Source organism: Chiloscyllium punctatum, chromosome 37 (assembly GCF_047496795.1).
Source record: "Chiloscyllium punctatum isolate Juve2018m chromosome 37, sChiPun1.3, whole genome shotgun sequence".
NCBI lineage: Eukaryota > Metazoa > Chordata > Chondrichthyes > Orectolobiformes > Hemiscylliidae > Chiloscyllium > Chiloscyllium punctatum.
In genome coordinates this window covers 67679405-67785365 of record NC_092775.1, presented here as the reverse complement: position 1 = coordinate 67785365, position 105961 = coordinate 67679405, and the positions used below count along the sequence as shown (strand labels likewise).

The 105961-nt window shown below is 40.4% G+C and overlaps 1 protein-coding gene across 1 annotated transcript; it reads right to left on the bottom strand.

The window, feature by feature from the left end:
- Positions 1–8820: 8820 nt before the first annotated feature.
- Positions 8821–97322, bottom strand: LOC140463179 (V-set and transmembrane domain-containing protein 2-like protein). The gene is made up of 4 exons (XM_072556960.1): positions 97063–97322; positions 44452–44621; positions 32972–33022; positions 8821–10678 (listed from the first exon to the last, which is right to left on the bottom strand). The coding sequence occupies exons 1-4, from the start codon at positions 97136–97138 to the stop codon at positions 10307–10309; spliced, it is 669 nt and encodes a 222-aa protein (XP_072413061.1). The 5' UTR covers positions 97139–97322; the 3' UTR covers positions 8821–10306.
- Positions 97323–105961: the final 8639 nt, after the last annotated feature.

Sequence of the window (105961 nt, the reverse complement as noted above, 5' to 3'; positions counted from 1 at the left end):
ATGTAGTTGGAGGGTCACAAGGTGGAAGATGAGGCATTCTTCCTCCAGGCGTCAGGTGGCTAGGATTTGGCTGTGGAGGAGGCCCAGGACTTGCATGTCCTTCGCAGAATGGGAGGGGGAGTTGAAGTGGTCGGCCACAGGGCGGTGGGGTGTTTGGTGCGTATGTCTCAGAGATGTTCTCTGGAAAGTTCTGCAAGTTAGTTTCTTGCTTCCCCAATGTAGAGAAGACCATATCGAGAGGAACCAGCAAAGTAGATGAGGTGTTTGGATGTGCAGGTAAATCTCTGCCAGATGTGGAACAATCCTTTGGGACCTTGGATTGAAGTGAGGGGGCAAGAGTGGGTGCAGCTTTTACATTTCTTGTGGTGGCAAGGGAAGGTGCTGGGAGGCATGGACCTAACGAGGGAGTCATGGAGGGAATAGTCTCTGCGGAATGCTAATAGGGGTAGGGAGGGAACTATATCTCTGGTGTTGGGATCTGACTGTAGGCAGCAAAAATGGCAGAGGATGATGTCCTTGAAGAAGGAGGCTATCTATGGTGGAATTGGTCCTCCTGGAAGCAAATGCTGTGGAGGCAGAGGACTTAGGAGTAAGGGATTGCGTTTTTACAAGAGGTGGGTTGGAGGAGGTGTAGTCTAGGTGGCGGTGGGAGTGATGGTGATAGGTCAGAGTGGAGGGTGGAGTGGATGGATGAGATGGAAGATGGACAGTAGGACAGTTCAAGAGGGAGATGTTGAGTTGGAGAGTTGGGTCTGGGATAAGGTGGGGGGAGGGGAAATGAGTAAACTGATGAAAACCACTTTGATCCAGTGTGGTTGGAGGGTCCCAAGATGGAAAATTAGGTGTTCTTCCTCCAGCTGTTGGGTAGCTACAGTTTGGTAATGGAGGAGGCCCAGGACGTGCATGTCCTTGGCAGAGTGGGAGGGGGAGTTGAAGTGGCCAGCCAGAGGGCGGTGGAGTTGTTTATTGCGTTTGTCCAGAGATATTCTCTGAAACGTTCTGCAAGTTGGCATTCTGTCTCCCCAATGTAGAGGAAGACCACATTGAGAACAACAGATACAGTTATTTGTGGAAGTACAGGTAAATCTCTGTTGGATGTGGAAGGATCCTTTGTGGCCTAGGATGGAGGTGAGGGGGTAGATGTGGGCAGTGGCAAGGAAAGGTGTTTGGAATGGAGGTCTGGTTGGTGGGGGTCGTGGACCTAACAAGGGAGTCATGGAGGGAATGGTCTCTGAGGAATGCAGATAGGGGTGGGGAGGGAAGTATATCCCTGGTGATGTGCTCTGTTTGTAGGTGGTGGAAATGGCAGAGGATGGTGCATTGCATCTGGAGGTTGGTGGGGTGGAAGGTGAGAACCAGGGGGGTTTCTGTTCTTATTGTAATTGGAGGTGTAGGGTTCAAAGGTGGAGATGCGGGAAGTGGAGGAGATATGCTGGAGGGCATTGTTGACAACATGGGGGGGAAATTGTAGTCCTTGAAGAAGGAGGCTATCTATGGTGGGATTGGTCCTCCTGGAAGCAAATGCTGTGGAGGCAGAGGACTTAGGAGTAAGGGATTGCGTTTTTACAAGAGGTGGTTTGGAGGAGGTGTAGTCGAGGTGGCGGTGGGAGTTGGTGGGTTTGAAGTAGATGTCCGTGTTGATTTGGTTATTGGAAATGGAGACAGAGAGGTCCAGGAAGGGGAGAGAGGTGTCTGAGATGGTGCAGGTGAACTTGAGGTCACACATGTGGCGATCATTAACACAAGAGAGACCTTGAGAAACTGGTGGACGCCACTGGGTCTGGGGTACATTGTCACTTCAGATGATGTTATATCAATTTGGTACACTTCTGTTCATTGTCACTGTGGAAAAGGATATGGAAGATCTGGACTGTAGGGAAATAGACGGTGACATCTTGCAAAATGTCCAGATTACAGAGGAGGAAGTGCTGGATACCTTGAAACGGTTAAAGGTGGATAAATCCCCAGGACCTGATCAGGTGTACCCGAGAACTCTGTGGGAAGCCAGAGAAGTGATTGCTGGGCCTCTTGCTGAGATATTTGTATCATCGATAGTCACACGTGAGGTGCCGGAAGATTGGAGGTTGGCAAACGTGGTGCCACTGTTTAAGAAGGGCATTAAAGACAAGCCAGGGAACTATAGAACGGTGAGCCTGACCTCAGTGGTGGGCAAGTTGTTGGAGGGAATCCTGAGGGACAGGATGTACATGTATTTGGAAAGGCAAGGACTGATTAGGGATAGGCAACATGGCTTTGTGCATGGGAAATCATGTCTCACAAACTTGATTGAGTTTTTTGAAGAAGTAACAAAGAAAATTGATGAGGGCAGAGCAGTAGATGTGATCTATATGGACTTCAGTAAGGCATTCGACAAGGTTCCCCATGGGAGACATAAGCAAGGTTAGATCTCATGGAATACAGGGAGAACTAGCCATTTGGATTCAGAACTGGCTCAAAGGTAGAAGACAGCGGGTAGTGGTGGAGGGTTGTTTTTCAGACTGGAGGCCTCTGACCAGTGGAGTGCCACAAGGATCGGTGCTGGGCCCTCTACTTTTTGTTATTTACATAAATGATTTGGATGCGAGCATAAGAGATACACTTAGTAAGTTTGCAGATGACACCAAAATTGGAGGTGTAGTGGACAGCAAAGAGGGTTACCTCAGATTACAACAGGATCTGTACCAGATGGGCCAATGGGCTGAGAAGTGGCAGATGGAGTTTAATTCAGATAAATGCGAGGTGCTGCATTTTGGGAAAGCAAATCTTAGCAGGACTTATACACTTAATGGTAAGGTCCTAGGGAGTGTTGCTGATCAAAGAGACCTTGGAGTGCAGGATCATAGCTCCTTGAAAGTGGAGTTGCAGGTAGATAGGATAGTGAAGAAGGTGTTTGGTATGCTTTCCTTTATTGATCAGAGTATTGCGTACAGGAGTTGGGAGGTCATGTTGTGGCTGTACAGGACATTGGTTAGGCCACTGTTGGAATGTTTCGTGCAATTCTGGTCTCCTTCCTATTGGAAAGATGTTGTGAAATTTGAAAAGGTTCAGAAAAGATTTACAAGGATGTTGCCAGGGTTGGAGGATCTGAGCTACAGGGAGAGGCTGAACAGGCTGGGGCTGTTTTCCCTGGAGTGTTGGAGGCTGAGGGGTGACCTTGTAGAGGTTTACAAAATTATGAGGGGCATAAATAGGATAACTCGACAAAGTATTTTCCCTGGGGTCGGGGAGTCCAGAACTACAGGGCATAGGTTTAGGGTGAGAGGGGAAAGATATGAAAGAGACCTAAGGGGCAACTTTTTCACGCAGAGGGTGGTATGTGTATGGAATGAGCTACCAGAGGATGTGGTGGAGGCTGGTACAATTGCAACATTTAAGAGGCATTTGGATGGGTATATGAATAGGAAGGGTTTGGAGGGATATGGGCTGGGTGCTGGCAGGTGGCACTAGATTGGGTTGTGATATCTGGTCGGCATGGACGGATTGGACCGAAGGGTCTGTTTCTATGACTCTATGATAGTTTATATTCTTGTTACAGTGCCCCATTGGGAGCTGTTTAACCTGATTTTACATTTATTTTTAAAGATTAGAGAATGATGGGCAGTGACTATTTACAATTGCTTCTCATGGATTTACTCCAATGTGTATATTAGGCACAACAAGAAGCAAATATTCATCAGTGGCAATCTAGGCATAAAATGTTCTATAAATTCCCAAAATCTATTTCAACTTCAAAGCTAAGGTTTACGTTGGTTACTCTGTATGAGAAAATGAGAGGTTGTTCATATTTAATATAAAGGTCCCCTCTAAGCTGTGCAGCTACTCCAAGGGTCCACACGTGTCAATCACCATGCTGACACCATGCTGCTATAGTTCCTTCCGATTTCTCCAAAAAGGCTAGTGGAAAAAGCTAGTGGGAGATTAGATGTGGAGAACTGCAGAGTAACAAATGTGCAGGGTATTTCTTAAATGGTAAGAGTTTGTAAAGTGTAAACATGAAATGTGGAGGATTTGAGTAAAAGAGCAGTGAAATCTTGCTTCAGTTGTATAAAAGCTTGGTTAGACTGCACCTGGAGCAGCATGTGCTCTAAATTTCTTAGGACTGTGCACGGCAGCAACATCTGGAACCAGAACACCGATCATCAGGCACAGAACATTGGAGTAGTTGTGCATGCACAGCTTGATAGCAGCTTAGAGGGAACATCGACCTCGATTATTGCTTGTGGATTTGGTCTCCTTACCTCAGGAAGGATATTATTGCCATAGATGGAGTCACGTGAAGACAAATTGGACAACTGAGCCTGTATTTCTAGAGCTTCAAAAAATGAGAGGCAATCTCACTGAAACCTACAAAATGTTTAAAAGGAATAGACAGGGTAGATAAGGGAAGGTGCTTTCCTTAGCTGGTGAATATAGAATCAAAGAGCACAATCCAAAAGTAAGGGGGATGCTATTTAGGACCGAGATGAGAAAAAATTTCTTTACTCAGAGGGTTGTGAAGCTTTGGAATTCTCAATGATCATATTTAATTTTATGAATAGCCTATTTGTATTTGATGTTCATTTTAAGCACATTGACTCAATTGGATAAGATTTGATTTTGGGAGCCACAGATACCAAAGTTGAGTTTTCACAAGTAATTTTAAGATAGTTTAATATGAAGCAAAGGGTTACATGATGTATTAACTAAATAGACCTGAAAACTGTACAATCCGTGAGAGCTGACTGGTTCACTGATGCCAAATGACCAAAAATGGTAAGCAAAAAGTGGGTGATCTCTGTAAAGTTCATTCTGCTATAATGCACATTTCGCCAGTGCATATTGGCTATACTTCAACTGCCGAATGTTGTTTAGGTAATGCAAACTTGCCATTGAATGGGTATAGCGATTTTCTATTAGTGATCTTCCACAGTGCGATTTTCTATAGCGATTTTTCCATAGCCTAATTTTCTACAGCGTGAGGTCGCAGCAGAACGCAACTATTGCCTTACAGCACAACCGAATTTTAGGGAACTCTTCCTCCTGGTCCATTTTCTATCTGAAGAATTTCGCTGTGTCTCGAATATTGCCTCCTGTCTCTGAGCATGTTAACTCATTTTATTTCTAGTTTAGCCCATATTAATCATTTGTTTGAAGTTTTCTAAGCAAGGTATCCAAGATGTCAGGCAGGTCATCACACACGCACACCCCCACCCACACACACCCACACACACACCCACACACACCCACACACATATACTCACACAAAACCACCATCCCCAACCCCATCACTTTAAATCAAGTTCATTCTCAGAATTGTCAGATAGCTCTTACTAGACACTTGTCGATTAACCGGTGTACATTGAAGATTCCCAAATGTCAGTTCAGGAATGCCTTTGTGATATTTATCTTGCACCATGTCTTGTTCCTTTAGTGCTTAGAATTGTTTCTGTTTTTATCACGAGAGAGTCAATATTGTGTATAATAATTCAATAATTTTATGGAAAGTTTTGAAAATATCCCTTATTAAAACCTTTATATTCCTTCACCACGCATTCATATATTGTATCAGTGGGTGCTATGTAAACAGCCTTTGATATATTGATTGGTTATTTTTTTCTTTTTCAGAGTCAGTGCCCTAAACTGAGGAGATGCTACATCTCCTAGTTTTATTTTTTTGACTTTCTCTCCCTTACCCCCACAGTACCACCTTACTGCAGTAGTGTTTATATTTTCCCCAGCACTCATGTTGTGTGTGTGCAGGTGTCAGAAACCGTGAAAGACAACACGTGTACAAATCTTTATTCAATTTCCACCATCAGGAAGAAAGGAAACACCAGAGTAGCCAGTGGCAAGCAGTGTCCTTCTCATCATAAGGCAATGCTGTGTGATCAAAATCATTTAGGGTAAGGATTAAATCAAAATAGAGTTGGAGGGGGGAAACATAACACACCACTCCCTGTGGTGCCCATCTCTCCCTGAACAGCTCAAGGGAGTTGGTGGACACCATGTGCTCCTTCTCCAGAGACACACAGGCTCGGAGGTAGCCACAGAAGAGGGGAAGGCAATCAGCCCTAATTACCCCCTCCACGGCCCGCTGCCTGGACCTGTTTATGGCCAGTTTGGCCAGGCCCAGGAGCAGACCCACGAGGAGGTCCTCTGACCTACCCTCCCCCCTGCACAAAGGGTGCCCAAAGATCAGGAGCGTAGGACTGAGAAGAAGGTGTTTAAGAAAATCCAAGAGGGAGTGTAAATGCCCACACCGAATATATACATGGTCCATGGACTCCACAGCACCATAGAACAAGCAGTTGGGCTGGGAGTCCATGAACCACCGCAATCTACGGTTGCAGGGGACTGCCACATGTAGCACCCTCCACCCCAGATCCCCGAGAGAAAGGGGGAGGACTCCCGCGTACAGAGCCCTCTGATTGGTTTTAGATGAGTATGGATCAATTTCATTGATTATTAGTTCAATCAAAAAAGGGCCCAAATAGCCAAGTGAAATCATTAATAATGATAACTGTTCCTTTGCCCTCTCCATCTTTTCCTACCTCTCCCTCACCTTGGCATTATTGCATTTTCCTTAATGGACTCTGCTTATAAATTGAACAATTGGAAACACAACTGATTTAATGGTGGCATTTAAAAGATGACATTTGTCATGGGTAATTTGTTCGTGGCAAAAGCTGTTCACTTGTGTGTGATCGCACCTCCAGATTTAAAAAAAACAAACTGTTTGTTTACCTTTGGTGGTCTGTATTGTTCATGCCAGACATTAAACATAATTTGAAATACAGATAATTATTGGTGAAGGATAATAGATGAACAGTAGATAGGTGATTTGAGGATAGGAAAAAAAACAATCTGTTGTATTTGAGAGGACTTCTGGATATGAAGTTTGGAAAAAAAAAGCAAAGCAATATCTGGCTCTTTAAGGGTTCTTGTGGCATACTTGTAGTGCCCCTGTTTCTGAGCCAGAAGGTCTGGTTTCAAGTCCTACTTACTCAAGAGGTGTGTCATAAAGTCCCTGAGCAGGTTGATTAAAAATAGATGCTAGAAAGTTAAAATAAAACTGGTTCTCAGCACATACTGCAGGAAATTCTCCTAGTTCATAAAAGTCGCAACACACTTGTATCATTAAAAATATTCATACAAAGAAAACAAACCTGACAAGACTCTATCCATGTTTTGTGTTTATTAATCACATTCAGCAAAATCATTTACAGACAGACTCTGCTACAAATAGCCAAAATAAAATCCAGTAATTAAAAGCTGCTGCAAATGTGGCTCTGAATGTTTCCATAGTTACATTACCACTAAAAAAGTACTTAAATATGATTTGTGTGCAATGACCCACTACTTTCTGGATTTTTTTCTCTCTCGCATAAAGATGATACAGAAGCAAAATGCTTCAGGTACTCTCAAACCTGCTGAGTATTTCCAGCATTTTCTGTCTTTGTTTTAGCTGTATAGACTGACAGCTGTTCACAGTTTGAATGGACTGTTTGATTGACCCATTAAATAGGTTTTAAAGCCTGCAGCATCATCCCACTTCACTGCTCGTTAAATGGGTTCCAAAGTGTGAAGTAGCACTATTTGTAATACATGTCAGTATTTTACATGGAAATTTACTGATAATGAAAGTATAGGGCTGGAAGCCATTTGCCATCCTGTTCAGTCCATGGTTTTGACAGGACAACAGGTACCATTGCAAATTTGTCAACACGCTGAGCATATTCCAATATGGCAAGGGCATTGTATATCTGGAGGCATTACGGATACGTTATTTTAATCGTTAAAGGACAAGACTAGTTCTTGTCTGGCCCTATACTGGAAAGCTGATGATTGGCACAATCTAAAATATATTATGTTACTTTCAATGTCTAACTTTTGCTCTTTTTTGAATTGATTTAACGATGCTTGACCATATACAATTTAAAAATACTTGCAGATAAAACAATGTTACGTTAGATTTCTTACACAAATATTTCAAAACGGCAACAGCTAAATTGGAAAGAAAAGGTTCATAGAGAAAATCACAAAACAGCTCTATTTATAGCAAAGCATTCTATTGCATGGTACCAGATATGTCCCTTTGAGTGACTTATCAAAATAATGAGACCTGATCAACCTATGCAATATCGAAGGACACCATCAAGTCAGGTGATCTAAGTTTCCTGGTAAATATTTGATGTGGCCCATAAACCAATGCAAGAAGTAGGTATTTTATCACAATAATTAATTCATCAGGGAGAACAAAAGCAAATTCTTTTTCATTGCAATTCCACCCCTCTTTACATAGACACTTACAATGCATGGCATGTTTACACTTCATTTGCTGACTGCTCCTAGTTATTGATATAGAAAAAGAAACAAAAGAGTAGTATAATGTTTATCAATTTATACCTTTTCCTGGTATTCAATGATGTTCACTATTTTTAATTCTTTAACAGCAGATGAATCTTGTACCAATATTTCTGCAAGCTGAATCTCCAGATAGGATTTTGTACACAAGATACTTAGTTATTACAGACCATTAGGGAATCAACTTTTGTTATCTTGGCTGTATAGTTTATTTGACAAGATCGTAATATTTGAGTGGAAACTTGTTGATGAGGATGAAATAATTTTTAATGAATTAAAATGATTGAGTCAGGGAAGGTTGAGTACTGGTTATTGACTATATTGTGATAGGGCTGAAAATGTGTTGCTGGAAAAGCGCAACAGGTCAGGCAGCATCCAAGGAGCAGGAGAATCAACGTTTCGGGCATGAACCCTTCTTCAGGAATGCCCGAAATGTCGATTCTCCTGCTCCTTGGATGCTGCCTGACCTGTTGCGCTTTTCCAGCAACACATTTTCAGCTCTGATCTTCAGCATCTGCAGTCCTCACTTTCTCCTCTATAATGTGATAGGGACATTACGAGACTTGCAGTTAAAATGAAATAGGTTAAAGTTGCTTAATGAGAATAAGGAAGGACTTACATAGATAGATAGATACCCTACAGTGTGGAAGCAGGCTATTTGGCCCATCAAGTCCACAATGACCTTCTGAAGAGCATCCCACCCAGACCCACTCCATTCCCCTTCATATCACATGGCTAATCCACGTGGTCTACACATCCCCAGACACTATGGGCAACTTAGCATGGCCAGTCCACCCAACCTGCACATCTTTGGACTGTGGATAGAAACTGGAGCACCTGGAGGAAACCCACACAAACACAGGGAGAATGTGCAAACTCCATACAGACAGTCGCCTGAGACTGGAATTGAAACAAGGTCCATGGCACTGAGGCAGCAATGCTAACCACTGAGCTACCGTGGCACCTATGCTTGGGTAGAAGGAGATTGGGACTCTTCACAGTATGTGGTTAGGATTGTTATGAGATAATGCATGATTTTGGATTCATCTGAGATGTCACAGAACAATGGGCAAATGGATCATTAAATATACATTAAGTGTTAGATAAAAATTAGATTGGGATTGTTAAGTGGGAGCAGGTTGAGGATGTTAAGCAAAATGGTATTGGAGTCTTTAGGTGAGATTGAAAAATGTGGTAATTAGTTTGGATTATTATGTGTGATGGTGGATATGAAGGAAAGGGAGAATAGAAACTCTTGAGAGTAACACGGTTGTGATGGTTGTGTGAAATGGAGTTAAGAGGTTTTTCGTAGCATGAAGTTGAGGTTTAAAAACAGTGGTGATATTACTTGATAAAGTGAGACGTAGGACCTGTAATATAATTAACATTAAGTCACAATATCGCAGTTCTTCTGATAGGATTAGAATGGTTAGCTGAAGATGAAGTTGAGATTTTTCAGGTAATAGGGTGCTGTAATTGTCAACTGTAAAAGTTTTGGAATTGTTAAAGACTGGATTGAGTTTGAAACCCTAGGTTGAGCTAAGGGTTCAATTGCTATTTGAAAAGAAAGTGAGGATGAAATATCCTTCCATAAAGTTTGGAGAGATGGATAATTGTTTATTACATTTAAAGATTAAATACATTTATGTCAGTATTCTATTCTATGTAAGACTGTCATTGTGTCTTTCTGATAAATGTACTGTAAAAGACAGATGTGAGCTTGCTTCCATTGGATTATTACGTAAATAAGAGATTACACGAATCAAGATGTAATGAAATTAACATTTCACTTTCAACAAACATGAAATATATCAAATAACAAAAATGGTTAAAAAGCTGGGTACCCCCTTTAAGTGATAGTTTTAGAGATATTCTTTTGCCAAAATACTCCCACAAAGAAGCTGGTCATGCACTCCTTCTATACAATTTACAAACACTTGACTCTCCACAACAGCTCATTCTATTAAACACAGTGGATACGATCAGCATCAAGAGACAGATCATTCTGTTCACAGTCAGTATCCAGACCTTGTTCATTCATGATTTGGATAGATTTAGGGCTGTTGGAAAAAGATGAGGATTTAGCAATATGATTCGTGTGAGCTTTCATATCACTTCCCGGCACCTTGGTATCCTGCATGTGTGCAGCAGCTTCATGTAGCACCATCTCATGATTCTGCTCAGGCTTGACCCTCAGATAAGCTTTCACTTTGTGATGTCTGGGTTTGCCCTCACTGTAATCAGTCACTCTGCATTCATAAGTGCCTTCATCTGAGGTTTTTATGGTGGACAATCGCAGTTTGTGAGAGATATTGCTTCCAACTACCTTCACAGCCTAGATGGAATAGAAAACAAAAAGAATGTCTTGTTAAAGGGTTTAGAAAAAAGAAATCAATGGGAAGTAAAACAAGACCATAAGATATAGGAGCTGAATCAGGCCATTTGGCCCATCAAGTCTGCTTCACCATTCAACCATGGCTGATATGTTTCTCATTCTCCTGCCTTCTCCATGTAACCTTTGATCTCCTTACCAATCAAGAACCTATCTAATCTCAGTTTTAAATACACTTCATGGCTTGGTCATCATAGCCTTTTGCAGCAAAAAGCTCCATAGAATAACCAGCCTCTGGTTGAAAAGATTCCACCTCATCTTAGTTCTAAACAGTCATCCCTTCACTCTGAGACTGTGCGCTCAGGTCCTAGTTTCTCATACTAGTTCTCCAAGTCCACTCTATCTCAGCCTCTCAGTATTCTGTAGGTTTCAATCAGATCCCCTCACATCCTTCTAAACTTCTAAATCGAGCACAGATCCAGAGTCCTCAACCACTCCTCAGATGACAAGGGTTCCATCTCCAGATTACCTTGGTAAACTTCCTCTGGACCCCCTCCAATGCCAGTGCATCCTTCCTTAGATACGTGGCCCATAACTGCTCACAATTTTCCAAATGCAGTCTTGAATTTTATTATTTTAAGAGTAACAGGGTCACATTTGTTATGATTAACGTTTCTCAGTCTCACAAAACATTGCTTGAAACCAAATTAACTTGCTTCAAATAATCCATACTAGACTTTATTATTTTAGTTTTGACAGCAAATATTGGATGTTACAATGAAGAAAAAGTTCGATGAAACCATCATCACAAATGTCTCTTTTTCCAGCTGGATTCAGCTTTGTTCATTTAGTTACCACATTATTATTTAAAAACAAATGTTTTGTCAAAGAAATACTAAGTTAGCAATGTCCACCTCCATAGCTCTTCAAATCTGGACATGCCGACTGCTGAGAGTATTTGCACAGTTCGAATGGGGAAAAAAAAACATTTTTATATCACTTGTCTGAGAGCTATTCAAAAATGGTTCCTTTATAATGAACTTCATTGTGAGAGGACTACTATCATGTGTCCAAATCTGCAGCAGTTTGTTATTTTTACCAGGACAGACCTTGGAAATGCCTGCATGAGTATTATAGTTGCAACTGTGAGGGAAGTGGGGGAACATGTGAGGAGGTAATAGCACTGAACTAGTATTCCAGAACCCCAGGGTGATGTTCTGGGGACATAGATTCATATCCCACTATGGTAGATAGTGAAATTTGAATTCAGTAGAGTCTGGAATAATATATTTAAAAAAGCATAATAGTGACTTTGAAACTGTCAACTGTTGTAAAAACCCATCTTGATCGCTTTGTCCTTTAGGGAACAATATCTGCTGTCTTAATCTGGTCTAGCCTATATGTGACTCCAGACCTATATCAATGTGGTTGATTCTTAATTGCCCTCCTAGCAATTAGGTGGAGGAAACAAATGCTGGTCTCGACAATGACACCCACATCCTATGAACAAACTGAAAAAAAATGCTAATTTTGTTCCATTTTAAGGGGACCCATCTGTTTCAAATGCAATAGTACTCACAATTAATTGAAAATTCCATGCAAATGTGTTAAGAATTTATATGATGTTCACGTGGCATAATTTCGAACTGATTATAGCGTTCATACAAATCAAATGTACATAAAAATTCCCTAATGGACAAAAACATGGATAAGTTGACCAGAATGCATTACCAAAACAAATTATTATTTCTGCATATAGAAACTGTGAAGTGAGGGTACTATAATGTCACCACAATGACCATTCTTCCCTCAAAAATTCATCACAATCTTTATCCTATCCATTTTAGTCTTCTTTGTACAACTATCTTAATTTTGTACTCCAAAGACTTCAAACACAAAATAAAATGAAAAAATATTTGCTGACAATTCCTTGTAGTACTGACAGAGAGTGGAATTGCTGTCTTTCAGGTAAAACATTAAGCAAAGACCCAAATTGGATCCCAGCATTGTAGAAAAAATTATTTCAAAGAAAAGGAGGAGAGTTGGTCTATGGTGTTCTGTCCAATATTTTTCACTCACCTAACATGACTTTATATTTTTGGATAATTGGAATCTCTTCTGGGGTAGAAGTGACCTGTATAAGAAGGACGGATCACACCTGAATTGGAAGGGGACAAAGATACTGGCAGGGACATTTTCTTGAGCTGCTCAAGAGGATTTAAACGAGTAAAGTATTGGTGGGGGGACCCAGGGAGATGGTGAGGAAAGACATCAGTCTGAGTCTGCTACAGTTGAGAAAGGAGCAAGTCAAATTGTTAGGGCAGGCAGAAACAAAGCACTGAACGAGGTTATTTAACCTGCATTTATTTCAATGCATGAAGAAGATGAACTCAGGGCATGGTTAGGAACATGGCACTGGGAAAGAACATAAAACATTACAGCATAGCACAGGCCCTTCAGCCCTCGATCTTGTGCCAACCTGTGAAACCAATCTGAAGCCAATCTAACCTACACTATTCCTTTCTCATCCATATGCCTATCCAATGACCCTTTTAAATGCAAGGCAGTGCATTCCATGCTCCTACTATTCTGAGTAAAGAAACTATCTCTGTCCTATATCTATCACCCCTCAATTTGAAACTATGCCCCCCTGTGCTATCCATCCTTGGAAAAAGGCTCTCACTGTCCACCAGATCTGGTAATCTTGTATGTCTCAATTAAGCCACCTCTTCAACCTTCCTTTCTCTAATAAAACAGCCTCAAGTCCCTCAATGTTTCCACATAAGACTTTCCCTCCATTTCAGGCAACATCCTAGTAAATCTCCTCTGAACACTTTCCAAAGCTTCAACATCCTTCCTATAATGTGATGACCAGAACTGCACGCAATACTCCAAGTGCAGCCGCATCAGAGTTTTATACAGCTGCAGCATGACCTCTATTTTAGGTGAATAGGAGAATTGAAAGTGATTTTATAAATACATTTAGGCTAAAATGGTAACTAGAGAGAGAATAGGACCCCTCAAAGATCAGCAAGGCAGCCCACTTGTGGAATCACAGAACATGGGGGAGGATAAAAATGAGTATTTTGCATCCATATTAACTGTGGAGAAGGACATGCAAGATACAGAATGTGGGGAAATAGATGGTGACCTCTTGAAAAAAATGTCCATATTACAGAGGAGGAGGTGTTGGATGTCTTAAAATGCATAAAGGTAGATAAATCCCCAGCTGTGGGAAGCCAGGCAAGTGATTGCTGAGCATCTTACTGAGATATTTGGATCATTGATAGTCACAGGGGAGTGCCAGAAGATGTGGAGGTTGGCTAATGCCATGCCACTATTTAAGAAAGGTGGTAAGGAAAAGTCAGTGAACTGTAGACAGGTGAGCCTTACATCGGTGGTGGACAAGTTGTTGGAGGGAATCCTGAGGGCCAGGATTTACATGTATTTGGATGGACAAGGACTGATTAGAGATAGTCAACATGGCTTTGTGTGTGGCAAATCACATCTCACAAACTTATTTGAGTTTTTTGAAGAAGTAACGAAAAGGATCGATCAGGGCTGAGTGGTGGATGTGATCTATATGGACTTCAGCAAGATATTTGACAAGGTTCCCCATGGGAGACTGGTTAGCAAGGTTAATGCATATGGAATACAAGAAGAACTAGCCATTTGGATACAAAATTGGCTCAAAAGTAGAGGACAGTGGGTGGCGGTGGAGGGTTACTTTTCAGATTAAAAGTCTGTGACCAGTGGTGTGCCACAAGGATTGGTGCTGAGTCCACTGCTTTTCATCATTTATATAAATGATTTGGATGTGGACATAGGAGGTATAGTTAATAACTTTGCAGATAACACCAAAATTGGAGGTGTAGTGGATAGCGAAGAAGGTTACCTCAGAGTATAACGGGATCTTGATCAGATGGGCCAGTGGGCTGAGATGTGGCAGATGGAGTTTAATTTAAGTAAATGTGAGGTGCTGCATTTTGGGAAAGCAAATCTTAGCAGCACGTATACACGTAATGGTAAGGTCCTAGGGAGTGTCGCTGAACAAAGAGACCTTAGAGTGCAGATTCATAGCTCCTTGAAAGTGGAGTTGCACGTAGATAGGATAGTGAAGAAGGCTTTTGGTATGCTTTCCTTTTTTGGTCAGAACAATGAGTATCGGAGTTGGGAGGTCACGTTGTAGCTGTACAGGACATTTTTACGACCACAATTGGAATATTGTGTGGCATTCTGATCGTCCACCTATAGGATGTTGTGAAACTTGAAAGGGTTCAGAAAAGATTTACAAGGATGTTGCCAGGGTTGGAGGGTTTTAGCTATAGGGAGAGGGTGAATAGGTTGGAGCTGTTTTGCCTGGAGCGTTGGAGGCTGAGGGGTGACCTTATATAGATTTATAAAATCATGAGGGGCTTGGATAGGGCAAATATACAAGGTCCTTTCCCTGGTTTGGGGCAGTCTAAAACTAGAGGGTATCGGTTTAGGATGAGAGAGGAAATATTTAAGAGGGACCTAAGGGACAACTTTTTCATGCAGAGGGTGGTGTGTGTATGGAATGAGCTGCTAGAGAAAGTAGTGGAGGCTGGTACAATTGCAACATTTAAAAGGCATCTGGATGGGTACATGAATAGGAAGGGTTTAGAAGGAAATGGACCAAATGCTGGCGAATGGGACTCCATTAAATTCGGCTATCTGGTTGGCATGGTCGGGTTGGATCGAAGGATTTCAGTGCTGTTCATCTCTATGACTGTATAACTGTTGGATTGCGGGGCTACATTGCATGTGGCTGTATTTGGGAAGTACTTAATTCACTGTAAAGTAATGTTGGACATCCTAGGGTCACAATAAGCATTGCTGTAAACATAGTTCTTTTCTTTTCTCTTTCAAGTGTAATTAAGCTGAACACCACCATACCGAGCCACCCCTGTGTTATCATTGTTTAACCTTTACTCTGCAGAATGTACTTTATTCACCCAAATCTCCAATTACAAAAATCACTGTGTATCCTAGAAGCTACTTGATCATTTGTATTTACTCATCCACAAAACCTACACATTTTTTTATTTTGTTGCATTTGCTGTACATCCATACCCAAAGGATGATTATCCATTCAGTGTGTTCTCATTCATTCTGAAAAAAAATCACTAAAAATACAGATGTAAGAAATGTTACAAGAAAGAATCTGATCCTTGAGGTTAAGCGCCTTAATCATATTTGACAATTTTTTTAGCTTCTGCCATAATCACTGCAAGGTACCTCCCAGTGTCTGATTTTTCCCTTAAATGGTTATCAGCAAGAATCTCTTTAAAATGTTCCCTGTATCCACAAAACCATGATAAAGCTCTGACCTCAAGCAAGCTCCACACTTCAGAGGTAATAAAAAATATAATGAGCTGAGTAAACAAATCAATGTGAACTTACCCCCAATTCATTAGCTCCTCAGCTAAGTCAATTTAAATGCGTTGTCTGTCACCAGTAAAATTAATTCACTGCTTTCAACTTCAGCTCAGAGAGACATTGAATCTAAACTCTTAAGGTGATAGATACAGTGAAGTGATCAGGGAATTTGGGAATCCTGCTTATTGATGGTGAGATAGTTAGTTTCATGTCACTTTTTTATTAACTGCTAACCCACAGTGTTCTGTATTTAGTGTGTTGGAGGATTAAAGTGCAATGGAAAGCAAGGAAAGATTTTTACGGCATTTTTACTGTCCAAGGACAGTTCATTAAAATGAAATGAAAGATTCTTTTAGAAAGACAGTTAAGATAGTGTATAGTTACTAAAATTACCAGGAAAGATTGTGGGGAGTCTACAGATATTACTGTCTGGATTATATGCCTCCCCAGAGCTGGGTTGGAAGACAGGACTGACATACTTATTCCAGTGGGACCTGTCCATGTGAGGGCCTCGTCTCCCTGGATTAAACAGGTGGGGAGATAAGTGCATATCAGGGGTTTAATCCAGCAAGCTTCCCTGTTAGCGTGTTGGAGGAGGGAATGTTTGACCCTCCTCAGTGGGCCCCCCATGCCTCTGAATGACTAGCAGCTCTCCAAGTGAGGACTTATATGTCCCGGAGGGTGGAAGCCCTACCTTCAGGCTATTAGTAGCATGCCTCAGGGTAGCAGTCCTTCCCCTATGGGTGCCTTTCCACCTCTTCACTACCACTCCAACTTCCCCAAAACCCTGCCCACCCTCCAGCAGCCAACCTGTTAGCTGCATGTTGGGAAACCTGGCGGCACATATGATTTGGCCCAACATAAACACATCTTGCTTTGGTTTACGTTAACATTTCATATTGGAGATTATATTTGATTTGACTTATTCTAATAAGTCAACTTCAGTCCAAACATGAGAGCAGGTTGTTAAATTTACATCGCAGTACAGCCTTCTTGTGGAAAATATTCACACAAAATGAGAACCAGACGCAAGCAGCTTTACCAATATCATTCATTGCACTGGTTGACCTTAGCTGTGAGCATTAGAATGAAGAGCAACATTTGTAACCTAGGTTATGCCATTGAGCATGTGGTAACCACAACAATCATTATCATCCAGTTACTTGGGAAACAGGACTAGCAAGTCTTAGTATGAGTCTGAAATATTGACCATATCATAAGAGTTTTCTTATATTTGAGGGAAATTGAAAATCTGAGATTTGTAAACATATATGACGATACAACCACATATTGCATATTGTGTACAAATGTTGACACTCACAATAACAGCACCTATGTGTATAGTTGTTAATTACAAAAGAGATGTAGAGGCATTGGTGAAACTACAAAAATGATTCAAACTTGTTTAACCGAACTGGATGATTATAACTATCATGAAAGACTGAAGAAGTTAGGGTCTTACTTTAGAAAGTAGTAGTAACTTAACAGAGGCTCTTTAAAATTGCAAGGGAGTTTGATAGGATAGACTTTTACAAAATATTTCCATTTGAGGTGGGATGGGACAAATTCATGAGAAATAATTTTACTCATGAAATTGTTAGAATATGGAACTTGTAACCACAGGATGGATAGATACTAGACTAATGTAAAAGGGAAGAATGGACTAGGAGGATATCCTGATACAAATGATGAAGGGCCAGCTGAACCGAGTAGACAATTTGTGTGCTTAAATCATGTGATATACCATGTTGGATACACAATATTCACTTAGCCAGAGTCTTTTGCTTTGGTGGAGCACTGTTCAATCTTTAATGGGTTGGGAGCTGCAAGGTCACATTCATATCAGAGAACTCCTGTTGCCTACTTCAGTGAGTGGGTAAATTCATATAATGTGGATGGAAGAACCTGGGGCTGGCAGAAGATGGCACCAATGCTTTTTGTCCTAAATATTTAAATTAGCGCAGCTTATTCAACTCTTTCTCAGAGCCTAAAACAATTGAAAACTCTCCTCCAGCTGGCTATGGGTCCAGCAACATACTTGCACTCTCATTGCCCAGTATTGCTCGGTGACAGGTGTAGTGAATGTGTCAGATAGCATATCCGTTTTCATTGGCATATCATTGGATATATCCAAATATAGCAGGGCCTATATGTTCCAATCACTTCAGGATGTGGTGGGCAAACACATTTGTGATCTCTTGGATGTTTGGCAGCGTGGCAACTTGACTTCACCATGAGAATTCAGACCTGGAAAGAATAAAAGCTTAAAGGATTATTTTTCACAAGCGTTTGCAAGGATTTTCACAACTTATTTCAATGGTGACAATGTCCTAGTACCTCTCCAATGTGAAACTGAAGCCATGAATGCTAATCTTGTTTTTAAATCCTTCCATGATCTCTCTCCTCCCTGTCTTTCACCATTCCTACAAGCTATCAAGGCTTCTGCATGGATCCAATCTTGTCTTTTCAGCATGCTCAGTTTCCTATGCTCCACTGTTGATGGCCATGCCTTCAGTCTGGGCCCTAAACTCTGAAACTATCCTCTCTAAACCTCTCTGTCTTCATGATACATCTCAAAATTGTTTCCATATCCCTATATGTAGCTTACGTCAATGTAGACTGATAATGATTCTGGTAAGTCGATTATGATATCTTGCAGTGTTCCAGGCAGTTATACTAACTGGCCTTTCTGTGTATAAAGTATTTGTAATGTATCTGTACAATAATGCTTTTCAATGGGATCAAACTTTTGTCTTAGTATTTATAACCAAGCCTATACATATGGAGTTATGGTGTAGTCACATTACAGTGTATGTGAATGGACCTCTACAAACCGGGTATGTTTGATGTGACATTGAGTTGCATAATAAGGATAATTCAGATGATTTATAATTCAAAAGCTTCATAATTAAGTCTTTCACATTTCAATTGATTAAAAGAAAATAATATTGCAATTTCTAATTTATTTGATTTCCCACATTTTTCACACTTTATAATAATTTAGGGCATAAAATGTACCATGGTGTATTGTATTGACAATTTCATTAATAAGATAAAGATTTTAGAGACACTTTGTGAAAAATTAATTACACAGCCCTTTTCATTTCATTTATTCAATATGCACAGCGTCAAGGTTTTCATTCTGAAGTCAGCATTCATTTTAAAATTATGCATCATACTGATTCCTATTTGTTTAGCAGATTCTGTCATCCTTCTTATTATTTTGTGGAATGCTAAGACAATTGTGATTTGATACTAGAGCAAATCCCTCCAAAGCATTTCTTTCCTGTCAACCCATGTGAGATTTTGTGAATCCTGCATTCATCAATATGTCGGAATTCCAACCATCATTTTGTAAGATGGAGTCTATACGTATATTGACCACTAGATGGTAGTAACATTACATTGTTCAAAATCACTGGTTAAGGTATATTTTGCCAAATCTATTTTGAGTTTGATAAGATCACAATGCCCCATTTCTACAAATGAGTGCACTTGTGGAAATCACAGGCATCAATATGTTTAAAAGTATTCTGGGTCAGTTCTAATCTGAAAGACTGCCTTTTGGATCATGATCAAAGCAGAAGATCAGATTATCCTAAATATTTAACAGCAAAGCCTGGCAATTTGGTAAAACTCAGGGTAAAACGTCTGTAAGAAATTGGGTGTTCAATGTTCAGTTATCCAGCAACCTAACCCGTGCTCATTCAGAGGAGCATACGTAGCTGAACACAGAGCCAGGAAAGCAGAGGTGCACCTCCTAGCTCACAGTACTGACTTCTCTGAGTCCTCAATACTTCAGAACTACTATTGGCCTCCTTTGCACATCTTTTTGTCCTGAGAACAGTCTCGTTGAATATGGTCACGTGTCCCATAAGTTTATCGATCACCTCCAAATGACACAGGTTACTAATATGGCTTAAATAAAACACCAAAAGAGCTGCAAATGCTGGAAATCAGAAATTTCTGAGAAATCTTACAGGTCTGGCAGCAACTGTGGACAGAAATCAGAGTTAATGTTTTGGCTCAAGTGACGTTTCCTCAGAACTGGTATAGCTTGCTGCAGTCACCCATCAATTCAGAGACAACAGTTTTTGATGCTGCTCAGTTCAGAGTAGTGAACTGGTGAATGAAATTCTAGCAATACACATAGAATCCTCCTTTGGCGAGTTTAAATTGATCCAGGAGGTCTGACATGCTGCATATAGGTGCAAGACCTTGACATACAACACTGGAGTGCTCAGCATGATTTTCACCTCACACAATCCCCTGTGACAATCCAACTCCCTCGTCGCAACCCCAATAAAAGACCCAGAATTTCCAGGCCAAAATGGATTTGTTTTGGCTGCCCAATTTAGTTTATTCCAGGCTGGATGTTACAGTGGTTGAGAGAGGTGGTGGACTGTTCTTCTCTCCAGGAGGAAAGGTGACTGACAGCCGAGGTACCTAAACAAAACCCCACTCCATCATCTTAGCAGGAGGATCCCAAGAGTGGGACTCCCATCCTTCATTGGGAGGAACTCCCATCCTGGAGAACTGCCAGCCAATCTGCATGACCACCAGCTTGAACAATCCCAGGAGCACCAGAACAGCAATGGGACTGCTGCCGAGATTACAGTGAGTCCCAGGAAGAAATCCAACAGATCCTGGAATGAAGGAAGATGATGTTAATCCTTGGCACATTATAATCCAGTTAGGGACCCACAACATTTGTCTTGGTTAATGTCAGAAATCTCAGCATCTTACTAAGAGGCCACAAGATTTCACTTTTTTGAACAAAAAAGCTACAATTTACTATGTGAAGCTAGAAAAGTAAAACAATCTGCGATATATATACAATTTATAGTCTAACATCCAGAGTAAAAATGCAACAAATATGGATTGACAAACTGGTTGAGTACCTCGCAGATAACATCAAATAGATAATGCAGTCAAGACAGATCCCATGGATTTATCAGGAACCCACCTAGAATTAATGAAATACGTGACACCAAATCGCATAAAAAAGCTTTATCTTCTTCACAAGGTGTCCCAGTTCTTCACTTTGGAAGATCTAGCTTTAGAACTCCCTCAAATGCCACTCCAATGTTAATGACTTCAATGACTGTTCATGTTCTTATAGTTCAATCACTTCCTCAGAGTCTGTGTTCCAATGGATTCCCAAGAATGTACTCAGACGCTGTCTCAAGAACATGATTTCAGCTCTTTCACAGAAAATTAGCTTCACTAGGCTGGCAATGCCCCAGCTTTTCTCTGAACTTGAATACTCTGAACTCTGAACTCACTGACACAAAGTAAATATTGCTTGTGAGCTTCCTTCCCCCTAATCTCAGTTGCACTGAACAAACAATGGCTTCCACAACTGCTACAAAGCACTAACTCTCTCCAGCGCAGAGCCAATGACCTTAGACCACCTTCTGAGCTCCTTAGGACATCTCTTGAACTTTAACTGCCTGGAGTCAACACACCTACATCCTGGGACCTTTTCTCACAGCTTGTGAATACCTGTTTGACCAGTAGCCTGAAGGTAGCAAACTTTAGCCACAACTGCCTCAGACCAACTGACTAGGTTCCACGGGCTCCCTATTTTCACCCTCCCCATGCCGTACTGTCGTTGTTGCTCTAGTCCCCACAATGTAAGCACACTCCTGTCTGTAGCTGCCTCATGGGGAAACAACAAGACTGGACTATACATGGACAACTTGCCATGTTCCATCCTAAACTCTCATTGTGTCCCAGAAGTCTCCATAGTTGCACCATAGAAGTACCTGGAACAAAGGCAAGTAACATTTGTAACAACTGGAGAGATTGAGTAGCCAGGAGACTGATGTGATCAGGGTCCGTAGGTTGGCCAGCAAGCTGAGGAGGCTTCCAGAAGGCATTTGATTAAGCATTACAGTGGAGATTAAGCTGATGAAAGTTCATGAAATGAGAAGAAAATTGGTGTTATGAATTGGCTCAGTAACAGGAAATCAAGGTTGGTCTTGGATTAATATTTTTTGCCAGACTCAGAGATAGTTTGCAGTGATGTTTTCTATAGGGGAGGCTTTAAACTAAAGTGGCAGCAGCTTAGGAAGCAGTACAGGGAGATAGAAGAGAAGGGAACAAGAAAATAATGTGAAAGGGAATAATAAGGGTAAAAAGCTTAGCCTTAAGGCTATGTATCTTAATGCAAATAACATTTGCTGTAAAATTTGCTGTATTAGTTGTGCAAATAGATATAAGCATGTATGAGGTGATTGAGACATGACTGCAGGGTGACCAAAGTTGGGATACAAATATCTGTTGACTGCACTCAGTTTTTAGGAAGGACAGATAAAAAGGAACAAGAGGTAACGTAGCATTGCTGGTTAACTAGTACATTAATGCAATAGTGAAGGAGAAAATTAAGTGAAGTGAAATCTATGAGGATCGAGGTTATAAACATCAAGGGGCAGAAAGTCTAAAGCAGGGTTAATATAAACCCCCATGCTATATTCATAATGTTGGGAAGGCATTAATCAAGAAATTAGAGATTGAAGCAATAAAAGTACAGTTATAATTCTGGGCAACTTTAATCTACACATCTATCGGGCACATCAAATCAGTAACAATCTCATGGAGGAGGAATTCCTGAAGTGTGTGCGGGATGATTTTCTGGTTCAGGAATCAACTAGATAACAGGCCATTCCAGATGGGTTGTTGCATGATCAAAATAGAATAATTGGCAATCTAGCTGTGTGAGGCCTCTTTGGGAAGAGAGACCAGAATACGATAAAATTCTTCACTAAGATGGAAAGTGATGTCATTGATTCTGAGTCTATAGTGCTGTATCTAACAAAGGAAACTACAATTGTATGAGGTGCAAGCAAACTAGGATAAATTAGGGAATGTTACTTAATACTATTACTTGTCAATAGATAAGGGTAAACATAGAAAGAGCTCATGGATGAACTGCAACAATTGTTCATTCCTGTCTGGGATCGTATAAGATCCAAGTAAGGGGCAAATATTTGGCCAAAACAAAAATACGACAAATCTGCTGCTTACTTTACAACCTTCTGGGCTCAATATTGAGTTCAACACCTTCAGATTATGAACCCATTCCTTCCCTTTCTTTTAGCTGTGTTTGCTATATTCTCTGTCACCATGTCCTCGCTCCCCTCCTTCGCACCCTCCACACCCCAGTGAGAGTGTCTGTCCTTTCCGGTGTGGCAGTTAGACACACCATTGTTCTGGTATTCTCACATTCCAATCACTTAATCTGAATTATCAACATCCTTTTACCCTCTTCACCCCACCCCACTACCTCCGCTCCTTCCACTCCACTATAGCATAAATGCTGCCTGCTCCACACTTCACTTCAGCTCTGATGAAGTGTCATCTAGAATCAAAACATTAGCTTGCTCTCTCTCCATGGATGCTGCCTGACCAATTGCAATCTCCCGCATTTTTTTATTTCCTGTGTGAATTGGAAGCAGTTTAAATTTCAAAGGAGTAAAAGGGAACTGATTAAGATGGCAAAAATACAGCACAAGAGTAAGCTTGCAGAGAACATCCAAACTGACTATAAAAGCTTCTGTAATTATGTGAAGAAAAAAAGATTAATGAGAAGAAATACAGGTGGCTTATAGCCAGAAAATAAAAAAAACACCATTATACTGGGGAACAAATAGATGGTAGACGAAATTAAATACATATTTTGATTCTGACTTCATAAAGGAGAACTTAAATAATTTTCCAACAATGTTGGGGAACACAGGGTCTGGTGAGTGGGATGAACTGAAAGAAATCAGCATTACAACTAGTTGGGTTGATTAAGGGGGAACTAGCAACTGTAGTTTATGTGGACTTTCAGAAGACTTTTGATAGATTCTCATGAAAGCATTTGGGGATCATCAGTAGTATGCTGACCAGAATAAAGAACTGGTTGGCAGACAGGAAACAAAGAGTAACATAGAAAAATACAGCACAGTACAGGCCCTTCGGCCCTCGATGTTGCGCCGACTGAAGCCTACCTAACCTACACTAGCCCAATAACCTCCATATGTTTGTCCAATGCCCGCTTAAATGACCATAAAGAGGGAGAGTCCACCACTGCTACTGGCAGGGCATTCCATGAACTCACAACCCGCTGAGTAAAGAATCTACCTCTAACATCTGTCCTATACCTACCACCCCTTAATTTAAAGCTGTGTCCCCTAGTAACAGCTGACTTCATTAGCGGAAAAAGGTTCTCACTGTCAACCCTATCTAAACCCCTAATCATCTTGTACACCTCTATCAAATCTCCCCTAAACCTTCTTTTCTCCAATGAGAACAGCCCCAAGTGCCTCAGCCTTTCCTCATACGATCTTCCTACCATGCCAGGCAACATCCTGGTAAACCTCCTCTGCACTCGTTCCAATGCCTCCACATCCTTCCTATCATATGGCGACCAAAACTGCACACATTACTCTAGATGAGGCCGCACCAGAGTCTTATACAACTGCAACATGACCTCAGGACTCCGGAACTCAATTCCTCTACCAATAAAGCCCAGTACACCATATGCCTTCTTCACAGCACTATTTACCTGGGTGGCAACTTTCAAAGATCTATGTACATGGACACCAAGATCCCTCTGCTCATTCACACTACCAAGTAGTCTACCATTAGCCCAGTAATCCATCTTCTTGTTACTCCTACCAAAGTGAATGACTTCACACTTAGCTACATTGAATTCCATTTGCCACCTTACTGCCCAGCTCTGCAACTTATCTATATCGCGCTGTAACCTGCCACATCCTTCTTCGCTGTCCACAACTCCACCGACTTTCGTGTCATCCGCAAACTTGCTCACCCAGCCTTCAAGCCCCTCCTCCAGGTCATTTATAAAAATGACAAACAGCAATGGTCCCAAAACAGATCCTTGTGGAACACCGCTGGTAACTGCACTCCAAGATGAACCTATACCATCAACTACTACTCTCTGTCTCCTTCCAGCCAGGCAATTCCTAATCCAAACCTCTAATGCACCCTCAATGCCATACCTCCGTAGTTTTTGCATTAGCCTGCCATAGGGTACCTTATTGAATGCCTTGCTAATATCCATATACACCACATCTACTGCTTTACCCTCGTCCACTTCCTTGGTCACCTTCTCAAAGAATTCAATAAGGTTTGTGAGGCACGACCTGCCCTTCACAAAACCATGCTGACTATCCTTGATCACATTATTCCTATCCAGATGTTCATAAATCCTATCCCTTACAATTCTCTCTAAGACTTTGCCCACAACAGAAGTGAGGCTCACTGGCCTATAGTTACTCGGGCTATCCCTGATCCCCTTCTTGAACAAGGGGACCACATTCGCTATCCTCCAGTCTTCTGGCACTATTCCCGTAGACAACGACGACATAAAAATCAAGGCCAATCTCCTCCCTAGCTTCCCAGAGGATCCTAGGATAAATGCCATCAGGCCCAGGGGACTTATCTATTTTCATCCTTTCCAGAATTTCCAACACCTCTTCCCTACATACCTCAAAGCCGTCCATTCTAATTAATTGTGACTCAGTATTCACATCGGCAACAATGTCCTGTTCCTGAGTGAATACTGACGAAAAGTATTGATTTAATGTCTCACCGATCTCCTCCGCCTCCACATAGGAATAAGTGGGTCATTTTCCGAGTGAAGGCAGTGATTAGTGAGGTACTACAGGGGTCAGCTATTTGCAATTTTTGTTAATGATTTACATGAGGGAAGTAAATAGAATATCTCCAAGTTTGCAGACTATACCAAACTGAGTAGGATGGTGTACTGTGAGGAAGATGTACAGATGTTTCAGTGTGATTTGGCCATATTGAGCAAGTAGGAAAATGCACGGCAGATGGAGTCAAACAGTCATACAGACCCTTCGGTCCAACTCATTCTTGACGACTGGAAATCTCAATCTTACCTAGTCCAGCATTTGGCACATATTCCTCCAAGCCCTTCTTACTCATATACCCAAGCAAATGCCTTTTAAATGTTGCAATTATACCAGCCTCCACCACTTCATTTCACAGCTCATTACATACCATCACCATCCTCTGCATGAAAAAGATACCCCTCAAGTCCTTATAAATCTTTCTCCTCTCACCTCTCCCAAGGGATCCTTCAATATCCATCAGAAATTCACTGCACCTCCAAACACATCATTTACTGCATCCGCTGCACCCGATGTGGCCTCCTATACATTGCGGAGACAGGCCGTCTACTTGCGGAACGTTTCAGAGAACACCTCTGGGACACCCGGACCAACCAACCCAACCACCCCATGGCTGAACACTTTAACTCCCCCTCCCACTCCGCCAGGGACATGCAGGTCCTTGGCCTCCTCCATCGCCAGACCATGGCAACACGACGCCTGGAGGAAGAGCGCCTCATCTTCCGCCTAGGTACCCTCCAACCACAAGGGATGAATGCGGATTTCTCCACCTTCCTCATTTCCCCTCCCCCCACCTTATCTCAGTCCCAACCCTCTGACTCAGCACCGCCTTCTTGTCCTGCAATTCTCTTCCCAACCTCTCTGCCCCCACCCCCTCTCCGGCCTATCACCCTCACCTTAACCTCCTTCCACCTATTGCATTCCCAATGCCCCTCCCCCAAGTCCCTCCTCCCTACCCTTATCTTAGCCTGCTTGGCCCACCCTCCTCATTCCTGAAGAAGGGCTTATGCCCGAAACGTTGATTCTCCTTCTCCTTTGATGCTGCCTGACCTGCTGTGCTTTTCCAGCAACACATTTTTAAGCTCTGATCCCCAGCATCTGCAGTCCTCACTTTCTCCTAAAAAAATACCCCAGCCTATTCAGCCTCTCCCTACAACTGAAATCATCCAACCCTTGTAACACCCTTGTAAATCTTTTTTGCACCCCCTCAAGTTTAACAGCATCCCTCCTATAGAAGGGCAACCATAAAACTGATAAATATGAGGTTATCCACTTTCATAGCAAAACTAGGAAGATAAATTGTTATCGGAAAGGTGATAGATTGGGAAAGGGTAAGGTGCAATGAGACTTGGTGTCCTTGTACATCAGTGCTGCAAGTAAGCCTGCAGATGCAGCAAGCCATGAAGGTGGCAAATGCTTTGTTGGCCTTCATAGTGAGAGGATGCAAGTAGGCCTTGGTGAGATCACACCTGTGTATAGTTTTGGACTCCTTATCTGAGAAAGAATGTCTTGGCTATGGAGGAAGTGCGGCAAAGGTTTACCAGACTGATTCCTTGGAAGACAAGACTGACGTAGGAAGAGATTCTGGATCAGATAGTACTATATTTGGTGAAGTTTAGAAGAATGAGGTGGGATGTCACAGAAATCGATAAAGTTTTAACAGGACTAGACAAGGTAAGCACAGGAAGGATGTTTCTGATCACTGGGAAGGCCAGAACCCATGGCCCATTGTTTAATAAGAGAGAGAAGAAGACTGAGGTGAGGAGAAATGTCTTTATCCAGACTGTGGTGAGCCTGTGGAATTCATTGTGAAAGAAAGTGTTTGAGGCCAAACCATAGACTGTTCTTCAAGAAGGAGCTGGATATAATTCTTAGGGCTAAAGGGATCAAAGGACATATGAAAAAAGTGGGAACAAGGTACTGAATTGGATAATCAGCCACAATCTCATTGAATGCACAGCAGGCTTGAATGGCCTACTCCTGCTCCTGCTCCTATTTGCTATGTTTCTATGTTTCTTAAGAGTCATTAGTCTTATCTTTATTGTGCCTGTACAGTCATCTCAGGACCCAAAACACAGGCATGGAATCAAGTCATCCTCAATTGTGAGGATTGGGTGTATGGAACATTGGATGTTCAAAAACTCAGCCACACAGTAGATAGTTGTGAGAATAGCTGAAGACTTCAGGATGATTGGCAGAATAAAATGAGTAGAAGAGTGATTGTTGGAGTTCAATACACAGATATGTGATACACTGTGAGATGAATGATATGGAAAGACAATAGACTACAAATGATTCAGTTTTGAAGAATGTAGATGAGAGGTGCTAAAGTCCATAGACACAATTCCGTAAAGGAAAGAGTGACTAGTTAAGAAAAAAATAATTACTTGGGTTTATAAATAGAAGAACAGCATAAATAGAAGAAAAGTGACAAGGTCATAGCAGAACCACATAAATCACTGGTGAGGTCTCATCTGGCTAATTCTGGACACTATAGTTCAGGAAAAATGTAAAGGCTTTAGAAAGGGTTCACAAGAGATTTACCCAAGGTTTCCCAATGGTTCTTCCTTCTCTGAAGAATATTTCCAGAATTATATTTAGTATCATCTGTTTATTGGCTTGCATTTCAAAATCCCCCAAAAGATTCTGTGATTTATAAATCTGATGTACTCTGTCACACAATTGTTGCCCTAATAAGGCTTCTGTTCTCATATATAAGACACCTCTGGTACAAAAATGATGTGTGAAGGTAAGCAGCTATACATTAGTCTTAGACATTCAATGAAATAGAAACCAGTATTAATTCTTCACAGAATAAGGGTAGAGGTTCAGAAAAAAAAGCAACATCAGCTTTAAATGCAGGCAGAAATAGATCATTGAGGGATGAAGGAATTCTGAATACCTCATGGCTCGCTGTTCATGTCATCACTCACATCAGGGGGTAGGGAGTATGATTTACACGTCATGCTGTGGCAATAGTAAGCCTGTGATTAAGCTCCAAACATTGAGTGTGTCCAGGGCAATGTCAGACAGGCTTCGCTGTGTTCTGAGATTAGCCTAGCAAGATAACAGCAGGAGCAAGGAAGCTGTACTTGCAGTCAGTCTTAGCAGCTTGTACCTGCAGAGAGACAGGAACCCCTGATACCACCTACTACCCGGAATAGTAACTCAATTAACATTCAGCAACATTGAAGAAACTCAGGGCTTTGTGCATATAAAATTCTATGTGCATCAAAGCATCCTCGAAATGGTAATAACCGCACACTGTGATTAAAACTGATTTTCGCCTCAATGCACGGAGTCTATTTCTTGCATATACAATGACATACCATTATGCTAATGGATTCTCTCTCCCTGCAGCAGCTGCAGTCTGCAGCAATCCTATCCCCACAGGAACACCAGCAGCTGCAACTACTGCAGACAGAGTAGGCTCCCTCTCTTCTCTTGTGAAGCTCACCCTGCCTTAACCCCTTACTAGCCTCTCTTAGCACATTGAACTTTGGCGAGGGTGAACGGTGGAAATGAGGGATAATGGGATGCTGATTGATACATAACCACCAGGGCTATAAGATTTAGGAGGTGTGAGCAGACAACAAAGGTTAGAAAAATGGAAGGTCAGTCAGTTCACATCACTGGCACACAAGGCTGACTATTTCTCACAGAGAGACCATTGCAGAGAACATTGATTCACCTTTTTAGCCAGGAGTAAGTTAATGTGGCACTTGTGTAGGACAGAGCTCTTTAGACAGTGTGCGAGCAAAGTAACTTCAGAAGGAAGAGAAAGATGTTAACATTTTCAGCTGTTAACACTTTCCCTCTAACTTCTTGTTAGAATCAAACATAACCTAATGACAGGTTTCAGATTAGACCAATGCCAACAAATCGTTTATTGGTACCCCCACTGCTCCTTTCCTGCTCCCCCATTCAGGGTTTAGCAAGCCTCACAATAGATCATTAATTTCAAATCACAGAACAGAGTCTGTGAAATTGATTCGTGATAGCCAATTATGGGATACTGACTTTCACAGTCATGAAGTCTCCACAGGGCGTCCAACAACGCTGGATGAGATTCAGAAGCAGAAGTTTCAATTCCCGATTTCAAAAGAACCAAAAACGTTGCTGGTGAAGGGGAAGGAACAGTGTGTGATTCTCAAGGTACCCCGTTTTGGCCTTAAGCCACCCACATTGTGGGAGACAGAAATTTGTCCAGTCATCATAAACACTCGAGAGGAACATAAATTTGTGTAACCATCATGATGTAAAGTTATTTATAGCCCAGGGCACGGTTTAAGACTGCAGGCATCAGTGAAAGTTAAAAAAAATTCTCTCTGTTCAAGCAGATTTTTAGCTGCTTGTTGACATTTCCTTAAGGGTTCTTTATGAATGCTTGTCTGATTTCTCAAAGCCATGATTATCTTAACATGGATTGCCAGTTTAGTTTGACAGTTTAAAGAGGATATCAAAGGATGTGGAAGATGAATAAAAATTTGTGTGATTAAAGATGAAGCACTTGAGATTACAAAAATCGGCTTTTGCGAATGAGGGTCTGTGGAGTTAAATTTGTATAACATATTTAGAAATTTAATTTAGTTCATCTCCATACCACTCCTTTGTTTTTAATGGATCCTGGATGAGTTGGCATAAAAAGTCTTTGGGGGGTTGGGTGGCTACATGAGGGTATGAGAGGTGAGGCAGAGAAGGCCTAAAACAAGTGGGATAAAGTTCCAGAGAACTGAGGTGAACCTACTATATGTGCCTCTTGGTACTTGGCTGCCATTATGGCCTTTTATGCTCTAGGGTCAGAGGTCCTTATTCTACACCCTCTACGCCTGAATGAAGATTGCAACATTTGGGGTCAAGTGCAGCAAGTAGACAAATTTCCTGACTCATGCTAATCACCTCAGTGGCAAAATTTCAGGCCTGCAAGTCAGATATCTGCTTTTCATTTTCAAGTAAGTAACACATTGGAGGTTAGAAATCCATCTTGGGTATTCATATGAAGCATTCTGTCTGCTGTGCACCCAGGTCAGATATCTCATTTGTTTAGAATCTATGACCGGTGACTATGTGTCTACCCTCCCCCCCTCCCCCAGCCAGTCTTTAGGATAGGTGTAGAAAGAGAGAGAGAGAGAGAAAGAATAGAGACAGAGAAGAGACAGACAGATAGACAGACAGACAAAGACAGACAGAGTCAGACAGAAACATAGAGAGGAGGAAAGAGACAGACAAAGAAAGGAGAGAGAGAGACACAAACACACAAACAAAGATCATTTAGCTCATGTTCCACTTTTTACCTGGATGATTGTCCTGACCTGTAATAAACTATTCAGTGTCATTGTAACATTTATAACATGACACTTTAATGTAAATTAAATTATTGATTCTGGCAAGTCACCATTATGTATATTATTAGATCTGAGCTTGCTACTAACAGTCACTTGGGAGACATGTCCATTGCACATTTCCTTTGGGGTGTAATCATAGACAATAGTGAAAGCACCTCCACCCCACAATGCCATTCCATCAGCTACAAGAACCATTCTAAGCACACTGCTCTTTGGTGCTGCTGCTATGCATATTGGATGTTTGGAATCAGTCTCTCCAGCTCCTCCCTCTTCGGCAGAGGAGTCCAGCACCATGAAGTGTGCCATCTGATTTTCTTTTATTTCAGTAATATACTTTATTCATAAAAAGTCTTTATGTACATAAATAGTCATTAAAGCTGTTCAGTTCTATACAGTAGCACATAAAGAAACAAGAAAAACACTGGAATTTGACTCTATCCAATAAACAAACCCAAGGCATTTCTTACGTATACAAGACTATATTTATATTTAATTGAGGCACCAGGAGGGTCCGACCATTTGAACAGACCCCTATTTAACACCGGCAGAAAGACCTTAGACTATGGCCTTCCCCATTGTGCCTGGACAACAGCTTTAGTGTCCTGGACCTTCGAATGTGCCAGTCTGCAACACTTGGTGGAGGTCAGCTCCTTGCTCTATGAGGCCAACATGTTTTGGGCAGATCAAGGAGTGTCTTTCACAGAGTTGATGATCCTCCAGGTGTAGTCAATGTTTGTCTCACTGTGTTCTGATGAACAAACTGTACAGCACAGAGTCCTGCTCAGAACAAACCTTGACAAAAGTCTCTCACCAGACTTCCTTTGCAAAGGCACATTCTAGAAGGTGGTGTGTGACAATTTCTACCCCGTCTCAGCTGCTTCGAGAGCACTGTGCAGTGGTGCACAGAGTATGGACACATACGAAGGATCTCACCACCAGCCAACCGATGCCTTGTTGCTTTTTGGAAGGTTCTGGTGATGAGGCATTGTGCCAAGTAACTTTGACAGTCTGCTCAGGGAACCACCCTACAGGATCCACTCTCTTCTATTCCCGCAATGTCTTGGGAACACAATGTGCTGACCACTTCCTGATGTACTTGTGGTCAAACGAGGTTTTTTTTGCAAATTTCTCCATGAAGGACAGATGATACAGAATGGTCCAAACACTTGAAGCATTCTGTGGCAATGAGGCCAGGCCCATTCTTTGCAACACCAGGGACAGGTAGAACCTCAGCATGTAATGACACTTGGTGTTTGCATACAGTGGGTCTACACACAGCTTGATGCAGCCTCACACAAAGGTGGCCATCAGGATGAGGATGGCATGGGTATGTTGTTCCCCACTTCCCCCTTCCAGATTTTACACTGTGTCCCTGCGGACACGGTCCATCTTAGACCTCCAGGTGAAGAAGTGTACAATCTGATGGTTGGGTAATGATAATAAAAGTATGCCTCTGGAAGCAATCAGTTTGGAACAACACTTCCTATTTAAACACTTACTATTTGGGCCTTAAGTGTAACACTTGGCCATCAACCCACCTGTAAAAACAAGCTCAGTGTAAACCAGAAATGGAGGACCACTACTGTGTGCTACTTTAGGCATTTGATATTTCCTGAAGAAGGGCTTATGCTCGAAACGTCGATTCTCCTGCTCCTTGGATGCTGCCTGACCTGCTGCGTTTTTCCAGCAACACATTTTTCAGCATTTGATATTTTGTTTTTTACAGATGACTTACAATGGAAATGATCCTAAAGTTCTTTATTCGACTGTTGTACTTACTTCTTCATATGCAAATGACATCTGTAGATTTTGCATATCATTGGGAGATATAACTTGACACAAAGTGAGATTTAAACTGGAAACAGTCAGTTACTGCAACTCACACTGATTTTTGTTGCGTCCTTCCTAGGTTCCTCATGGGTAGAAGTCTTCATCTGTTAAAAAAAAAGAAAAATGAAATGCATGAAAGAATGAGAGATAGAGAGAGAGAGAGAGAGTAAAAACAAGGATAGCATTTTTATGAAGGCTCAACCATTTCAATGAAACTTCAATTCCCCAAATAGGTGAGGAGCAATCTCAGACACACTTATTAGACAAAATGACAGTTGACTAAAGTGTTGCTTTATTAGGGTGAAGCCAGTCATGTAATTTAATTATATACTCAAAGGAATGCTTGCAGTTTTATTCTTTTACACATCTTGCATTCTAAATAAAGGAGAACAGTTACTTTACAGCATGCTACACATGGGGACATTAACACAATGTGTAAATGTGTGAGGAAAAAAAACCTTGTGCTGTTTATTAAATGTCTCTGCAACTTAAAGGCTGTACACTTGAGATGTGCCTCATGAATCAAGGATGGTAATCACGTCTACTATACTTAGACTTCAAGGGAGTTAGCCTTGTCTGCCATATCAGAGATAAGAGCAAAGACCAACTTCACCAAGAATTAGTACTGTCACGGGGATATTTTGCAATATGCCACATTTCTCCCCTGATAATAGCTCCCTCTATTGTTATTTAAGCACAGGAAATATTCTGATATCAGTGCTATTACCAAATGTGACCCACTTGCAGCAAAGTCTTGTTTTTCAAAACACCCAATTAATTAAGAAGAGGACATTTTATTTAACAGCATACATAGCAAAAAACAAGAAGGTCTTGAAATTATGCTGAGCTTGAAAAATAATTTCTTATCTTATAACAGGCACAGTTAGACCAGGATCTTGAGGGCTTTTCAAAATGTCAGTGAAACAGAGAGCTTTTAAGAAGAGTTGCAGAAAAGACAAAATGAGCTGAGGCGTGAAACAAAGTAGTGAAACTTGGCAGGATGTAATTTCCAGCTTCCTGAATATTTTATCCAGCAATAAACTCTGCTGAAAATAGGCTGCTAATGACTGTACTGACCCAGTTCAGACAAAATACCTTTTGATCTATTTGGCATCATTTGTTCTGAATGCCAAGCCTGCTTTCTCTCTATTACAATGTCAAACTATTTCTTTCTTACCCCAAATCAGCCTGGTTGAACACTCTTCTATGACCATCCTATTCTGAGATGGGACTTGAACCCAGTCCTTATGGCCCAGCAGCAAGTATACAGCTACCACTGCACCACAAAGCCCTATTCAAGCTGCATTGTAGATCAGTCCTAACCTTGATCATTTGTTGCTCTTTACCGTGTTGATTACCTCCTTTATGAGACATCATTCCTGCTGTCCTAAATCTATGTTCTCCTGCTAGCCTAGTATTTTGGAAAGGATTGCACTGGTTTTAGTGACCACCCTTGAAAAGTACTTCACTGGTTGTAAAGCAATTTTGAAATCTTAAGGTCATGAAAGTCTATATGCCATTGTTAGACCTTTTTCACTTTAACTCATTAATATCAATGATACATCCTCTGCACCATTTTGTCCTGAAGCTGAGTAGGGATTTTATTAATTCGTTTGTCATAAATCCTGCTTACTTCCTCACCAAGGATTAACCTTGTTGCTCTCCTCAGTGCTGCTTCTGGGCTTGACTGCCCTGTTTCTGTTGATGTCACTGGAACTGTTCACAATAATCCAAATACTCTAAAATAAGTGGGCAGAAATTTATGAGCAAAGGTTTATACCCTTGAATTTATGACACGCAATTCTGCCCCACAAAACTCTCATAGACCAGAGCACTGAGAGCTAAATGTTACACAGTGAGAGATGAAATAATTAATGCCAGAGATTCTTATTTAAATTCCCTTTCAGCACAGCCTCTGCCATCCATAGACATGATTCTTCTACTTCATCTTCCAAAAGCTAGTCCTTTACCACTCATTGTAGCAATTGCATATGGTAGACACCCTGGCAAGCTCACTTTGTAAGTGATTGCCTACCTCTTATGAGTTTTGCCTTCCTCAATCCCATTCCCATTAACCCACTGGTTAGCCAACCTCCAATTCAAGCCCCCATGCTAGCTGCCTTCAGAAATGCCTCACTCTCCTCTAGCACTGTCACTTTTAAAATCTCCATTATCACCCCACTGCTCATAATAAAAAGACACTCAGCCACTCTGTTCTTAACAGTATCTATCCCCTCCCTAACACCACCTTCCTTTCCAAAGTCCTTCAGCATGTTGTTGCTTTCCGGTCCATGACCACCCAACTCCACATTTAAATCTTTCCAATCAGACTGTGAATGGGCAGTAGAATGACAGGAAGATTACAAATGACATCTGTTTTGACTCTGGGTGTGGGTCACTGTTTTATCATAATTTTCAAATTTTTTTTACCTCAAATTGCATAATTAAATGCTTGGAAGGGTACACTACTGAATTTAACAGGTTTTGTGTACAGATTTGAAACTGCAGAAAATGATTTACCACCTACAACATATGTTTATCCTTGTAGTGCTCTGAGGGAATAGAGAGCTGTGTGAATATCTGTACCAACTTTTCATTGGCATCCAAACAGACATTAAAGATTTATACGACCAAAGATGGACTTCTCTTGGCTTGCATTTACAAGTTTGAAAATAAAACTAACAAAAAGCAAGTTTATTCTGACTTTCTAAAATAATTATGAGATTTGTTTCTGGAATTGATTATATGGAAAATCCAAACTCTAAATAAATTATTGGAAGTCCAGCAAGGGCAAGGTAAAACAGCGGCTCCCCACATACGCCCAACACATATCTCAAAGTGTACAAATTATTTCAGCAACTTGGGCAATGTTGTACACTGATATTTCTGTTGTCTTGTGAAGCTCATAGTAGCCTCAGTTCTGGATTTGGACTATAGAAGTGACCATGTGAGGATGTCATCGGTAGTGAAGCAGAAAGCCCACACACACAGCCAAATCATCTAATATCTGGCTGTTATATTCAGGGATCTCAAAGATGTTGACTGAATGAATGAATGATTGAGTGAGTAAATTAGAGTGTGAATGAGTGAGTGAGTTAGAGATGAGTGAGTGAATAGATTAGTGAGTGAGCGAGTGAGTGAGTTAAGGAGTCAGTGAGTGAGTGAGTAAAATGGGGAGCATCAGTGCGTGGGTGCATAAGTCATTGGACAAGTGTGTGAATGAGTGAGCAGACGTGTGAGGTAATAAGTGAATGGATGGATAGGTGTGTGGTGAGGTGAGCGGAAGAGAGACTTTGGTGAGTGGGTAGACAATGGTCTCAAGAAAGGTGGGAAATCAAATCTGAGAAGGTCAAAGCATCAGATATCTGGGTCAGCAGGGATGGTCAGTAACATTGGGCAGGGTGGTCAGTCTGGCAGGGATGGTCAGTAACATTGGGCAGGGTGGTCAGTAACATTGGGCAGGGATGGTCAGCTTCAAACTACAATGATCACACATAAAGGCTTGCGAGTTTGTAATTGTATAATTGTATTCACAATCCCAACAGAAATTCTTCTTTAGGCAATATAATTATAAGGCAGTTGGCTAAACATGTTTGAACGTTAAGTATATTGCATGTTCCACTTGAAAACGCTCACTTACTCTAACTGTACTCCACATTTTAATTTTGTTCGACTGCTTTCAAAATGTTAGTATCATTTCAAAATGGATAGTTGGGCAGTCAGTGAAAACTGCATGATGAAATTAAGTCATAGCGTTGACCTACAGTTAGGGTAATTGGTAGTTGCTATGGTCGCATTAGTGGAGTGTATTCAACATGGGGTGGAATTATTTGCCATTTGCCTGGAACTAATGAATATTATGTAGGACAACTGCATCAATCATAAGTCATTTACTTTTACACAGCAAGTTGGAAAGACATTGCTGCTTTACAAAATGAAAAATTGCCAGTTGTGATGAAATATAGAAATTTGGGCTGTTTTTAATAGAGAAAAATTAAACCCTACCCTTCATTTAAGTTTCTAGGTTGGATTGATTGAGATAACAAATGACAATGGAATCAATGGAAATATGGTAGAGCTACACATTCTTTGTTCTAGTTAGGTCCAGGCTTCTTACTGAACTTATTCCAATCTGGTTGGATCTCTTACATTAGTCAATACTTGATTTTCATATACCCAGTTGGTTCAAATAATATTAGAAAACATGCAATGTCTTCTCAAATCTGCTCATTTAATCACTACTTTCATGGACCCTCTCTTAATCCCTGAAGCACAAATACTTTCCATAATTCTTCCAAGAAAGATGAACTTGAGTTATTTTCTAATCCTGAAACTAGTTGGCTGAAGTCGTCAGGAGGCTGAAAGAACATAGCAATGCAGGTGGCATCAGGAGGTGGAGAAATTGACATTTCAGGTGTAACCCTTCTTTGAAGAAGATATCAACTTAACATTTTACAAGCCCTCCTGTTAAATTTACTCACTTACTCATCCTGTTACTCATTTGATTCTAAAAAATGATAACACATTATTTTTGGAATCATAGAATTATCTGGCACAGAAGGTAACCATTTTGTCCATTTGCCTATGCTAGTTCTTTAGAAAAGTTTAACTGGTGAGCCCTACTTGTTCTCAATTGTTCTGTAAAGTTTTATCTTTCTATTTATGTTTGAAAATTCCATTAGAAAATATAGCACTGAGGGCTAGGTACTCTTAATAGTGTCCACAAGTGCTTTCATGTACTGTGTAAGTAGTCCCAGTAATGCAATGGACATCATATTGTTTACTCAACCACACTCTCTTAGTTGGCCCAGAAAGGGGGCTATCCTTATCCATGCTATATCACTTCAAAGCTTGAAATAATCCACATAAACAAGAATGTAGTTAGTTGTCGTACAAGGAATTAAGTTATGATGCTAGTGGTCAGGGCTATCACAAACTTAGTGAGCAGCAGTGACCAGCACCATTTCTAAATGGTGCCAACTAAGATAAATTAGACTTCAAAACAAACACAGGGAAAATCAGTCCGATGGCTCAAAAGACTTCAAGATGAGGCAATACTACTGATTGCTGATGCCCCGCAAACCTCATAGCAACAGTTGACATGGAAAAATACATAAGGGAATGACACAGGCAGCATTTTAGGGCTGAAATTACACCCTAGAACAGAAGAAACGTTCAACTCTGAGGCAGAAGTACAGGCTGCATCATGGGTCAGTGGTTGCAGAAATGGTCCCAAACCCAAAATGAGCTTGTGAGCCAAATGGACATCAAGGATTTGACACATTAAAAACAGAAATCCCCTATACAAAAGGGAAATCCTTAATGATAAAATAATTCAGAATGAGAGTGGCCGTTTAAATTGGAGTTCTAATTAGGCATTATCACCATGAGCAGAGCTGAAAAAGAGGCCCATGAGAGAAAACTCATACCGAGTCACATTAAAAACAATGGGATCAGAAATGTGATGCCAAGCTGATTTAGTTTAAGAGATGGGCCACACAGAGCATAAAATAACACACCCTGGATAAAACAATTCTTGAGGCATAGAATATCTTTCAAACTGAATAGTAAGACAGAAGCTGAACAAGTAAATACATTTTTGTAAATAATTTGAAGCATAGCAGCTGATGTTATTGCTCATCAAGGGATAAGTGAAACATTAGACAAACATAAAAACGCATTGAAAACCTTTGACAACTTACTTTTACTCAGAACTAATAAAGTTCTTGAAAGGCTGAGGTTTAAAAACAGAATGCAGCATCTAAATCAACCCATAGGTGATTTCTAGATTAACAATCTCTACAGGTTAGTATAGAGTGATGATGAAGAAATCTAGGAGCAGAACAGATGAATCTCAAGAGATGGAGGCAAAACTTGACACAGGAAATGTATGGAATCCATTAATTTCTGAAGGTAGAAAGCCACAAAAGACATTGAGATAAGCAATTGCAGGGGCAGGACAGATACCAAAAATCCTTGCCCAAATTGTGGAGCAATAAAATCTCACAGGCACAAACACTCCTCAGTTTTTTAAAAATGCGACTTTTTGTTGTAAGAAAATAGATCATTTTCAGAAAGTGTGCTAAAGCCAGCCACCACTAAAGAAAAGCAAAAGGGCCGAACAAAAACTAACACAAAGTGATGAATAAGACAGAAAAGTCTCCGATAGAAAATAAAATCAATCTTTTTTTAAAAATCAATTGTGCACACCCAACGTTTTAGGAAGAAGATATTTATATGAGTGGGTATCTCACACATTTTAAGTGAGACACTGGACTAAGGTCCCAATATTATACACTGAGCCTTGGTTGATAAAACATTGTTTACTGCTAAAAGAAATTTAGCTATATAGTCCAGGTGCCATTGCAGTTAAAGTTAAGTATGTGTTACAGGCAATTCTCAAACATAGAGAGCATCAAATGTTTATAAAGCTGCCATACACTTTAGAACTGAGAATTTCCACTCCTGAATAGAAGTGCTTTATTGACCTTCAATCTCATTCAAATTGTGGAGGGGATTAAACAACAAATACTAAAAAGTTCCTTTTGGAAAGACTATCCCAATTCATTCGAAATATTAAGAACATCAAGAAACTAAATACAGCCTTACGCTGAAAGAAGTTTAAACACCTAAAGGACAATCATATCCCTCTCTAAAACAAACTGACAACAGAGAGATGGCACAAATGGGGGCTTTGACACAAAACAGACTGGTCTTCACATGTAGGTAACATTCTCAAGCCTTAATGGTATTATTTGTATTAGTGTAGACCCTAAGCAATTCGACAAGGTAGCAGGGAGAGAAATTCACGCTATGTCCATTGAAGACCAGAATCGAGGTAAACTATCCGAGGGTATAGTTTTCACAAAACTTTGCAAATATTTGTTTCTGGTAAGTACCATGGGATGAGCAATCAAGATTGCTTATAGCATTTATAACTCTATTTGCTTCAACAGATTATCATTTAGGATTGCTTCTGCTCCAGAGACTTTTTCACAAAGGGTATAAAAGATTTTATTTGTGGAGTCATACAGCATGTGGATGATATGCTGATCCATGGGGAAGCAGTTAAACTGTACAATCAGAGAATATGTGCTTATTTAAAACATTTACATTTTGGACCACAGAGCATAATTCAGAAGTGAATATTTTAGGCACTTCACAGTCAATTCTGTATTTGAGCATGTCAGAAGCTCACCAAACACAGTCTACTTTTTGTTGTAAGGTCAAAGGTAGGGGTAGAATGGCTGAGTCACTCTTGAAGACGAATTCTTACTTATACACTGCACTGTTGAATTACAGGTCCATCATATTCCAACACAGTACAGAACGAGCAGAGCTACTGATGGGCAGTCAGCTGAAGTCTCAGCTCCTAACCCTATCTAGGAAATTGGTGCAAGACTTATGCCTTTGTGATACGTTATAAACCTGGTGAAGCCGCCAAACAGGACTACTGGCATGACAAATAGCATAAGCAGTAAGTGATAGACAAAGTAAAGCAATCCCATAATCAATGGATCAGCTCTAAGCTCTGCAAACCTGCCTTATTCAGTCATGATGGTGTTGGACAATTAAGAAGCTCACTGGAGAGGAGGAGGAGGTGGATCCACAAATGTTCCCATCTTCATTGGTGGAGGAGCCCAACACAGCAGTACAAAAGGAAGCATTTACAATAATCGTCATGCAGAAGTGCCAAGTGGATCTATCTTGGACTTCTCTAGTGGTCCCCAGCATCACAAATGCCAGTCTTCAGCCAATTCAGTTGACTCCATAAGAAACAGTTGGAGGTCCTGGATATATTGGTTGACAGGCCCTGACAACATTCTAGCAATAATACTGAAGGCTTGTGCTCCAGAACTTGCTAATCCCCAGCTAAGCTGTTCCAGTACAGTTATGACACTGGCTTCTCCCCAGTAATGTCGAAAATTGCCCAGGTATGTCCTGTACACAAAAAGCATGACAAATCCAATCCAGTCAATTACTGCCCCATCTGCCTACTCTTAAACATCAGTAAAGTGATGGAAGATATCATCAACAGTTCTAACAAGCAGCACCTTCTCATCAAGTATCCACTCCCTCCACCACTGATCTTCAGTACCAACAGTGTGTACCATCTGCAACATCCATGCAGGAATTCTCCAAGGTTCCTTGGGTAGCATCGCCAAATGCACAACCACTTCCATCTAGAAGGGCAAACAAGGGTTGCAGATACATAGGAACAGCAAGTTCCAAGCCACTCAGCACCCTGAGTTGGAAGTATGTCACCGTTGCTTCAGTGTTGCTAGGTCAATATTCTGGAATTTCCTCCCTAACAATATTGTCGGTCTGCAGACAGTGTGTGGACTGCAACAGTTCAAGAAGGTAGCCCATCACCACCTTTTTAAAGCCAATTGGGAAGAGCAACAAACACAGTCAACAGTGCCCATGCCCCATGAGTGAAATCAAAAGAGTAATCCTATCACATACAGCCAGACACACATTACAGTAAGTGTTAATATGAGATGAATCTGCCAGCTAGGAGCAGGGCAAAAGTTGAGGATCAGCAATTTGAATAGAAAGGGTATGATCATCCAAGGAGATACAAATTAATGGGGATTGAACATTGCTTATACTGTCAAAGGGGCCTGTGAAAGAACAGCAGGAACCTCATCCCATCACCATTAAGGCTGAGCCATCCACAAATTATATTGGATGAACCAAATAACAAAATTGGAAACAAAGATGACCAAAAGACTGTAGATTGACCTGCAGACTGTCCAACCTTCTATGAAAAAAACTGCCATTCTTTCAAGTGTCAACATGTTTTGGAAGGATTGCAAATCTACAGATCGTCTGAATTGTAAGATCAAAGACTGGGAGGAGATGGTAGCATTGTATTCTAAATATTTAAACAAATGTATGACCGTAAAAGCGTCTCTCACTTGGGGGTGAGAGATGTTGCATACGAGTTTGAAAGGGTTAATACTTAATTGAGTGCGATAAGCATCCCCCACTGTCACAGGGAATTTGAGCAGAGTAGAGAAGGCGCTACTGAGACAGAGCAGAGGCTTGAAGCTCCTGACATTCTCTGCAATAAGGTAGGTCATAATCATGCAATCTGTATATAATCGCAGTAATGCAATAAGCTGCATATTGCTTACCTAACATGATTAGATTAGACTTACAGTGTGGAAACAGGCCCTTCAGCCCAACAAGTCCACACCGACCCGCCGAAGCACAGCCCACCCATTCTGAACCCAGGTCTCTGACACTGTGAGACAGCAGTGCTAACCACTGTGCCACCGTGCTGCCCGTGCTGTTCTAAGTTGACTAGAACGGTGACGATCCTCATGCACACAATACTCCTTTGGGCTTGAATGGACCCCACATGTATAAATCATCCTCCCCCTACCTGACAGGCACGTTAATCCAGTGTTCTACCTGATGGGAAGGCTGCCAGTGTTCTTGCCTGCTGGAAATGGAGTTAATCATGACAATGGGTGAAGTGGCATATTACCATATAGCTCACCATATAAGCGTTTGAACCAGCAGAGGGCGAGGAAGGTCTATCCACTCAGAACTTAATTCCTGTGCTGTAGGAATATCATGGGATCTCCCGGATATCAATTGGCTTGATTATCCTCCCCTCTCCACCACCTTCCCCATCGCTTTTCAGGAACGGGCTGTTCATTCGAGGGATGTTAGTTCAGTTCTTGGCTTGGCCAATAGATGGCAGTAAAGTGCTTTGAACACAACTGCCTCTGTTGTGAGACAGATGGGGTAAAATCCAAAAACAAATGTAGTTTAAGAATTACTGGTGTCTAGGTTATCTCATCTAAAAGGCAAATTTAGTTTCTGAATGTATAAAAAAGAAGAAATACTCTATGTTATTTTACAACTACAAGACAAAATGTTCAGATCATTAGGCTATCACTGAACACTGATAGCTGTGCTTTCTCCACCACGGTGACTTAGTGGTTAGCACTGCTACCTTACAGCGCTAGAGACCCAGGTTGAATTCCACCCTTGGGCAACTCTCCCTGTGTCTGCATCAGAGTCCTCCAGTTTCCTCCCACAGTCCAAAGATGTGCAGGCTATGTGGACTGACCATGCTAAATTGCCCCTAAGTGTCCAGGGATGTGCAGGCCAGGTGGGTTAGCCATGGGAAATATGGGAATAGGGTGTGAAACTCATCAGAGGGTTGGTGCAGATTTGATGGGCTGAATCAGCACAGTGGCACAGTGGTTAGCACTGCTGCCTCACAGTGCTAGAGACCCAGGCTCAATTCCTGCCTCAGGCAACTGTCTGTGTGGAGTTTGCACATTGTCTCCGTGACTGCGTGGGTTTCCTCTGGGTGCTCTGGTTTCTTTCCACAATCCAAAAAAATGTGCAGGTTAGATGAATTGGCCATGCTAAATTGCCCGTAGTGTTAGGTGAAGGGGTACATGTAAGGGAATGGGTCTGGGTGGGTTGCTCTTCGGAGGGTCAGTGTGGACTTGTTGGGCTGAAGTGCCTGTTTCCACACTGTAAGTAATCTAATCTAATCTTAATAGCCTCTTTCTGCACTGTAGAGATTCTATGATCTTCAGGAATGGCTGGTGTCAATGATCAGATTCTGGAGATTATTACCAGGCCTTTATTAGAGTTTGCGTACTGAGACATTTTGTGCTGCCTACACTGTCTCCAATCTAGCAGTGCAACAATTTGAAAATTCTTACTCATCTTCAAATCCCTCCATGATCTCAATCCCGCTTACATCTGTAACCTCTTCCAGCTATTCAAATCCTCAAGATCCCTGTCTTCCACTTTCTCACGTCCAACAGCGGTAACCGTGTCTTCAAAAATTGAGCCACGAAGCTTTGGAATTCCTCCCCTACAAGGGATCACAGAATCCCTAAAGTGTGGAAGCAGGCAATTTGAATCCACATTGACCCTCTGAAGAGCATCCCACCTAGACCCATGCCATTACCCGATCCCTGTAACCCTACGTTTTCCATGGCTAATCCACCCACCCTGAACATCCCTGAACACCATGGCAAATTCAAGTAATCTGCACATCTTTGGACTGTGGAAGGAAACCAGTGCAAAGCCACACAGACATGGGGAGAATGTGCAAACTCCACACAGACAGTCGCCTGAGGCTGGAATCGAACCTGGTGCCTGGTGCTGTGAGGCAGCAGTGCTAACCACTGAGCCATCTTCTCCGGCTTTCCAGCTCCCTCTCCCACTTTGAGACCACTCCACTAAAATCTACCTCTTTGACCAATCTATAGACTATCTGTCCCAGCTGTGTCTCAGGAGTCAACGAATATTTGATCACATTTCTCTTGGGATGTGCTTTGGGATATTTGACTATGTCAAAGTTATTTGTAGTCAGGGAAACTGATGCTATGCTTACATTTTTAAATGAAGAAGTTGAATACAAGGAGAGGAAGAGACAGAGAGAGCGAGATGGAGACAGAGAGACAGAGAGAGACAGAGAGACAGAGAGAGAGACAGAGAGAGAGAGAGAGAGAGAGAGAGACAGAGAGAGTGAGAGACAGAGGGAGAGTACCTGGTGGGAGCTCCATGCTTGTTTGTCGGTCCAGTCCTTGGAGTTTCGGATATACCACCACTGAATCTCCAGTGAGTAGGATGGTGAACCACTGCCCCTAAAAGCACAGGCCATCTCCACATCCTGCCCAGCTCTGGCTGAGACATCATGAGGGACCTCAGTAAACAGAGCTGTAAGGAAGAAATCAAACTACAGTCAGCAGGCAGTCTTTAGCTTTTTCACTTTGAGACTACAGCTTGGAAATTACTGCTGGGGTTTAGAGGGTTGCTCAAAGCATTCACAGTACACCCTTTTAACCACTATTTCAGTAGAAGTAAAGTCAATTGTTTATCATCTTCAATGAAACATCACATAGAAGACCATCATCCCAATGCTACAAGTTCACCATTTAGCATTTAATCCAGAGCTAAACATTTGCCCTGACCATATCTGCTGTATTCAATAAATGCACATGATCAATTTGATTTACTTTTCCTCGTATAAATTAGAATTATAATAACATCATCTCTACTTTTATCAATATTTCTGCAGTTAAGAAAACAACAGTTGAATTACATTGAAGAGAAGATTTAATGTCAGAGCAGAGTTAGACACATGAAGGTACAGGATTTAAGGATATCAAACTTAGGCTGCTGACAATTCTCTCCATCAACTACAAGTGAGTGCATAGGTCAGAGAAGGGTATTTGCGTGGAATTCAAGCAACTCCAAATTGAAGACACTTTTAACAATACCAGCTGGATTATTGTATACAGTTATGGGTGCCACTGTCATGTTAAGTATGTGAATACTTTGGAAGAAGTGCAAAAGTTATAAACAACAATGGTTCCAGAGTTCAGAATCTTTTATTCCAAGGGAAGATTGAAAATGCTGGGATTGTTCTCCTTGGAGAGAAGATGAAGAGGAGACCTAATAGAGGTTTTAAAAATGAGTGGATGAGGCAGAGTGGATGAGGCAGAGTGGATCCTGCTCATAAAATGAACAAGAACAAGAGGGTATAGATTTAAAAAGTGACGTGTGAAAAAAAGCAAGGGTGATGTGAGGGAAAACATTTTCGCTCAGCAAGTAGATAGGGTATGGAATACACTGCCTGTGTTGGAGGCAGGTACAATTGAGGCTTTCCAGAGGACAGTGATTTAATGTGCAATGGTCTGTAGACACAGTGAGAGATTGTGCTATGTAATGAAGCTTCTTTAATGAGCTGGAGCAATGGTCTCCTTCTGCTCCATAACAATTTTTCGATTCAAAATTTTTTTTAAAGCTAGACACTCCACACTTCAATGAACACTCGTCAATTCAGCTGACAGAAACACAGAAACACCCAGGATGTTTATCCAGGACAGGTCAGTTCCTCAATTACACCAAGCTATTACAGCAAACAATAGCAAAGTTACTGACAGACTAGTGACTTTGGATGTAGTGCATTGGAGTGGAGAGCTTTTGAATAGACTGCACCTTCTTTTTCATTTTCATTATTGGAATTGTTAAATTAATTTAAATTGATTTGAGGGTGAAATTGGCCGTACCAAATTTGCATCTGAAATCCAGATGTGGTACCAATTAGGTTGCCTATTTGCACTCAGCTGCTGTATTTCTGTTTGGACCTTGTAGTAAACTCCTGCTTACAAAACACACCTTTTGAACTAGTCTTGTTAGCTTGGAAAATACAGGTGCAAACAGCATTGAAAATTGCCATAATGTCCCATCAGATCAGTCTCGGCAACATCAACACATTTCCATGGGGCTAGGGTCATAGCGCAACACAGCCCTTCCAACCTGACCATACAAACATAGCCAGTGTCGGATTGGAGATACTGTGCCAGTTGGGTATGTTCCAAGCCTTTGGAAGTTAGCGAAGGGACCTTCATTTTAAATTTAGCAATGCTAGCCCTGACCTTCTGGTTACTGGATGACTACAATCGATGACACTAATTGACGCTAATTAAATCTGCTTCTTTCATGTTGACATACAACTAAAACTTTCTTAAGTTGAGGTAAAAGTGGCATAATGGCTTAAGATGGTGTGATCTAAAGTTACACTTTAATAAGCAAAATTTCCTCTAGAACCATGCATATACAAACTGCAAAATAAAGGTCATTTATTTTATTGACTGTTTTTTAAAAATAATTTATTCACGGAATGTGGGCATCGCTGACTAGCCCACATTTATTTCCCGTTCTTGGTTGCTCGAGAGGTTGGTGAGGAGCTCCTTCTTGAGTTGCTGCAGTCCACCAGCTATTTGGTCCACATCACAATATCACAGGATACATACAAAGACCTGTGGAAGTGATGGATCTCAGAAGAATGATAAGTAACTGCTAGGAAAAAGTGCCACTATAGAACATAGACTTCAACATGACCCATCAGGCTGAATGAACTGTTCCATACTGTAAATGCATTTTTCCAGCCTGGCATACTAAACTCTGACCATTAAAATTAAACTGAAGGAAATGTTTATCTCAGCTGATGGTGATACTGGACAAGCCAAACTCCAAGTGAGACCTTGCTTTGTAGGCCATAAGTCTTACTTTTGCAATTTGTACACCATGGTGGTCAGGTATGAAATACTTTCACAAGAGTTTGCCAATGTCCTTTTAACAAGAGTAAAGAATCACGCATAAAAGTTTAAAAAAAAGGATTAATTCATATTATATAAGACCTATTTGAAATGATCTAATTACGAATATTCAAAAACAAAAATCAACCATTTTCCCCTCAACAATAACCTCACAGAAACCTCAACATCAGAGATTGGGCACCATGGTTCCACCTGAAAGTGCCTTGTTCATTTGGCACGACTGTTACTGGTTTCTACAGATTTCTTCACACTGACTTATAAACACTTTGAGGGCAATCTAAATCCAAACTAAACTATGTCTCTCCACTTAACACAAATGATATAGAAACACAAATCCACGTTAAATTCTACATTGTATTATCCATTTGTGAACCAGAGTTTCAAATAATGATATATAAAGAACACTCATTGGAATTATTACATTCTCAGTTCTGATTTAACATAAAGAATGATGCCTGCAAAATATAACATAAGGCATGCACAGCTGCCTACAAATTCAAATCAGAAATATCAGTATCAAATATTGTTTGCAAATAATTCCACACAATCTTGGTGCAGTATGGTCCAGAATTATTTGTCACTTTTCACTGTTTATGTTCCCCTCCATTACAATTAGACAACATGTAGCTAATTTAATAAAGCCACCACCAAATTGGAGAGAAAGGACACTAAAATCAACATTGCAGACTTATTTATGACCAGTATCTTTTTTGCCCTTCACTTTTGGCCCCTCAAATGTTCAGTTTTCTGCTCGTTCATTAGTCAGGCTGCTCCATTCGAGTTTATTGATGTTTGTCAGGAAGTTCACCCTGGCCCTTGGCAAAACACTCAAACCTTTTCAAGCTTTTAGTTACAGTCAATTCCTCAAATTAAATTGGCTAGTTTCCATTAGTAGGACTCTGCGAAAAAACCCATCAATTCTTTCATACTTTGGGTTGTAATTGAAGGTTTCCTAAAGAATATAGTTTGAACTATTTTGGACTTTGGTCAATATTACTGATACAAAAAAAGGACCTGCATTTATACAATTTGTAATTTGCATTTATATACTTTTCAGGACACCAGCGTCTCGAGGGCGATACAGAATCATTTAATTACTTTTGAAATATGCTCACTGTTTTAACATAGGAAATATGGCAGTCATTTTTTATGATAAACCCCAACAAAAACACTAATCAAATCATAACCAGATCATCATCTGTTTTTGGAGGTTTTGGTTGAGGGATAAATACTGACAAGGACACAGGGAGAAATCCCCTTAACCACTTCAAAATGGCAGTAGGACCTTTCAAGTTCATCTGCGAGGGAGGTCTCAGTGTAACATCCAGTTGAAAATATTGCACCTCCAGAAGTATAGCATGCCCTCATTGCTGGATTGGATATCAGGGTTTAATTAACAGGATTGCTTTTAATTTAACATAGGAATGTGTGGGTTTAACATTTTCTATATCAATTCAGTTATCACAAATATCAATTCATTGGGACATTATATCAAATGTCCTTGCTGCCCTGACATTTCAAATTCAGTGATCTTAACCCGAACTGGAATTCAGTGACCTGGAGTCATCTTTAATTACATCCAGGATGTCCTGTTTGTCACTGTACAAGGTTGGACAGGAGTGGAATCCTTGTGTGAGATCTGAAATTTACTTTTAAAAATTTTGTGGAAATCTTAAGAATTAATTGTTAAACACCAGTAATTCTAGGCTGGTTAGAGTCCAGGCATTTTTAGTCAGTTTTATTCCTACTCACATATCACAAAATTCTAACACACTGTTTACTTGCTCCTTTTATATATACATATATATGCACATTAATTACATAACCATCACTTTCAACCTAATTTCCTTTGATCTCAGGCAAATAAAAGCTTGAATAGGTTTGAGTGTTTTGCCAAGGGCCAGGGTGAACTTCCTGAAAAACATCAATAAACTCGAATGGAGCAGCCTGACGAATGAACGAGCAGAAAACTGAACATCTGAGGGGCCAAAAGTGAAGGGCAAAAAAGATACTGGTCATAAATAAGACTGCAACGTTGATTTTGGTGTCCTTTCTCTCTAATTTGATGGTAGCTTTGTTAATTTAGCTATGTTATTTTAATTACAATCACCCCTGCCAAACCATATGGAAAATAATATTAAATGACCTTTTTCTTAATAAAACAGAGGAACATCATTTGCTACTCTCTGTACAGAACAGACATATTTGGATTGCCAATCTAAACTGAATGAACAGTCAACTCTAATTTCAACAGTAACACAGTCAAAAAGTCACTTGTTTAATGACAACACCCACTTCCAACTGAAACAATTTGCCTCAGTATGCATATTGCATAAGACTACAAATTCAAAGTGATCATTTGCTGCCTTCTTCCAATAACCAGAGTAAAACAAATGAATGGAAAGTGCCATTAGCACAGACAGTGATACTTTATACAGGCGCATCTGCATGAGGAAACATTTGAAAATAGCATGAGAAAAGCATTTTCTGCACAAGGGGCTTTTTAAAAACATTCGTGATTAAAGGAATAGAGCTGCTACTAAAGGATTTACAAACCCATTAAACCCAAGATTCCTTTGAAATCCTACTGTTGATTATCCAACCTCCAGTGAGTTTAAGAGTTTGTACTGACTTACCATTACAGGAGGCCGGTTTCACATTAAGTACAAATACTTTCAGAAACAATTATTGTCCTTCAAGTGCAGCTGATTGTCCATGAGTGTTGAATGCATCAGCCTAAAAGATGCACTTAACAAGAAATCACATGAAATGTAGATAGCATTGGACAAGTACTAATGTATCTGGTGTAACCCTAGCTGTGTGGACATACTATCAAAGAAGAATCTATTCTTTCCTCTCTTCTTAATTATAGTATATTTCAGTTCCAAAGAAGTACATTTCACACTTTACCTCATCCAAACAATAAGGTGTTCGAAGAAAAATAAAGTTTTCAATTATACACCTACATTGTGATTTTTTAGTAAATGGACTCCATGTACACATTTTTGATATTTTCTCAAGCATTCTGATGCTAGTCAGTCCTGTTAGTGGTATGAGTGACTTCTTTAGGAGTCTGGCCTTACTGGTCAATAACTGATGTTACAATAGCGAGAGCTGGTAAAGGGTAGAAGAACATGTAACAAAAAAGTTCATCTTGTGATGTAGGCTGGACTTTGTGCCTTTAATTTCTTTGAGATGAACTGATAAACACTTGAACCCAAAATTGAATTTTTAATTTATCATGCTTTTGGTATAATCCCAGAGGATCCTGACATTAATTAGACATGTGTTACTTGGGAATGTGAAGTTGTAGAAAGCTTTTGGGAGGGGCTGGATAGAAGGGGTATCTTTTCTTCCCCAATGAGCAATCATACAAAATTCCTAGTGTTATGGACCAGACCTAAATCTGGTATATCAAGGAGATAGCCTAGACCTTAACTTTTATCTGATTTAAAGACAAGTGTGAAGTGGTATGTTTGAGATACAATTCAATTGGTGACATCACTCAGCTTTAAGTAAAATACACTTTATTCTTGTCTCCAGTTAAAATATAAACAAAAAACAACTGACATAACTTTAACTCCATTGGAAGGCTTAACAGAAGAATAAATTGTTTAAATAGCAAACAGCAGCTATTCCAACATAGTAACATCTCAAACACCCTTGGCAAAGGCAAATTCAGTAAAATAGAATGTCTCACACATGTTCCTGGCAACAGAGAGAGAGACCACCTCCAAACAGACCCACCATCAGAGATATATTTCCCTCCCACCCCAATCCACATTCCATAACTACTCCCCCCCGTGACTAGTTCGTCAGGTCCATGCCTCACAACAACCCACCCTCCCCTCCCGGTACTTTTCCCTGTCATTGCAGGAATTGCAAAACCTCCGCCCACACCTCCCCCCTCATCTCCATCCCAGACCCCATAGGAGCCTTCCACATCGATCAAAGTTTCCTCTGCATTTCCACACGTCATTTGCTGTATCCATTGCTCCTGATGTGGTCTCCCCTACATTGGTGAGACAGGATGCCTACTTGCAGAGAGCTTTAGAGAACATCTACAGGACACCTACACCAACAAACCCCACCACCCTGTGGCCGAACACATCAACTCTCTGTCCCACTCCACTGAGGACATACAGGTCCTGGGCCTCCTCCGTTGCCTCCTCCTTACCACCCGCTTGGAGGAAGAATACCTCATCATCTGCTTTGGGACCCTCCAACCGTTTGGCATCAATGTGGATTTCAGCAGTTTCCTCATTTCCCCTCCCCCCCACCTTATTCCAGTTCCAACCTTCCAGCTCAGCACCATCCTCATGACCTGTCCTACCTGTCCATCTTCCTTCCCACCTATCTGCTCCACCCTCCTCTCCGACTTATCACCATTACCCCCACCTCCATCCCCCATTGCACTCTCAGCTACCTTGTCCCCAGCCCCACTCTCCTCCCATTTATCTTTCTACCCCCAAGGCTCCCAACCTCACTCCTGATGAAAGGCTTTTGCCCATAACGTCGATTTTCCTGCTCCTTGGGTGCTGCCTGACCTGCTGTGCTTTTCCAGCACCACACTCTCCATTATCTGCAGTTCTCACTTTCATCTAGCAGAGAGAGAATGCAAGCTTTTAGGTGTAACAAGGAGAAACTTCTGGTAGAGAAAGAAGGGGACAGCTTCTACAGCCAACTTCAAATGCTCAACAACAACTGAAAGATCAACTAAAACCTTGGTTCTGTGGGAACCTGACTCCACCCATTCATTCTACTTCTATTATTCTATATTTTAAAAAAAAACTAGGCCTCACAAGCTGTTTACTTTAGTGGATTGGACCAGACAACTGATCACCTATAGTTCAAAACCTCTCTTAAAAAAAAACGACAAAATATCAAAGCTATAATGTTGTCACACTAGGAAAATCTAATAATGCAAGGATGGAGAAATATCCAAGGATAAAAGGCTGATAAAAACTTGAAAATAAAATAGGACAGCGAGTCAGGTCTTTAGCATGAGGTTTTTGTCTGGTATCATTGTAGCCCTGTACCTTCTGCCATATGACAATGGCAAACCATCACTGAAAACAGCCAAGAAAATGCCTCAGGATGGTATCAGCACAAATAACTTGGTGCAGATGGGAACTTCTGTCAAAGAACGAATGCTCTTTCACTCAGTAAGGGAGTTACTGAGGCATCCATGTGCCATCCAGTGAAATCCACAGATATATAAAGCTTAGTAATATTAAATTGGAGCGTGAATAATGAAAAGGAAGGAAATAGAAAATAGGGAAATAAAAAAGGAGAAATTAAGCATCCTACGGTTATGTGAAGCATAATAGTTTGGCGGCTGGGACCTCAGAAGACTCTAAATGCAACCTGACACAAAAGAAGAAGAATAAAGGAAGAGAAACAACCACCTGACAAAGGAGCAATGCTCTGAAAGCTCGTGCTTCCAATTAAACCTGTTGGACTATAACCTAGTGTTGTGTGAATTTAACTTGGAACACTGAGTGGTAGTGTTAGAAGCTGTTAACTATGTGAGTGAATAGACTGATGCTAGTGAACCTCAAGGGGCAAAAGAGTGGACATTACCATCAATTATGATCCCGGCCATGGCAATATTAGACAAGACAGATTTCAGAAAGAAATCTGCTTGATAAACATAAGTTTTATTTTGCAGTTTGGCTACTACAGCAGTCAGTCAATAAACAATTTCACAAGATGCTGCCAATGTACTTACAGCAAGATAACCTACATTTATTACAAAAGAAAAAAATTAAAAACAAACCTATATTTAAATGACGGTTTGGAAAGATATTATGTTAAAGAGCAAAACAAAATATTCAACCCTTTTCTCCAATAATATCCTTACGGACATTCAACCCCAGTGAAATATCACTCCCATCTTCACATTCATTAGATTTGATTGTCTCAATCTCTGCTGAAGATAGACAGACATAGGTTAACTCACTGACTTTTCTTATTGAACTCTTAAAAGCAAAGTCCTTTCAAATTATTTTGACCATTTTCAGGCTGATCAATGACATGTCTGTTGTTAATGATTCCTTCTTTTGAATTGGATCTGCTTGTGGTCCCTCTGCAGATTTTAATTCCTAAATTAATGTGCACTTCATTAACTGTCTCATCACAGTCGCATAGCTCGTGATTTCTTTAAAATACAGTTTTGGCCCTCTGCTAAAAAAGGCTTCTGATCCTTAAAACATATTTTCACAGAACTGAAAGCAAACATCCATTTACCTCGACATTAGATCTAAATTTTCTATTATAATTGTATCATTCATTTCATTCACTAAAGAACTAATCAAACAAGAGAATGAAAAGAGCTATGCGATCACAGTGGGCAGCAATGCTGCCTCACAGCACCAGGGACCCAGGTTAGTTTCCCTCTTCAGCCTGTGTGGAGTTTGCATTTCTCCCAGTGTCTGCACGGATTTCTTCGGGTGCTCCGATTCTCCCCCTACAATCCAAAGACGTGCAGGTCAGGTCAATTGGCCGTGCTAAATTGCCCAGTGTGTTAGATGCATTAATCAGGGCTAAATATAGGGCAGGGGAATGGGTCTGGGTGGGTTACTCTTTGGAGGGTTGGTGTGAACTTGTTGGGCCAAAGGGCCTGTTTTCACACTGTAGGAATCTAATCTTTATGCGAGTTGAGAATAGTGGTGTTGGATAAGTAAGAGATATCAGAGAAATAAAGAACATTTGGATTTGGAAAAAGAATCAGGCCTTAATGACCTCAATGTTGCAAAAGGTGAAGAATGGTATCGATGAGGTGAAGGATAACATCAGCTTGGTTTACAGATGAGATAGCACTGAGTAGCAAGCTCAACTGAGGCATTACAAGAACTAGCAGGTGCATTGTTAATGATAGTCACGAATACTGGAATGAAAATGAACATCAATAAACCCAAGGGGGGGGGGGGGGGGGGGTGATGGAGGAAGGGATTAGAACAAGTGTAGGAATCCAAGTATTTATTGAGGCTAATATCTGCAGATGGAAGATGCAACAAAGAAATAAGAACAAGGATAGCAATGGGAAAGGTTGTTTTAGTCAGAGATAGCCACTAACTCGCTTTGAGAGTTTAGAGTAGAATAAAAAAGTTATATGGTAAAAGCAACAAATGATGTTGTCCTGGGGAGAGTGAACAAACAAAGCAATTGGCTGAAATTCATTAGGAAAAGGCAGAGGGAAGGGGGCAAGAGGTCATGGATTTGTCTGAAGTGTCATAGAGGAAACACTTTGAAGGAAAGGAATATCAACACTCAACAGTGTGAAAATCAACTGAGGCTATTGGAAAATGAAAAGAGCTGCACAGGACAAATAGACATCAGGAAAAAGGTGGGCCATGGGCTGTCTTCAGGCACAGCACATATGATGCTTATAATGATAACAATGAAAATATGACTGAGTACTGAAGCCACCAATCAACTGAACTAATGTCTCACAGAATAGATACCAACCCACAGGTTAATGTAGGCAGGAAATTGACATTTCATTTCTTTCTCTAGCTGTGAAAGCTTCATTCAACTTAGACAGGTATAGAATTTCCATGATCAAAACATACCACTCTTAAAGTGTCAAGACAAACCCCTTTCATTAAAATCAAAAGGATAATGAATGTTAATTAAATTAGTCAAACTTTTTGTTTTTTTATTTTGTCAGCTTCTAAACTCAAGACTTACATTATATTCTTGCTCCCCTCTCTATTACATTCTATTACATTGAACAGAGTATGTCTAAAAATGGCAGTTACTATTAAATTAGATGCTCTTTAATGATCTTAAATCATTAGATATCACAACTTTTGGCGTCTAATTTATTCCCAACACTCAGTTGAGCAGACAAAAGATGAGCCACTTGAATGGTGATGATTTAATTTGAAATATAACAAAAGATATGAATGACATCACTTCTGGAAGAAGCTAGAGTTGAGTAACATAATTTGTCTCTCACCATGACACATGAGACTTCACGCTAAAATTACATCATGGTCTGAGTGACATCTGATCGAGACTGGAGATATTTGCAACACATCATCATTTGTTGAACAGTGTTGCATGAGAGTCACTAAGGCTGGCTATTCAAAAAGAGGTAACAATATTTCATTCTCTTTCCAGAGAGAAGCAGTAGGAGCAGATAACTTGGCTTTGCTGGGATTGCAAGGCAGCCCCTAGTGCAGGATCTTATTGGCTGCAGGTACATCACTTTGTCGTGCCCAATGTTAACTTTAAGCTGTACCGAAGCATCAAGAAATCCCATTCCCTTTGCTTCCAGTTGGCAAATAATCATAGGCAATGTGTCATGCATCTTGCCCACTATCTTCACAGTAGTCATGATATCATTGTTTTGCAGCAGTTCCACTGTGTCACCTACATTTCTATCACCACGGGAAATGAAAGGTGACTATTGGTTGACAACGGCTGACCACATGGCTGACTATATGGGTAATCCATGCACACTTGAGTAGTATACATACGTTAACAGCAATGTGGCTTTTAATACGTTATTGATACATCACTAGAGTAAACAATTCATTCATCCTCTGAATTGCTGTGGAGGTGCCCCTTTAGCAACTGGCAGAGCAGATGTCAAGACTCATGGTGGTCTGTTGCATGTTGCACATCATCTCAATCATTATGGGATAGCTCCTACCACCAGCTATATGCTGAGCTGCTAAAGAACAGAGGTCTGAGGAAGAAGAGGCAGGGCTGAGGCACCATAGATAGCACCTTTCAGTCCAAGTTCTCTGCAAAGAATTCACCTAATAGTGACACTGGAAACCACAAATTTAATTCAAATTCACCAAGAGTCTCAAACCTTACCTTTCCTCTATCACCAACCATCACAGCATCCATTTGGTTACAATGTAAAAAGCCAATGTAATATAATCATCTAAAACCAAATGTATAAATCAAACCAAACTATATTACTGACAAAAGTCAGCTCATCACCCATGTGCATATTCTTAATGTTTGTCTTCTGTGTGCTATTTGTCTGTCCTGGTGCTCCCCTGCAGTGCTCTAAGCTGCAACATGGCTAATGGAATGCTGCTGACTATAAATGGACAAAACTGTAGATGGTCAACAGTTCACCACCAAGTTGAGCACCATTTTCACTCAGGAAAGTGTATGCTACCAGCTCTGTGCCATGTTAACGCTGAATGTTCTGGTAGGCTTCCCAAGGAACCAAGCATTTGTTTATGCATGTCTATTAACTTTGTCATGGAGAATTCAGCACCAGGATGCTGTGCTAAGTCCTTCGTTGCTAGTGCAGTTATAAAATCTGTTTCTTGAAGTGGTTAAGATAGTTGAATGGCTGGCATCAGGTAAAAGCTGTGAGGTGTGAACCTCAGTCTGTGAGGATGAGTTGAACCATGTGTATTTTAGATAGTTGTTTGGTAGTACAGAATTCGAGTGTCGGTGAAAATAAAACTTAATCGAAACTTTTCGTCTTGTGCTCATTAGGACAATTCACAAGAATACTGATTCAAGGGCAAAGCCAATATCACATGAGAGGAATGTGCTACTTGAGTGAAAAATGAATTCTGATTAATAGAGGCATTGCCATGAATGCTGTTGACTGCCAAGCCTCCTTTAAATTTTAAACCAAGTAGGTTGACTTTAATTGGTCAGGACATTTCCTGGGAAGTGAACCAGCAAATGGCTATCACCTATTTTGTGATTGAACAGGTGCAATGCATGCAGATGTTCCTTCTGTCTATATATAGAGAGAGAGCTTTCAGTACACGCAAGTACCACACAGTGTGGATGTCAGTATAATTCCTTATATATCCAGCAAATATTATCCAATTACAGAATCATATCTAATATTAGACACTGTTGTGCACTTAGCATGTGCAGACTGGCTGGGTACAATTGATATCACAAACTGACATTCAACTCTTCTGTAAGGTCATTGAACTTCTTACAGAAGTGCATCCAGGTTCTTGGGTTTGAATCCTGGCACTGGGCTATATTGTCTCTGGTCCAATATCCTTTGAAGCATATGCCTGCTGTACCTTCTAGTCCTTGAGGATAGGGTTCACCTCTCCTTTTTCACACTGCCTCCACCAAGGCCTTACTGTTATGTTGGAAAACACTGGAACCCACAATCTCCCATGTTGTGCTATTCTTCATTATCTCCCAGGTCCATTCACTTCCTGCATGAATGCCAGCACTTGCCTCTGTCACAATGCAACTCCCGTTAAAATATGAGGACTGACTTTGATTGGTGCAGAAAATGTGTTGCTGGTAAAGCGCAGCAGGTCAGGCAGCATCCAAGGAGCAGGAGAATCAACATTTCGGGCATGAGCCCTTCTTCAGGAATGAGGAAAGTGTGCCAAGCAGGCGAAGATAAAAGGTAGGGAGGAGGATTTGGGGGAGGGGCGTTGGAAATGCGATAGGTGGAAGGAGGTTAAGGTGAGGGTGATAAGGTGATGGTGATGGGCCGGGAGCCGGGGGGGGGCGGGGGGGGGGGGGGGGGGTGGTGAGGTGGAGAGGTCAGGACGAACACTGCAGGTTAGGAAGGTGGTGTTGAGTTCGAGGGTTGGGACTGAGACAAGGTGGGGGGAGGGGAAATGAGGAAACTGGAGAAATCTGAGTTCATCGCTTGTGGTTGGAGAGTAATTGGTGCAAACAAGTTAACATTTTTGGACAGAGAAAGCTAACATTTTGAGTCTAGATGACTTTACCTTAGACTCGAAACGTTAGCTTGCTCTCTCTCCATGGATGCTGCCTGACCTGCTTTGATTTCCAGCATTTTTTGTTTTCAGTACAGATTCCAGCATCCGTAGTATTTTGCTCAATTAAACTTTGGAATCTGTGCTGGTGCACACAGTCAATGAATTGTACAGTTGATGATAGCAGGGCAGCTCAAAAGCAGGAAGCTGCCTATGTTGTATTGTAGGGCATTGACTAACTGCACATCACAATTCCATTGTCCATTTTAGGGGCCACCCAATTTAGCCTTTGCGTAATTTAGTTAACAGACTCCTAATACAATCAATAAGCAAATCATTGACCTATCTCCACGCTAAAATAGAGAAGAAAAAAGAAATTCTTACAAACATATTAAACATTTATCCTCTCATAATTACAAGGATTGAGTCTTTAACAGTTTACTGACAAGTACAGGGATTTGGAATGCAGCCCAAAAAGAGCTAGCAAATTAGATTGCAATAGATAAAATTATTTAATGATACCTTTTAGACGCATTTGTTATTGAATTAGATCCATTTATGGGACATCCTATTATATCCCCAGTGTGTTATATTTCTTTGCTGCTAAGAAGATCCTTTCAGCAGCCTACAATTCCAAGGAGGAGGTAGCTCAGCTGCAGAATTTACAGTTTGCTCCTTCACATTCCATCCTGTCGTTCTATTAACTCCATTCCTAAATCCATTGATTTACAATATTATGCCAACTATTAATACTTCTCTTCATTTCTGTCTGTGGCAGTAGCATTAAATGGTGCCTTTACAAGTATCTAAGTCTTTAAATTCTCCCAATGTACAGAGTGGGTAACAAGTAATAGAAGCAAAATCAAAGTATGTCTCAGCCACACAGACTCTAATCACTGTCTGTTGCACTTCACAATACCAGCAATAATGGAAAAAGCAGGGTCAAATTCAAACTTGGGATTACATTCAATACTGTTCACATATTCTGATTTCAATCGTTTTAAACCCAGTTTTACATGATGTCTCAGTCCACCCCAAGATTAGTCAATCTCATTCATCAAGCAAGCTGCTTTACTGACTTGGACAACCACTTCAACAACCTTCCTAAAGAAAGAGGTTAGCTGTATTTGGATATGGAATTAAACGATTCATTGATCTAGTGAGAAGTTGCAAGCATTTTCACAGTTGTAACCATCGGAGTCTCCCCCACACACAGGAGGAACAAATAGATCTAATTAGCAATGATGGGGAAAAAGCCATTGACAATTTATATCAGAAATGTGTGTCCCCCAAACTTAGACCTGTCCAACACAAACATGTCAAGCACCTTCTGAAATCAGTATTATCACATGAACACTTTTACCAGCTCAAGAGTCACCAATACTGCAACTCCAGAAAATTTCCTTGGTTATATCAAAATTATGAATGCCTGTGCGCCAAAAGTAAATCATGAATATAAGTGACGCACAGAGAAAATCCTCTCCAAGTGCCCTAAATATCCACAGAGGGTGCCAGGTGGTTTACTGAATCTCTGAGCCTCCTTCAACATTTGAGATTAGACAGCAAGCTAAACATTGCAGTTCCTCTATAACATGATCATGTTTCCTGGGTAACAACTGCTCTAGCAGCAAATACTAAATTCCACAATTTTTTTTTGGAGTGAAGTTGCATTAGGTGAAGGTCTGATACTATCTGAAGTGGTACATTTATGAATCTCTCCATCTTTGGCACTTAAAATGTATTGAAGAAAACAACATGCTCGAGCAGGAACAGTGCATTTAACTTCAATAAATATTTCACTAAAAGGTTTGCCAGACTGTTAATGGACCTTATTTGACATGAATTCCACCATTCATATTATGCAATGCAACTTAAAATGTTCTCACAATGAAGTGCAATGAGTTGCCAATGGTTTAATCAGAAACAATGTCCCATAATAATTTAAGTGGGAAGTTTACACATACCTTCAGATGCTTTTGGCCAAAATGAGTAACTATGAGCATTTCTACTTCAACCCCAAATAGAACAAGGAAACTGGAAATGAATAGCTCGGAGAAGGCTATTTGTGTCACTGGCCTCATTGGATCAACTTTCAGGCAGGGTTTCAAAAGGGAGCAATGCACTCTCACTCCCTCCCAGCTACAAGCAGTAAGACCCCAAGTGTAACTTTAAAAACAGAAGGTGCAGAGGATGTACATCCAGCAGGGGAAGAAGCATTGAGGGAAATCAGCAGGTTTTGACATCTTAGGTAGGAATGATTTAGAGTAAGAGGTGATGTGATGCATCTTAATTTGAATGTAACAAAGGGAAGGGGACTTGTGTGCAGGATTGTACATTAAAGTTTTAGAAGAAGGCAATAGTGAGTAGACGAGTGTCAACAAAATAGAAAAACACACAAAAGTAATGATGAAGGACACAGAGATGGGTCTTTACTCATATACTGCTACACCATAGGAAACAATGCATTTGATAAAAGCTTCTGATACAAAAAGAATAAGGGATCAAGATTGAAATAACTCCACAGAAGCCATCACCAAGTCACCCTTTATTTACACATGGACAGTCCTTCAAACACAAATTCAGCTTCCTCAGAGCCAGCTCTCAGAGGGAACAGAACCTTTGACACTCCTGTTTTTTTTTCTAAAATCAAGGAAACTCTCTTCCCCCTCACAGTATACTGGGTGTGACCAGCCAGCTCGGAGTCAGTCTCCTGAACTGAAGAGATTCGAAATCCCCTGTTTATTTTTTGTTTATCTTCTTCTATTCCTTTTTTTTCCTTTTTCTCAACTGAGAGGATCCTAATCCCCCGGTTATACTTCTTTCTTATATAAGCCCCACACTACCGCCTAACAGCAGTAGTGCTTATTTTTCCCCAGCATTCATGTTGTACGCACGCAGGTATTGGATACAGCAAATGAACAATGAGTGCATAAAACTTTATTCATATTCCACCACAAGGAAGAAAGGAAACATACAAGTGGTTAGTGACAAGCAGTGCCCTCCTCAACAAAGGACAATGCTGAGTGACACTCCTGTTTATATCTGTCAGTCAGGGCTCCCTGATTAGGGTTGTTAATTTGATCCAATCAGGGAACTCATATTCTGAGGTCCAGCTGACTGACCTCGTTACAATCATTATACCTCTCCCCCTCTGAGTCAGAGCACATAGGCCGGTTCTACTTTTTATAGCTCCTCCTGGAGTGTTTTAGCATTGGGTCAAGTTCCTCCAATTGGCTCAGACATGGACGGCACGTAGCACACAGTAGCTCAGCTATTGCACTCAGAGTAATTCGGAAGAAATTCATTCTTCTATCCAGGCGGCAAACACATTGAGGCGGTGATATCTGTCGTGTCCATCTCAGAGTCTGAGGTCTTTTCAATGCTTGATGGAGAGGGAGAACCCACAGGTTCCAGAACAGTCGGAAAGGCAGTTGAGGAGCTGGGCATGTTTTGCTCCTGTACTGTCTGAGAGTTTGCAGCTCTCATGTGGTACATGTACTTTTGCAGGACTGAAGCACCTACCTAAACTTTATATGTCACTGGACTTGACTTGGCATCGACCATGCCTCTTATTCTTGCAGGGCCATTATTGCAGTTCCTACAACAAACTTCATCCTCTTAAGTAAACTGTTTCTCTCTCTCACTTGTTTGGTTTTGGCATCCCTGATGGTGTTTCACACTCCCCTGCAAAGTCCGAGAAGATTGGATTTAACCTGGTGCAGAGTCTTCTCCCCATTAGCAACTCCACTGAAGCTATCCCTGTGGTTGGATGAGGGGTGGTCCAATAATCAGACAGGAATCAGGACAGCTTGGTATTGAGTGAAGCTGTAGTGTATTTCTTTAAACCTGCCTTCAAAGTCTGGTCTGCTCTTTCTGCCAGACCATTGGATGGATAGTATGGAGATGTCCTTATTAGATGAATATCATTCCACTTTAGGAAATACTCAAATTCCCTCCTGGTAAACAATTCCCTCCTATTAGCCTGTTTCCATACTGTCGGGAATCTAATCTAATCTAATCTGTGACCAACACTTCTAGGAGTCCACGTATTGTAAAAGGTTCTCTCAGTTTAACTACTGTCAGCCCAGTGTTTGAGAAATGAACTCTATGCACGTCCAGCCACTTTGAATGGGCATCCACATTGAGCCTGTGAAAAGACCTGCACAGTCGACATGTAACTGAATCCAGGGTTTACCTAACCATTCTCCAGATGAAGTCCACCTGGTTGACCTCATTACAAATGGTTACAAAGGTATTCCTGTTCCTAAGCACATCAATAATTACAACATAAATAATGGCATCATATTGATCCTCAAAAGGACAGCCAAAATATGTGTTCCTTCCCAGAACAGAAGCATGGCTAATTGCACACAAAAATTAGTTAGTGACTTATTAGAACTGTGGATAGTCTGATAAGATTGAAACTGTCTTTAGTCTAACCACCACTACTGTTCATTAAAACTACAAATGACTTTTAAAAGCCTTTCTTCAAATTGACCACTTTGGCAAGTCTCCAAGTTTGTAGTTAATCCTTTGTATTCTGATAGCATCAGGCAGGGACCTCCTACATCCCATATCTAATAAATAGGACTTTAACTTTAATACAAAGTAATTCCCAATAAAGGAACATTATTTATAATTGATAAGAAAATATATTTTGACAAAGTGACTTTGTAGAGAATGTGTAACATCACCCAGTGCTGCCTTCAGATATTAACTGCAAACAAATGCAATTTATTATTTATTTCTGACTTATGGCACAAACAGAATAATTTATTTGTAAAAATATTTTGGTTGTATAATTTGTAATGTTTAGGTTTTTTGTTTTTGCTTTAGGTTAAAGACACTTTTCATTACATTGCATAAGCTAATAATCAGAATGTTTTAAAATAATTATGCTTGCTCTCTCCAAACTATGAAACTTGCAGGGATGTAAATCTGAAGGCACTTTTTGTACCAGCTGGGATAATGAATATCAATGGGATATTCAGCCACAAGATTTACTCTAGCTTAGATTACTTACAGTGTGGAAACAGGCCCTTCAGCCCAACAAGTCCACACTGACCCACCCCCATTCTTGTTTATTTACCCCTGCACCTAACACTATGGGCAATTTAGCATGGCCAATTCATCTAACCTGCAGTACCAGGCTGTGGGATGAAACCGGAGCACTCGGAGGAAACCCACACAGACACAGGGAGAACGTGCAAACTCCACACAGACAGTTGCCTGATGCGGGAATTGAACCGGGGTCTCTGGCGTTGTGAGGCAGCAGTGCTAACCACTGTGCCACCCATATGCCACTGTCCCGCCCATGCTGTACATAATCTTTTATTAGGTAATTCATGCAAGAGGCATTAGGATTGACACAAAGCTAGTGGTATAGAGAAGTAGATTATAGAAATACCAAAAATATGCCTAAATACAGGAGACTTTGTTTCTAAGTAATGCAAGGACACAAAAATTACGACCACCAGAGAGGTTTACAATGGGGTTCCATGCGTGTGAAATGTCTCTGCCACATAAAACACACTGCACCACCAAACTAGGGTTGCATATTCAGGTACAGGTCATTCTGCCAAAATGCATACTTCATTAGCATAAATTCACTGTAACGCAATTGACGAATGGGGATGCTGTTCCTCAAGCACAAACTTTTAAAATGTAGTTGGCTATAGCATAATTGCATCATCAACACTGTGTTATTTGCATTGCGAGATTTTTGCACACCGCGAGTTTGCATAGGAATGTGACTATCCACAATAGAAGGACTATACATCCTACATGTGGACCTACAAACCTTGAAAGGGCTTCATTTAATATTAGTCTGTTGAATTGGCTGCTACAAAACCAGAATACTAAACCTGCAAATTCAGGTAATATCTTAATTAAACATTCCTGAAACAACACGCATTATGTAGCAAGATGTAGCAACCTGTTCTGGGACTATTTAAAGGGTCAAGTTGAAGGTGAGGTGTTTTTGACTTATTTTTGCATTAGGTAATATTGCTGGGACACTTTGAAGGAATCCAAAATGCTTAATAATGGAAGAAAGTCACATCGCTATCAACCGTATACTGATCAGCCATGCAGGAATGACAAGGCTCAACACTTTCTAAAAGGTGAAGTTTAATTAAAACTGCAGCAAGATGTTCTTCTCAGTGAATGCTCATTGCACTGGCCTCACCCACAAAGCATTTATTCTGTATCAATCCTGAATAAGTAGCACCTTCGGGCCTCTGAAACACAATAGAGGGAGTCTGCTTGGCAACAAGGGCAAGATATACAACCTCCTCTGACATCACACCAAATAACATCAGAAGGTTTCATTGAAAGCTATGGACCTACTTGCAACACCACAGTGAAAGCTATCAGCCTCCTAAAGTAAAGATTTTGCCTCTAAGCTCACTCCTAACATCCAAGATAGGTATTTCTTGTTTATGTTAGCTTGGTGTGTCCTCCATAACCTAGCAATTATGAATGCCAAGCATGATCTCCCTGATCAGGGAGCCACCTTATAAGGAGGAGGCAGAAGAGGAGGCAGGGGAGAGACTATATCCACCATATACAAACAGTCAAAAGGCAAAAGTGATCAGATTGTGAAGTTTCACTTCAACTGAAAAGTACTTCCACCAAGAAAAAATTTCTCTACACCACTCCCTTTTCAGACATCCAAACATCAAACATTCAGACATCAGACATCCCCATCACACGACAAACATCAATCAGTGAAGAACAACAGCATAAACTTTCATACAATAACTTTGACCTTAGCCTTAGAATTGAAATCCTGGTCCCAAAATACTCTGTTCACCAAGTTGGCTGAAGGTTAAGCTGGCATACTGGGGGCAACTATGAATTTCACCAGCTATGTCTGCCTTCATAGAGAGAAGCTCCCATGAAATTTTCCAGAATCCCACCATTTACCTTAATCAATGGGAGGTGGTATTTTCCCATGGAAGAGGGTCTTAGTCTTCCTGATGTTTAGGGAAAGGACCATTTTCTCATTTGCTTTGGTGAATGTGTAGACAATGATGCAAAGTTCAGTTTCTGTGTGATTGTGCATGCAGAAGCATCAGCTGTGCACTGAAGCTCTGTGAATGAGCTCTTTGTAATTATGATTCTGGAATGAAGGCCACAATAAATCAATAACAGACAGAAAAACTAATCACTCTGGTTTATCTCATAGTCCCTGTATTCTATGTACTCTTGTCTAACTTAGTGCTCCTGCACAGTGCTTTTTCAGAGACTGTTACATGGCTGTTGAAAGGTTGCTGTTTTTGACAGAATGAGACTGCAGATAGCTTTATATGACAACTGTGCAGCTCTGGATCATAAAGGCCTCGCTTCCAACTGCAGGACCTTGGCATGAATGGCAATAGTTTCATGGCTGACCTGAGTGGCAATAACAAGGGCTGAATGTCAGTGTGTGGAGCATGAATACTGTCATCTTCAGAGAGGACAACAGTCTCATGCTCCATGGAGATAACACCACTCCTTCAGGTATTGCCTCAGTTGTCCTCGTTATCTGCTGGAACTTAGACTGGGCACTGCTGCAAGAACCACATGTAATGTACAGCGGCAAGATCCTCAGACAGGATGGTAGCAGACTGAACTTGCAAGGCCTCCATTTTGGATCTTGGGATCTCAGTCAGTGCTTCCACTGTAGCAGTGAGCCTGTACTGCAGTGGAAACGGAGGCATATGCCATCAGTAGCTTCAACATGGATAGTACTGGGTATGTGGAGGTGTCACTATTCCCACAGAGAAAAGGAAAAGGTTCCAGAATTTAGACTGAGCTCCTTCATGTTCCTTTCCAGTGATGGAGCTTGCCTGACTGTTTATCCAGTTTACCATGGTCCATGCAGGCAGGGACTGCTTTAGTCGTAAATGGTACTGAACACCATATAACGGTAAACAATTCTGACCTTAAAATGGAGGAAAGGTCATTGATGAAATAGCAGAAGATGGCTGGTCCTGGGAAATTACACTGAGGAACTCCTGCAATGACACGATGAAGTCAGAGTCATAAAGCTGTACAGCATGGAAACGGACCATTTGGTCTAACTTGCCCATGCCGACTAGATATTATAAATCAATCTAATCTCATTTGCCAGCATTTGGCCAATATCCTTCTAAACCGTTCCTTTTCATATACCCACCCAGATACCTTTTAATTGTTGTAATTGTACCAGCCTCCACCACTTCTTCTGGCAGCTCACTCCATATACACACTACCCTCCACATGAAAAATGGCGCCCTTCAGGTCCCTTTTAAATCTTTCCCCTCTCACCTTAAACCCTTTAAACTCTTTTCCTGGCCCCAGGGAAAAGAGCTCTGAGACCCTGGTGAACTTAAACAGTGCATCTGTGAACTGACTAAATGCTACTTGATAATACTGTCACTATCGATCACATTGCTGATGACCAAGTATGGACTGACATAAAGATAATTCGTCAGTTTGAACTTTTTCATGGACAGGACATACCTATGCAGTTTTCCACTTCGCCTAGCTAGATGTCAGTATTGTAACTGAACTTTTATAGCTTTGATAGAGGTACAATTCATCTCTAGTATTAGAGTCAGGATATTGTGGGTCCATAGTCATTGGCGTTTTCTTAATATCGTATTAAATAGTTGGAGTTGTTTGAAGACTGGCACCTGTGAAAGTGGCAATCTCAGGAGCAGGGCAGGATAGATTATCTATTTGACAGTTGTGCCTGAAGACTGTTTCACATTCAAACGATGCCTTGATTTTATAATTCTCATCATTGTTTTCAAATCCTCCCATGACCTTGTCTCTCCCTGTCTGTAATCTTCTCCAGGCCCAATAATCCTCATATATACATTCCTTTTTAAATCCTCTTTTGAATTCTCAAAATGCAATAAAAAAAAGTCACGTTAAAATATTCCATGCGCTATAGTAATTGTCCCTTAGTAGTGCAGCACATGAAGTCAAGATTTAGAAGGTAAGTTTTCAAATTGATCATGTACCTTTTGTGAATTTCAAATTACCATTGTTTTCTCACTGGTGGCCATGCTTCAGTTGCCAAGATCCCAAGCTCAGAAATTCACACTCTAAACCTTTCTGCCCCTCTACTTTTAAGACACTCTTGAAACATATCTCTTCAAACAAGCATTGTTCATCTGTCCCAGTATTTCTGTATGGGGCTCAGTATGATAATTTGGTTTAGAATACTCCCATGTTACTGGATTAAAAGTACTACATAAAAGAAGACATTGTTGAAGATGGTTGCCAATGTTTTATGATTGTCCTTTGTGCTGACAATTTGGGCTCTGTCATCATTGAGGTTGGAGAACTTGTTCCAGCTCCCTTCTCTGTTTGTGGTCAGTGAATTAAATGTGATAGGACTGCACAGCTTCAATCTACTAAATTGGGTTCAGAATCATTTAATTCTATAGTATGCTGATTCTGTATTTTAACATATATCTGTTTACAGTTAGTGCTTATTTAAAGCAGTAGTTATTTTCCACATTATTATGACTTCATGGGAGCCGAAGTCAATGTTGAGGACTCCCTGCTGACTGTAAATATATCATAAAGAAAGGTATCAGTATTATGGCTTTTATCATCAAAGATTTAAGATTAGCTATATCAATAAAAGTAATGCAACTCAGAATAAACATATTTGCAGAGATCCACATTTCTCTCGAAGTTCTAAAAAAAAAGTCAAAGGTGAAACTTGCAATGTAATTTTGGTCCCAGAGGACAAAGTAGATATTTCATTTGCAGAGGCAAGGCTGATAGTTAGCTTTAAACATTAACCATGGTAAGGGGACTCAGAATTAGGTTAACATAGTTGTTTATGGCAGAAACTGTATAAAAAGAGAGACCTAGACACAAAACCAATATGTTATAGCTTTGGGCTAAAAATGGTAATGTCACTGCACTAGAAATCCTGAACTCCAGGTGAATGTTCTGGGGACATGGTTTCCAATCCGATCGTGGCAGCTAACTATGCAAGCTGAATGATGACCATGTCAAAAGTAAAATCACTAAAGTTTTACCAGACCATAGGGCTGCTGTCATGAGACAGAGCTAACTGGTGGGGCTTTAACCTTGCTTTAACCTCCATGCCTCAAGCAAGGGGAGAGGTTGCTTAGGGTCTAGTAAACTCAGCCAGTATGGGAGCTGAACCCACACTGTTGGCACCATTCTGCATCACAAACTAACTGCCCAGCCAACTGAGTTGATGACCATGTAACCACCATTGATTCTCAAACACAAGCTGGTGCACTAATATTCTTTAGCAAGGAAATCTGCCCGTCTGGCCAGGGCACCAGACCAACAATGTGTGTTGACTCCTAAGGATGTGTAATACTTGCAGGCCTAGCTTGCAATGCCCTCATAGTATTAACAAATGAAGAAAAGATACAAGTAATACATTTGAGACTGATGCAGCAAGTTCCCTTTTCACAATAAATCATAAACTTAACAGAATTTTCTTTGAGCCAATGTACTTGAGAAAACTGATGAACATGATTGGAGAAAAGACCGTCAACTTTGATATAAGGTCATGCTGCAGAGAAATCTGTTGGCATTCTGGATGTATGAGCCAGGATAGGCTGAATATCTATCTTGTGCATTTTCTAGCAGGGCCCCTGAATAGTGATTTAAGTCAATAGCTCTCCCACAGAGCTGAAGATCATGGAAACTCATTGTATCATCAGTAACAGCGAAGATTGTGTCTTTGATCTTCTGCATTCAAGGAGCTGAGTTTCAGATTACAATATTTTCTGACAGTAAATTCCACTGGCAGAGGAGGTGTGAAGCATTGCAATGTACAACATATACGTTTTGAAATTAGTACAGAATAAAGGCACAGATACATCAGTAGTTGGTAGTCTTTGCATTTTTATTCAACATAACCAAGTTCAGAAAAAAATGCAATATTTTATGCTAGTCTTGGGATATTCTGCAGCTGATTATTCTAACAACAACAACTTGTATTTATGTAGCACTTTCAATGCAGTAAAATCATTTGAGGCATCTCACTGGATAAGTAAGAAACAGAATTTGATACTACTCTATAAAAAGATATTCAGCCAAATAGTCAAGAACTAGGTAATTGAAGAAGGAAAATGTAGAAGGATGACGAGAGTCAGAGAGTTTTAGCTGAAGGCATGATAACCAAGGATAGAACAATTAAAATCAAAGATGATCAATTAACCAACATTTGAAGAATACAGATATCCAATCAGACTGAAGGAGATTACAAAGATCAGAAGCAGCGAGGGCACTGCTACTTCTTAGTGCCAGGCTGCTGCCACCCAGGCTGGGATTTTACAGCTGAAGCTAGGCCTAGAGTTGGTTGGGGTTGTCCTTCAAGACCATCTTTGGCCTCCCCCAGTGAAAGACAGGGGTGGTACTGAGTAGGTGCACCAGTTTAGCTAGAGAGATACAGAAGACAGAACAATGCACAAGGCTAATTTGTTGGTGTTTATATGCAAATGTGTCATTGTTTCATAATAATTGTTTAGAATTGCTTTGTGTTTTCTTGTATTTCAACACTGCATCCACGTGAACACTGTGACAGTCAGTAACAGAGAGAATACTGGGCTGTTGAGGAATGGTGAATTGGAGTTGCAGTTGGGTTCACTGTTTATACAGAGTTCAGTCAGAAAGGGACTGTTCAGTTTGCCTCTACCCCTCTTTTGTTTCCTGCTTCCCCTAGTTCCTTTTGCACTCTGGTGACAAGAGCTGTGACTTCAAGATAACCCATTATTCAGCTTACAGCAGGCCACTGCAAATCTTGGCACACTCTGTGCTGATCACTTTACACAATTGGGAAGTCTGCAATCCTTTTGAAGCTTTATGCTCACTCGCCATGCTGCTCACTGCCAAGAGCAATGAAATATGTTCAGCTCTTTGGTACAAACCCTCAGTGACTTCCCTTATTCAACAATGGGTAGAAAGTGATGAATTGTTGCAATCATTTCTAGCTTGAGCCTGGAAGGAACCCAAAGCATAAACATTCATTTTCACATTCACCAGTCAATACCATGCTTGCCCTTATATGCATGGTAGAAACAGCTGGCAGATTTTATTAAAGGGGACATCTTTATTGAAGAGGAGGCATCTGAAACACTGTTCCTCACTGAGGTTTAGGCACGTGAATTATTTACTGACCAAATAGATAGGACCTTCTGCTGAAGGTCATGTAGCCTTTCTTCCTCTCTCTTTCCAAAGTTTACCCTGCTCTATGTTGCTGCTGTTCATTCTAAGCACATTATTCCAGGGAAATACTTAGTACAGTTGCCATGTTTGGGACCAACAGCTTTTTACAGCAGTCTTGAAGTCAGGATCAAATACATAATTACCTGCCACATTAAGCTCTGTAGACTTTAGTAACTTTAAAGAACTCCATGATGATTTTCTTTTTAATTCATGAATTTGTGCTGTGGGAACCAGCGGTCAGTGAATGTTGCAATGTTCAGGGAACAAACTTCCAAAGGACTGCTACGTTTGCCTGCTCCTAAACATTGCTTACTTTCAATAATGCCGAGGAACAAGGGGGAGGCTTGTTGCAATTTTTTAAAAATAGATCACTCAAACAGTTCAGGTGTCATTAAAGAGTAGTTCCCAGTTCATAGTTGATGGAGAATGGAGACAGAATGAATCTCCCTCCATGGAGAAAAGTGTTGAGCTGGACTGTTAAGATGCAATTGAAACTGGGGACTTAAAGTGAGAATTTGTGCTGTTAGATGCTGGAAGAAGCTCTGGGAATTAGTCGGCAACTAACTGTTGGAGTGAGGGATCCAGAAATTTCCTGGGTTTGGAGAACTCAAAAGCAATTATGCGTAATCAATAGTTCAGTGTCACTATGAGAAAGAATGGAGGAGTGTTTGCGATGTCTAATTGAACCAGATTAAAGTTCAAGAAACAAAGCTAGGGGCAGTACTGGTTTGGCAATGCTGACTGTTTGAGTAAGTTTTATTTGTAAAAAAACTCATTTTTCTTTATTGACTTAAAGAAACCTCACTGCATTTTTCAGACTACAAAACCAGATACATCACATTAAACCTATATAATTGGCCATGTAAGCTCGCTGGTTAAATTTAAAATTTGCTATAACCAGTGGGGGAGTGGGGCTAAAAAAAGTCATGCTCCACTTCTCCATTGTAACAACTCAAGAAAGTATCAAAGATCTTGTATAATTGTAGTTTCAGTTGATAGAAATCAATCCACAACTAACCTGAAAGTAGTTGGTAATCTCTAAATGGTGCTGGTGGGGATCCTTCCTGCTGCTGAACACATGTTCAGTCATACATGATTAAAAGATAGCATTAGCTCTGAAATGATACTGTTGGCATCAAATCAACATTACACACTAATTGCTATCATGATGTGTCTACTCTGCATGTTTCTAGTTGCCACTTACTGTGTGTGAACTCATACACCCACTAATATGGTGTCCCCTGTGACTCACCTCAGTCATGTACATGCGTACACTGTGGTTACTATTTTGGATCTCCAAGGCTACATGTAGCTGCCAAAACAGAGGTGATGATCATCTAAACTTAGCAGCATGTTTCTCCTCTATTAGCTATTGTAATAAACAAAGACCCATTTCGTGCAATTTTATAACGGATCATTTATCTTTGGTAAAACACATCCCCATTCTGTATTCTAATGACCTAAAACCCCATTCAACCACTGATATCGCCATTTCATACCTCAGTTACAATCTGTATGAGATTTCCTGGAGTAAGGAAGTGGTGATATAGACTTGCCCACTTGTCAGAATAGATAAGGATTGATCAGAGTAATTGAACACTTAGGCACTGATTATCAACACATTAAAAGTCCTTTTGTAATTGCTCCTTTCTTTTCTTACTTAAAATCATCTTAAAAAAAAGCTTGGAATTCAGACAACAGACAAAAAAATGTCTGCAGACATTTCCTTTAAGTTCATATCTTTTAACAAAATATCATGCTTTGCCTTCAACAAAGTTAAATGAAATTACATAAAGCACTCCATCATAAAATATTAAATTTAAAACAAATGGGAATAGAAATTACTAATGTTTTGCTGTACATTCCAGATATACTTATATTTATAAGAAGGCATTTTCTTCCTAACTTTGTTGAACTTTAATATATCAAAGGGAAAAAAGGGACACTGAAATCAGAGTATGATAAATAGAATTTTGGAAGATTTGTGTTTCTTGTCACTATCAACTATCTCGTGAACACCCACATTACTGCTGAGTTGTGCAACTAGTCCACTCAAAAATTAGACAGAGCACAAAAGAAACCAGGGCAAATACTCCTGACTGCCAAACAATTGATTAAGGAAGAAATGCAATTAAACGTTCTGATAAACGTGACAGTTACTGTGGCTGACAATGGTCCAAGACAATGGAACATTCTTCAAAAATGGTTTAATGGAATTACATCTCAAGCAACATATGAAGATCAAGCAATAATTCTGAAATCAACTACTCGTTACTACATTTTAAGAATACATAGAACTCTCAGTTGTCCAGAAATTCTTATTGCTATGGAGACACATGTTGATGCACTTACAGGTTCATGGTTTTTTAATGTTTTAAAATAACTGGTTAAAAGGAGCAGTCAGATGTTGGTGGCATTGTAAAATTCTATTCAAATAGCATCTTGATTAGACAGTCCTGATGTTCGATTTATCAGAGGAGCTCGACAGAAAAGTTTTGCTATTGGAGCTGTACTGAAGCACAACATATCTTGAAATATTAGAGACACTAGAAAGTATACAAATACAATATTTTGGTTTTATAAGAAATGCAGCAGTAAATATTATTTCTAACAATAATCTCATTTAATACAAGACTGTACTTAAAAACAGCATTCATTTAAAGGATGTTATTGGAATCCATACAATGCAGAAATAGGCCATTTGGTCCAACTGGTCCACAGTGACCCTCCAAAGAGTATCCCACCCAGACTCACCCCCACTACCCTATCCCTGTAATCCTGCAATTCCCAAGGCTAATCCACTTATCCAATATATCCCTAGACACTATGGGGCAATTTAGCATGGCCAATCCAACTAACTTGCACATCTTTGGACTGTGGGAGGAAACCGGAGCATCCAGAAGCATCTCCACGTAGACACGGGGAGAATGCCTGTGCGAAATGTGCATAGTCACCAGAGAGTAGAATCAAACCCAGGTCCCTGGTACTGTGAGACAGCAGTGCTAACCATTGAACCACCATGCTACTGTACATGTTATTCCTGCTAACACGCATCCACTCCATCAGTTAATTGTCAACACAATAGCAGCATTCAAGAAACACCTGGATGAATACATGAATAGGGAGGGAATAGAGGGACACAGATCCTGTAAGTGAAGACAGTTTTAGCATGGAAGGGCAAAATGTGTCAGCACAGGTTTGGAGAGCTGAAGGGTCTGTTCCTGTGCTGTATTGTTCTTTATTCTCCTTTGTTCAACAGTTTACATTGTACAGCCTGGTACTGAGAAAGATAAATTTCGAATAAAAGTGATTCCTTATCTTTGGAAGCTTCTTTTTTGGAAAATTGAGCCTGCAAATGCTGGAATTCTAAACTAAAAGGAGACAATTCTGGAAAGACACAGCTGGTTATTAAAATAAGGAGGTCTGGATGAAGGGATAAGGTATAACAAGTTCAATTGAAGGACTGCAGATTCTAGCCTCTGGAGATATTAAAATTTTCCTTCGGATACAGATTGATCTGTTGTGCATTTCCAGCACTTTCAGTAATTGCCCTTTAGGTTCAAGAGAAGTCTTGTTATATATGCAGTTTTATTGATTAAAAATAAATATACAGTTGTATAATTAATAGGTGTGATTTGTGCAATGTTGATAGTTTTACCATTGTAATTCAATTAAACACAAAGGATGAATTGCTTCACACAATGAAAATGAATTATTCCTGTATTGTTCACGGCTGTCAAATCATTAAACCCATCATCATTTTTGCAACACATGGGAGTATACATGCCCTAGGCATTCTTCATGACTGCAACAGTAACTTCCCTTGTAGCCTATTTATAATTCTTCATCCGACTGGAAGTAGTTTTTCCATCCTGAAAAGGGATGTGGTAGAACAGTAGGGCAAATGACAGTTTGTAAATTTGTGGGGAAAACAGCTAGTTGCAATTCTGGTCAATAAATATTCGGGGCATGACTTTCTCCTTGCTGAAGGTGGTGAGAGATGTGGGGAGAATGGGAAATAATTGAGTGAGACAGCCCTGAAGAGCTAGCCCTCTGCTTGTCATCTGACTAAGTCTTGGGTGCAAAAGGTCCATGGATGACCAACTTCACTGCCTTGCCACCTCTACAGTCACCTGCCTCCCCCCATGGGTGAGAATAGGAAACAGGGCAACTTGCCCACTGTGTTGGCGTGGTTGAGGGAAGGGGGAATAGCCTCTAATTACCCCTCTAGATACATGGGGAAATCCTGCCTTCATTTGCTGATGAAAATTCAGGAACAGTGAGCAAGACAGCTGACAGAATCAGATATTTTAAAATTCTGTGGAACAGAGACCTGTTTTCTATTTGACTCAACCCTAATTAATTCACAAGACATATTTATTCTAAGAACATTGCCTGCTTGTACTGAAACTCAGTTTTTTTTAGCTATTGAAAGCTTTTCCCAAGGACACACACTGTGCTACTGATAAGCTGAGTGACAGAAGTGGTCCTCCAACATGATCATGATAGCCTTTAGTATTTGCAAATGTGGTAGACATCACTTCAAGCAGTTTATTTCATCTCACCTAAGCACAGAAAAATCTTGCCAAGAAATCCACAACATCTTGTTTACACATACAGTTTAATGTAGTACAGATGGGAAGGGAGAACACTACTTTATTTTATTCTGTACAAGCCGTCAGTAGAAATTTTATTTTTGCCTTGTGGTGCTTCCTTGCGTACAAATAAAGGACAGGGAGCAACTTCCCTATTTTTCTTTGTCGTTGTATTAAATATAAATTACTCAGCATTAGCATTCCTATCAAATGGCAGGCTTCTAGGGAATTACCTAATGCTCGGGAAGTCTGAGGGTAGAACGTTGATGTCACCAGCACAAAACAGGTTTGTAACAAATTAGCAACCTGTCGTGAAACACATCCAATCCCCTGAGCCCCACAAAATGAGACAGGAACACAGTAAATGTGAATGGCAGAACAATGGACAGCTTAACTTGAGACTATAACAAAAAGAAATGAACACAAGAGAAAAGTTTGACAAAACTCAAAACCAAAATGGACAGCAGAATTCATGGTCTCAAGTTGTTTCAATTCAATGTTAGGTCCTGAAGGCTACAAAGTGCTGAATCAGAGGAATAGGGTGTTGTTCCTCCAGGCATGTTAGCAGTCAGAGGATAGCAATGTGATCATGAGAGCAAGGTAGTAAATTAAAACAGCAAGTAGCTAAAAGCTTTGGATCACACTTGTGAACTGTGCAGAGATGTAGATTAGATTGAAAGCAGTTAAGTGTTGCTTAATCTGTTTCGGGCCTTGGTCAGGGAAAAGAAAGGAAGGAAAAATGCAGTTATTGCGCATTCTGCAAATGTGTGGGGAGTTGGCATGGACCAGGGTGGCACAGAGATGGCACGTGTGAAAGTGTAGTCAAGTGGTCATACACTGGGTGGAGTTTATGACAAATATTAATAGATAACTTGTACCTGGAAATAGTGTCAAAGAAGTTGACGAAAGAAGGGGAACTGTCAGAAATGGCTCCCATGTGAAGGTTTGGATTTGGAAGCAGAATTGACGATGTCTCCAGTCAAAGTGAGTGCCAGTAATGGAATCAATGAATGTTCCTGAAGAATAATGGAGGGAGGGGGGCCTGAATAGAACTGAAGTAATGATAATTCACAGAATCACAGAACTGATAGGACATAGAAAAGTTTGCTTCCAATTAACACCCTTTTCCCACCACAGGGTCTCGCTGCTTAATTGCCTGAATATCCCACCACAATAATCACATTTGTTCCAGGATTTACTCATTGTGATAAAGGTGAAATAGTTAAGAAGAAATAACTACAATTTCAACTGATAGCTGGCATCATTAAGATAGTGTGCGGTGTTTTTTTCTCTCTCTCTTCACAGAAGGAGCGGGAGCAGCAGGGGAAGTGACGGCTACCAGAGGGGCAGCGGGGAAGGAAAGCAGTGAGTATATAAATCAGGAAGGTGGCTAAACCCGAGATTCTACACCTGTAGTATCTCCCACCCACCCTCCTCCTCTAACCTCCTTAACTACACTGGGTTTTTTTTTAAGGTAAGGATTTTTTATTTCTTTACCTGTGACTGGTTAAAAATTTACTTTGTTTTATGTATATGAATTCTTTTTTAGGGAAAGACTACAGCAGAGAGGTATCAGAAAGTATTCTAACTCAAACTTGTACAAAGTAACTAAGTAATTAATTAACTAAGCAGAGATGGCTGGGCAGGTGATGTGCTATAGCTGTATGATGTGGGAGCTGGCTGATCCCATTGTGAACGGCAGTGACCACATCTGCAGCAAGTGTTGGTTGCTGGAAGAACTCCGGATCAGAGTTGATGATCTGGAATCTGAGCTTCAAACACTGCAGCACATCCGGGAGGGGGAGAGTTACCTGGACGCTTTGTTTCGGGAGGCAGTCACACCTGGGAGATTAAGTAATTCACATTCAGCTAGTGATCAGGGACATCAGAGTGTGATTGTAAGTGAGGCAGGTAGGGGGAACTTGAGTTCAGGAGTGCAGGAGCCTCAGCCCTTGACCCTGTCCAACAGGTACGAGACTCTTGCTCCCTGTTCGGATGAGGAAAAGGGCTCTGGACAGGATGAGCCAACTGACCAAGGCACCATGGTGCAGAAGGCCATTCAAGAGGGGGGAGCTAATAGACAAGTAGTGGTTATAGGGGATTCTATAATTAGGGGGACAGATAGTATCCTTTGCAAGCCGGATTGGGAGTCTCGCATGGTGTGTTGCCTGCCCAGTGCCAGGGTGCGGGACATCTCTGATCAGTTTGAAAGGATATCGGAGCGGGAGGGGGAGAATCCAGTTGCTGTGGTCCACGTTGGTACTAACAACATAGGCAAGACTAGGGTGGAGGACCTATTTGGGGATTACGAAGCACTAGCCAGGAAATTGAAGCACAGATCAAGGGTTATAATCTCCGGATTACTGCCCGGGCCACGTGCCAATTGGCATAGGGACAAGAAAATTAGGCAAGTAAACACGTGGCTAAGGGATTGGTGTGGGAAAGAGGGATTCCACTTCATGGGGCATTGGCATCAGTTTTGGAACAGGGGGGATCCGTACCGTTGGGACGGTCTCCACCTGAACCGATCAGGTACCAATGTTCTAGCGAAGAGGATAAATAGGGTGGTCAGTAGGACTTTAAACTTCTGAGTTGGGGGGAAGGGAAAGTGAAAGCGACAGGGACTATGGCATTAAATGGAAAGATAAGCAGCAGGATAGCATGTGTCCAGGTGGATTTAAAATTGAGGCAGACTGGGAATGCAGAAAAAAGCAAGGATAACTCAGGACATCATATGACTTCCAATATCTCTAATGATAAGAAAGTTAGCATTAAGGCACTTTACCTGAATGCTTGTAGCATTCGTAACAAAGCAGATGAACTAATGGCACAAATCATAGTGAATGATTATGATGTGGTAGGCATCACAGAGACTTGGTTACAGGGGGGTCAGGACTGGCAGTTAAACCTCCAAGGATTTTCAACTTATCGAAAAGACAGGGAGGTCAGCAGAGGGGGTGGGGTTGCCTTGTTAGTTAAGAACAAAATTAAATCTATGGCACTGAATGACATAGCGTCAGACGATGTGGAGTCTGTGTGGGTGGAATTGAGGAACCACAAAGGCAAAAAAACCATAATTGGAGTTGTGTACAGACCTCCTAACAGTGGTCAGGAGCAGGGACGCAACATGTACCGGGAAATAGAGAAGGCATATCAGAAAGGCAAGGTCACAGTGATCATGGGAGACTTCAATATGCAGGTGGACTGGGTAAATAATGTTACCAGTGGATCCAAAGAAAGGGAATTCATGGAATGCTTACAGGATGGCTTTTTGGAACAGCTTGTCATGGAGTCCACAAGGGAGCAGGCTATTCTGGACCTAGTGCTTTGCAATGAACCAGACTTTATAAAAGATCTTAAAGTAAGGGAACCCTTAGGAAGCAGCGATCATAATATGGTGGAGTTCAGTCTGGAATTTGAAAGAGAGAAGGCAAAATCGGATGTAATGGTGTTACAGTTAAATAAAGGTAATTATGAGGGCATGAGAGAGGAACTGACAAAAATAGACTGGAAGCAGAGGCTAGCAGGGAAGACAGTAGAGCAAAAATGGCAGGAGTTTGTGGGTATAATTAAGGACACTGTACAGAGGTTCACCCCCAAGGAAAGAAAGATTATCCAGGGAGGGATTAGACAGCCATGGCTGACAAAGGAAGACAGGAAATGTGTTAAAGAAAAAGAGAGATCTTATAAAGTGGCCAAGAGCAGTGGGAAATCAGAAGATTGGGAAGGCTACAAAAACAAACAGAGGATAACAAAGAGAGTAATAAGAAAGGAGAGGATCAAATATGAAGGTAGGCTAGCCAGTAATATTAGAAATGATAGTAAAAGTTTCTTTCAATACATAAGAAACAAACGACAGGCAAAAGTAGACATTGGGCCACTTCAAACTGATGCTGGAAGCCTAGTGATGGGAGATCAGGAAATAGCAAGAGAACTTAACAAGTACTTTGCGTCAGTTTTCACAGTGGAAGACATGAGTAATATCCCAACAATTAAAGAGAGTCAGGGGGCTGAGTTGAGTATGGTTGTCATTACAAAAGAGATAGTGCTAGAAAAGCTAAAAAGTTTTAAAATTGATAAATCTCCTGGCCCCGAAGGGATACATCCTAGAGTTCTGAGAGAGGTGGCTGAGGAAATAGCGGAGGCATTGGTTGAGATCTTTCAAGAGTCACTGGAGTCTGGGAAAGTCCCGGATGATTGGAAGATCGCTGTTGTAACCCCCTTGTTCAAGAAAGGATCAAGACAAAATTATAGGCCAATTAGCCTAACCTCGGTTGTTGGTAAAATTCCAGAATCCATCATTAAGGATGAGGTTTCTAAATTCTTAGAAGAGCAGAGTCTGATTAGAACAAGTCAACATGGATTTACTAAGGGGAGGTCATGCCTGACAAACCTGTTGGTATTCTTTGAAGAGGTGATAAGTAGGTTAGACCAGGGAAACCCAGTGGATGTGGTCTATCTAGACTTCCAAAAGGCCTTTGATAAGGTGCCACACAGGAGGCTGCTGAGCAAGGTGAGGGCCCATGGTGTTCGAGGTGAACTACCCGGATGGATTGAGGATTGGCTGTCTGACAGAAGGCAGAGAGTTGGGATAAAAGGTTATTTTTCAGAATGGCAGCCGGTGACGAGCGGTGTCCCGCAGGGTTCAGTGTTGGGGCCACAGTTGTTCGCATTATATATTAATGATCTGGATGAAGGGACTGGGGGCATTCTCGCGAAGTTTGCAGATGATACAAAGTTAGGTGGACAGGCAGGAAGTACTGAGGAAGTGGGGAGGCTACAGAAGGGTCTAGACAGTTTGGGAGAGTGGTTCAGGAAATGGCTGATGGAATTCAACGTGAACAAATGCGAGGTCTTGCACTTTGGCAAAAAGAATAAAAGCATAGACTACTTTCTAAACGGTGAGAAAATTCGTAAAGCCAAAGTACAAAGGGATCTGGGACACTAGTCGAGGATTCTCTAAAGGTCAACATGCAGGTTGAGTCCGTGATTAAGAAAGCGAATGCAATGTTGTCATTTATCTCAAGAGGGTTGGAATATAAAAGCACCGTTGTGCTACTGAGAGTTTATAAAGCTCTGGTTAGGCCCCATTTGGAGTACTGTGTCCAGTTTTGGTCCCCACACCTCAGGAAGGACATACTGACACTGGAACGTGTCCAGCGGAGATTCGCACGGATGATCCCTGGAATGGTAGGTCTAATATACGAGGAACGGCTGAGGATCCTGGGATTGTATTCATTGGAGTTTAGAAGATTAAGGGGAGACTTAATAGAGACGTACAAGATAATACAGGGCTTGGAAAGGGTGGACGCTAGCAAATTGTTTCCGTTAGGTGAGGAGACTAGGACCCGTGGACACAGCCTTAGATTTAGAGGGGGTCAATTCAGAACAGAAATGCGGAGACATTTCTTCAGCCAGAGAGTGGTGGGCCTGTGGAATTCATTGCTGCAGAGTGAAGTGGAGGGCGGGACGCTAAATGTCTTCAAGGCAGAGATTGAGAGATTCTTGTTGTCTCGGGGATTAAGGGCTACGGGGAGAATGCGGGTAAGTGGAGTTGAAATGCCCATCAGCCATGATTGAATGGCGGAGTGGACTCGATGGGCCGAATGGCCTTACTTCCACTCCTATGTCTTATGGTCTTATGGTCTTAATTGTTCATTGACATCAGGCAGCAACAGTCTAACAGGACCCACCTTTCACTCCACATTTTACCAACCTTTAGTCAGCATTTTCCAGAACATGGAAGTGGAGATCACCAAGTGATCAAGGTATCCTGGGAGTTAGAATTTTATACTGCAAAGCCAGAACAGGTAACAGAAGTATCAGGAACAGTGGTAATGTCACTGGACTAGTAATCCAGTAAGTCCAGGCGAATACTTTAGGGACGTGGGTTTGAATCCTACTGTAGCAGCTGGTGAAATTTGATTTCAATAAAATCTAGAATAAGACGTTACCCTAATAGTGACAATGCAACAGCTGTCACAAAAACAATCTGGTTCACTAATATCTTTTAGGGAAGGAAATCTGCTGTCCTGACCTAGTCTGGCCTACACCTGAGTCCAGACTGGGAAATAGACATAGAACATAGAAGAATACAGCGCAGTGCAGGCCCTTCGGCCCTTGATGTTGCGCCGATCAAAGCCCACCTAACCTACACTAGCCCACTATCCTCCATATACCTATCCAATGCCCGCTTAAATACCCATAAAGAGGGAGAGTCCACCACTGCTACTGGCAGGGCATTCCATGAACTTACGACTCGCTGAGTGAAGAACCTACCCCTAACATCAGTCCTATATCTATCCCCCCTTAATTTAAAGCTATGCCCCCTTGTAATAGCTGACTCCATACGTGGAAAAAGGTTCTCACTGTCAACCCTATCTAACCCCCTAATCATCTTGTACACCTCTATCAAGTCACCCCTAAACCTTCTTTTCTCCAATGAAAACAACCCCAAATGCCTCAGCCTTTCCTCATAGGATCTTCCTACCATACCAGGCAACATCCTGGTAAACTTCCTCTGCACCCGTTCCAGTGCCTCCACATCCTTCCTATAGTATGGCGACCAAAACTGCACACAATATTCCAGATGCGGCCGCACCAGAGTCTTATACAACTGCAGCATGACCTCAGGACTCCGGAACTCAATTCCTCTACCAATAAAAGCCAGTACGCCATATGCCTTCTTCACTGCACTATTTACCTGGGTGGCAACTTTCAGAGATCTGTGTACATGGACACCAAGATCCCTCTGCTCTTCCACACTACCAAGTATCCGACCATTAGCCCAGTACCCCATCTTTTTGTTACTCTTACCAAAGTGAATCACCTCACACTTAGCTACATTGAACTCCATTTGCCATCTTTCTGCCCAGCTCTGCAGCTTCTCTATATCCCGCTGTAACCTGCCACATCCTTCCTCACTATCTACAACTCCTCCGACTTTCGTATCATCCGCAAACTTGCTCACCCAACCTTCTAACCCTTCCTCCAGGTCATTTATAAAAATGACAAACAGCAATGGTCCCAAAACAGATCCTTGTGGAACACCGCTAGTGACGGCACTCCAAGATGAACCTTTGCCATCAACTACTACCCTCTGTCTTCTTCCAGCCAGCCAATTCCTAATCCAAACCTCCAACTCACCCTCAATGCCATATCTCTGTATTTTCTGCAGTTGCCTACCATGGGGGACCTTATCAAACGCCTTACTAAAATCCATATATACCACATCTACCGCTTTCCCCTCATCTACCTCCTTAGTCACCTTCTCAAAGAATTCAATAAGGTTTGTGAGGCACGACCTGCCCTTCACAAAACCATGCTGACTATCCTTGATCACATCATTCTTATCCAGATGTGCATAAATCCTATCCCTTACAATTCTCTCTAAGACTTTGCCCACAACAGAAATGAGACTCACTGGCCTATAGTTACTAGGATTATCCCTACTCCCCTTCTTGAACAAGGGAACCACGTTTGCTAGCCTCCAGTCCTCCGGCACTACTCCTGTAGACAAAGAGGACACAAACATCAAGGCCAATGGCTCTGCAATCTCCTCCCTTGCTTCCCAGAGAATCCTAGGAGAAATAATTCGGGATGGGAATTATATGCTGACCTAGCAGGTGACACCCACTTCCCTGTGGATGAATAAGAAAACAAAAACATTGAATATACGATTATAGTCAAGTGATCATCAGTAATGCTTGCTGAAATCACGGACCCATCTTGAGATATATAATCAGGGTACAGTACTATGCTGACTCTTCATATATAATCCAGTTAGTTCCACTTCCCTACTTTTCTTCCATATTCCTGCAATATTTATCTGAACTCCTCTAGAAGGCTACTACTGAATCTGTTTTTCCTATCATCAGGTATGCACCCCAACTTCCAAACATTTATTGCATTAAAAACACCTCATGTGGCCTCTGGTATATTTGCCAATCGTCTTAACTCTGTGTTCTCTATGGATTATATACAAAGAGGAGAAGTGGGATATTTAGCTTCTCAGGCCTGTTTCCCCATTTGATAATATCATGGCTGATCTGATTACAACCTCAAATTCACATTCCCACTAGCCCCGAAATCTCTGTACCCCTTGGCTACCAAGGATCTACCACCTCTAGCTTAAAAATAGCCTCTGCTCTCACCACCTTTATAAGGATAATTCAAATGAGCTTGGTGACATTTTACAAGCTGTCTAGAGCAGATCTTATTCTTACAATATTTTCTAATCGTTCTTTTAACCTCAATTCTATCAGAATTACCAACAACATTCTCTTAAACCTCACCTTATCTGTTGTTGTAACACTTATTCTGCATCTGTTCTGCTATTCTGATCCATTTTGCCTGCATAGCACCCAAAACAACACTTTTCACATTATCTCAGTAAGTGACAACAATCAATCAATCAAAAAGAGTTTCAAAGATTTGTGACCCTTCATAAGAAAGCACTTTGCTTCACTTGTTTAATCAGCCATCTCGACTTATAGATTCTCTCACGAGGAAACATCTTCTCCACATCTACCCTGCCAAGTCCCTCCAGCATCTTATGGGCATCTTATATGGTAAGTAATCCCTCAGCCCTTGGAATTTTTTTTTTTCACTCCATCTGAACCCTACATGATTTTATACACCACTGTTAAATCTCCTCTCTAATCTAAGTACAAATCTACTTTCTTCAGTTTATCCCTGTCATTGAAATCCCTGGGATTTTATATTTCTACATCTTTCCTGGAGTGTGATGCTGAGAATTGGACATAATACACTGGCTGGGGATAAACCATTGGTTTATATTGGTTTATGTAAACCTCCTGGCTTTTGAACTCAATGGGATGAAATGTTAACAAAGGGGATTGGGTTCGCCAGTCAAAAACGTGTCAAGAATCTGTTCCTCAATTCAAATCCACATTTTTCCAGCTCTAACTGAAACTGGGAGGGGGGGGGGGGCTACACACGATCCAAGGATCACAGCTGCAACTTTAGACATGTGAATAAGGCAGCAAATCTCACTGTCATCCAATGTTTGACATTTGACAGTTGCTGATTGGGTTTTCTATAACAATGGGGAAACCAGTGGCCTCCTCAAAATGAGGATTTGTTGGACTCAGGAATAAGAGGCCAATCCGTCCAGGGGCCTGTCTGACCAGCCTCTGCAATCACACCAGTACCACTCCTCCACAAAGACCTTTCCCCTGTTACCTTAGCCCTCCAATCCACCTCCTGCTTTCAATTCTCTCACCAGTCCAGGTCTCGGAGGGGTCGGACACAAGGACTCTCACACCAAAGCGGGGTAGGGCAGTGGCCTAGAGGTAATATTGCTGGACTGTTAATCCAGAGACCCAGGTAAACAGTAAATGATAGGTGAAGTTAGAGCCCAAAGAGGGAGAAGAACAGTTGGATAGACAAAGGAGTGAATAACGATCAGCCTGGGAGAATGAATAGCTATTAGTAGACAATTAGAAGCTAAATGATGGGCAGTGAGTAATAGCAGACTATGTGATAACAAGGCTTATTGTGTGGGGTTTGGGGCAAGGACATGGGAGAACATCAAACTTGTCATCGAGTCCAGAAGGCTATAGAGTTCCCAAGTGGAAAATAACGGTAGCTGTTCTCAAAAACCTGTGCATAAGCCCTCCAGGTCTCCCTGTTATTGAACCCACTTTAAAATGAGTTTGTATTCTCCCTCCTCATTTCCATTCCAAAGAAGCTGGGTTTTGTCTGAATGACAAGTTAGAAAAGATTCACTTGAATCACTAATTGCAATGAGGTAACTAAAGGGTCTTTTTGCAGAGAAGGGAATTTTGCTATCAGCAGGCAGGACTACACAGAGGCCAAATAAAGATTATTGTGTCCAGTGAGAGAAGCAGAAGCATTTTATTCCATGAGGGGCAACCCACTCCACCCATTATTCCTGATTATCTGGCCACAGCTATTGCTTTTGCTGATCCTCCATTGGAGGAACTCTCAGTGTCAATGCTTGACAACCTTCTGTTGACTCCCTTGCCTTGGAAGCCCATTTACCAACTTTCAATAGAGAGTGAGCACACCCTCTGGCTATTAATTGGCCACTTTTGCAGAAGGAAATTAATACTGTATTGTGCTACAGCTCTCACTAAAGTGTCAGGTCAAATCCACATTTCATCCAGTGATTGGGGATCCTAGTCTGCAACATAAAGTTGTGTTCCCTATTTTTCCTGACTACTTCACATCTATTAATTTTAAACCATCAATCCTTCCTTTCTCTGCACCATTTTTCCCAGCTCTCACAACCTCAGTTATCTGAAACTGATTGCCTGAATTTTGGATTATCCGAACACAATCTCAAGGTCCCCATGCTTGGGTAAACTGCATTGTCTGAACATTTGATTATCTGATTATCAGAACAAAATACTCCCCGCCCATGTTATTCGGATAACTGAGGTTGCCCTGTAAACCATATTCCTGTGTAGTTATTCACTGCTGCAGCTGAGCTACTTTGCTGAGAAGATTTTGTCCACTTACACCCATACCCTCCCAGTCTAACATAGTAGCCGTCGTATTTTCTATGCTCACACCAAATTAAAGTCATAGAGATATACAGCAAGGAAACAGACCCTTTGGTCATTTTAGCCATCTCTCCCAGTTCTCAAGCATTCTGTTTCTAGTTTTTAATGCTACAGTTTGCTCCCTTGAGACCCTGTTGATTTGGTTTCAGTCCTCCTCTACAGCACTAGTTAACCTAACTGCAGGGGTATTGATCCTAGCTCCATTCAGGTGGACCAGTCAACCTTGAATGTGTCCCTCCTGCCACAGAACTGGTATCAAGTCCAAGCAATTTGAAGCCCTCACTCCTGCATCATTCTTTCAATAAATCATCAAATTTAAATCCTTGGAGGCACAATGTTGGGAATAATCGAGACTGTGAGATCCCCTTAACTTCTTCCATAATTCCTTAAATTCTCAATCAGGACCTCAATCCTCTGTCTCCCGCGGTCACTGGTTCTAACATAGACCATATCTGTGGCTCTCCTCTTCATGCCTCCACTCCCACCACTCCACCAGTTCTCCTTGTTATGTGCACGCTTTCTGTGATGTTGCTTGAGGCACTGTACAATGCAAATCTCACCCTGGTATCACAACAGCTTGTCCTTCCCCTGACCTCCTGCCTCCCCCTGTATTAAATATGAATAATTACCCAGAGGCATAGATAACACTATCCTGTTTATTCAATACAATCTTCTCAAAACCTTTGAATACCTAGAATAAGAAGTAAAACGATCTATAAATCAATTTTCAGCTGCCAAACAAAATAATTAAATGACAGTCAGATTTCATCCCAATTAACACATTCGTATTGACTGTCCTAAAGATAAAAGCTTGGTAAGAAACCAGATCTATTGCATACAATGTTCAGGATTGTAGGCAATAAAAACCCAAAACTTTGTAAGTGAATTTAGGGAAGAAAGGATTGGCAATAATGCTTATCATACTTTGCAATTGAGTGAACTGGACTGACAAAATATCTCCAGTGCCTTTCTAAAGTAAACCCACTGATCTTGTCAAGCTGAGAAGTGCAAACAACTGCCACTGGGAGAGACAACAGAGATAATACTGGCCACAAAGACACATTATTGTTACAGTCTTGAAGACGGGTTTTGAACATAAATAAGATATAGCACACAGTGTTTCTACAGCATACTAGTATCTTGAATTCTAAACTATTAACAGTATGAGGTTTCACACTGGAAAAGTACTGGTGAAAATGAAAGAAATGAAACAGCTTTCTGGGTGGATTCACATCATCGTTTAAACATTAGAACTCACATACAATTGGGTAATTTGTTTTTAAAGGAAGCTCTATAAGATAGTTTGGATTGTCCATATAGTGAACTCCCATGCCCTGAAAAAGGACATGAAAGATTGCATGTTTTGGAAACCTTTGCCACAGATGAAGGAAGAAGACCACATGGAACTGTAAAGAGGAGTTCTCAAGGAGAAAGCCCAGACTGATTATGAAAGAAGGATCTATAACTACAGCAGTGGGCCATTTCGGGTGACTGCATGACTACATGGTCAAAATTTGAGCCATTATGGCATCTCAGATGTTCTAGCCTCTTTACCTCTATCCACATAAAGGCAATGATTTTGTGCATCTATGAATATGCAAGAGTACGAGACCTCATCTCTCTCATTTGTAAGGAGAAGAGCATGCCAGCAGACCTCCAAAATAACCAATGTTGATCATCTTCAAAAAAGGAGCTGAAGTTGACTATGGTAGTCCAGAAGATCTCCCTGCTGTCTGGCACAGGAAAGGGTTGTCAATTCTCCTCAGTCACCTCCTCCCAATGGCTACTAATAGACCCACATGACTGATTCTGTGCATCAAGCAGCAAAGCGAACATGATCTTCACAGCAAAATTACCCTTTTGAACCTCATAAAACCCTTTAATTGTTAACCGGGAGGGATTATGGAGTGCTTTGCTCAAATTTAGCTGCCTGCAGAAATTTGTCACCATTCTCTACCTGCTGCATAATAACACGTAAACCGTGATCTTACCCAATGGATCCATTGCAAATGGTGCCATTGCCCCTACACTCTTCTCTATCTGCCTCAGGGCAACACTCCACCCCATCTCCAGGAAGCTTCCTGGAATGCAGCGTCACTACAGGACAAGCTGGAAACTTTCAAGCTTTGTCACATCCCATCCAGAACTAAGACTAACCCAAACTCTGTACATCAGTAGTAGGTGAAATGATTGGAGTATGTACACATCGTCATATTGAAGGAACATAGAGTTCTTGGTCAGCTTTTAGGAATGGACATGATCATAGATCTAAGAAGGAATGAAGACACAAAGTGATCTGAACTCTTGAGTGCACAAAGGCCAAAAATATTCAGCGAGACTCGATTTTATGGTTCCTTGCAAATTTGAAATCTGACAATGTGAACCCTCAGCTCATTTAGCTTATTCTTCTAAAGAAACTTACAATTCTTCCATCACTGTATCTAACCACTTCAAACTTGATTTCAATGTTTTCACTCCATTATACTATCTAGAAAGTAGCTACACATATTTATCACTGATTGTATGAAAATGAACTTCCCAGTATCAGTCCCAAATGCATCTTTCTAGCAGTTTCGTTCCATATCACTTGGTCGTAAGGTTATTACTTAACCATAAACAAACAGTCTCTTCTCATCCATGTCATGTTAAGATTGATCAATACAAATTCTTCCAGATTTTGATATAATTCAGCCTTAATACTAAGGTTACTTTTCTAGTATTTTTCACATTAAATATTTCCAGGTTATCTTATTCAATCCATTCACATACTTAAAAGTTTGTTGATTCATAATCATCTTGTCATGATATTAGAATCATGTCTCCCTGATATGTTAGACATTTGCTGTTATATTCATTTCCACTTCCCTTTCTATACTCTGCATTTTTACATTTATTATTCTACTTCTCCTCATCTAAGTTGTATTATGTAGTAATCATTAGTCACTTTATTCAAGATTTTCCTTTATTCCCTTGATATTAAGAATATTAGTCTAAAACATTACCCTGCAGTAAAAATAGATTTATGCATGAGAGAAACTGGTTATAACTTGTTCAGAACTGAACTTAATTGGTCTTCCTCAGACTGGAAATAGATATTTTATACACAGGAACTTCATGCAATAGTATATAACTGCTTGCTTTGTGAAAAAGTCACCAAAATGGCAAATATTTTCAGTATAAACAAAGACTTTGCACTATAAAGTCTAAGGATTTTTATTTTACTCTGATTAAGCAACAAATAAATAATAGAACAGGGTTTACCGACAGAAACTGTCAAAACACTGCACTCAATATGCTGCACCAAGATTCCTGACCAACTTACGGCCTTATGATTTGTATACTATATCGCTTATCTCAACATAGAAAATAAAAATGTTTGTCCCTCACATTCTGGTGTAATACTCCAAGATGAGCACACACATCCATTATAGTAGAATTACAATGCAGAGATATCAATATTGAATTCAGACAGAAAACAGAATTGTACTTTATCATCACATGATTCAATTGAGTCAGTATAAATATAGCAAAAGGTTTTCCAACATGTCGGTAAGTTGATCCCAAGATAAGGGAAGCAAGAAAAAGCTTCCAAAGTAATTGTGTTTTTTTTCTCTCATGAAGGTAGAAAGCAAATGATTTGTGGGCAACCTATTCCATCACATTTCCAACATTAATTAGTTGTCTTTTCTGCATCTGCATGACAGTTCCCCTAGGACTGAAGAATTGGAAGTCAATAAGTCACTTCTGGAGATTTGCAGTTTGGACCAGGGATAAACAAAATGTTCATTATAAGACAGAGGGAGTCATAAATTTGCATGTCAGTGAAATGGATTGAATTATTTCTATCCAAAGCTGGTGCGTTTTAGGAAATGTAAAATAAATATTTCTGAAGATGCCAAATTGTTTTCATGTCTTCACCATTTATTAGTTGCAAATTACAAAGTATTATTATAGAATACCTCCTTTTCCTACGAAGGGTAATAATAGTTGATAGCAAGTGAGTTCAGGGTAGTATGATAGGTTAAATGATGTGTTGCCTGTTTCTGGAAGGCTGATCTGTCTCCAGAAAATATATAGAGTACAAGGTAACCAAATTAATGTAACTGTCCTTGATTTCAACTATGTTGCTATGGTAGGATGGCAAATCCATCTAACTTCTCTCAGAAGAGTATAACCCTGTTTAAAAAGCACACTGAATGAATGATAGGTTTAACAGATGGAAAATATCACACAAAAAAGATATTTTTATACATATAAAGCAGCACATACAAATTCAAGAAAGTACTGATAGATCAGAATAAAATTTTGGTCAGACCACAGCTCAGAATATTTTGAGTGGTTGTGTGTGCTCCATTATAGATAAGGTATCAAAGATATGAGGATGTGACCAGAAGAGCTGTATTCACTACAGCAGACAAGTTAAGGAGGAATCTCCTTAAAAATGTTCAAACAGATGAAATGTTTAGAAAGTATCTGAAGATTATATTCACTGATAGATGCTTTTACTACTGAAGCATAGGGGTGTAAATAATTTTATTGCACTTGTGGAAAATGGAATGATTTACCATAAAATCTATTAAAGTTGAGATAGTCATATTTAAGAATGCTTGAAGAAAATATGTATCAAAGATATAGGAAAAGACCAAATTTTATCAGAAATATTGAATATTAATTGACTAGAAGCATGTTTTTAATTGTACACATTGAGTTCTCCATGTTGAATGGTGCCTGTTGAAAGCTACAGTTGGCATCTTTGAGCAGAATCTTCCATTCTGAAATATATGGTCAGTAGCAGCTGTAGCTGTGTCACATCCACATGAGGGCACCTTGGTTTTCCTCGCCCTGTTATGTGATTCTTAGTTCATTACATATGCATGTATGAAAAGCACATGAGCAAGCATGAAGTCAATGCCCCAATCATTCTCTCACAGAGATCTCATCCCCATATTTAAAAGGCATCCAGACAGGTTTTCATTCCTTACAAGCCAGAAGCATCGCTCAGGCTCTCAGAGTAGACCCCTACAGCTAAGTTTTCTGACATTTCTAATGTTCAGTGGGAGGCCTTCCATCCATGGCCACACAGTCTTTAAACTTTAGCCAGATAGAATAGCACTCTTGGCCAGCCTCCTTTACATGTGCCCATTATGTTCCAACTTCTTTGCCTCCATCTTTGTGTGCCCCATGCAATGTAAGCTACATCCACCCAATATCAATAGTGGCATAGCCGAACATTCCCTCTGTTACTAACACAGAAGTTTAGTGAGATCAATAACATGCCTGCTGTATGTCTCTTAAATGCAGAATAATGGTATCAGTTAGCTCAGCTGGCAGGGCAGCTTTTCTTAAAATAGAGTGATGGCAACAGTGCAAGTTCAATTCCTGCACCATCTGAGATCAAGAAAGGTACTACCTTCTCAACCTTGACCCTTGTCTGAAGCATGTTGACCCTCAGGTTAAATTGTTGTCACTCTTCATAAAAGAGCAGTCCTCTGGGATGATGGTGACGTTACTTGCTATAGGCAGTAGACAAGTGAAGGACAAGTTTTGCTCACTCAGGGAGATTTAATTTAGAAGGGGGATGCAATTCTGACGAGCTGCCCTTTTAATGAGCAAATGACTTACAAATGCAAGCAAAAAGACTTCCTGTCAGGACACGTAACTCACCTTCAAAATGTTTGATAACATTATTGCAAACTTTCATCCCGTCATAAGGAACCTGATTTTTGACCCCTTGTGTAATTAAGTTCCCCTTCTTGCCTTGTTTCCACTTTCAGGTGCAAAACAACATTCTGTGCTTCTTTCTGTTGTTGAGTGAAAGAACCATATGAACATTTCAAATCAATTTCAGCTCCCTTTCACTGACCCTAAAGCAGTTAAAAGATTCTGAAAACATGATGTTGCAATCTTTGAGAAGCTTATGGATAAATGTCAATGCGCAATAAATAATGGTTTACTTACGGTTCCTTTTGAATGTAAACTTTTCTCAAATTTCTCCACATAGTGCTTAACACAGAAATGGATGGTTCATAGTTGCTATATACAATTGCCTTTCTCTAGAGAGGAGGATACACAATAGGAATTGTTCAATACAAGATCATTCCTTGCATAAAGGAGACCTAATAACTCGTGTGTGCAAATGAGTTGTTAAGTTTTGGCTTATGATTATAAATTTTTCAGCAGTCTTCGGTTTCCCATTAAGTAACATACTTACAGCACTCATCTATAATCATTGTTTCTAAATTAATTATTATAAATTATTTTGCATGTGTTTTTGTTCAATGCTTTTACCAGCATAGAGATTTATTTAATCCTTCTGAATAAGTTGTGCGAGCAGCTTTCATGTTTCTTTTATTATGAGGTTATAAACCTCAGACCTGATACTAAGATGTAAAGCAATTAGAAACATAAAACTCTATTTATTTCTTTTAATTAATTTATTTACTATGGTTTTTTTCCTCTCTCTGTGATAGCTATACCATATCTATTTCACATTCCCATGTCTTTACGCTTGGGAATGGAACTCAAACACATTATGTTTTTGAAAAAAAATTGCAACAAGCTCTATTTTGGATTAGGGTAGTCACCCTAAATTTAATTATTTATCCTTCCTGAATAGGCTTTAAAGGAGCACAGTAGATGAGCCATTGATGAGTTATTAATTATTCATAAGCTTTGTGCTGGTTATCTGCCTACTAAGGAACGGAAAGGCCATACAGTTCAATTGGTTGCTGAATATATCAGATGGACATAGGAATTAGATGATACAATGGGTTACTTCACTGCTTCTTTGCTTCGGTGACCTAGATTTCAATTCAAAAGAATACATTTGTTTACAGACACATCTTCAGACTATAAAAGACAATACAGATAGATTTTAATATTAGAAAAGTAGTCTCTGCCTATTAGGAGAGCTGTTTTTTGGTCATTGTAAGAGATAAAGATACTATTGATGCAATAGATTAAGAAAGATTTCCTTTGGTAGTTAATCTGTGAATGTATAATATTGTGCAAAGCAAGAGTAGAAGTCTTCCCCCAGCACATTAGAATGAAGCAGTGCCTATGAACATTTATGAATGATTGGTTAATTCGGTTGCCCTAACAAGAGATTGCTCCAATCATTTTAATTGATCTTTTAAGATACTCAACGTCACCTACGTGAATGAACTATTCGAATTAGTTCGACAAAATCAGTATGTAGATGAAAAACGCACAGGACATACAGTCTGCCTGGATAAAATGGAATAATAACTTTCCCTTTCTTTCTCTGTTTCGAAGTGGACTTTGAAGTCTGGTTAAGTTGAACTTCCATCAAGTAGCTGCAGAAGATTGTAAATAAAAAGGATTGACATTTGAGGGCATGTGACAGTTACTACTCACCATGTAATTCATATTGTTTTATAAATCTGTTTAAAGTTTACAGTAAATAGAACTGATTTGGACTAAATGAAACCAGCAAGTTAACACAGTTAACACAGTAAGCTTTTCCATGCTGAAATGAATTCCACATCAATATTTACAATGATTTTTTTTTTCAGTTGATAATCACTGAAGAACAGAATGTAATTTTCTCTATTTGGTGTAGACCTTCATAAAGAGTATTTGAAATATCTAAAACGGTACTTTCTCTGTTATATGACAATATAAATTTCAAATGCATGCTAATTTGAAAATAGGATTCCATGATTTCTCAGTTCTATTTGCTAATTGCAACCATTGCCTGAATTCTACTTTACAACTATAATGATAGTATTTCAGATCATTCACCATCCTATTGTTTCTTTTAAAGATAAACAGTAGGACTGTTCCACAAATAGTACACTACTTAGCACCTCAGCCAGAAGATTCAGCAATCTTGATGCCACAATCTGCTATATATCCTTTATAACCTCTTCTTTGCTGGCTCTCTTCCATTTTCTAATAGTTTCCTTCTGTATAACTATTTGGGTCACCAACCCTAACTCTATCGTTACTCAGTATCTGTGAACCACTTTAGAAAGTTTTATTGAATTAAAAGGTACAATTGTAATACAACCTGTTGTCATTTTATGACTTATGACTCAACATTCCTGCGCTGTAGATATGTTGATCTGTTTCAATTCTATTTATCACATGGCATGTGGGCAGCCCAGTGATATATTCCAGTCTAAGATTGGCTGTATTATTGATAAACATTATATTAAAGGCTGTCAAAATAAACATTACAGCTCCAGTAATATTTCATAGTTTGAGTAAGTAAAGTTTGTCTACTGAAAAGATTCATTACTTTATACCTTCTACACCAAACCATTTTTTTCTGTTTAAATCATTTACAAATAGCAAAAAATACATCTTACCACAGACTGACAAAGCTTTACAGTATTTAGCTGATTGTAAATACATTTACAATCTCCAACACCACAACTAGTCTTAACAGTTTAATGCCAGCTTTGTAAAAGAGCGAAGCAATACCATTGAATGATCTTTCATTAAACGTGCAATTATTTCAATGTAGATGGAGGGAGTGAGTGGGGAAGGATAAGAAAATGATCAACATGGAAAACAAATCTGTTCAAATATGACATTAAGCAATTTTTCTTCAGCAATATTTTTAAGCAAATCTTTGGAATGACATCTGATTTACCTGGGGAGAATGAAACAACATGATTTTAAACCACAAAGCTTTACAAAACGTTAACACAATGAAGCAGTATGAATGCTGGAACAAAACTGAATTGGCTGGAGAAACTCAGCAGGTTTGGCAGCATCTGTGGGGAGAAAAAGCAGCATTAACATGTCAAGTCCAATGACCTTTTTTCAGAGTTTCTCAACAGATGCTGCCAGACCAGCTGAAATTCTCCAGCAATTTCTGTTTGCAAACGATGTTAGGTCTTGTATCATGAAAGTATAGATGCATAAGCCAGCCCTTTGTTTTTTCCATTGTCACAAACAGAAAAACATTTTACAATGAAGTAGATGTCTGTACAATGAAATTCTCTTTCTAATTTGGATTTCTCTGAGCTTCTGAGATTTGTTCTCTCTTTGCCTGGATATTTGTTCTTCCTTTAGCAGCAGGACACAAACTCATTTAGCCATTAAACACTGTAACCAGTCTCCCTCCTATCCCAAAAATAATTTAAAGGAGAAGCAAATCAGAAATGAGATGGCTATAGGTGATTTCAATTGTATATTGCAATTTTATGAAGTAGCTTAAATCATGACGTTTTTAAGCTAATGTATTATTTTAAAATTAAGCATCCTTCTCCGCATATGGAAAATATTCTGGAATACATACATAATTTCCATTTCAAAATATATTTTAGGGCAATCAAGGTAATGAGTGACATGTATGTGAACTCTGAAAATCATTCAATCGGTGTAACAAACAAGTTAACAAGTAGCGCTCCCTGGCCAAGTCTAATAACTAGTTTGGAACTTCCCTTACTAATAAAGTCTTTTGCTCAAATTAAAAGAATGCTCTGCGCACATTTATCTTCTGGAATTCCTGCTGTGGGTTGTATTCAGCCTAACCTGATTCATGTTCCTTTAAACCATATGCTGTACAAACAAAAGAGAAGGGGTTTCAATTATGCTTTATTCAATTTGGAAAATGGGCTATGCAGGTATTATCAGTTTTAACGCTTGATAATGTAAAGTAATCTTCCAATTTATCTAAACTGGTGAAAACCAAAATTTAAAGCTTAGCACAACAACATTGCAGGATGAAGCAGTGGGTCTTTACTTCTGGCTGATGTGTATATGATCAAATGTTGGGAAAAATATTAATTTTCAACTCTTAAAATGCTTTGTAAACAGGCACTACAATTTGGACTATCAGTTGTTTGGCAATAGGGAGTCCAAAATGGATATTATTTTTATTTAATATAGCTTTGAGGAAAAATAGTTTGAATCTCTTCAATGAAGTCAATTCCAACAAGTTGAGTTTGATGCATAGCTCCAAAACCAAGCTACTCTTGCAACCTTCAGAACAATGGTTAGGGTTGGTTTAAAAAAAAGCATATGTTTGGGTACAAGATGTGGGAGCAGGGGAAGATGCAGTTTCACAGTTGCCATCTTTTTCGAATGAAGGAAATCTGTCTGATTCACCATTACATCTGCCATCCCTGATCTAGAAGTAGTCAGGACCATTGTGAAATGTGGTATTTCTTTAATCACAATATTGCCATTGATTGTATGAGAAGTGAGGAAAGAAAGCTTAGTATATTTTTGATGGAGCTTTGAAATGTCATTGTCACTCCAAAAGCTTTTAATTATTCATCATTCTAAATTAACATGTTTAACTTATTCTTAGCACACAAACTTGATTTTTTTTAAATTTGACTTCACCATTCACTTCAAATGCATTCTTTAATTGTAATCATTATAATTTACTTAAATGTTTTCATACAATTGCACAGATTAGTGTCATTATAACACAGCTCTTAAACACAGATAGTGATGTTCTTTGCTCCAGTTGACTGTTCCAGTTTTTAGCGTAATGTATTATTTCCTAAGAAAACTATCTTACGTTGTGCTAATTCTAATAGTTTTGAACAGATGTTTCTTTGTTATATAGTCATTCCATAAACATAAAAATTCCTAGCAGTAATCTGAAGAGCTTTGTACTGTTACTTTTGAAAGCTTATCTAACAAAAAACAGATTTTATTGTAAGTAAAAATCCACAAAAATGCTACAAAACAAATATCAATGCTATTCTTAATGCTGTTGGTTATGAGTCACCACATTCAACTGAAACAATTTCAACATTGCAAGACAATTTCCCCCCTTAAAAGCCTTCCTTAGTACAACTATGATTATATGCTGTGGTAGTGTTGTGAATAGATCCTCATGTCTGTTATATTAAACTTCCAATGTTACATGTTGAACTAACTGAACTACATTTATTTGAGATCTGTGGATGTTACAAACTTATTTCTATTAGTTCTGACCTTTAGTGTTTAATCGTCCTAGCTACTGGTAACTGAAGGATATCACGGTACTGCATTGTACAATTGATGTTAATACCTTCAGAATTCATAATTCAAACTGAAAGATCTTGTAGGTAGTTACAGTTTCTTTTCACAATAAAGAATCAGTGATGAAAGCACAAAAGAAAATGCAAATCTAAACTCTGTTAAAGGTTGGACAATTCAGCCAAATATTAAAAAAAGACAAGTTTGTACAGTGTGTACAACAATCTCAAGAAAATACTATCATGAGCAAACTGATACTTTCTGATTATATCAGTTCTGACTGGAAGGAATACAATCACACCTATTGTACACAAATCACTTATAATTGTAATGTTCATCTGTTCTAAGAAAATGACAAATTCTGTGTTTCCTGAATTGATAATTCCAAACTTTAATTATTACAAAAGCAAAACAGCAAACAAGTAGTGAGCCAGTTTGTATTTCACTGTAAACTACAGAAAGTAGTATTATTCAGACATTGTACCAAATGCTTCGCTGATTGAAAAGGGTTAATCATTTTTCAAAATACCTTGTACAACAGAACTACAGGATGGGATAGAGGTAGCACATATCATAATGCTAAGAACGGTGTTTAATAATTATCGATATTCCACACTTCGCACTCTCACCACAGCCTGTGCTCAAATCCGAAAGACAGCAGGAAGTTTTAACCCTGAATAAAATCCAACATTTGATTTTATTACTCTGTTTCCTGTCTGATGGAAGACTGCAATTATATGATAATGTCAATTGTGGACTGTCGCCTCAATCCAGACTTTCACCTGCCTTGTAATCTGAAGACACTGCTTCCTATCAATAAATAAATAAATAAACCGTGTACAGGAATATTCTTCAAATGCTACCATACATCTTGCTTCAATTCTTGATGAACATATTTATCAGACAAAACTTCAATTTGCATTACGTGTTGTGGACAAATGAATATTATGAAAGACCGATGCCTGCGCCTGGTAATTCTAAGTGCAAAGGTATCCTTCGTGGTCGCTCGCATTGAACCTGCTCTATCGAAATAGCCAACTGCTGATTCTCACCTTGTGAAGAAGCACAGAGTTGCACATAGAGCCCCAGGTAATGCAAAGCTCCCACTGTCACTCCAAATATCCCCATCTTATCTGCACCGCTGTGTTTCTCACATCAGTCGGGCTGGGTGTTGGAAATCCGGTCTCTCTCGGGTCCTGAGGAAATCTCCGCTCAGCCAGCTCGATCGCTCAGGCGATCTGAAGCCAAGCTGATCTCTCGGAGCCGCTGCCTCTGCGGTACTTCAGCACAGGGCGGAGGAGACACGCGGAACAGAGCGGTGCTAAGCACGGGGGCGCCTCATCACCGCGCGGAGGTATCCACGTCAGCCTGTTTTTTTGTGTGAGAGTAACTTCAGAGGCAATGTTTACAAAACCAAACTTCTGAAGGTTGCAGCCCCTCCTAATATAAACTCCCATTTTATGTCACATCACTCTGGGATGCAACAAGCCGTACACTCCATCCTGGACAATTCAATGCTGGCAATTGCTAGTCTAGAATGGTCGAAATTGCTGGTTTGAGTGGACCTGAAAGAGTGTGGATTTGTATATGAAATTGTCCTGTCTAGGTTCAGATAATCTTCCTTATCAATGCATCAAAATCTAGACTGGTTATAGGCGGCCAGCTAGCTGACCTGCTTTGCGAGTTGAGAGAATTGTGAGACAAATCAACATCAAAATTAACCCCAACTCTCTGGGATCCTAAATCTTGCATTTTGAATCCTTCAGGTTTAGAAAGGTTTGTCTCCAACAAGAGGCAATGAGTGTATGTGAAGCCTGCCTATGGTGCAGTACGTTTAACACTTACACATTGGTATCCAGTTACTGTCAGGCCATTGGTATCATTGAGGAGAAACGTTTATTCATAGATCTGAAGCAGGGTCATTAGAACCGAAGAGTTAACTCGGCTTTCTCTGCACAGACGTTCCCAGATATGCTGAGTTTTTTTCGACAATTTTGGTTGTTGTTTCTGATTTCCAGCACTCGCAGTTTTTTTATTAGTAGGTGTTGCATATATACTATGCGCCTCAGGACTACGGACTCTCCAAAACTTTTTACATACAAGGTAAAGAGTTCGTTCCTGTGCAATATAGCGCAGCTTTCTGTTTGGGTAGGTCTGTTTCTCTCTACTCTTGCTGCAATTTTTCATCAATTTCTGTTCTTATTCCCGATCTCCAATATCTTGTATACTTTGCTTTTGTTATCCCATTATAGGTGTTACTTAGATGAGGTATAAATATTGGTTGGGGTAATAAGGGAACTCCTCAATTACTCTTCGAGTTATCATTTGTCACATTCAAATGAGAGAAAATAGGTTTCGGACGGATCCAAAAGTGAATGGTCAATTTTAGATGGGCTCGTGTATCCTTAAGGAGGCTTAAAGCTAGGATCTCTTGATGCAGTAAAGGATGGTTGCTACCCCTGATCTCAGGTACACATCATGTAAAGTAGTAAGTGTCAAATTATTTTCGACTGCAAAATAAGCTATATAAAATGAATCAAATTTATACATTTTCATAACTTGGTCAATTTATGCAAAACCAAAAAAAATGCCTAATTACTTCTTGGTGACACTGTTTTCTTCAGAAAGCAATCCTCCTGTTACAGTTGCTGGTCCCTGGCTGCTTTCTGTTGTGTGGGGAAATTTCCCTGTCGATACCTGACACCTTCCCACACAAATGGACGCAAAGCAAACTTATTTTTGGGGGTAGAATCCTTTTTGTTCGGGTTATATTTTCAATTGCACTTCCACTATTTGCTGTACTTCCTTTCGCTTGTATTATCTCCCAGACCATAAGGGGGCGAGAACAGCAACGTTTTAGGGAGCAGGGTGATGTACGGAGGGACCGGTGGAGGTGTGATTTAGGAGATCCCCTTCAGAAAAGCTGTGTCAATGCTGAGAAATTATATCTCCTACATGTGTGAAAGTTATTTTGATTTGAAGGGAGACATGTTTTCCACAGGGTTTTTTTCACGTCAAAAGATATTAGGATCTGGGCAACATCACGACTATAGCCACATTACTACTAGACAATGGCTACATCCGTGGTACAGGGTTCTGGCATCAATCCAGAAAGTAGTAATGCCTTTCCTCAGAACTAAGCATTTGCGGTGTCCATGCGATGCCAGGAAAGTAGGCTAACTCTCTTAGTGATTGACTGATCAATCAAACAAGCAGCACATTTCGTCAATGCTTCGTGATAAGTGCAGAGTTACAAAACTCAAAGGAAATTATCAACCATTCGATCTGATTCCATGATTGGACCAGCACTTGCTGAACGATCTTGGGTGTCTTCTCAGCTACACTAATAACTCACTTAAGATAATCAGCCGAGCTGGTAATGTGACTCAATTACAGTCCCTGGAAGCATCATACATTTCACTGGGCAGGGACTCGTTCTGTGCTAATGAAATGAATGTGTGCAAAATTTGTGTCATTTTAAAATGACCCGGTAGCTTGGGAAGCCTATGTTTCCCGGCTGTTCACTTCATGGCAATGCCTCAGCTAATGTGAGACGACTTGCCAACCCTTTTGTCTCGAGGCACACAATATTGTGATGTATTAACTTTTGGCAGTCTTGCATTTGTCCTGTAAAGTGCAGCTCCAAAAGTGTTGACAACATTTCAGCAATATTTTCAGCACTATCCGAGTTCTACACCAGCAAAGGACTTTTGTTTAGATCTGTCATCTAAATCTTACTTTACCTAGTTTTGATTTGAAGGGGGCAGAGATCAGTAATGGTACAATAGATTCTGTTTCGAGCACATCAACATTACAATTAACTTAATGAGAATGATTATCAGCGTTAACAATAACAATTATAATGACTCTGTTCATAACATATACCAATTAGGGTTATTGCATATTAATGAAACGACCGTCGGCCAAATGCTTGGCAATAATATGAAAGCATCTCGAGACCTTGTTACTTTGCAAGCGAAACACAGGTCAGACCTGACACTTACAAGAACTGCTGGTACTCCGAGGTGCAGAAATGAGACAGGTCGGATTGTGTAGCTAGGGCGAGACTAATGCCTCCTTCAGAGCTGTTGGCCACAGCGTGTGTCCAATGAGGTGCATCCGACATCTCCCGAGTGAGAGTTTGGTTTCAGAACCAGATTACTGGACAGCTCCCATCACACAGGAAACACCGCTGGGCTGCATTTTAAATGGCAAAGCAACCCGCTGTACTGAAGTGGAGGCCCACACAGAGACACGTTACCCACTTACATTGTTGAAAAGTGTAATTTCTGAATGTCATTGAAGTCAAGAGTGTTTAATCATGGAATTGCATCGTTACTGCGTATTCAGCTAGTGTGTGCTCATCGCTGCTGTGTTAAGATGCTACCTCCCCTTTATCTGCTCCATTCCAGGAACAAGGCATTCTCTTTCTCAGTGATCGATACCAAATGCCAGAGCTTTCTTTAATGCAGCAATTAAAGCGTTCACTCCTGCGCTTTTCTATCAGAACCGGCCCTGAACCGAACGATCTCAAGCCAGTCATGTATTTTCATTGAATTTTGTTGTGATTGGATTTACTAACAAGTTCCACTTACATACCCAATTGCATCATACCCCCCCCCCCCCCCCCCACCCCAACCACCACCCGTAACCATTCATTGCAATCTACCTCGGATCGTGTTCATTTGGGATCCTTCTTAATGGCTTCCCTTCAGGCGTTATACGTGATCACTTTTTTAAATGCACACTTGAAATAAAGTTGAAAATCTGGAGCTATCTTTTCGCCCCGATCTGAAGGAAATGTCTGGTTAAGGATTATCTCTAGCTCGGATTCTCAGAGGTGGGTCCACTGCACCCAAATCAGTGTAGCCGAGATGTGGAAGCGGCCTCATGTCAATTGGTCCGGGTTCCTCCCCGATATTCTTTGACATTGAAAAATGAAGGAAGATAGTGACAACCCGCCTCAACTGGTTCCCACATAAACCGCGCAGGATGGCAAGGGTTAAACCTTCAACTATCCACTATTAACTGCTTGGCAGACTATGCCTGAGACTTCCGGCTGAACAGCTATCAGACCCGAGCAATCCTGTAGTGCAAAATCATCCAGTTATAGGGGGAGGAGACCATTTGGCCCATCACATCTGTACTAGCTATCTGAAAGACTAGTCAATTAGCCCACCTTTCTCTCAAACTTGATTCCCTTGCTCCCCCGGGTATAAACCCCTTTGGAAAGTTGCCGCAGAGTCTACTGCGAGCGACTCTTTCAGGCGCTGCGTTCCTCATTCTAATCACTTGCAGCTTAAGTGACATTTCCCTCTGGCTTGTGTTTTCCCAACTAACTTCAATCTGTGTCCTCTGCCTACTGCTCGTCCTGCAAAACAAACTGTTTCTGTTGGCTTCCTCCAACAGATACCTGGCATCATCTTAAACATGTTAACTCCATCCTTAACCTTCCCTGCTTTAGAAAGTATTGAATCAGCGCGTTACACGACTCCAGGACGTCTCACTGTGCTTTACATGGGATGGGGCGTTTTAAATCAAAAAAGAATTTAATCTAAGTGAACATTTTAATTTTCTGTCGTTTCCCACAACGAAGACAGCACAGCGTGCGCAGTGATTGTAGAGTTTCCGCGCTTCAAAATGAAAATATGCAAATCATTCTTCACATTGCTTAGTCTAACCAGCTGCTGGCATGGCTCTTCATTTGATATTTCTAGCCACAACTTTCATTTGTCAAGCATGTTCCCAGTGCTAGCGCAGAGGGCACAGGTCAAGGCTTTGGTAATTAAAGTGCGGGCGTCATTTAATGCTGGGAACAATGCTGACAATAGATATATTGCCGTTAGGTTACATATCTGATATGGGAGAGATCTAGGCAGTGACACTGAGTTATGGGAGTTCTCTCAACTGTGCCACACTCTCAACAGTACAACAAACGCTGTGACTGGTGATCACTGCCCTGTTTTAAATACAAGTAAATGGACTCGATATTACTCCGAATATTACGAGAACATAACATGGGGGTACAGACTCAAATCAACCGTCGAAACTATTGTTAACAAAGTGATTAGGAACCATCCTGTAAATTTTGTATCTGAATTCCCATATCTACTCATCTCCTTCTTTTATGGTGATCCCGTAACATTCCAATTTTGACATTTTTTAAAAAAACAGTTCCCTTTTGTGATCTTACAACATCTTAAGACCAGCAATATCAATTTTGCCATGTAAGTTATTCAAATCCTTATTAACGCTGTTGGTGTTTTTCTACAATCCAGCTGTCCCAACGTGAAGCCACATATGAGAAGATATGTTGGAATTAAATTAACATCATTGCAGTACAGATTTTTTGAGGCCAGGCTGCCTTTTTCCCTTCCGTTCTGGGGCGTCATGACATTTAGGTGTCTGCTATTCCTTGATCAGTCCACAAGGAGGCGGACTTAAAAAGGGAACTTGAATGGCGAAAGTGCACAAGACGTAACACGTTGCATTCCAAAACTCTATAAGAAGGCTATACCTTATTCATTCACGTATGAGTGTGTTTTTCACAATGATGTGGTGTACAAATTTCATGAATAATACCGTTGTGGAGAATTGTCAATAATCTGTAGAATGTAAAGCTATTTATTTATTTAACTAACATTTTCAGAATACTTTAGCTTCCACTTTTACCCCATATGTATGTTTCAAGCTTTAATTTATTCTATGCACATATTTTTAAGAGATGTTTTCTGTTTTGCAGCAGGTATGTCTGTGAGAATCCTTTAATGTAATTGGCTTCTTGGACAGCTCAATACTAGGATTGCCCAGGAACAACAATTGCAACCACTTGCAAGGCCATTGGTCATCATGCCCCTAGAGACCACTACATTACACTCCTTACTAACTGACAGAACTGACTGTAGCAGTTCAAGGCAGCTCATCACCACATTCTCAAAGGCAATGACAGCAATACATGCTGGTCCAGCCAGTGACACTCACATCCCATGAATGAATATTTAAAAAAATCACAATCTCATATTTTAAGACTTTAACTGCAACAAACAAGCTAAAATCAACATGCATCTAACATTAAGCAATAGGCAACTATACATCTAACTAAAGAAAAGGTGCTCTTGCACTAACAAACATAACTAAGATATGTCCTGTAAAATCTTTCACTGTGTACTGTACTTGAAGCCAAATATATAGCATTATGGAAACAAGATCAAAGCAATTCACAGCCCTCCATTGGCCTCACACTGCCATGTGATGTTAAAACTTCCAGTATGCTTCAAAAGGTGTTCCACACAACTTAGGCCTTACAGATCCAATTTTAAATGTTAAGACTCACTTTGACATCTCTGTTCTCTGCATCTCCAAAAACTGCACCTGCTGTATCCCATTGCTTACAAACAGAAAGAAAATCCTGCTTGGTTTTTGGTACAATATAGTCCATCAGTTTTTCAACAGAAGTAATTCTATAGCAGTATATTCTTTGTCTCTTTCTGTGTGTGATATTGTTTGATAAATGTCTGAAAACTGTCACTTGATATTTCAGTCAGGTTCTGTTTGGGTTTCTAATCCCATAGCAACCAGAACACATGAGCCTGTCTCCAAGTGGAGATTTTTAGTATGATCTCACCTCCCTGCTTTTCAGAAAGTTCCATTTCAACTTATGTACAAGAAGCATTTTAAAACATAAAACATCTTGTAAGTTCCAGCTTCTAATACAAGAATGGACATTCTAGCTCTAATACACGATAGAGGTAAAATGCTTGCCAAAGAAATCACAAAAGACTCTGCTATTAGTGTGGAGCACTCTTGTTCCTGTGCTGATTGCAAAACACGGCCAATGATTTACTATCTCCTGCCATATTATCCTCCTTTTTTTTATACCTGATATCACAAAAGAAGATGAACTGACCCAACGTGCTTTAGAAAATCTTGCCACTTCAATTGACTGGTAATCAATCACAATGAACTTTCAAAGCTAACTTCATAACAGTGCTATCTATCTTTATGCATTGATAAGACCAATAGAAATAGACAAGAAAAAACTAAGCAACACTAAATGGGATAAAAATTGATCATGGGTGGTAGTGCTTAACAGGTAATGTTAAATTGACTATGTGTAATATTTCCTGGCTGATAGTCGGTTCCATTTTAATCAATACATTTGAATATCCAGCAGAATATATTAAACAATAAAAATACATCTCACATTTAATATTCCTGAAGAATAAGCAATTTCTATCCCATATTTGTTGCTATTCTGTGTACACAAAACTCAGCCTATCCTTGAGTGTTATCAAAAGAAAACTTAACAAACACCTGGTCAGCCAAGTATTCCACTTTCCATGTATGTTGAAGTAAAGTCTCTGGAATAGGCTGAACGGTTCCCAAATATTGACAACTACATCCCTCAAAAGGCTACTATTTATGAGGAGATGCAATACTAGACCAACTATATGACATTACTCTTGTACAAACTACAGTAGTGAGTGAAATAGGTGCTAGTCAATAGAGCTCCTAGTGTCTAGAGCAATTGTCATCTCCATCCCCTGTACTGCAGTAAGACTTAAGACTATTGTGATGATGCTGTCACTTTAAAAAGGTGTTTTGTCCTGGATTCTAGTGAAGAGAGGTTGTAAAGGCAGAGGTGCTGAAGTGGCTATGGGGATGGCCTAAGTCAATAATTTAAGAAGCCTTTAGTTTTTTTTAGAAAAAGGTCTAACAATAGAGGGTAAGTGGCCAGTTCTCCCAGATCAGGCATTCTAGTTTTTTTTAGCTGGAGCACTTGGAAGCTGTTTGGGTCCCAGAAGGATTGCAAGCTTCAGTAAAATGATTCCTAATTGTGACTTTCCCGGAAATTTGTCTTGATACTTTTCCCTCCTGGATTGGGAAACTGCACATAAGAATCTGTGTCTGAATTTAGCTTTTTGCCAAGGGGTGTGTTTATGGGATGTTGGTATATTGGAAAAGTTAATTAGTAATGGGTACTGTATCTATTATTTGGTTAATTTTGCTAATAGTTAAGGTATTCTAAATTCCTCGTTCTTTTATTTGTACTATAGTCTTTAAACAAATTATGTTTTTCTTAATGTCAAGTGATTTGACCAGTTTGTCATATCTGGAACACCCATTACATATCTACCTTTACAGTAAGAAAACATTAGGGTCTAGCCTACCTTCTTAAAATAGTTTGAGGGTGTCTGGTCTGGTCCACAACACTACATATCAGAAATACATAAGAGAGCTGAAGAAAATGCACCAGCAATATTTGCAGTGCATCCTCAAACCTGAATGAAAGAATTATCGAACAAATTTAAATGGCCTTCCTGAACCAGGTCCTAGAAAAATTACCTTTGATTGACTGAACAATGTGTTTGTATGCTTGAATACAATCTTCCTTCTGTTCTTCCAACTCTTGACCAACACTGCAGGCTAGGATGAAAAAGAAATACATCAATGACATTCTGAAGGCCTTCTTGCAGCACAACAGCATTGGCAGTAATAACTGGGAGGAGCTTGCCAGTAACTGATCAAAGTGACGACAATTTGTCCACCATGGTGCATCATGTTTTGAGTCCCAGCACCAGAATTATGAGGTAGGGAGGCTGGCAGAGGTGGAAAGAAAGGGAAGTAAATGGTGCATTCCATATGCCATCACCTTGTGGGATGTCCTGTCCCATATACCCAAAGATCTCTGGGTTGGGAACTGTCCTGTTCAGCCCCTTGAAGACACAAGGCATAAGCTTGTAAGCCTGAGTAGATGCCATCATGATTTGTTGACTGACCATTTTTGAAAATAATTACTGTTGGTATGTCTTTTTAAGTAAAATATACCACTGGGTATTTTTCTTAGTCAACTGGCAATGATTGACAGCAGAAAATATATCCCCTTGAGCAAACACAAGTACCCCCAATCTGTAGTCTGAAGGTTTACTTAGCTTTCACTGTGAACATTAG

Bases quoted from the DNA above. Each gene is read 5' to 3' on its own strand.
- LOC140463179 (XM_072556960.1), bottom strand. From the start codon at position 97,138: ATGGGGATATTTGGAGTGACAGTGGGAGCTTTGCATTACCTGGGGCTC. The intron at 44,622-97,062 runs GTGAGAATCAGC...TCTTCCTTACAG, and splicing joins ACTCTGTGCTTCTTCACAAG to CTCTGTTTACTGAGGTCCCT. The intron at 10,679-32,971 runs GTGAGTTGCAGT...TATTCCATCTAG, and splicing joins AGGACGCAACAAAAATCAGT to GCTGTGAAGGTAGTTGGAAG.